This window comes from Oncorhynchus mykiss, chromosome 18, assembly GCF_013265735.2.
Source record: "Oncorhynchus mykiss isolate Arlee chromosome 18, USDA_OmykA_1.1, whole genome shotgun sequence".
NCBI lineage: Eukaryota > Metazoa > Chordata > Actinopteri > Salmoniformes > Salmonidae > Oncorhynchus > Oncorhynchus mykiss.
The window spans coordinates 38119399-38263577 of record NC_048582.1 but is presented as its reverse complement, the minus strand read 5'-3'; the positions used below and the strand labels follow the sequence as shown (position 1 = coordinate 38263577).

Genomic DNA, 144179 nt, shown 5'->3' with positions numbered 1-144179 from the left:
CCCTGGGAATACCTGGGCTAGGGTATACATAAAAATAAGGCGTGTCGTAAAATAATGCTGGTCAGTGGCTATGTACAGAGCATTACATTCAGCGAAGTGACAAAAATCTCTTGGCATGGCGAGTGGAGCACAGAGAGAGAAACGGGGCCATGAACAACTGTGGGGGGGGGGGGGGGGGTCGGAATGTGTTCAGGACTATTTAGGGGAAATCTGGCTTGAAGGGGAGTCTGCTAGAGCCCCCTCCCAAATCCCCACCAGCAGATTGCTACAGATTAGGGGGCCGGAGGGGAGACTTTCAGAGAGAATGGTGTTTGCGTGTTGCATTTTGCCTTTCCCATACCACCTGACATTCCAAATCACATTTTGCGCATCGTTGCTTGTACGTGTCAATGTCCTCATTTTGTATATAGAGTGAACTGAATTGACCCTTTCGAACCACATATCCACCCAGAGCTTTTAAGGAAGTCATACCATAATAAATTAAATAAAAACACCACAGCTGTGATGGAAACAGGAAGTGTCAGTACAATTTTATAAATGGAGACAGATCATTTGTTCGTTGGACATGGTGGGATCTTTCTGTGTATGTAAAATTAATTATGCGAGAAGTGGTTTGTGGAAACACCTTTATGCTTAAAGATTGATATAATAACAACCATCATATCGAAGTAAACCTGGAGTCACGCAATGATATGGTGTCGTCCTCCCACCACGACTCGGAAAACATTGCCGTTTATTAGGCTACACTTCACAGGGTGAGGAGCCTGATGCTCCTCTCCAATAAATATCAAGGGTCTTAATCTGGTGACATGATGATCTATGACTGCAGTTTGACAAATACCTCTCGCTCTAATCTATAACTAAATCTGATCGCGTAGACCAGCTTACACACACAGCATCGGTTGGATATAGAGCACATGTTCCAAGACCAGAGTAGGCACATTTGCTACACTACATGGCAAAAAGTATGAGGACACCCCTTCAAATTAGTGGATTTGGCCATTTCAGCCACACCCATTGCTGACAAGTGTATAAAATTGAGCACACAGCCATACAATCTCCATAGACAAACATTGGCTGCAGATTGCCTCTTAGTTAACATGCCACCTTTCCAACAAGTCAGTTCGTCAAATTTCTGCCCTGCTAGAGCTGCCCCGGTCTACTGTAAGTGCTGTTACTGTGAGGTGGAAATGTCTACGAGCAACATTGGCTCAGCCGCAAAGTGGTAGGCCACATAAGCTCACAGAACGGGACAGCCGAGTGCTGAAGCACTAAAAATAGTCTGTCCTCAGTTGCAACACTCACTACAGGCTTCCAAACTGCCTCTGGAAGCAAAATCAGCACAATACCTGTTCGTCAGGAGCTTCATGAAATGGGTTTCCATGGACGAGCAGCCGCACACAAAACCTAAAATCAACATGCACAATGCCAAGAGTTGGTTGGAGTGGTGTAAAGCTTGCAGCTCGTTCTCTGTAGTGATGAATCACGCTTCTACATCTGGCAGTCTGACGGACGAATCTGTGTTTGGCGGATGCCAGGAGAACGCTACCTGCCCAAATGCATAGTGTCAACTGTAAAGTTCGGTGGAGGTGTGATGGTTTGGGGCTCTTTTTCATGGTTCAGACTAGGCCCCCTTAGTTCCAGTGAAGGGAAATCTGAACAATAGAGCATACAATGACATTCTAGACAATTCTATGCTTCCAACTTTGTGGCAACAGTTTGGGGAAGGACCTTTCCTGATTCAGCATGACAATGACCCCGTGCACAAAGCGAGGTCCATACAGAAATGGTTTTCAAGATTGGTGTGGAAGAACTTGACTGGCCTGCACAGAGCCCTGACCTCAACCCCATCGAACACCTTTGGGATGAATTGGAACAACGTCTGCGAGCCAGGCCTTATCTCCCAACATCAGTGCCAACCTCACTAATGCTCTTGTGGCTGAATGGAAGCAAGTCCCTGCAGCAATGTTCCAACATTAGTGGAAAGCCTTTCCAGAAGAGTAGAGGTTGTTATAGTAGAATACCCATGATTATTAATACCCATGATTTTTGAATGAGATGTTCGACGAGCAGGTGTCCACATACTTGACGTTGTATTTAATGTTTTTGTGATAAAAAAATAATCAAAAAAATTAAATAACAAATCGGTAGAGTTAAAAATGCAATTGAAACGTGAAAATAAGCAAAAAAGTACATTTTGTGTGCACTACGTCGTCACACACTGATTTCACCAAGTCAGTTTGGTGAAAACACACCACTGGTGGGAAAAATGTGCATATTTTATTCTATGCAGATTTTACAGTCTGTCGCCAATTGGATGGAAACCTAGCTACTCACTGAGACATCATTACTATTTATATGTTCATTGTTCAGCATCTCATCACATTGTGTGTCACAAAAAGCCTTCCCCATGCCATACCAGAAACAAGAACCGGTGTAGACAATCGTGCGTGCGTACGGTCTTCAATGCCTCACACATTGAGATCTTAGTCCTTTGGCTGGAACCATTTAGGCTTTATTAAGCGAGGGATAAAGGGATAAGAGGAGAGAGAAGAGAGAAGACAGAAGGATGAGTCTACGGAAAAAAACACTTAGGCAGGGGAGAGAAAATAGAACAATGTCTTCTTTAACAATAAACCAAGGTCGAGCGAAAGCTCCAGGCTTGTGTGCGTAGACTAAATCCAATTGCTTGGCGTACTCGCAAAACAAATAAGGACCAGACAGAAACACGTTAACTGAGTTTACAGTCAGCATTCAACAGTGGACATTTTACACATGTGCTCTTGTATTAGACAAATGACTGAAGGCATCAATCATGTTAGAGACTATACACACTGGGGTTGTGTGTGGCTGCATCCCGGCATGTGTATACATTGAATTATGACATTATGCCAGTGTATCATTGCTATCGCCTCATGACTTACTGCATCTTTATTTATTTATATTATTTAGCGTTCCTCTGTAAATTAAAACTATACATCATGAGACAAAAAATATTGTCTTGTGATGTGCACATGCCCGCCTAATAAAAAGGTCAGGGGACTAACAGTGTGTGTGTGTGTGTGTGTATCACATGCCTGGGAGTCCAGGGGTGTCTCAGGAGAGGTCAACCCCATTCTCGCACACTCCATAAAGGGGTGGGGCATGGTGGTGCAGTGTATAGACTCCAGAGGAACATCCTCAACAGGCCTGGACATGTCCTCACAAACCACCGAGCTGGGAGAGCTGCCATATAGAGGCCAGTGGCCGTTTTAGGAGTAGGGCTGACTTGCTAGAAATAAAAAAATCCACTCTCTTTGGGTGGGGAGGAATTGAAAGAGTGGGAGATGGAGACGAGAGGAAGAGTTGTAAGGATGGAGAAGACCGACACGGTCAGAGGAAAAGAGAGCAACTAAAAGAGATTGAGAGGGCAAAAGGAGGTAGAGACAGAAAGACACCCAGTAGGAGGAGAGAGATGCACTATATTGCTCAGCAACAGCCTCATGTTGAGTAATGGCGGCGACACATTCTAGGTGTGGTTGTGGCTCTGGGGTATTCACATACTCCTGTCTCGGGGAATTTGTGACAGCCACATCTGCGCATACACACACACCTGCTCCCAACTTGAAGTCTAGACAGTCTGGCTGCCCAAATGTAGTGTCAGTTCCACAGTTGTCTGAGGTAAAGAGACAGACAGGAGACACCTGTCCACCATTGTACACACCTAGCTCTAAGTCATTAGCAGGATATAGCATTTCCCTAACTCACATTGGCCACGTTTCAGTGTCAGGGTCAGCCAGTTCAATGAGAACCAATTTAGCATTGCACTCATATCAAATCAAAATTGAATTCATCACATGCTTTGTAAACGGGTGTAGACTAACAGTGAAATGCTTACTTACGGGTCATTTTCCAAAAATTCAGAGTTAAAAGAAACAAACAGACAATTGAAATAGTGACATGGAATAAATAAATACAGTGAATAATGAATCAAAATAACAAGCAAGAATAACATGGCTATATACAGGGAGTACCAGTACCGAGTCCATGTGCAGGGGTACGAGATAATTGAGGTAGCTATGTACATATGGGTAGAGATAAAGTGGCTAGGCAACAGGATAGATAATAGACAGTAGCAGCAGCGTATGTGGTCAGTGTGAAAGTATGTATGTATGTGTGTATGTGTGTGTGTGTGTGTGTGTGTGTGTGTGTGTGTGTGTGTATATATCTCTAGAGTCCAGTGTGTGCGTGCATAGAATCAGTGAAAGAGTTAGAGAAAGACAATGGTCCCGTTGGTTACAGACTTCGTGAACTGGTACTCTTTGCCGTGTGGTAGCAGATAGAACAGACTACAACTTGGGTGGCTGGAGTCAGACTATTTTTTGGGCCTTCCTCTGACACCGCCTGGTTGGCAGGGAGCTCGGCCACAGTGATGTACTGGGCCGTACTCACCACCCTCTGTAAGCGCCGTGCGGTGGATGCAGCCAGTCAAGATGCTCTCAATGGTGCAGCTGTAGAACTTTGAGGATCTGAGGGCCCATGCCAAATCTTTTCAACCTCCTGAGGGAGCCTCCTGTTGTGCCCTCTTTACAACTGTGTTGGTGTGTGTGGACCATGGTAATGCCTTAGTGATGTGGACACCGAGGAACTTGAACCTCTAGACCCGCTCCACTACAGAAAACTATTTCACCACAGCTAATTTAAAGTGTGCGGAGCGCAAACTTTCAGAAAATTCTCTAACTTCCGGTGCGCGTTTACTGTGAACACTGAGGCTGTACCCTCTTTAAGTTATAGTTTTAACAGTGGCCAAGTAGGCTACTGTGGCTATTTGATCATAATGTAGGCCTCCCAGAGTGGCCTCCCACCAAAAACAATGGAGAAAATGCATCCCATCACATTTTAACATGAAAATATATGTTCTATCATCCAGCCTACATGTGTGGTGTTCAACGTAGGCCTACATTCCATGAGACTTTTGAAAAAAACATGCAGGGCACGACATTATCCACTTCAGACAAGGAGGTGCTTCAGACAAGGAGGTGACTGAAAATGTTGTGCTGTTTGATACAAAATAACATTCATAATTATTCCCCTTCAATTATTACAGAGAATCAGACAAATTATGCTACCCTCTGCCTATTGGCGACATTGCATATTCAAGGACGTCTCAAAATACAACTTTGCTCATTTAAGACAAAAATATATAATCACACATTTTGTGCTCTTGTAGGAAGCAATCACTCCCCCATTGCTGACTACAAATGATCTATAACTGGGTTAATAACTTACTAAATAGCAAAGGATTTGGCTACATGCAGCTCTTGCTTTGATCTCAAAACAAGCGCATCTACTCATGACCGCTCATGCTGTAAAAACAGTCCAGTTCAAAGTGAATGGTCTATTTGCCTATAGGCCTACTGCAGCTCTGATTAGTTATGGCACACAGGTCTGTGTAGAGTACGGGCCTATCGATGAAATAGAATCTTACTCTGATGCATTCTGCCTACAAAAAAAATATCTTGCAAAGTATGTTTTGTTTCGGTATGTTGCATTGAAAGTGGCTAATACTGTGTTGATTCAAATCACAATTCCCACAGTAAAGGGAAACTATGATAATGTTAACTAACTGGGAAAACTAGAAAGTTCAGTGAAGTTCAATCTCGTGCTTCTCTGTGCGGGTGTACATTTCTTCTGCATGGCAGTCCAGGGGGGAGCTGTGTGCCCGGAGCTTAGCGAGAACATTGCTCATGACATAACTAGGCTACAAAGACCAATTTAGCTTTTTGCTAATGCTACCTAGCATAATAATGCTAAATACTATGAACGCAAGCCATTTTGGTGGGAACCAATATTAGCACTGTCTAATACTGCACTAAATGGCTAAGCCACTAACTATGTGCCTACATTGTTAAATAGACCACATTAAACAGACCTGTGAAATAAAATAATTTGATGTCTATAAAATTGCATTATCCCCGAGGGCTTTCCAGGCTTTGAAAGCACACTATAAAATAAAGATTAATTCATATTTATGAAGAGCTGAGCATAGATGGGGCCTATAAAAACAAGTGTGAATCATGGTCAGCATTAAAATAAAAGGTAATTTAGCTACATTACTTTAGGCTTTCATGTTATAGTTAAGGACGTCGCGTAAATAAATAGTCATGTTGAGTTGAGATAGCGGTGGCGGCATGTCTCTGGAGCATGAAAGGTCGTTGAGATTTGGAATGTTTAAACTAGCCGAGGCTCAGCTTAGATCAAGGAACACGGTGCTATTGAAACAGTAGACTTTTCAGATAAGGTCTGGGTCGAGATTTGTATTCAGAGAGAAGAATAAAAAAGTAAAAATCACTGTCTTTTAGAGTGAGGTCACATTTCAAGGAGAAGCCATATTCATTGAGATTCCACACATTGTAGTTCAGTTTGGCCTTCAATGCTTTGCATTCACGGTGAATTGTTAATTGGGGGTGACTGTACGTATAGTGAGCGAGATAGAAATTGCTTTATTCAAATGCTATATTTTTTTTAAAATGGCAATTCCCACACATTGAACAGCCCATCACTCCAAAGTGCTAGAGCAGACAAAACATTTTGTTGAAATGTAGTCAGCGTTTAACCCTCCAGGCAAACTGGGAGCAGCATAACCTCTTCAGACATTAATTAAAACACAACGAGCTACATCGACACACACACTCCAGGCTGCCGCCCACTCTTCAGAAGAAAGACCTTACTTCATTAGTGGTTATTCATTAGGTTTTACCAAACCGGATGGAAGGAGGAAGGGAGAGACTGAGGGAGGGAGGGAAAGAGGGATGGAGAGAGAGATTGGGCACGCACTGTGGGGATGGATGGATGGTTATGAAAACAAATCAAGAGGGGTTCCTTGGGTACATAAATTAGACAAGCGAGGTGGTGGTGTGGGGGGGAGTCGCTGACCCTCCGGATCAAGCCATGTGTCCATCTACCACAGGCAGGAAGGACTGGACGGGCTTCATCTTCGACCTCATCTTTATTCGCCACGCCTAACCTCGAGACACAAAGCAACGTGGCCTTCTCGGCAGGGTTTTTACGACCGCCCTGCCCCGATAAATATCCATCATTCCACCCATTCATCCGTCTATTTAAAAAAAAAAACATCAATCTATTAATTCTTCCGTCAACCCATCCATAGGGTCAGCTTTCCTTTTTACGGTAAGAGAAGGCCAGAGGTCCACACCTCACACTGTATCCCTCTCTCCCGACAGCTGTCAATTTGACAGTGAGGAGACAGAAGGCTACCACCCCCCCTACAGAAGCAGTTTTGAGCGTATAGTTTCAGCATGGTAACCATCCCCTTCTCTCAGACCATGGTTCTTCTCTCTGTCTGTCAATAGGTCAGCTGCCATTTTTACAGCAACAGGGAGAGGAAATAGAAGGCTTCCACAGTCCACACCCTACAGTGGCAGGTTTTAGCACAGTCAGAATTTGCATGCTCCCTCTCCCAGTATCTCTCACCGCCTCACTCCCCCTCTGTCAATATGTCAGCTGTCATTTTTACAGTGAGGAAATACAAGTCTTCCACACCCTTTGGTAGCAGGTTTCAATGTAGTCAGAAAGTACAATATGCAACCCCCCCCCATCTTTGTCTGCCCTCACTCCCTCGGTCTCCACCATGTCAGCTGTCATTTTTTACAGTGACGAGACAGAATGCGTCCATATCCCCTTCACTCGCCAAGCCAACTCCCTCTCTTTCTCCCCACTACAGCAAGCTGTCATTCCTACACTCCTTAGTAGCAGGTATTAATGTACAGTCAGAATGTACTGCATGCCCCCACTCTCTCTCTCCAAGTATCTCTCCCTCCCCCTCCCTCGGTGTCCACCATTTCAGCTGTCATTCAGCTGCGCTTCAGTAGCAGCTATCAGTATCCACTGTACAGTCAGAATTCAGAACATGGCACCCCTTCTGTGAATACCAATTGGTGAAATCCTATGACTGCACTGAACCCTTTAGAGTCCGGGCAGGCAAACCCAGACACGCCCATCAACGGCCGTGTCTGAAGTTCTGAACTGCATGAGAAAAGGGTCGGCAACAACTGGAAATACTTCACTGTGTATCGAGTTAACCTCTCCGTCGCTTCCTCATCAATCATTCTCTCCATGTCCATCATCGCACCCTTCTCCCTCGGGCTGCCTGCGTGTTCGCTCGCTTGTACTGGGGCCCATTGCTGTTCCAATGGCTCGTATCCACCTGTTCTACTCTTTCGTTTAAACTCGTTTCCTCCCAAACTATAGGACTAGAACCGCCCTTGTATTTTCAATCTTTCGGCCTACTTTCTGTTGCCTGGTCTATTGCAAATGCTTCAACATAGCATTTAAAGGATATGTGGTCAAATGGCACATTACTGTATCAATGGAGGCACAATGACCAGGTTCATGATCCAGAGTGCAAAAACATGCTACTGTCGCATGTGCTGCCAACAGCAGAAGTGAGCTTCTTGAGCCACCGCTTTCCATAATGTCACTTCAGCCAAACATCACATTCACCAGTTACACTTCCATTGGTGGAAGAAAGGCAGCACATTGCTACAAAATAAATAAAACATAATAAAATAGGCCTTTGTTTCTTTCGCTCTCCTCCTTCCCTCGCTCGATTCCCAATCCCTGTGTGTTTTCTTAGACCGGTAAGGCATTCCTCTCAGGGAATTTCTCCTTTCATCAGCACCTAAGTGCAGTAACATTTACACACACACACACACCTCTATTTTACAGTGACCTTTCCCTTTCTGAAGGAGAGAACAAATCAGAGACCTCGGGGCTAGCATTTTCTTTTTTTATACAAGATACTGACATAGATAAAATATACTGAGAAGAATGTACAAGCTGAAGGTTTTGTTAAAGTATTTCTCACAGACATATTACTATGGTGAAGTAGTGGATTGATCTATAAAAATAACCCTGATGTTTATTTGTCTTTCCCTGCGGTTTTCTCCAGGGGCAGTAGAACAGGAAGAGAGAGAAACAAACCTAACATCCAAGACGATACACACTACCGTTCAAAAGTTTGGGGTCACTTAGAAATGTCCTGGTTTTCCATGAAAACATACATGAAATCAGTTGCAAAACAAATAGGAAATATAGTCGACGTTGACAAGGTTATAAATAATGATCTTTAATTGAAATAATGACGTTGTCCTTCAGACTTTGCTTTCGTCAAAGAATCCTCCATTTGCAGCAATTACAGCCTTGGAGACTTTTGACATTCTAGTTGTCAATTTGTTGGTAATCTGAAGAGATTTCACCCCATGCTTCCGGAAGCACCTCCCACATGTTGGATTGGTTTGATGGGCACTTCTTACGTACCATACGGTCAAGCTGCTCCCACAACAGATCAACAGGGTTGAGATCTGGTGACAGTGCTGACCACTGACCATTATAGACAGAATACCAGCTGACTGCTTCTTCCCTAAATAGTTAGTTATTGTATAGTTTGGAGCTGTGCTTTGGGTCATTGTCCTGTTGTAGGAGGAAATTGGCTCCAATTAAGCGTCGTCCACAGGCGGCAAATCTGTACGAATCTCACACTAACACAACCAAAGCACCCCCAGACCAACACATTGCCTCCACCATGTTTGACAGATGACGCCAAGCACTCCTCCAGAATCTTTTCATTTTTTCTGGGTTTTTCTTTGCAACTCTGCCTAGAAGGCCAGCATCCCGGAGTCGCCTCTTCACTGTTTTTTACCTTTATTTAACTAGGCAAGTTGGTTAAGAACAAATTCTTATTTTCAATGGCCGAGGAACAGTGGTAAAAAACTGCCTTGTTCAGGGGCAGAACGACAGATTTGTACCTTGACAGCTCGGGGATTTGAACTTGCAACCTTTCGGTTACTAGCCCAACGCTCTAACCACTAGGCTACCCTGCCGCCCCAAAGTTGAGACGGGTGTTTTGCGGGTACTATTTAATGAAGCTGTCAGTTGAGGACCTGTTAGGTGTCTGTTTCTCAAAACTAGACACTAATGTACTTGTCCTCTTGCTCAGTTTTGCACTGGGGCCTCCCACTCTTTCTATTCTGGTTAGTGCCAGTTTGCACTGTTCTGTGAAGGGAGTAGTATACAGCGTTGTAAGAGATATTTAGTTTCTTGGCAATTTCTCACATGGAATAGCCTTAATTTCTCAGAACAAGAATAGAATAGATTTCAGAAGAAATCGCTTTGTTTCTGGCCATTTTGAGCCTGTAATCCAACACACAAATGCTGATGCTCCAGATACTCAACTAGTCTAAAGATGGCCAGTTTTATTGCTTCTTTAATTAGAACATCAGTTTTCAGCTGTGCTAACAATTGCAAAGGGTTTTCTAATGATCAATTAGCTTTTTAAAATGATAAACATGGATTAGCTAACACAACGTGCCATTGGAACACAGGAGTGACGGTTGCTGATAATGGGCCTCTGTACACCTATGTAGATATTCCATTAAAACATTTTTTTTTTAAAAATCAGCTGTTTCCAGCTACAATAGTCATTTACAACATTAACATCTACAGTGCCTTGCGAAAGTATTCGGCCCCCTTGAACTTTGCGATCTTTTGACATATTTCAGGCTTCAAACATAAAGATATAAAACTATTTTTTTGTGAAGAATCAACAACAAGTGGGACACAATCATGAAGTGGAACGACATTTATTGGATATTTCAAACTTTTTTAACAAATCAAAAACTGAAAAATTGGGCGTGCAAAATTATTCAGCCCCCTTAAGTTAATACTTTGTAGCGCCACCTTTTGCTGCGATTACAGCTGTAAGTCGCTTGGGGTATGTCTCTATCAGTTTTGCACATCGAGAGACTGACATTTTTTCCCATTCCTCCTTGCAAAACAGCTCGAGCTCAGTGAGGTTGGATAGAGAGCATTTGTGAACAGCAGTTTTCAGTTCTTTCCACAGATTCTCGATTGGATTCAGGTCTGAACTTTGACTTGGCCATTCTAACAACTGGATATGTTTATTTTTGAACCATTCCATTGCAGATTTTGCTTTATGTTTTGGATCATTGTCTTGTTGGAAGACAAATCTCCGTCCCAGTCTCAGGTCTTTTGCAGACTCCATCAGGTTTTCTTCCAGAATGGTCCTGTATTTGGCTCCATCCATCTTCCCATCAATTTTAACCATCTTCCCTGTCCCTGCTGAAGAAAAGCAGGCCCAAACCATGATGCTGCCACCACCATGTTTGACAGTGGGGATGGTGTGTTCAGCTGTGTTGCTTTTACGCCAAACATAACATTTTGCATTGTTGCCAAAAAGTTCAATTTTGGTTTCATCTGACCAGAGCACCTTCTTCCACATGTTTGGTGTGTCTCCCAGGTGGCTTGTGGCAAACTTTAAACAACACTTTTTATGGATATCTTTAAGAAATGGCTTTCTTCTTGCCACTCTTCCATAAAGGCCAGATTTGTGCAATATACAACTGATTGTTGTCCTATGGACAGAGTCTCCCACCACAGCTGTAGATCTCTGCAGTTCATCCAGAGTGATCATGGGCCTCTTGGCTGCATCTCTGATCAGTCTTCTCCTTGTATGAGCTGAAAGTTGAGGGACGGCCAGGTCTTGGTAGATTTGCAGTGGTCTGATACTCCTTCCATTTCAATATTATCGCTTGCACAGTGCTCCTTGGGATGTTTAAAGCTTGGGAAATATTTTTGTATCCAAATCCGGCTTTAAACTTCTTCACAACAGTATCTCGGACCTGCCTGGTGTGTTCCTTGTTCTTCATGATGCTCTCTGCGCTTTTGACGGACCTCTGAGACTATCACAGTGCAGGTGCATTTATACGGAGACTTGATTACACACAGGTGGATTGTATTTATCATCATTAGTCATTTAGGTCAACATTGGATCATTCAGAGATCCTCACTGAACTTCTGGAGAGAGTTTGCTGCACTGAAAGTAAAGGGGCTGAATAATTTTGCACGCCCAATTTTTCAGTTTTTGATTTGTTAAAAAAGTTTGAAATATCCAATAAATGTCGTTCCACTTCATGATTGTGTCCCACTTGTTGTTGATTCTTCACAAAAAAATACAGTTTTATATCTTTATGTTTGAAGCCTGAAATGTGGCAAAAGGTCGCAAAGTTCAAGGGGGCCGAATACTTTCGCAAGGCACTGTACACTGTTTCTGATCAATTTGCTGTTATTTTAATGGTCTTTTTTTTTTTTGCTTTTCTTTAAAAAACAAGGACATTTCTAAGTGACCAAACTTTTGAACGGTAGTGTATATATAAATAAGAGTGAGAGAGAGAAAGAGAGGAGTGCAGAGAAAGAGCGAGGGCAAGTGAGAGGAGAGGGAGAGAGAAAGAGGAGTGCAGAGAGCCGAGAAAGAGCGAGGGAGTGAGAGGAGAGAAAGAGCAGAGAGTGTTCGAGGCCTCAACTCTCCGTCAGAGAGAAAGATTTCATTCATTCGCCCCCGACAAACACCACCACTCTGCGCTCTCTCCTTCTTCCCTCCTGCTGTCCTTTCTCTTGGCCTTTCTTGCTCCCCCTCCTCTTCCTCCCCCCATAGCTCCCCGCTATTGATGCGTGTACCCAGTGAATGGGCAAATAGCAGTCTGCATCGCTGTGATCTGCTGGCGCTCACACCCACCTCCTCCATGGCCTAAAGAGGAGCTTGTTGGAGCGAGACCACCACAGCTCTCAAGCAGCAGAACTAGGTCTCTGGAGCCATGACGTGCCAGACGGCTCTCCAACACATTGACCAGTTTCCTGATTCGCAACAATGAAAACGTGTCCCTGTAGCATCAAGCCACCCACCCATTTCCAGAGCCCTGGAGTTGGCGAGGAGTTTATTGGAGCGAGATCACAGCTCTGTCAGCCTGAACAAGACATCTATCCGCAGCAAGAGGCCGATTACTTCCTGCCAGTAAGAACCGATTTAGGACCTGTGATTCTCACTACACAGTAAACTGAACCTAAACTAGTTGCCATGCAAATAGAGTAACAAGCTAACCACATGCATTTCAATAGGTCTAGATGTGTTCTCACGACGGGTGTTATGGCTACATGTGTGGCTGTTACACATTATGATAAAGGTGCCACAACAGAAAGCATCTCCCATCTCTTCTACTGTGGAATGTTCCAGAATGCAGACCTTGTTAAGTAATGAACAGGGGAAGGGTGGTGCTCATTAAAACAGACCTCTATTATGTTCCTCCCCAGAGGAAAATAGAACTGGGAGTCGTCTCCTCCACAAATAAACTACACCCCACCCGCGCGAAGTGTTGAGCATTCGAAACCGTCGCAACCTTTACCACAACAGACTGTGGAAATAGCGAGACCTATTCAAATGAAACGGTTTTCTTTAGTTGTGTTAGTCACTATTATTTTTAAACAGAGCTGTAAGATGCCCTTATTAAGAGGGCTATTAGGGGTGGTGAGTAGGAAAGGGGATAGCCCAATTTAGAGTGCCGCTTCTGATTAGTGTTGTTGAGCTTACTTTAAAAAAGTGGTCATAGTGCAATTTCCTTCATGGTACAATTACGCACAAGATATTTAGCTCAAGGGTAAAATGAGCCCGTAGGAGCATTTGTAAAGACAGAGTTTGCACAGAGAGCAATGGAACATGGAGAAAAATAACAGGAACAGAACAGTGCCTCGGTGCACACCTAATATACACTACATTGTATAACAGGCATATTGCAGGGGAAGACAGCCCAGTGCGAGATAACAATCAATCCCGTGATGTAGGGCACAAGTTATTAGTAGCGGGGCACGAGGACAGAGCAGTCATTAGGAGAGAGATAGACATGCAGACATTGACGGTCATACTGAACAAGTAATGAGTGTGCAGAGAGAGTAGGACTGACAAAAGTGAGTAATGACCAGAGAGAGAAAGAGGCAGAGAATCTGAGAAGGTAGTTCTGTCCTCAAGGAAGAGAGAAAAAGACAGAGACACAGACCGAGGCCGACAGAGACAGACCGAGAACGAAAGAGACAACTGTCTCAGGGGGAGGGTCAGTCAATGAGTCTACAAGCTACTGATGACAGGTAATTAGATAGCAGCTCAGCAGCAGCTCAGGACCTCCCACAGATGCTGTCCCTCAGCTGTTGGGACTTCCCCTGAGACAACAGAGGTGAAAAGTCAGACACCACGCTAAGGTGTGTGAGGTCAAAGAGCATCTTAAGGAGGAAGCCTATTTTTATTTTACCTTTAACTAGGCAAGTCAGTTAAGAACAAATTATTTTCAATGACTGCCTAGGAACTGCCTGTTCAGGGGCAGAACCACAGATTTGTACCTTGTCAGCTCGGGATTTGAACTTGCAACCTTCCGGTTACGAGTCCAACGCTCTACCACTAGGCTACCCTGCCGCTTTAAGAAGCCTCCTGACGCCTTAGATGCTTCCTCAAAGGTTGCCTCTTCACTCAGCTCCTCCTTCCATTGCCATTTGAAATACCATTAGATCAAAAAGGGAAACATGAAAGACCTCCTTATTGATGTAACAGATATCAATAATATCAAATCGGAGTTGAAATGCAATTCTGTAAAGACTCGCTTTCAAATCCTATTTGAATATTTTGAGTATGTAATGCTCGTTTTATTCCATGGTGACAAAAGCATTTAACGGATTAGCCAACAATCTCCTCTACCATCTCTGATCCATCTCGTCGTTGCTCTGGTATTAAAAATGTCGGACAGTGTTCTATACCCTAGTCAGTTACTGGATCATTTTGTCTATTGCAGCCAAGAGGTGTGGAGAACACGTTGCAAGGGGAGCCAAAAAGGTGAGATCGGAGCAATCCCAGGCATGGCTGTACCCATGGCTCACAGCTATACGTCTGTTGTCGTGCTCTACCTCGCTCTGTTCTAATCTGTGAACTTGCACTCTCCAGAAACACACTTTCTCTCTGTCCGTGCTCACATTTTGCAGCATATTTACATCGAGCTTCAGGAATGAAAATCCAGATGTGCGTTCTACCAAAGCAGATGTGTGGAGCGTCTGCCTGATCTGTCCGACCCAGAGAGACGGACGCACACGCCACAACATGTTCTGCCCCGATCACTGTCTGTCAGTCTGTCGCAGGTACAAGCAGATGGCGCCCATCATGTCCAGTCCATGCCCACATACACAAAAACTCACCCAACACTAACTGACAAATCCACTAAAACATGCATTAAAACATACAGGTAACGCCAACATAAAAAGTGTCTTAAGGCGTTGGGCCAGAACAGCTTCAATGTGCCTTGGCATAAATTCGACAAGCGTCTGGAACTCTATAAAACAGTGTATCAGGCGCCGCTCCAGAATCTCCTATAAGAGTTTAATTGGGTTGAGATCTGGTGACTAAGACACACACACACACACACACACACACACACTTTAAACCCACTATGCTCCATTGAGACCCCTCTTTCAAAGTCACGGAGATCCATTCTTCTAGCCATGGCATCCAAAATAAATGGGCAACTGGGCATCTTTTCATGGTTCAACCACACCTGTGTGGAAGCACCTACTTTCAACAGACTTTGTATCCCTCATTTGCTCAAGTGTTCACCTTTATTTTGGCAGTTACCCGTAGGACTTCATATAATAAAATGTAGGCTAACCAAAATCACTGACAGGCAAATTTACCACCACGAACTGACCTAGTTTTTAGACACCCACATACAGACAGCCACTGAAATAAGGACAGTCTGTTACAGCCAAACTGAATCAATATTCAGAGCCATTTTTAAAAAGGAGACCGAAGACCCAGTGGTCTGTGTTAGCCAGAGGTTAGCCTAGCGGCTAGCAGTACGACGCCCAGCCACGTCGGTTTCTCCGATGAAGTAAATAAGACTCCAGACTCAATAGGATTTAGAAAATGTTATGACACAAGGTGATAAAGAGAACACTAGACGGGGGGGGGGGGGGGGGGGGGGGAATGTTGATGAAACAACCGATTTGAGGGTGGAGGGTTGAAAAACACATCCCACGCCACCACGTGCCAGAACGCACAGATCCTTGAGTGCTTCCTGATGCAAACAATGCACAGATTTGGGCTCACAGACGCACGGCCCCGTTTGAGCGTTTTTTTTAAACATGTTTTATTTGAAGCATGTGGCCCACACCTGTTATCCTAGCAGTGTGGGATATAAAGATGAAGGGCTCGATTCTCCCTCTACGTTCTCAGATTACGTCGCAAAAGAGGTTTCTCCAACCCTGCCGTTTCTCAAGTTCATCATTCCATCCTTCTCTTTCTCCTAGTCCTTATCCTCGTCGTCACCACAAGTCAATTCTTTCCCAATTGACAGCAGAGATATTGTACTGGCATTCATTTAGTTATCATTGCAATGGAACGGAGGATAAAACTGGGCCATAAACAGAAGCAAAAAGAGCTGTCGGGTCAGTTCTGTGATAGACTCTGCATGGAGGGAACGGTCCGACAGTGGTTCCAGTCATCAGCGTAGCTGCACTGTAAACATGGCTTTTGGGAAGATCTACACGGAGGATCATTTGACTAAGCTGTGGAAGCTGTATCATGTGAAGTGGCGGTTTGTGTGTGTTTTGCTCATGAGCAGTCTGCACATTAAGCCTGTTTGTGTGCAGAGTGTGTCTGCCTGCCCGGATAGACAGTGTTTCGTTTTAGTTCCACTCCAGACACTGCATCTTTAAGACCGGTAGAACATGGCTTCCACTTCCTCTCCTCCCTCCCTGTCACTTCAGGAATGTTTCCCCAGCCCTGCGTCTCTCACTGTCGTGCTGTGTCACCGCTTGCATGACTGAGGCCTGCTAGCACACAACAGTCACTGTACTCATGCAGGTCTGACACACACACACAAACGCACTCTAAGACACTCCTGGAAATACCAGATGCCGTTTGCATATACACTGCTCAAAAAAATAAAGGGAACACTTAAACAACACAATGTAACTCCAAGTCAATCACACTTGTGAAATCAAACTGTCCACTTAGGAAGCAACACTGATTGACAATAAATTTCCCATGCTGTTGTGCAAATGGAATAGACAACAGGTGGAAATTATAGGCAATTAGCAAGACACACCCAATAAAGGAGTGGTTCTGCAGGGGGTGACCAGACCACTTCTCAGTTCCTATGCTTCCTTGCTGCTGTTTTTGTCACTTTTGAATGCTGACGGTGCTTTCACTCTAGTGGTAGCATGAGAAGGAGTCTACAACCCACACAAGTGGCTCAGGTAGTGCAGCTCATCCAGGATGGCACATCATTGCGAGCTGTGGCAAGAAGGTTTGCTGTGTCTGTCAGCGTAGTGTCCAGAGCATGGAGGCGCTACCAGGAGAAAGGCCAGTACATCAGGAGACGTGGAGGAGGCCGTAGGAGGGCAACAACCCAGCAGCAGGACCGCTACCTCCGCCTTTGTGCAAGGAGGAGCAGGAGGAGCACTGCCAGAGTCCTGCAAAATGACCTCCAGCAGGCCACAAATGTGCATGTGTCTGCTCAAACGGTCAGAAACAGACTCCATGAGGGTGGTATGAGGGCCCGACGTCCACAGGTGGGGGTTGTGCTTACAGCCCAACACCGTGCAGGACGTTTGGCATTTGCAAGAGAACACCAAGATTGGGATATTCGCCACTGGCGCCTTGTGCTCTTCACAGATGAAAGCAGGTTCACACTGAGCACACGTGACAGACGTGACAGTCTGGAGACGCCGTGGAGAACGTTCTGCTGCCTGCAACATCCTCCAGCATGACCGGTTTGGCGGTGGGTCAGTCATGGTGTGGGGTGGCATTTCTTTGGGGGGCCGCACAGCCCTCCATGTGCTTGCCAGAGGCACGTGGAGGCCACACAAATCCAGACCTCCATGGGTTGATAAATTTGATTTCCATTGATAATTTGTGTGATTCTGTTGTCAGCACATTCAACTATGTAAAGAAACAAGTATTTAATAAGAATATTTCATTCATTCAGATCTAGGATGTGCTATTTTAGTGTTCCCTTTATTTTTTTGAGCAGTGTATAAAGGGCTAAAGACATGCTTCTGAAAGTTACTCAATCACACTTCTGCATAGATTCACAGAATCTTTAAAAAAGCACCATCTATACAGCACTCTGTCCCTGTGCTGACAAGACAAAGTACAAACATGATCAACCTGAAACAAAGCATGCACAAAAAAAAGACAAATGTGCCTACTTGAAAAATATGATCATATTTGGAGAACAAGGCTCTACCACTTACTCACACATACCACGCATGTGCGCACACACACACACACACCTCATCCCAGCCAGGCTACAGAGCTCATTGATCCTCCTCCTGATGGGAGCGTCACCAACAGAGGACTTTACTACACCTCCTCCCTCCATTCCCATCTCCTCAGTCTTTTCTCCAACCCATACCACATCCTCTACCTCTCTCACTTCATCATTCCATCCCCACCTATCTCCTTTTCTCCTCCCTCATCCCCCTGCTAGCCCCTCACACCTAGAAGTGCTGGGTTCACCTTTCCATCCTGCCTCTCGGCATGGTATTGTTTTAGAGGGCTGATTAAAATGCGTGGATTAAAAGAGGGAGTGGCAGAGTAAGGGAACGACAGATTAGGTAGGGAGGGAGGAATGAGAGAGAGGGGGATTATAAAGAGGGGTGGCAGACGGGGAGACCAGCTAACCTGGAGGAGTGAAGTGCCCCCCCCCTTTCCCACTACTCCTCCGGTTGCAGATGGGGGGGCTTTTAATGCTACAGGGCATTTCCATGTAAAAGGACCAGAGCACCAACATGGGAAGTTTATAGGAGCATGTCAAATGAAACCTGAAAATGTATTTTTGTGGGAAAGAAGGAATATATGTTTTTAAATCCATCTTAAACATTAGGCATAGGTAAAGGCTGTGATTTCTGGATAAACAGACTGAAAAAGGAACTTAAGACTTTATCAGAAGTGCTGATATCAATTTTGTTGATGAATTACCTCCCCCAACTGGTACACTGTTAAGTTCAGCTGATAACTGTGTTCTTTCTCTTTCTGTCATCTGGTGGTCAAAGCAAGAGTGTGTTAAACAGTCTGGACAACCTCTGCCTTTCCCCCTCTTACTGACCCCTATCATGAGCCCCACCCCTTCCATTTACTTTAGCCAGCATCCTCACCCACTGAGCACCGACCGACACCGGACATCCTGATGGACCAGACCATATCTGGAACCCATCATAGACTTACGTTTAACAAGTTTGGATGACAGCAAAGTACAGTGAGTAGAGTACATTCCAATACAATAGTGCAGTAGATTGTAATGTACTGAACCCTACTCTGCTGACACCCCATTCTTTCTGCAGACATCTTTGAAGCTAAATTCAGAGTATATATTTAAAAACAGAGCTTTGGGGAAACTTGTTCGCATAAAAACTTGAGGGAGATTTTACTGTGAAGTCCGTTACCGAAGTTCTTCCACTGAATTTGCTTTTGTACATTCTGTGGAAATTGTTAAAAGTAGTCCTTGTTCAATTGTTTTTGCTTGGCGTACATTTTAAAGTGAAAAAAGAAACACCAGATTATATTCATAGGTCCTTCCATTAAAAGAAAACAAAGCCGCCTAAAGGGATTTTAGTTAGCATTATTTAAAAACGTAGCTAAATGCTAATACATCTCGAGCTTACAATTGTTAGCTAATAGCCCAGCGATATAGGTCGGTCTGTCATTCAAATCCCTCTCCTTCAGCTGCCATTGAGCAGGACCATGTGTGTGTGCTGCTCTGCTGTGACCCTGATTCCCCATGGCCTTTATAGCCTCTGTCTATCTGCCAGTAGCAGCTCACCCTGAACCTTGGCTCCTCCAACTGTCTTTCCATCAGCATCTCTAATTAATTCTCACTCCTCTTAGTAAAAAAAAATGTCTTTAAAAGAGAGAGATAAAAGAGCGAGAGAAGAAAGACAGGAGGTAGAATGCCTATTTGAAGGATCTGAGCAGACGATATGATGCCATGCAGACCTGCTTAAAACAACACAGCCTGGTGGGCACCCAGCGTGGCACAGAGCGCTATACTGCACTCCCGGCTCTGTGGGCCAAACTGGGTGATTAGAGAGGGGGGCAGAAATGGACCCACCCCAACAGATGGACTCTGACACACAAATACAATGTTTGCATGGGCATGCAGTTCTATACTACCTACTCTCGAACCATTTGCTTACAGAGCAGTAGTAGCAAATGCAGACAGGCAGGTAAAGTGGTGCAATCCATCACTACGTCCACTGTCGGATGAGTCAGCCATGGTTCCATCACCACCACTTAGCGGCTAAGTTGGTCATATCTAAACCACAGCCGTTCATTATGAGCACACAGTTGAGACCTGAACATTAAAAAGGAGATGTCCTTTAGAATACTCACTCTGTTTTGAAAGGGATTACAGTTTAAGTTCCTTAGTAGTAAAATGCTCTGCAAATGTGCTCATAAATGCTTAACCTACAGGTAGGTAGAGGTAGGGGAGATAAGGTGCTGATAAGGAGAAGTACTGCAACTCAATCATTCAATATTAAACATTGCCTATTCCCTTTATCAGCTTTACACCTTTCCTGAAAGGAGCGGAATGAAATTTGCCCCAATTCTCCCAAACCTGCAAGCTACTCCACTCAAAACTAGAGTCCATTCATTCGCTCCTTCTCCCCTCGTCTACCTTCTCCATTTTCCTTATCTCTCTCACATCCTTTTCCTGTAATTAGGGAGTCATTTTGCAGTCTCACTAAATCTTCCAGTCATCACCCCCCCCCCCCTCTGTAATCCGGGAATGAGCTTCCAAATCAGATCCTCTTCCCTCCTCCTCATTCAACACTTTCAAAACATCCCTTCTTCCTTTCAACACTCCGGGATTCTGTCTGGAGCGCACTGTACTAAATGTGTCCCTTGTCTCACTGTTTCACCCTCTTTGACTTCACTAAACCCAGTGTGAAGATGATAGTTGTACTGCCAAAAAGAATATCCAATTAGTATTATCCTCTACAGCAGGTATTCCCAAACTGGTGTACGCCAAATACAAAATGAGATTCACTTGTTTTGTTTTTTTTAACTGTGCATTTAAATTTTCCTACGGGCCTACACATTTGGGTGAGTCCCCCCCCCCCCCACCTCAGTAGCCTCGTTTCACTACCCAAAATAAAATTAAACCAACTAGTGTTCAGCGAAATTAAACAATGTCAAATACAGGTAGCCTAGTCAAATAATTAACATCCAATCACATTAACCGTTACTCTCTCGCGGGAATTCCACTAACGGTCCGTATGTAGCTGCTGCTCATTCCGTTTGCTCGAAATGGATAAATGGTTTTAAAAAAGTAAGGCCCGCATCCATAGAGACACATAGCAGCTCTACTGGTAGTACTGCTACTACCAGCAGTACTACACCTGCACCTGTCGACAACACAAGTTGTTCTGCTTCCACGAGCACATCCAATGCTAGCATCAGGTAATTCTACATGTGTTGTTAGCCCAGCTAGCTTGGACACTGACAGTTGGGAATCTGATGCAGCCAAAGAGCTACTGCCCCCTTACTCTGGAAAGCACCGAACAGACAGGGAGGTTGGACCATCGAAAAGGTGCAAATATGATGAGAACTACATTGATTTGAGTTTCATTTATATATTGGGAGTAGTGCCTTTCCTCAGCCACAGTGTGTTATATGTGCAAAAGTACTCTCTCACAACTCAATGAAACCTTCACTCTTGCGCAGACATGCCAATATGAAAAAAAAAGCCACGGGAGATTGAGCGAGAATTAAGACGACTTTCGAGTAGTAAGACATGTATAAAAGCAACAGATAACATTAATAAGAAGGGGCTAGAAGCGTTTTATATGGTGAGCTGGTGGTCAAGATGTGTTGGTATCTGTACTGATGGCGCAAAAGCTATGACAGTGAGACATAGTGGAGTGGTAACGCGCGTGCTAGCAGTTGCCCCCAACGCCACTTGTGCACACTAGTATCCACCAAGAGGCTCTTGCTGCCAAGGGAATGCCTGACAGCTTGAAAGACGTTTTGGAAACTACAGTGAAAATGATTCACTTTATTAAAGCAAGGCCCCTGAACTCTCGTGTATTTTCTGCACCATGCAATGATATGGGCAGCGACCATGCAATGCTTTTACAACCTACAGAAGTGCGCTGGTTATCAAGGGGCAAAGTATTGACAAGTTTTTTTGAATTGCGAGACGAGCTTAAAGTTCTTTACTGACCATCATTTTCACTTGTCGGACCGCTTGCATGATGACAAGTTTCTCACACGACTGGCCTACCTGGGTGATGAATGATCTGAATCTAGGATTACAGGGACTCTCCGCAACTATATTCAATGTGTGGGACAAAATTGAGGCTATGATTAAGAAGGAGCTCTTCTCTGTCTGCATTAACAAGGACATCACACAGGTCTTTTCCATCATTGTATGATTTTTTTGTGCGCAAATGAACTCAAGCTTACGGACAATGTCAAATGTGATAAAGCGAAGCACCTGAGTGAGTGAGTGAGTTGGGTGTGCAATTATGCAGGTACTTTCCCGAAACGGATGACACAAAACTGGATTTGTTCTCTCTTTCATGCCCTGCCTTCAGTCCACTTACCAATATCTGAACAAGAGAGCCTCATCGAAATTGCAACAAATGTTTCTGTGAAAATTGAATTTAAAATCAGAAGCCACTGCCAGATTTCTGGATTGAGCTGTGCTCAGAGTATCCTGCCATGGGCAAATTATTCGTGCTGTTAAGACACTGATGCCCTTAGCAACCACAAACCTATGTGAGAGCAGATTCTCAGCCCTCACTAGCATGAAAACTATATACAGGCACAGACTGTATGTGGAAAATGATTTAAGACAGACTCTCCAATACAACATTGCAGAGTTATGTGCATCCTTTCAAACACACCCTTCTCATTAACCTGTGGTGAGATATTCACAATTTTCGATGAACAAATAAGGTTTTATATGTAAGATGACTAAATGAAGAGCAAAATTATTGATATTATTATTATTATTATTATTATTTGTGCCCTGGTCCTATAAGAGCTTTGTCACTTCCCACGAGCCGGGTTGTGACAAAAACTCATTATGTTTAACTGCAGGGGGTAGCATTTGGAATTTTGGATGAAAAGTGTGCCCAAATTAAACTGCCTGCTACTCAGGCCAAGAAGATATGCATATAATTAATAGATTTGGATAGAAAACTAAAGTTTCCAAAACTGTTAAAATAATGTCTGTGAGTATAACAGAACTGATATGACAGGCGAAAACCAGAGGAAAATCCAACCAGGAAGTACTGTTATTTTGAAAGGCTGTTTTTCCATTGAAAGCGTATCCACCATACAAAGACTTGGGACCCAGTTCAGTCTCTATGGCTTCCTCTACATGTGGCCAGTCTTTAGGCGTTGTTTCAGGCTTTTACTCTGAAAAATGAGGGCGATACAGCACTTTCAATCAGTGGCCAGTGGAAATTTCCATTCATCAGCCATGCTGATTGGGAACGCGCCTTTCTTGTTTCTCCTTTCCTATTGACGAAGCTTTTGCCCGGCTGAAATATTATTGATTATTTCAGACAAATGATTTTAAACATCGTTTGGGATGTTTCTACTAATTTTTATTGTACTTTTTACAAAACTTTTCGTCTGAACTTAGTGCACGCGCCTTAAGCATTCGGATTACTGAACAAAACGCACAAACAAAGGAGGTATTTGGTCATAGAGGGACATTACCGAACAAAACAAACATTTAACATGGAGACCTGGGAGTGCCACCAGATGAAGATCAAAGGTAAGTGATTCATTTTAATGCCATTTCTGACTTTTGTGACACTCTCCTTGGTTGGAAAATGGCTCTATGGGTTTCTGTGGCGAGGTGCGGACCTAACATAATTGCAAAGTGTGCTTTCTCCGTAAAGCCTTTTCGAAATCTGACAGAGCGGTTGCATTAAGGAGAAATGTATCTTTATTCGTATGTTTAACACTTGTATCGTTCATCAATGTTTATGATGAGTATTTCTGTAATTTGATGTGGCTCTCTGCACTTTCACCGGATGTTTGTTTGAGACAATGCATTTCTGACCATAACGGGCCAATGTAAACTGAGATTTTTAAATACAAATATGAACTTTATCTAACAAAACATACATGTATTGTGTAACATGAAGTCCTATGAGTGATTAATTTTTTCTCCATTTCTGCTTTTTGTGACTCATCTCTTTGGTTGGAAAATGGCTGTATGGCCATTGGTATGTTTGAGGAATTTTAATGATGGGATTTCTGTGGTTTTGAATTTGGCGCCCTGCAATTTCACTGGCTGTTGTTGAGGGGGGACGCTAGCGTAGAGAGGGTACGCAGCTGGAGGTTGAATGTTTGAAGCGGTACGGGACTATTAAAAGTTTGGGAACCACTACTCCACAGAACTGGAGGAATTATTATGCCTAAATCAAACATATTGTAGAAACTTTGCCTTAATGTTTCATGCTTTGTGGCATTTTATCTCAAGTATATAATAATAATAATAACAACATTCCATTATGATGAATGATTTAACTGTTTATTTGCATGCCTTGAGCCCATTTGGGTTTGGGCCTAGGCTAGCTGTGATTTAAATATCTATCAACAAAAGACATGATTATTTCACTTCGGCCCCAAGGCGAGCAGGCAACTTTGTTTGGAAAGCATGCTGCATGTGGGCCGGACTTGCAACAGAAAAACAGAAAAGTTAAGTGGAAGATATTTAAGGCAAACAAAGTCACCTTGAGGACCTCACATCAATATGTCTCGCATATCTTTTATATCATCTGATGCTAAAGTAGAGAAAACAAATTGAATTAGTATTTTATAAGACCTAGATTAACAAAGAAAGGTCAGGTTTTAGAGATAAACATGTGAGTGATACAAATCTAATATCCAATATAAAATTCCAGAGATGAATTACCAGTTTATAAAAGGGAGGTCGTCTTCAATCTATCAATGTACCATTGCTTTATAACAAATTAAAGGCCCTTGAAGATAACTTTTTTTTTTTTTTTACGATGGAAAATGATTCACCGGTATTGTGCTGACAGGGGCTATAAAATCAATTAAAATCGTCAGGACATGGCATGTACGAGTGGTGGCAAGCAGATATTTGCACGCACACAGGCACATGGCGGCAGGTAGCCTAGCGTTTAGCGCATTGGGCCAGTAACCGAAAGGTTACGAGTTCGAATCCTTGAGCCGACAGGGCGAAATCACATCTGTCAATGTGCCCTTGAGCAAGGCACTTAACCCTTACTACTATGGCTGACCCTGTAAAACACATTTCACTGCACCTATCTGGCGTATGTGACAAAACATGTAACATTTTAATTGCTCCAGGGTTGCCGTTGATAATGGCAGACCCTGGCCGTGACCCCACTGAGAGGGGTCTCATTCAATTGTTCACGTGTGAAACAGGAAAAATATAAGCAGCCACCAAATTATAAGCAGCCATCATTTGGTAAATCTGACCACAATTCTATCTTCCTGATTCCTGCTTACGAGCAAAAATGAAAGCAGGAATCACCAGTGACTCTGTCTATAAAAAAAGTGGTCAGATGTAGCAGATGCTAAACTACAGGACTGTTTTGCCATCACAGACTGGAACATGTTCCGGGATTCTTCCGATGGCATTGAGGAAAACACCACATCAGCCACTGGCTTCATCGACTACACCTCAGCGTTCAACACCATAGTACCCTCAAAGCTCATCACTAAGCTAAGGATCCTGGGAATAAACACCTCCCTCTGCAACTGGATCTTGGACTTCCTGATGGGCCACCCCCAGGTGGTATTGTAGGTAACAACACATCTGCCACGCTGATCCTCAACACTGGAGCCCCTCAGGGGTGTGTGCTCAGTCCCCTCCTGTACTCCCTGTTCACCAACAACTGCATGGCCAGGCACGACTCCAACACCATCATTAAGTTTGCCGATGGCACAACAGCCTGATCACCGACAACAACGAAACAGCCTACAGGGAGGTGGTCAGAGACCTGGCCGGGTGGTGCCAGAATAACAACCTATCCCTCAACGTAACCAAGACTAAGGAGATGATTGTGGACTACAGGAAAAGGAGGACCGAGCACGCCCCCATTCTCATCAACGAGGCAGGTTGAGAGCTTCAAGTTCCTTGGTGTCCACATCACCAACAAACTAGAATGGTCCAAACACACCAAGACAGTCGTGAAGAGGGCACTACAAAGCCTATTCCTCCTCAGGAAACTAAAAAGATTTGGCATGGGTCCTGAGATCCTCAAAAGGTTCTACAGTTGCAGACACTTGCAGAGGGTAGTGCATACGGCCCAGTACATCACTGGGGCCAAGCTGCCTGCCATCCAGGACCTCTACACCAGGAAGTGTCAGAGAAAGTCCCTAAAATTGTCAAAGACCCCAGCCACCCCAGTCAGACTGTTCTCTCTACTGCCGCATGGCAAGCAGTACCGGAGTGCCAAGTCTTGGACAAAAAGTCTTCTCAACAGTTTTTACCCCCAAGTCATAAGACTCCTGAACAGGTAATCAAATTGCTACCCAGACTATTTGCATTGTGTGCCACCCCCCAACCCCTCTTTTACACTGCTGCTACTCTCTGTTTATCATATATATGTGTAGTCACTAACTATACATTCATGTACATACTACCTCAATTGGCCCAATCAACCAGTGCCCCTGCACATTGGCTAACCGGGCTATCTGCATTGTGTCCCACCACCCCCTCTTTTACGCTACAGCTACTCTCTATTCATCATAAATGCATAGTCACTTTAACCATATCTTTAGCCTCGCTACTGTTGTTTTTATTTCTTTACTCACCTATTGTTCACCGAATACCTTTTCTGCACTGTTGGTTAGAGCCTGTAAGTAAGCATTTCACTGTATTCGGCGCACATGACAAATAAACTTTGATTTGATTACAAAGACAAACCCAGAGACACACACACACACAGGCTTAGAAATCACTGCCTGCAGGCTGATCATTTTAGAGTCTCTCAATTAGGAGCAAAGCTTGTTAACAAAGCTGGAGCCCACAACAGATTACCACTACCAACCTAGTAAAGACATGGAGAGACCGAGAGCAGGAAGAGAGAGAGGGGAAGAGCAGGACGAGAGAGAGCGAGAGACACCGATAAAGAGATGAGACCTAGACAGAGAATGCCAGACGAGCGAAGGCGAGGAGGGGGAAGGGAGGGTGAGAAAAAAAAAGGGAGGATGAGAGGGGAAAGACAAAAAGGCGGCCACTCCAAAGGTAATCAGACATGACGAGGATGAAGAAGAGTGGAGCGAGTGAAAGAAGACCACCAACCGCGTCTCTGAACACAGTCTACGAGCATACCAAAGGAGAGCAGTTCCCTCATAGCAATGGCATGATGAACGCTTTATCAAGGAGTGAGGGGCGACTACTGAATTCTTCACGTTCTCACTGATATCCTACTACCGTACGCACGAGGGGTTTTCCGGTGATACTGCACATGTTTTTCTATGACCATGTAAAGCCAATAAAAAAGCTGAAGTCCTTCCATTTCTAAAATGAGTAATAAAAGGTTTTCAATCAAAATCACGAGCCATGTTCCCATTTATAATTGACTCATATTTGCCATATTCTTAGAATTCTCATGTGCCAAAGCATCGCCACAGTCCGTGTCATGGTGATACTTGCACACCTGTAGATGTGAAATAATTGAAAGGTGAAACTTGCAACCAGAAAAGGAAGGCGAAGCAATTCAGGCGTTCTTGAAAGTCAGGACAATCCCTGTCCTGTAAAGAAACCATTTTTATAGTTGAACAACAAAAAAATTGATTTTGAATTAAGTGTGGAATGGTGCTTTATAGTTACTCGGTGACGTCACGTACCTTCACAATGATTCGGTATTCATTTATTAGGAAAAACGGGTTTCCATCATTTGTCGCAATAAAGAAAGTTTGACAAAAGAGAAAGTCCACCCGTCGAACAGATAAAAATGTTGTTGACCTTTTGAAAAGGTCTCCTATACCTGCCGTTTCCATCACTCATGTCGCAAGGACTTTTTTGTGTGACAAAGGATGGGTCAATGGAAACCTGCCTATTGAAGACTCATAACATTGCAAGGGAACCTTTCACACAACTTTTGAAACAAGGGGGAGGAAGGTGTGTGTGTGGGGGGGGGGGGGGCACTTTAACCTCACAACAAAAAGCAGGAAGCTCATACACAACAACCTGATTTGGGCATTTGAGTCAACAGCAGGTGCACAAAACCACTGGAATGTAGTGTAGGATGGGCTATTATCGAAGGTCGACAAGAGGCAAATTGTTCATAATGTCCACATTCATGGTATAGGCTGCAACACAAGGTAGCCAAAAAGGTTCCTAAAGCTCATTTGGTTGCATGATACACTAAAAGTTGCAGGTTTGAGTACCACATACTGAAAATATGTATTAACTATCAAATAAAAAAGTGGCTTATACACTTTGGATAAAAGCACCGGTTAAAATAAATAACCACATACTGCATCTCTATAAAGGAAAACTACTACATATTATAGTCAGGGAAGTATGCCCATACAAAGATCCCCACATGTTATACCTATGTGATGCATTCTTCTCTCCATGTTGAGGGCATGATGTCACAATCACCCCTCCGATTAGGCTAGTGGAGTAAATGGAAGGTGCCCCATCAAGCAGAGGAATGCTAAGAAGTAGTGGGCCGTTCCACTGCGCCCCAGTCAGTGGGGGGTGGGGGGGTGGGGGTATCCTGGCTGACTTTTCATAGGGAGATGCTGCTGTGTGGTAAAGTGGATGAATGAGATTAGGGCTGTCTCTGCGGGAGGTCTGTCTGTGGGACGCCCCTTCGGGATCACCACATATTAACCATTGGGACTGATATGAATGGTAAATCTTCCCCACACCGAAAGCATTCAGACAGACAGACAGACAGACAGACACACACACAGAGTAGAAACATCCACACAGAGACAGGCTCAGACTGCAAACACACTGCGAAAAGACTAACAGGCCCCATCACGGAACGGCAAGAACCCTCAGTCTGAAACGTGCAATACTGGATAGATACAGCATCTCCTATTGGTCCAGCGTTCAAATTAATTTTGCTGGGATTTCCCCCTCATACTCTCAATAGATTATTTCTGTGTGTGTGTTCGTTCACATGCAGTGTGTGCGTGCGTGTACGCATATAGGACCTAACAACAGTGTGACCTTTGACGTCACGGTGGCCGTGCTAGATTACTTACTGTCCTGTCATGGCTGGATCAGCTAAGAGTCACAAGCTGGAGGAGTCAAGAGTGAGATTCTTCCTGGGACCAACACCTCCAGTCACAGGCCATTGACCAGCAGGGTCTCACAACTCTTAGTCACATAGAATGGAGGTGTCCTGGGATAGGCCTACTCAACACGCACAGAGAAAGCACAGTCTGGATGCACTTAGTCCTGTGTGCATCCAAAGTCTCGATGGTGTGACGGGACAGGCGGCAGGAAGTAAACCGTTCCCTCTTTTAACCACGGTCTCCTCCTCCAATCCCCCTCTCCTTGGACTACAGTCTAGGGATAGCTAGCAGTCGACTCCTCCAGGATGGAGACGGATGGATAGCATGTCAGGAGGGGTGTGGAGGAGGTGTAGAGTTGCCACGCAAACTGCCTTCCTCCCGACCAGAAAGAGGGGGAGGGGGTAGAGGAAGAGAGATGATGAAAGAGAGAAATGGAGAGACTGGAGGTTTTTTTTGAGAGACGTAGCCTCGTCATAGCTGCTTTGCAGCACCTCATCTGGCTCCTATCCAAGTCACAGAGGGACAGAGGGACAGAGGGACAGAGGGACAGAGGGACAGAGGGACAGAGGGACAGAGGGAATGAAAGGGAGGAATATAGGGAGAAACTGGGAGCCCTTTGTGAGAGCAGTTCTCTCTTAGCTGCTTTGCAGCCCCTGCACATCTGCAGTGAAAAGAAATAGGAGAGAGAACATAAGGTAATCCCCGTATTAAGACCTGCAAAGTATATTATCATTCCTCTATAGCTTACCTCATCTTTATTCCGCTGAACACCTACGCTAATGCTGCGTCTTGTCACAAACAGACAAACCAGACAGATGATGTAAGTAGAGCTCTGGGGTCGGGGAGGGGAACACCAGTACTGTGTGGTGTGTTGCTAGGGACAGACATGCAGAGTGGCTCTCCTGTGCATCCATCTGAAATCAATGCTCTCCAGGCCACAGTCCCCCACATAGTGCTTTTAGCATAGGACTCCATGATTAATTCATTAACAGGTCTCTCTCTCCCTCCCCCTCTCTCCCACCCAGTCTCCCTTCATCTTGACATCTCTACCCCCTCCATTTGATACATACACATCCCCCTCCACTCACATCACAAACACATGTGCTGGCATAGAGGAGTGCTGCTGCTGCAGTGTGTGTGTGTGTGTGTGTGTGTGTGTGTGTGTGTGTGTGTGTGTGTGTGTGTGTGTGTGTGTGTGACAGGAGCAGTCCAGAGGTCACATTAGAGCCCCTCTCTCTGCTTCTCTGGCCTGCTGGAGCCTCATTATCTCTTCTACTCAACGCACCGCTCCAAGGGTCCCGCAGAGAGTGGACACACACACCCTATTGGAGTATACATGTGCAGGAGCCTATTAAGTGCCTAGATGTGTATGGTTGACCCCCTCTTGCCTAAAAATATACCACACACAGCAGCGGGTTCATTCCAGCCAACCTTGAAAGATTGTATTTCCAACATAAAGAAAAGAAAAAAAAACTGACCGAGACATTTCAATAATGACTCCAGGAGACACCACAGCCTCCAGCCAGCATTGCATTAACATTCAGACAACATTTGGACTCAGCTGTGGGGAAGCCACAGTCAGCCATCTCTGTTTAAAATCAGGCCCCGTTTACAGACACACAGTCTTACAGTTATGAATGCGGGCCCTGTGCTGTGTTAGAGGAGGGAGGGTCAGCACTGTTCATTACACACAGTTTCCAAAAATCAGCTGGAGATCAGTTATGCAATGAGCCCTGAGGAGGAAGAGTCTAGAGAGAGATTGCTGAGAACAGGGAGTTCATTCCACTGAGAGACAGAGACTGATGGCAAAATAACTGGTATGTGAGGACGACTTTGTGTAAGAGAGGAGAGCGAGTGCAAGAAAATGGCTGTGGGGCAGTGTCCAGCAGGAATCCAGCTGTAACGATCCAACCCCTCTATCCAAATCATTCATTCGTCTGCCTCAGTTCCACCTCTCCCTCCCCTCATTCCAGCGCATATTCAGTCAGTCCCAATACCAGGGGAGGTAACAGTTTCAATAACCAAAACCCATGACGGAACCATTTGGAACATTCCGCACTCCAGTCGGTTACAAATCGAATGTTAAGTTACAGCCTCTTTTCCCCCCCAGACTGTTCCCCCCAATTCACCCCTAATTCAAGTCCAGCCAGCTGAACTGACGGCGGCATCCGTTTTCACAGGACACCATAATATTCAAAGCACCGCGTAGATAAGAGTTTAATGAAGCAGTGGAAAGACACACAAGGTACTGTACATGTCTCTGCGTGTGGCGGATCGGAGAGACAGGACAGAACAGGCCTCGAACGACCGGTCACTTCCTTGTATGCCATAAAGGTTATAATTCAGTTGTGGACACCAGCTTCAGCACAGCTCCAGAGGGGAAACACAAAACATTTCCTGATACTCTTCTGTCAGTTCCCGCTCGCTGACGCCGTCAGAATGTGCACAGTATGTGTGAGCGTGGGACTGTGCAAGTTCAAATCTGTGTGAAGCACATGTGGGGGTGTGTGCGCGAGTGTCGCATTCTGTGAAGTGTGAGAGTCCAAAAGTGTAAATGTACTGTGTGTGTGTGTGTAACAATATGAGGACTGTGGGATGAAAAGGCTACAGGGAGGGATCCCTTACTGTCCATCCCTCACTCCATGTCTGCTTCAAGGGTAACAACAACCAACAGAGTCTAGCTAGTAGTGATGTGGATGGGGTAATACGTTTGGAAAATCAAATCGCAATATCGAAACGCAATACATACCGTATCGGCACCTAGGTATGGTGATATCGTAGCGTGTGGTCCCTGGTCATTCCCAGGCTACTGGTAGCTGTGGTAACTAAATGCAAAGTCATAGCACCGAGCTGCCGTGAGTTGGCAGGCGAGCGGGCAAATTCATAGGCGGCAACAACAGGCCTGGATGGACGGAAAGCCCTCAGGTCTGGGAGGTTGTGGACCTGTCTTGTTGAACTGCACATACAGACAGTCTGGTATTTTCCATTTAGGCTAAGGAATACAGGGGGAGGGGGGGTTCCTGTCTGTTAGTTTTAGCTAGCCCCTGAAACTGGTGTCAGTCTTGGGCCACCTGGTCTCAGTGGTGTATGCCTGTCCAGTGTCCACTCACTCTCAAGCCACACGTGTGGGTGTCCATTTTCATGTTTCACATCCCTGTGCTTTTTCCTTGTGCTCAGCCAGCCACTTACTGGATATCCTGTCAATTGTTATCGAGAACCCGTCGACTCCCTGAAGAACGACACAGTGAAACACACCACTGAATGATTTAAAAATGGTACCATATAGCCTCATCCAATTACAGTCAAGCGATGCCGTCAGCACCCGACTGACTGAGTTCACATTTCCCACTCCTTTCTTCATGCAACTGCCACAAGTGACATGCAGTTGAAAAGCCCATCACACACGGGTGTGAAAGGGGCCATAGGGTCAAGTTCATTGACCACTTCTGCAGTCAGACCCCCCCCCCCCCCCCCCCCCCAGTAGGGACAGGAAACACAAAGCTTTATGACCTCTATACAGTGTGTGTGTTCTATTGTGTACGCTACCTTTGGTATAGAAAGTCAAGCATCTAATGGTTCTGGGTAGACTGAGGGCCTTGGTCCCCAAGGAGGATTCTACTACTCGTTACTTCAGGGCCCTTGCCCCACACCAATGACTATTTTTAGGGGAAACCGTGTCCTTATTGGAAGTAATGACAAGGAAGTTTAGCTATCAGTGTGACTCAACTGTTACATGTTTGGTTGCAATGTAGGCTAAAAACAAGTTCAAAATTGTAGCCACAGTTCAGTGCACTGGCTGTGAGGTGTTGACTATGTGTCAAAAATATATTGCCTTGTCAGTTAAATAATTCACTTACATTTATCAACATGAAACAACATGTCGTGTGTGGCATTGGCAACTACTCTAATCGCTATCGGCAAATGGAGTTATACTTGTGGGCAATTAATTTCTGCAGTCTTTTAGTTTGCTCACAGAAACGCATCCACTCTGAATTAACATGTCCGTCTGTCTGTCTGTGTTCATGCCGGCGCGGTAATGGTTGTTGCCCAGCCCCACTGATTATAACAATGTTACCAAATACTCATTTATTAACGCAATGCCAAAACCTAATGGCTGAACGACACACTGATATATTACATGCATTCTTGACATAAAACTACTAATTACTTGTGCTCTCCCTATCACACACACACACTACTCTGACCCCCAACAGAGTCGCATTTCATTACAATAATCAATAATTTAAAAAGGACCAGCCTTTCATCTGGGCCCAGGCCTCACAGATGTCGCCAACGTCAATTGCTATCAACCCCTCCTCCCCTCCCTGCATCCATCACGGTCAATTTCAGTAGAGGCATTCATTTTTAAAGCGGCCCTGTCATAGGGATTATGAAACAGCAAGTCTCGATGCTGGTGGTAAACATGGTGGAGCAGGTCCAAAAACTGGGTTGGTTTCAGGCTATGTAGCATTTTAGTTATTAAAACTAATAATCTTGTTTTAAATGTGTGCAACCAAGGGGGAGAAACTGTGGAACTAACTATTATGCACTATTTTCGCGTCCTGGGAACAATCTCAATGCACAATAGTGCACGTCATGTGGGTACATTCCTTGACGTTAGCAGGTTTATGAAGTCCCATGCCAGCGATCTTTGGCGTCTGGATGCCACAATATAACAACAAGATCAGACTTGAAACGCACGCAGCTGGTTTGACTCAAAGAAACAGAAAGTTGCGCTGCGAGTGTAGCCTATTCATCAAAAACGTAAACAATGAAACAATCAAGATAATGACATAGTCCCGCCGTAGATCAACTCAGGCCAGGGCCCAACTAATTTATTCTTGTTCTTTACCTTTGTATCTCTCCAGAACATCTTCGTACGCCTGGGCGAATTCCTTTTCCTGGGAATGGTTGGTCGGCAGTAAACCCGGGATGAAGCCGGCCATGGTGCCTCTGTTACCGGTGGCCATCAGCCGAATGGCCCACTACCGCAGTAATCCAGGACGGTGGATCCGGGTCCTCTCCTCGCCAACGCAGCTGTCAAATCCGTTTAGCTTTGAAAGCCACGGTGGATGTGCTGCTCCTCTCCGGTGTTTGCTTATAAATGTAGCAATTCGCGAGGCCAATTAATTGGTTGGTTGAAACAAACGTGAAGCGGCTCACTTGACAAGTCCAGTCATCCCCAGTTTGCATGCAATATGTGAAGAAGAAAAAATATAGGCTACAGAAAGCTCCAACCTTGGTTTTATCCTATATAAAAATAAATGTCTGTCTATGTGAACGTTATAGCCTACTGATATTTAATTTATCGACCCATTATTGTCCAATGTGTCCGCCAAACCACAACAGCAGGAGCATCGTTCGCCGTCTTCTTTTGAACTCAACCCCTTCAGCTACCTTCCTACCCGGCGAATATTTTTTTTATGTGCGTGCGTGAGCGCGCCCCTGAAGCGTGTCTGCGTAATGGCAAGTCGGGATCGTAGTGGGCTGGCTCCTTCCGAAATCAGAAGAGAGGCTCCACTGAAATTGTATCTGGACGCCGGTTCGTATATCCCCTTTTTTGTCGATGTCTTTATTCAATGAAACCGCTTTAGCGTCTCTGAATGCTTCTTCCCAGCACAATGGCCGCTTCTATAAAGTCACGGCTTGTGTGCTGCGACTCTCCGCCTGCCTCTCTTCCTCCCTCTCAGGTTTCTATATTCTCCCTGGAGTGGCTGTCATCCATCCCTCTCTACCGGCCATGCCAGAAACCTACACCAGAGGAAATGTATCGCTATAGGTCAATAGATGGCTGCGGTGGCAGACATGTGCGTAAAGTAGTGTTGGAGCGCCCCTCGGTGGTATCCGGACCGGTGTAATGGCACTTCCTTTTACTCAAAAAGATGGCGTGTCCAGTAATCAGCTTTGAGGATAGTTGCTTTTGTCTTGGGCTGAACCCGCCATCTAACGGCAATGTAATGTAATGCCATGCCAGTTGAGCCCTTTAAAGGTCCACTGTTCCAACCACAATCCACACCCATCACAACAGTTTAAATGAATGTGCTGTATTTCCTCAATCTCTCACTTCTTGCATGGAGACTAAAATCAAGATCGTCATTTAGGTCACTCCATTCCAGAAAAATAAGGGCACACAATGAGGGGGCTGGCTGCACAGCTACCACCGCACATTATGTGTCAGGGTGCCACACCAGGACATACAGGTGAAGCCAATTATTCAATGAACACACAAAAACATCAATAGACATCAATGGGCTGGATCCATTGTCCTCATATATAATGTCAGGTGATCAAGATCCATAACATCCCATAGACCTAATCCTATAAGTGGCTCGTCTATAGCCCAGTATAATCAGTGAATGGCATGTTCACAGTAGCCTTTTCCATCGACAAGAGGTAAGGGAATCAAGACAGGTGAGACCGACGTGTGTTTGTGTCCGCCGTCCATAAGATGGGAGTCTGTGTGTAGTAGGCCTATGGGCGGGGCAGGAGACGTCTGTGTGTACGAGGATCTCAGAAGTCCAGACAAATGCGTCAGTAGAGGGATACCCACCATAGCTTTCTCCAAGCCCAGCCTTACCCTGACCAATACCATACTGTCATAGTGCTTCCTAGCCTGACCTGACATCAACCGGACATCATCTCTCCGTAGCCAGGAGCTGTTATGCATCATCAGCATTTCCTCAGTACTGTGGATAATGCAGACATGACTAGTGGAAAATCAACGTTTATAATCCATCCGCAACGGATTCGTTCAGTCTGAATATTATGGAATACAAGAACATTACTAAATAAATAGGGATAAGAAAGATTTATTTTGGTCCCCAAAATGTAGGAAGTGAGGCAAAGAGGGAGAAAGAAATGGAGAGAAATAAAGTGATGCTAACTTCCCCATGAAATTATTCAGAGCAACTCCATGGAGATATTTTCTTTCTCTCATTCTTTTTACTCAGACATATGTCTTGTCAGTTTCTCTTTGTCACCCCCCCCCCCCCCCCCCCCCCCCCCCCCACCACCCACACTTCTCTCTTTCCAAACACACTCACACATCCAATGATCCAGTCATGAAGGCTTTGTATGAATACAAACCCACACAGTGTAGACCTTCAGCCGTCAGACCTGGCAAGCACACAGACACCACACACTGAGTTGAGTCGCACTGACTGAGTCTAGAGTTTGGCAAATGAATGCAAAGCATGACAGCCAGATGTTGTCGTTGACCGTCCATTGGCTACCGCAGCAGTGCACACATACACAGACAGTCACACACACACACATACTGTAAACCCATACACACACATAGACAGTCACACACACACATACTGTAAACCCACACACATACTGTAAACTCACAAACACACACACACATACTGTAAACCCACACACACACATAGACAGTCACACACACACATACTGTAAACACACACACACACTGTAAACACACACACACGGATCACCACCAAAACAGACATATGATACAGTAATATATATGTAAAGAGTAGAGGAAGAGGTAATAGTGATGGGAATGACCTCAAGGAGGGTGACGTGACTCGGATGACATTCAGTTTACGGGACATCGGTAGATCCACTGACTGCTTGGACACTGTTATCATTTTACGGCTGCAGTTGTATAGTGTTTCCTCTTCTTGTATGTCGGCTATTCATTGATAGCTCCTGTACTTTAGCATACAGACACCGAGCATAATCCTTCCAGATGAACATGGGTTCACCCCAAACGGTTTGACATACATTACTGTCTAATAAGATTCCCTCCGTGACCAGAACTATCTTTACCATCATCAGATAATAAGAATAGCTGATATAGTCGAGACATAGGATATCCCACCAATCACATAGTGCCTTCAGAAAGTATTCACACCTTTGACTTTTTCCACATTTTGTTGTGTAACTGCATGAATTTAAAATGTTTTAAATTGAGATTTTGTGTCACTGATCTATACACAATACCCCATAATGTCGAGGTGGAATTATGTTTTTAGGATAAGAAAATAAACGGAATAGAGCTAAGTGCAGGCAAAATCCTAGAGGAAAACTCTCAGAGACTGGGAGACAAATTCACCTTTCAGTAGGGTAATTACCTACTGAAGGCCAAATACACACAATACCCCATAATGTCAAAGTGGAATTATGTTTTTAGAAATGTTTACAAATTAATAAAAAATGAAAAGCTGAAATGTCTTGAGTCAATAAGTATTCAACCCTTTTGTTATGACAAGCCTAAATAAGTTCAGGAGTATACATGTGTTTAACAAGTCACATAATAAGTTGCATGCACTCTGTGTGCAATAAAAGTGTTTAACATGATTTTTAAATGACTACCGCATCTCTGTATTCCACACATACAATTATCTGTAAGGTCCCTCAGTCGAGCAGTGAATTTCAAGCACAGATTCAAGCACAAAAACCAGGGAGGTTTTCCACTGATTTGCAAAGAAGGGCACCTATTGGTAGATGGGTAAAAAAAATAAAAGAAGCAGACATTGAATATCTCTTTGAGCATGGTGAAGTTATTAATTACACTTTGGATGGTGTATCAATACACCCAGTCACTGCAAAGATACAGGAGCCCTTCCTAACTCAGAGAGAAAGCAAACCGCTCAGGGATATCACCATGAGGCCAATGGTGACTTTAAAGCAGTTATAGAGTTTAATAGCTCACTTGGTAGAGCATGGCGCTTGCAACACCAGGGTTGTGTGTTTGATTCCCACGGGGGACCAGTACAGAGAAAAAAAAGTATGAAATACATGCACTCACTACTGTAAGTTGCCCTGGATAAGAGTGTCTGCTAAATGACGTACATGTAAATATGAGAAACTGAGGTTGGATCAACAACATTGTAGCTACTCTACAATACTAACATAAAGTACAGAGTGAAAAGAAGGAAGCCTGTACAGAATAAAAAATATTCCAAAACATGCATCCTACTTGCAATTAATGCACTGAAGTAATACTGCAAAGAAATAACCTTTTAATCCTGAATACAAAGCGTTATGTTTGGGGCAAATCCAACACAACACATCACTGAGTACCACTCTTCATATTTTCAAGTATGTTGGTGGCTGCATCATGTTATGGGTATGCTTGTCATCTGCAAGGACTAAGGAGTTTTTTAGGATAAAAATATACAGAAAGAGCTTAGTGCAGGCAAAATCCTAAAGGAAAACTTGGTTCAGTCTGCTTTCCAACAGACACTGGGAGACAAATTCACCTTTCAGTAGGGTAATTACCTAAAACTCAAGGCCAAATATACACTGGAGTTGCTAAACAAAATGACATTGAAAGTTCCTGAGTGGCCGGCCTAGTTATATTTTGGACTTAAATCGACTTGAAAATCTATGGCAAGATTTGGCTGTCTAGCAATGATCAACAACCAACTTGACATAGCTTGAATATTTTTTTTTATAATAATGGGAAAATATTGTAGAATCCAGGTGTGCAAAGCTCTCAGAGACTTAACCAGAACAACTCACAGCTGTAATTGCTGCCAAAGGTGATTCTAACATCTAACAAGTGACTCTTGCTTTAAACAATGCTACCTTATATAAATGTTACTTACCCTACATTATTCATCTCATATGCATACGTATATACTGTACTCTATATCATCGACGGTATCCTTATGTAATACATGTATCACTAGCCACTTTATACTATACTATGCCACTTTGTTTACATACTCATCTCATTTGTACATACTGTACCCGATACCATCTACTGTATCTTGCCTATGCTGCTCTGTACCATCACTCATTCATATATCCTTATGTACATATTCTTTATCCCCTTACACTGTGTACAAGACAGTAGTTTTGGAATTGTTAGTTAGATTACTTGTTATTACTGCATTGTCGGAACTAGAAGCACAAGCATTTCGCTACACTCGCATTAACATCTGCTAACCATGTGTATGTGACAAATAAAATTTGATTTGATTTGATTTTAATAAAGATATGTTTTATTTTCTATAAATTCTTAATAATAACTTCCATTTTGACATGAGTATTTTGTGTAGATCATTGATTAAAAAAAAGACAATTAAAACCATTTTAATCCCACTTTGTAACACAACAAAATGTGGAAAAAGTCATGGGGTGTGAATACTTTCTGAAGGCACTGACCTCAAGGCAGTTTCCCAAACTCGGTCCTGGGGCCCCCACTGAGTGCACCCTGAGTGGACCGAGTTTGGGAAACCCTGCCTAAAGACAAGTCTGCCAGGATCTTTAGACAGGGACCAAATCATTATTTTCCCATTATATCCCCATCTAGTGGTCATTGGTGCCAACTACAACTTTCTATCTGACCCTGCACGATAAAAGAAGCACTGATGAAACATGATGAAATGCGCTAGTCATCTTTGTTTTAGCACGCTGAGTCCAGCTGCAGAGTGAATGAGGCGTACGAGACATGCACACACACACACTATGAGGCATGTTGCCTCTCTACAGCAACCCAGTTTCAACATTTTAGCCGATTGCATTTTTCTACGCACTGATTTAGCCCGCTAAGTGGCTAATTTGTCGCTCATGTTGCAAAGCACCTTTTATGGCAAAATATTGAATCAGGTCTATTGTGAATACATATAGCCCCTTGGCTTGGGTTCTCAGAGTGTTCTGAGGTTGTGTGTATAGGGCCTCTGTTGACGTGTGTTTTAACTAGCCGACATAATTAACTTATAGCGAGGCATTCCAGTTCCCTTTTCCCATTCCAAATGGCTCAGATCCACCCTCAGTCTCTTTCTCTATGTTTCCCCTCCACATATACTCTCTCTCCTTTTTACATGTCATCATTACTCTTCCTCCCATCCTCCCCGTTTGAGCCTTGCCCCCTTTTCCCTGTCTGCCCTCCTTCCATCTTCCTCTCTGTCCATTCTCTCTTTTTTTTATTTTAAATGTGGATTCCTCTTTGGGTTCGGTACATCCCTCACTCGACCTTCTTCCGTGTCCAACTTCAATTCAAATTCAAATGCTCGCTCTCTCTGTTTCACTATTTATTTTGGCCCCTTTTTCTCACTTTTCCAGTGTCTTTCCTGCTCCCTTCATAGCCATGGAAACCGGGAGACCGGGAGAGTGTGCATGCAGGTCGCCTTGGCAACATGGGAATGGGGACGAGCCAGGCTAGAAGCTGTCCTTTGAGCTGCCTGGTGAAAATTGTTTGAGCAAGAGCTCAGGCAGGCAGTCGCCTAGACACCTCAGTTCCAAGCAGGCACCTTATGTCATTTCCCCCAACGCATTCACTCTGCCTCCAACCGACATTCGCACACACTCATTACACATGCACGTTTACACATAGGCTATACAAATCAGCAAATATCCAAATCCCTCAAGTCAAGACAGTTACTTGAAAATAATTTGATAAATAATGCACAATAGCAGGACATTTTTGAACTGTTTTTGAACTGTTTTGAAAAGAACGTTCCAATTCATGAGACAAATGTAGCCTTTGTTCCATGTAACATGCAGATGCTCCTCAGCTTAATTTGGTCAAATGAATTACATTTCATCTAAATATATTATATTATAAAATGACCAGACATGCTAATATAAACAGTCACACTTGCTTTCATACTACTTAATATTGATTCTCACTTCATCCTCATCCTTCATCCTCAATTGCATCCAAAATGAAAACCAATATGAAATATTGAATAAAAACGACACCACACAACACCTTTTGTTGCCAATAGCGTGTTCCACTGTCAACACTGATACAAAAAAATCTCTCTCAAATTACAACAGTAAGACAGACACAGCCCACTCACACACACACACTCTCGTACGCACGCACACACACACACAGCCCAAACCCTGGAAGGCTGGCACCACAACACATCAGGACAGCTGTGAATTCCAGCTCTTCAAAAGAGGAGACGGTCAAATGACGGTCAAATGACCAGTACGGTCAAAACCTCAAAAACACGGGTTCAACAGAGAAAAAAGGGTTAAAAAAAGAAGACTTGTGTCACAATCGCTTCAAGTAAACAGGCAACCAAAAAAAGACCTGTTTGTAGTTTTAGCATGACAATTTAGTTTCTCTCACACTCATTTCTCTTGACCTCTGTGTAACGGTCTTCTAGGTGTGAAGGAGAGTCGGACCAAAATGCGGCGTGTAGATTGCGATCCATGTTTATTGTGACTATAGCAACATGAATCCAAATACAAACAGTGCAAAATAATAAACGTAATGAAAACCGAAACAGCCTAAACTGGTGCAAACTAACACTAAGGACAATCACCCACAAACACACAGTGAAACCCAGGCTACCTAAATATGGTTCCCAATCAGAGACAATGACTAACACCTGCCTCTGATTGAGAACCATATCAGGCCGGACATAGAAATAGACAAACAAGACATCCAACATAGAATGCCCACCCAGTTCACGTCCTGACCAACACTAAAACAAGGAAAACACACACGAACGATGGTCAGAACGTGACAGTACCCCCCCTCCAAGGTGCGGACTCCGGACGCACAACTTAAACCTATGGGGGAGGGTGTGGGTGGGCATCTGTCCGCGGTGGCGGCTCTGGCGCTGGACGTGGACCCCACTCCATAACAGTTTTAGTCCACCTCCTTAGCGTCCCTAGATAGGTGACCCTTCTTAATGACAGCTCGGGACAGAGGGTCAGCTCGAGACAGAGGGGCAGCTCGGGACAGAAGTAGCTCGGGACTGATGGGTAGCACAGCACTGAGAGGAAGCTCAGGCAGGTAGTTAGATCCGGCAGATCCTGGCTGGCTGGCGGTTCTGGCAGATCCTGGCCGGCTGGCGGTTCTGGCAGATCCTGGCCGACTGGCAGATCTGGAAGATCCTGGCCGACTGGCAGATCTGGAAGAGTCTGGTCGACTGGCAGATCTGGAAGAGTCTGATCGACTGGCAGATCTGGAAGAGTCTGGTCGACTGGCAGATCTGGAAGAGTCTGGTCGACTGGCAGATCTGGAAGAGTCTGGTCGACTGGCAGATCTGGAAGAGTCTGGTCGACTGGCAGATCTGGAAGAGTCTGGTCGACTGGCAGATCTGGAAGAGTCTGGTCGACTGGCAGATCTGGAAGAGTCTGGTCGACTGGCAGATCTGGAAGAGTCTGGTCGACTGGCAGATCTGGAAGAGTCTGGTCGACTGGCAGATCTGGAAGAGTCTGGTCGACTGGCAGATCTGGAAGAGTCTGGTCGACTGGCAGATCTGGAAGAGTCTGGTCGACTGGCAGATCTGGAAGAGTCTGGTCGACTGGCAGATCTGGCTGCTCCATGCTGACTGGCAGCACTGGCTGCTCCATGCTGACTGGCGGCCCTGGCTGCTCCATGCTGACTGGCGGCCCTGGCTGCTCCATGCTGACTGGCGGCCCTGGCTGCTCCATGCTGACTGGCGGCCCTGGCTGCTCCATGCTGACTGGCGGCCCTGGCTGCTCCATGCTGACTGGCGGCCCTGGCTGCTCCATGCTAACTGGCAGCTCTGGCGGCTCCTTGCAGACTAGCAGCTCTGGCGGCTCCTTGCAGACTAGCAGCTTTGGCGGCATCCTGCAGACAGGCAGCTCTGGCGGCTCCTTGCAGACTGGTAGCTCCTTGCAGACTGGCAGCTCTGGCGGCCCCTGGTTGACTGGCGGCGCTGGCGCTGGGCTGACTGACGGCACTGGCGGCCCCTGGCTGACTGGCGGCACTGGCGGCCCCTGGCTGACTGGCGGCACTGGCGGCCCCTGGCTGACTGGCGGCACTGGCGGCCCCTGGCTGACTGGCGGCACTGGCGGCCCCTGGCAGACGGGCGGCGCTGGCGGCTCCTGGCAGACGGGCGGCGCTGGCGGCGCTGGGCAGACGGGCGGCGCTGGCGGCGCTGGGCAGACGGGCGGCACTGGCGGCGCTGGGCAGACGGGCGGCACTGGCGGCGCTGGGCAGACGGGCGGCACTGGCGGCGCTGGGCAGACGGGCGGCACTGGCGGCGTTGGGCAGACGGGAAGCTCCGATGGCGCCGGGCAGACGGGAAGCTCCGGCAGAGGCGCCGGGCAGACGGGAAGCTCCGGCAGAGGCGCCGGGCAGACGGGAAGCTCCGGCAGAGGCGCCGGACAGGCGGGAGGCTCCGGCAGAGGCGCCGGACAGGCGGGAGGCTCCGGCAGAGGCGCCGGACAGGCGGGAGGCTCCGGCAGAGGCGCCGGACAGGCGGGAGGCTCCGGCAGAGGCGCCGGACAGGCGGGAGGCTCCGGCAGAGGCGCCGGACAGGCGGGAGGCTCCGGCAGAGGCGCCGGACAGGCGGGAGGCTCCGGCAGCGCTGGAGAGGAGGAAGGCTCTGGACGGATGGGCCGGAGAGACAGCCTGGTACGGGGAGCTGCCACCGGAGGGCTGGGGTGTGGAGGTGGTGACGGATAGACCGGGCCGTGCAGGCGCACTGGAGCTCTTGAGCACCGAGCCTGTCCAACCTTACCCGGTTGAATGGTCCCGGTCGCCCTGCCAGTGCGGCGAGGTGGAATAGCCCGCACTGGGCTATGCAGGCGAACCGGGGACACCGTGCGCAAGGCTGGTGCCATGTAAGCCGGCCCAAGGAGACGCACTGGAGACCAGATGCGTAGAGCCGGCTTCATGGCACTTGGCTCGATGCCCACTCTAGCCCGGCCGATACGCGGAGCTGGAATGTACCGCACCGGGCTGTGCACCCGCACTGGGGACACCGTGCGCTCCACAGCATAACACGGTGCCTGCCCGGTCTCTCTAGCCCCCCGGTAACCACAGGAAGTTGGCTCAGGTCTCCTACCTGGCGTAGCCATACTCCCTGTTAGCCCCCCCCCAAGAAATTTTTGGGGCTGACTCCCGGGCTTCCATCCACGACGCCGCGCTGCCTCCTCGTACCAACGCCTCTCCGCTTTCGCCGCCTCCCGTTCTTCCTTGGGGCGGCGATACTCTCCTGGCTGAGCCCAAGGTCCTTTACCGTCTAATTCGTCCTCCCATGTCCATACCTCCTCGCGCTGCTCCTGCTGCTGCTTTTTCCTTTGCCCATTACCACACCGCTTGGTCCTGTTGTGGTGGGTGATTCTGTAACGGTCTTCTAGGTGTGAAGGAGAGTCGGACCAAAATGCGGCGTGTAGATTGCGATCCATGTTTATTGTGACTATAGCAACATGAATCCAAATACAAACAGTGCAAAATAATAAACGTAATGAAAACCGAAACAGCCTAAACTGGTGCAAACTAACACTAAGGACAATCACCCACAAACACACAGTGAAACCCAGGCTACCTAAATATGGTTCCCAATCAGAGACAATGACTAACACCTGCCTCTGATTGAGAACCATATCAGGCCGGACATAGAAATAGACAAACAAGACATCCAACATAGAATGCCCACCCAGTTCACGTCCTGACCAACACTAAAACAAGGAAAACACACACGAACGATGGTCAGAACGTGACACTCTGACCAGGAATTGGTGGAGTGCCTCCTCTCTCCCCCACACGGGTTAGTATATACAGTTGAATTCTGATAAGTTCACATAAGTGCAAAATGTTTAAGTATTAAACCTGTTTTTAAAACTTAACATGGCAAAGTGGGTGGGGTTATATCCTTCCTGTTTGGCCCTGTCCGGAGGTATCATCGGATGGGGCCACAGTGTCTCCTGACCCCTCCTTTCTCAGCCTCCAGTATTTATGCTGCAGTAGTTTATGTGTCGGGGGGCTAGGGTCAGTTTGTTATATCTGGAGTACTTCTCCTGTCTTATCCGGTGTCCTGTGAATTTAAGTATGTCTCTAATTCTCTCTTTCTCTCTTTCTTTCTCTCTCTCAGAGGACCTGAGCCCTAGGACCATGCCTCAGGACTACCTGGCATGATGACTCCTTGCTGTCCCCAGTCCACCTGGCCATGCTGCTGCTCCAGTTTCAACTGTTCTGCCTGTGATTATTATTATTTGACCATGCTGGTCATTTATGAACATTTGAACATCTTGGCCATGTTCTGTTTATAATCTCCACCCGGCACAGCCAGGAGAGGACTGGCCACCCCTCATAGCCTAGTTCCTCTCTAGGTTTCTTCCTAGGTTTTGGCCTTTCTAGGGAGTTTTTCCCAGCCACCGTGCTTCTACACCTGCATTGCTTGCTGTTTGGGGTTTTAGGCTGGGTTTCTGTACAGCACTTTGAGATATCAGCTGATGTACGAAGGGCTTTATAAATACATTTGATTTGATACACTTTAAAATGTTTTGTTTGAATGGATTGCAGTTCACCAGTCCCAATTTAAATGTATTATTTTCGATGGCTCAGTCTGGATATCTGCACGATTCACAACAGTTATCAGGAGCTTCTGTTACACACCACATCAATCCATTTCTTTGTATACATCTCTATTTAGTGCACAACAACCCCACTGAGCACACACTGGTTGAATGAACGTTGTTTCCAAGTAATTTCAATGAAATGGCATTGAACCAATGTGGAATAGACGTTGAATTTAAGTCGCTGATGGGTGGGACGCTGATTGTGTTTGTAAAGAGTAATGAAAGTAACAGAAATAGCAGGCGAAGAGCAGCTTGCATGCCTGAGGAAAGAAAAGTGGGATACATAACCATTCCTTTTCCACTATATCTTGAGTCGCTCCTTCTGTCACAAACACTTATCTCCCTTACAAAACCCAAGCTGGAACAATGGCAAGTTCACCGATGAAACATTTTTTGAAATCCTCAAGCCATAAACCTGACAGATTATTTTCTCTGATGTATTTGTAGCAGTATCACAACACTTCAGTAAAAGTACAGTACACTCTGTTTAAAAATATATATGCCTCGTTGCTGCCAATTGGAGTGTTGCTATGATATGTTTTTTTTGCACTCCCAACCCACATCCACATTCATAAGGGTATAGAGGGGTGGAGAGATGTAGCCTCATCCTCGCCACTCCCTCCCATACAGCACAATCATTACAAAGATAGCTCTACATTAGACTTAACAATATTCCAATGTGTAATAAAATGCTTGACGTTGTAAGGAAAACATTGCCACACATTTGCCTTCTGTCATCCCCGAATGAAGGGGGACCATTATCAGTTCCCATCTCTGCAGGTATACCCTCTACAGGTGAGTTTTGTAGAAGTACATACTTCCCAAATGTCTTACCTGCAACACGCACCACCGCCCTCTCGGCCGGGTCCAGCACAGAGTTGTGGGTTTTCCTCTTTCTCCTTTCTCCTCTCTCGTGTCTGGACGGTCGGTTCCAGGGTAGGGTGTCCCCAGAGGGGCCTTGGAGTCCGGACGGGCAGGGGGACAGGGAGCCCCCCGAGCGCTCGCTACGCAAAGACCGCTCGCTCCTCTCGCTAACGTAGGAGCGCTCGCTCAGTGTCTCCTCGTCCGAGGACTCCATCACGCCGGAGGGCTGGAAGAAAAGAGGGAATGGAGTAAAAGAGGAGGAGAAGAGATGGGGAAGAGTGTGGGGGAGGTGGTAGAAATAACAGCAGGGCAAAGGGGGGGGGGGGGGAAAGGGAGGACAGAGAAAAGAAAGGAAGTATGAGAGATAGGCAATGCTGTGTAATTCATCATCCACAGTGTAATCTGGCATAGTTTACGAATAATGCAAGGCTTCTTGTAATTAGTTTAAGTCACCTTGGTTACAACACAATGTGGTAAACTAATGGTGACGACAATAGGGAGGAGGATGGAGGAAGAATTAGGTTAACAAAACTGCCAGGTCTCAATGATGCTCAATGAGTTGGACGAGTTCAAAGTAATATGACAGCAGAAAACCATTACTCAACTTCCAAGATGAAGATGATTGACATAAAGGCAAAGAGGATGGCTAGACATCACAGCATCACTGGGGCGGTTGTGAAACCACACCACACTTCAATCAATAGTCAATGGAGAAGGACAGGAAAAGGACGAAATCAGGACAATTGAGCATCTTTCAAGCAACTTTGGCAACAAACAAGAGCAGTATGACTTCCATTAATCTACATTCATAATAGATGATTGACAGGTGCATCTTGGGGTCATGATGAAGATGGTTCAACTGCTGAGTCACTGAAGTAATGATGTGGAAAGACCAAGGGACAGGTTGATCGAATACCCTCGCTCCAGATTATATTAATACAGTCTGGGTCCTGGTCGATACTGGATTCTCTACTCGAGTCATGCAGAGAGAGGAGCTGAGGAGCATTGAGTTCTTCTGTGATCAGCTGCATGTGGATGGGACCCACGGGAGCATGGACTCGGGCTCTGTCCATCATATTGGGGATCAATACCACTGACCTCAGCACAGTGGTGTCTGGGGACTTTGAATGGGTTTTACTGTCTAAAGGCTGACCCAGTCATGCTAAATGACTGACACGATTTGATTCTGGTTTTATTCAGCTATTTTTCAGACCAGACCTTTGCAGTTTTACGTCTCATGAGGGTCCTAGTTGACCACAAAATCACCACGGTTTTCCATTTTTATCTAAATAAGGAAGAGTATTTTTTTTGAAAGAGTTTTGGCTTTCTATCCATAATTTTATACAAACTCCCTTACTACTGTAGCAGTGGTTAGGTAGTGTAAATATTTCATTGATATGTGAGTCGTAAGGCAAACAAGCTAACTACTATTTCCATCTGTGGTAACTGTGGCGAATTTCCTTGTACTAGTCTAGCCCTGGGCAGAATGCCTGCCCCACTTCCTCCAGCATGTCCCTTCCCAGCATCCTCAGCGTGCCGTTGGATCACTCAGTTTCCCTGCTGCTGCCTGACAGAGTGTTGGTTCTGAGGCGACCGGAGCCGGTGGTGTATAAATAGAGACAGAATGGGGGATTCAAAGCCACTCTGTGTCATTATGCCTTCATGTGGCATCGCGTGAAAGGAAGACAGCTTTTGAAAGAAAAGGCTGAAAAGTCTGAAAAAAATCTTAATTATTAAATAATTACCTCTCCAAAACAGCCCCCTCCTTTCTCTCCCTCTCTGTCACAGTCCTCTTCCCTCTCTCTCGATCTTTCAGTCTTCTTCCCTCTTTCTCCTCCCTTTCCGTCTCAGTTCTCTTTCCTCTCCCCCTCACTCTGTCTCAGTCTCAGTCCTCTTCCCTCTCTCTCCCACTCTCCCCCCGACAACAGCTGTTGGAGTTGCACCATGAAGGACGCAGAACAGTTGACTGGGTTGATTTATAAGATGTAACGAGGCTTCCGGGTTTGCATGGCCATGGATACAGGGTGTTCCCATCCACAGCTGAGACAGAGTGATTCCAAAACAGCATTCCTTCATAGTCTATGGACCGACTTACCGATGAACAGCTGTTGAAGCCTCATTGATAGTTGAACAGATAGTAGGGTTACCTAGGCATAAAGGCATATAATCCACATGGTTTTGTGTACATGTATGAATGATCTTGGAGACAGTTGAGCGATCCTCATAGATATAGGCCTCCAGCTATGAGTAACACTGACTAGACTCTCAACCCCGACTCACTGGCGATCCAGATATGCTCCGATACAGAAAGCCACTGTCATAAGTCACTGCCATTGAGGTGCTGCTGGAGTTGACTGTCTGAGGGAAATGAACATGGGAGTGAGAGAGAGGGAGAAAGGAGAGAGGGCGTTTGTGTACTCAATATGCAGGTTAGCATTTTTTTTCTTGTTCTGGAGGCAGCGCTGCAAAGTGGTCACTAGCTAGCACAGCCACAAAGTCAGAAAATCTGATTTTTTACCTAACCTTAACCCAAATGTTAACCACACTGCCAACCCTGATGCGTAACCCTAACCTTAAATTAAGACCAAAGAGGTAAATATTTTTTAAATAAATGTTTACAATATAGCCAATTTTGACTTTGCAGCTGACCTATCTAAGGGGAAATTGCTCATTTCTGCCACTAGGACAAGACTCAAGACAATAAACGTCAACCTGCACTGCGCATATGTGCGTGTATGTCAAATCAAATCACTTGTGCCGAATACAACAGGTGTAGACCTCACAGTGAAATGCTTACGTACAAGCCCTTAACCAACAATGCAGTTTTAAGAAAAATAAGTGTCAAGAAAGTACAGTTGAAGTCGGAAGTTTACATACACTAAGGTTGGAGTCATTTAAACTTGTTTTTCAACCACTCCACAAATGTATAATTTACAAACTATAGTTTTGGCAAGTCGGTTAGAACATCTAATCATGACAAGTAATTTTTCCAAAAATTGTTTACAGACAGATTATTTCACTTAGAATTCACTGTATCACAATTCCACTGGGTCAGAAGTTTACATACACTAAAACTGAGTTTAAATGTATTTTGCTAAGGTGTATGAAAACTTCCGACTTCAACTGTGTATACTCACATAAACTAAAGAAGAAAAAAAGATTAAAACAAATGAGAAAATAGAAAAATAACAAACAATTAAAGAGCAACAATAAAATAACAGCAACGAGGCTATATACAGGGGGTACCGGTACAGAGTCAATGTGGAGGATATATACAGGGGGTACCGGTACAGAGTCAATGTGGAGGCTATATACAGGGGGTACCGGTACAGAGTCAATGTGGAGGCTATATACAGGGGGTACCGGTACAGAGTCAATGTGGAGGCTATATACAGGGGGTACCGGTACAGAGTCAATGTGGAGGATATATACAGGGGGTACCGGTACAGAGTCAATGTGGAGGCTATTTACAGGGGGTACCGGTACAGAGTCAATGTGGAGGATATATACAGGGGGTACCGGTACAGAGTCAATGTGGAGGCTATATACAGGGGGTACCGGTACAGAGTCAATGTGGAGGATATATACAGGGGGTACCGGTACAGAGTCAATGTGGAGGTTATATACAGGGGGTACCGGTACAGAGTCAATGTGGAGGATATATACAGGGGGTACCGGTACAGAGTCAATGTGGAGGATATATTCAGGGGGTACCGGTACAGAGTCAATGTGGAGGATATATTCAGGGGGTACCGGTACAGAGTCAATGTGGAGACTATATACAGGGGGTACCGGTACAGAGTCAATGTGGAGGATATATACAGAAGGTACCGGTACAGAGTCAATGTGGAGACTATATACAGGGGGTACCGGTACAGAGTCAATGTGCGGGGGCACAGGTTAGTCCAGGTAATTGAGGTAATATGTACAGTACATGTAAGTAAAGAAACTATGTATAGATAATAAACAGAGAGTAGCAGCAGCGTAAAAATGTGGGTGGGGGGGGGTCAATGCAAATATTCCAGGTAGCCATTTGATGAGCTGTTTAGGTGTCTTATGAATTGGGGGTAGAAACTGTTAAGAAGCCTTTTGGACCTAGACTTGGCGCTCAGGTACTGCATGCAGTGCGGTAGCAGAGAGAACAGTCTATGACTAGGGTGGCTGGAGTCTTTGGCAATTGTTAGGGCCTTGAGCAGCTGACATACCAAGAGGTGATGTAACGCTCTCGACAGTGCAGCTGTAGAACTTTTTGAGGATCTGAATACCCATGCCAAATCTTTTCAGTATCCTGAGGGGGAATAGGCGTTGTTGTCCCCTCTTCACGACTGTCTTGGTGTGTTTGGACCATGAGAGTTCTTTGGTGATGCGGACACCAAGGAATTTGAAGCGCTCAACCTGCTCCACTACAGCCCCGTCAATAAGAATGGGGGCGTGCTCGGCCCTCCTTTTCCTGTAGTCCACGATCATCTCATTTGTCTTGATCACGTTGAGGGAGAGGTTGTTATGCTGGCACCACACTGCCAGGTCTCTGACCTCCTCCCTGTAGGCAGTCTCATCGTTGTCGGTGATCAGCCCTACCACTATTGTACCATCGTGAAACTTAATGGTGGTGTTGGAGTCGTGCTTGCCATACAGTCATGGGTGAACTGGGAGTAGAGGAGGGTACTGAGCATGCACCCCTGAGGGGCCCACGTGTTGAGGATCAGCGTGGCAGATGTGTTGTTACCTACCCTTACCACCTGGGGGCGGACCGTCAGGATGTCCAGGATCCAGTTGCAGAGAGAGGTGTTTAGTCCCAGGGTTCTTAGCTTAGTGATGATCTTTGAGGGCACTATGGTGTTGAACATTGAGCTGTAGTCAATGATTAGCATTCTCAAATAGGTGTTCCTTTTGTCCAGGTGGGAAAGGGCAGTGTGGAGCGCAATAGAGATTGCATAATCTGTGGATCTGTTGGGGCAGTATGCAAATTAGACTGGGTCTAGGGTTTCTGAGATAATGGTGTTGATGTGAGCCATGGCCAGCCTTTCAAAGCACTTCATGGCTACAGACGTGAGTGCTATGGGTCGGTAGTCATTTAAGCAGGTTACCTTGGTGTTCTTGGGCACAAGGACTATGGTGGTCTGCTTGAAACATGTTGGTATTACAGACTCAGTCGGGACAGGTTGAAAATGTCAGTGAAGACACTTGTCAGTTGGTCAGCGCTAGCTCGGAGTACACGTCCTGGTAATCCGTCTGGCTCTGCGGCCTTGTGAATGTTGACCTGTTTAATGGTCTTACTCGCATCGGAGAGCATGATCACACAGTCGTCCAGAACGGCTGATGGTCTCATGCATGCTTCAGTGTTTCTTGCCTCGAAGCGAGCATAGAAGTAATTTAGCTCATCTGGTAAGCTTGTGTCACTGGGCAGCTCGTGGCTGTGCTTCCCTTTGTAGTCTGTAATAGTTTGCAAGTCCTGCCACATCTGATGAGCGTCAGAACTGGTGTAGTAGGATTCAATCTTAGTCCTGTATTGACGCTTTGCCTGTTTGATGGTTCGTTGGAAGGCATAGCGAGATTTCTTATAAGCTTCCGGGTTAGAGTCCCGCTCCTTGAAAACAGCAGCTCTACCCTTTAGCTCAGTGCGGATGTAGCCTGTAATCCATGGCTTCTGGTTGGGGTATGTACCTACGGTCACTGCGGGGACAACGTCATCGATGCACTTATTGATGAAGCCAGTGACTGATGTTGTGTACTCCTCAATGCCATCGGAAGAATCCCAATACATATTCCAGTCTGTGCTAGCAAAACAGTCCTGTAGCTTAGCATCTGCGTTATCTGACCACTTCCGTATTGAGCGAGTCACTGGTACTTCCTGCTTTAGTTTTTGCTTGTAAGCAGGAATCATGAGGATAGAGTTAAGGTCAGATTTGCCAAATGGAGGGCGAGGGAGAGCTTTTTACGTGTCTCTGTGTGTGGAGTAAAGGTGGTCTAGAGATTTTTTTCCTTCTGGGCTCACATGTAACACGCTGGTAGAAATTAGGTAAAATGGATTTAAGTTTCCCTGCATTAAAGTCCCTGGCCACTAGGAGAGCCGCCTCTGGATGAGCATTTTCTTGTTTGCTTATGGCCTTATACAGCTCATTGAGTGCTGTCTTAGTGCCAGCATCGGTTTGTGGTGGTAAATAGACAGCTATAAAAAATATAGATGAAAACACTCTTGGAAAATAATGTGGTCTACAGCTTATCATGAGATACTCTACCTCAGGTGAGCAAAACCTTGAGACTTCCTTAAAACTTCTTGATACTACCCATCCCGCATGCGGGAGCGTAATCATCGCCTCAAACGAATTAGCATAACACAGCGGACATAAATATCCCTAGAAAATGTTCCTATTCATGAAAATCACAAATGAAATATATTGAGACACAGCTTAGCCTTTTGTTAATCACACTGTCATCTCAGATTTTCAAAATATGCTTTACAGCCAACGCTAGACAAGCATTTGTGTAAGTTTATCATGGCATAATGCTATGCTAGGCTCTGCTAGCAGCAGGCAACATTTTCACGAAAATAAGAAAAGCAATCAAATTAAATAATTTACCTTTGAAGAACTTTGGATGTTTTCACTCAGGAGACTCCCAGTTAGATAGCAAATGTTCCTTTTTTCCCCAAAAGATCATTTTTGTAGGCGAAATAGCTCCGTTTGTTCTTCATGTTTGGCTGAGAAGTCACTACAACGCCAAACTTTTTTCAAAATTAGCTCCATAATATTGACAGAAACATGGCAAACGTTGTTTAGAATCAATCCTCAAAGTGTTTTTCACATATCTATTCGATAATATATCCGTCGGGACAATTGGTTTTTCATTAGAAGCGATTGGAATAATGGCTACCTCAGTACTTTACGCAAGATTTTCTGCGGGAGCCATCATGTGACCACTTGCTCAATGTGGTCCCTTACGGCTATTCTTCAACATAAATGCGTAAAAAGACGTCACAATGCTGCAGACACCTTGAGGAATACGTAGAAAACGTAAGCTCATTCGTAGCCCATTCACAGCCATATAAGGAATCATTGGCATGCAGCGCTTTCAAAATATGGGGCACTTCCTGATTGGATTTTTATCTGGGTTTCGCCTGTAACATCAGTTCTGTTGCACTCACAGACAATATCTTTGCAGTTTTGGAAACGTTATAGTGTTTTCTATCCAAAGCTGTAAATTATATGCATAGTCGAGCATCTTGTCGTGACAAAATATCCAGTTTAAAACGGGAACTTTTTTAGCCAAAAATGAAAATACTGCCCCCTAGTTACAAAAGGTTCATATTAGATTTCGTATACCACCTGTTGTTTACAAATAGACACAGACCGCTGCCCCTTGTCTTACCGGAGGCAGCTGTTCTGTCTTACTGATCGACGGAAAACCCATCCAACTGTATGCTTTCCATGTCGTTGATCAGCCACAACTTGGTGAAACATAAGATATTGCCGTTTTTAATGTCCTGTTGGTAGGATAAGCTTGATCGGATAACATCCAGTTTGTTATCCAATGATTGCACGTTGGCTAATAGGACTGATGGTAGAGGCGGATTACCCACTTGTCGTCGGATTCTTACAAGGCACCCCGACCTACGTCCCCGATATCTCTGTCTCTTCTTCATGCGAATGATGTGGATTTGGTCCTTGTCCAGTGTCTGAAGTCAACCCTTTGCGTCCGAGTCATTCTGGACAAATAATTTATCTTTAACGAGGTGAGTAATCGCTGTCCTGATATCCAGAAGCTCTTTTCGGTTGGTTGGCTTATCATTCTGCACACACCGCCTGTTATGTTGTGTAGCTACCAGTATAATGATGTTGTTGGACTGTAATGATGATGTCTCTCTGGTGTACCTGCCTGTCATGACAAGACACATAGTGCATGGGAGGAACAAGGCAATTCAGAGGCAAATGGCCAGATGCGATCGAGTAGACAGACAGACAGACAGACAGACAGACAGACAGACAGACAGACAGACAGACAGACAGACAGACAGACAGACAGACAGACAGACAGACAGACAGACAGACAGACAGACAGACAGGCAGGCAGGCAGATACAGACGGACATTACTTCCATTTTTTTAATTTTTTTTTTACAGCAAATACAACACAGAACAGTGCCACCTCTGTGACATTTTATTCCATATAGTTTGGTGGTAATTCCCTGATTCTTGAATATGTAATTAAATGAGGGGGCACTGCAGCTGAAAAAAGGTGTGAGAGTAGTAGACATAATATTCGGCAACAAGTGTGAAGTGTCTCACGGAAAAGGAGAAAAATATCATTCTGGTTTAAAATGGGACATTGATGACTACTTGATTGTTTATTTACTTTGACTAGTGTGGGCTAGACAGACAAACTGACCGTGTTAGCTTATGATTTATGATCAACACAAGGCTGCTCACAAAAGGAAAAGCCATCTGGTGTGTGAATCAACGGGGGACCTCTGAAACTTGCTTTCACCCGTAGCACAGATTTTTGCTATTTTCCAGACAGCCTTTGGTGTGAGGACGGCTGAACATAGACAGCTTGTGTAAAAACAGACTATAAATGTAGAACATTCCTTGATGCCGCTCTAGAGATGTATTACGATGGATGCACGGTCCCCATGGTATTATCACCTGTAATTAATTACATTATCGTAATCAAGGACACCTACTTCTATTCAGAAATCGAAGCTATTGTAACATAAATTACAATAGCTTGAATAACCACCTCTTGCATATGGCTATGGACTTAACGAAATTACAATAGGCCTTGGGAATGTTATGCTCTGTAGAAGAGGAGGTGTCTGTTGTAAGGAAAAGAGAAGCAAGTGCTTTAATATGTAGCGGTAAAGGTATGCATTTGAGCATCGGTCCTATTTGGAATTGTCGCGGGGAACAAAGTCAAGGAGCATACTGGAGCTATTTGTCCACAATGCCTGCAGAACGGGCTAATAACGTTCATCCGTCTGTTACGTGTGTCTTTTGTGTCTTTCTCATTAGTAGAATAACATTGTCAGGCTGTTGGACGTAGAAACCCTTCCAACCCCTTCTCATTTCTCATTTTCAAACACAAAGCACCTAAACCAGGAGCAAGCCTGGATAAAAAAAATCGATTTTGATAGGCATATGGGATACCTCATGTTTTTATCTAACCACAATAATAACAATTCTTAATAGATGAATTAGACCAGTAATTTTATGAATTACATTAAGATCGATTTATTACTACGCAAATAAGAACAGATATTGGACGTCAGGCTATGGGAATAGTTTTACCACATCGGTAATTAAAATGCAACAGAAAACCAACCATAATACATGTATTGTATCATATGTATTTCACAATCTAAAACGGCTGTCAATATGATTCAGATTACACATGCTGTGTTGCGCGACACCGAAACCTTACCGGAGAATAGCGGTTCCCGAGTCCGAATATCCTATAGGATTACAGAGACAGGGATGCTGTGTTATCTCCCTCCTCACGACAACCTTCTCTCCTCTTTCGGACGCACGTTTAGATACAGACTGTCTGACCAGGGCTGCGACTCAACCGTTTGTACCGAACCGGGACAAGGAAGAGATGAATACCACGACCGTGATTCGGTAATGGCTGTCTATTCCCCTCCTTCCTTCTCCCGTTCTTTCCTGTCTCAACACCCCCCCCCCCCCCCTCACTCACTCTCATCCGCCAACTTTCGCTCTCCCTCTCTCTCCTGACCTCATAAATGGGTAGGCAATTTAACAGGTTTAACATTTAACCCATAGCTATTGGAGATTTTTATTGAGGAGAAAAATGAATTTCGGTGTTTCAACGTCATCTGGGGCTCTGCAGCACGATTCGCGCACGAGCAACTGGCACGACGACGCACGCTATTTTTTTGGAAGGGGCGTTTACATTTGGAATATTTGTGGATGCATAGCAAACACGAAATGGCTGTTTAGCTACTGCTTTTGCAATAGGTTTTGCATGTGATCATATTAATCCTTAATCCATTGATCTATCATCCCTATTCTCCTATTTCTCCTGACCCCTCCAATATGTATTTATGTACAATTTAGTATTGTAGGTTCGTTTGTAGTTGCAGAACCTTCCCAGTCCTACAGGAGAGGCCAGTTTGTCCGGCCTGGAGAAAAGCTTGAAAGAATGATCCTCCCTCCATCCGCCGAGCCGTCAGAGAACGCGGCGGAATGTTGTCCGACAGTTCAGGATTAACTAGGCTCGCTGCTGATGTTTTAATCAAACAAAGGCCAAATGAAAAGCAGTGCAATTTTGCAACCTAGACTGGAGACTTGTTTCGGAAGGTAGCATAACTTTGGGCTGTGGAAGGTAACAACATTAGACTGCTTCAATTTACTGATAGGCCTATAATAAAGTATCCTTTTACATTAAGTTAATCAAAATAAGGGAAAAGCGCATTTCTGTAATTGACAATAAAACAGGTCAACTGCAAGGCAATAAAGTAGCACAATAGGCCTATAGTTTTGTAAAAGAAAATGCCGTGCTAACCAGACAGGCCAAAATCCCCTATCCCAAAAACTTGATGATAAGCCTAGATCTATCCCATATTGTTGCTTTTCACCTTGTCACACGGTCTAGATATAGTGTAACCCCAGGCTCTGACGTGATTCAGAACAGTAATGGTGTAACACTTTGACGTGAGTCAGGACCAGAGGCAATCTTTTGGCGTGTATGAAAAATCCATATTTGAATTGTTTTATTTTACTAGGCAAGTCAGTTATTTTACAATGAGGGCCTACCCCGCTAAACCATCCCCGAACCCGGACGACGCTGGGCAATTGTGCGCCACCCTATGCGACTCCCGATCACGTCCGGTTATGATACAGCCCGGGATCGAACCAGGGTCTGTAGTGACGCCGCTGCGCCTCTCCATCTCCCGCCCTCGCCCATCCCTCAATCACACACTTCATCAAAACTGTTTCTAGGCTATATTGTGACAGTATTGCCATCTCTAGTATCTGTTATTAATAAAAAACAAAAATCCTTGTGATTAAGGCCGAGGCCAACGTCACTCCATAATACTTAATTTTCCACTGTATATCAGCAAGTAAGAAACCCTTTATTTTTGTTGCTACTAAACACATGGACTTCTCTAACATTTGTCAAGCATTGTAACAGAAGTCTATCTACTTTAAATCTAATTTGACATTAGGTAGATGGTAGGTTTTGTAGTAATTCCTTGGCTTTTGGCACCACCTTGTGGTGACATGGAGAATCTCATAATCTTATAAACGCTAGTGAAACACTTGGTAATTGAATGAGGGTGTCAGAGTGCATCCATTCATATTTAGCTTTCATCAGGAGAAGCTGTCCCTTGGGAGCATTTCTCAACTAATCCATGGACTCTGTTATTTACCAGAATTAGGTCACATGGTTTAGAGTTGAGTGCATTTCAGATTTCATCAATCCCTTACTTCCCAAGCAAGTCTGGTTTATGGAGAGTTGCTATAACAAGATATTTCTTGAAGTCTCGTGTTTATTTTTTTCAAAAAGATTAATTTAGCTGGTTATCACTGGCCTACCCACAATGCCAGTGTAATGTTTTTCAACATTTTTACTAATTAAGAATGAAAAGCTGAAATGTCAAGTCAATAAGTTGTTTTCAACCCCTTTGTTATGGAAAGCCTAAATAAGTTCAGGAGTAAAAATGTGCTTACCAAGTCACATAATAAATTGCATGGACTCCCTGTGTGCAATAAGTCTAACATGATTTTTAAACGACTACCCCATCTCTGTAACCACACACAATTATCTGTAAGGTCCCTCCCTCTGTTAAGCAGTGAATTTCAAACACAGATACAACCACAAAGACCAGGGAGGTTTTTCAATGCCTCGCAAAGAAAGGCACCTGTTGATAGATGGGTCAAAATGAGCATGGGAAAGTTATTAATTCCACTTTGGATGGTGTATCAATACACCCAGTTACTACACAGATACTCGGTTGTCGGAGAGAAGGAAATCCACTCAGGGATTTCACCCTGAGGCCAATGGTGACTGTAAAACATGTCTGTGATAGGAGAAAACTGAGGATGGATCAACATTGTAGTTACTCCACAATACTAACCTAATTGACTGAGGGGAAAAGAAGGAAGCCTGTAAAGAACGAAAATATTCCAAAACATGTATCCTGTTTACAACAGGGCACTAAAGGAATACTACAATGTGGCAAAGCAATTCACTTTTTGTCCTCAATACAAAGTAATATTGGATTTACCCCAAACATACAACATATTACTGTGTACCACTCTCTATATTTTAAATATAGTGGCTGCATCATGTTATGGGTATACTTGTAATCGTTAAGGACTGTTTCAAGATAAAAATAAACAATGGAGATAAGCACAGGCAAAATCCTAGAGGAAAACCTGGTTCAGTCTGCTTTCCACCAGACACTGGGAGATGAATTCTCTCTCAGCAGGGCAACAACCTAAAACACAAAAGGCTAAATCTACATTGGAGTTGCTTACCAAGAAGCCAATGAATGTTCTTGAGTGGCTGAGTTAGGTTTTACTTAAATCTACTTGAAAATCTATAGCAAGACCTGAAAATCGTTGTCTTGCAATGATCAACAACCAATATCACAGATCTTAAAGAATTTTCAAAAGAATGTGTAAATGTTGCACAATCCAGGTGGGGAAAGCTCTTAGAGACGTACCAAGAAAGACAGGGCTGTAAAGATGCTTCAACAAAGTAGACTCAGGTGTGTGAATACTTATGTAAATGAGATATCCATTTAATTTTCAATACATTTGCAACAATATATATATATATTTTAATTCACTTTGTCTTTATGGGATATTGTGCGTAGATGGGCGAGAGACAAAAAAAATCTATTTAATCCATTTTGAATTCAGGCTGTAACATAACAAAATTTGTAAAAAGTCAAGGGATAGGAATACTTTCTGAAAACACTGTACAGGTATGTGAAGAAAATATTCTCACTACTCTCATGTCGGTAGTCCTGTAGTACTTCACCTGTAGCCATTTGCGTCCCAAAACAAGTAGGCTAATTTGAAATCATTATGTCAGTCTCAAACTGGGGTTGTAAATAATAAGTTCACACTCCAAAAAATATTGTCTGGTATTGTGTAGTTAGTGTGGTATTACAAATAATTGAATACAAATCGGTAGTATTAACACATTCAAAACCAAGATCATAAATATTTATTTATTTTACCTTTATTTAACAGTTAAGAACAAATTCTTATTTTCAATGACGGCCTAGGAACGATAGATTTTTACCTTGTCAGCTCGGGGATTTGATCTTGCAACCTTTCGGTTACTAATCCAACACCAACCACTAGGCTACCTGCAGCCCCGAGATACACAGAGAGTGAGAGATATCCACGTCAGACACTTACTGCACATTCAGAGGAAATATTGAGAGAGGCTGTCAAACTTTTTTGGGAGGGCGCAAATAGTGAACATCAAACTGAAACCTGAGTGCACATATTATAAATCACCTTCACGTTTCTGTCCCTTTCTTCCAGTCATCTCTCCCTACACTGTACCTAAAAAAGGAGAAAGAGAAAGTCAATACACAAGGTTCACGATCAATAATATTTATTTGCAAACTTGTACAGGGGTAGACACGAACAATAAAGTGATATCTGAATAAAAATTAGTATACACAAGTTGGGGACACACCTTGTCAAATACATACAAGGTCAAATAGGGTCAAGGCCTGTTGTCAGCCTGAGCGCCAGTGTGGTGAGCTGGGGTCTGGTAGGTGCCCTCCTTCACCATCTTGTCCCGCTGCTTACGGATCTCATACAGCCTCTTGTGCTACAGACACAGAAAGAGAGAAAGAGATGCACGAGAGTGAGAGAGATATCCACGTCAGACACTTACTGCACATTCAGAGGAAATATTGAGAGAGGCTGTCAAACTTTTTTTTGGGGGGGGGGGAAAGCTCAAAACTTCTTAGGAGGTATTGTTGTGTTTTTTCAGCTCATTGCTGATCAAAACCACAATTCTCTTCATTGATCAACTCAATGTATTTTTAACAACAAAAACAGTCAAACAACAAAATAATCTCCTATAAGTCTTGACAATCATTTGCTAATCAACAGCAAAGCTTTCTCCAACTATCCATGAAGTCAATGAAAAAAAGGTAGAGCTGGACAGGATGGACTAAGGGTGTGAACGTTTAAACATTAAAATGTTTAAAGGAAATTGGGATCCTTAATATTTTAAAAAAATCCCTCACTGAAAAACATTTTATTTTACGTAGATGCAGAAAGTAAACAGCATAGTGGGACAATTTCCGCAACAATAAGAGCGTTGAAGCACAAGGCTCAACTTCTCTGCTGTTTTGGTGCCCTGGCTACCACGATGTAAACAGCATGACGCGAACCCGTGCAGATACTTTATGTGATTGTGTGAGAAGTGTTGCTTCTCGTTTATGTCAATATCCTAGGCTATTCATTGATAATTTGCCCTGCTATACTGAAGGTGCGAGTCCTGCCTATAGTGTGCCCATCCCTATCTCTCCGTCCGTCTCTTGCTAGCTCCCAATGAAAGATGCAGGTAATCAGTCTCCTCCAAAAATACTGAATCTTAGGAGTCGATTCCGCTACGAATCTTGACCCTCAGAAATAGGAGTCGACGTACAAGGGAACAATTATTTGAGTTGACTCTCCACTACTACGTCATTGTCGTTAAGTGTTGGAAAATGGCAGAGAAAGGCAATCGACAGCACTGTATGGCAATACTTTGAGAAGTTAAATGAGAAGGAAATTCAAACTTTGCAAAGTGGAATTGCGGTACAGTAATGGTAGTACAGATGCAAAGCTTAACCTTCTGAAAGGGACGCACCGTGAGACACAGACCGTTGCTGACAGCAGTTCAGCTTCATTGTGAGTTTGCGTGGAAATTAGAGGTCGACCGATTTGGATTTTTCAACGCTGATACCGATTATTGGAGGACAAAAAAAAGCCGATACCGATTAATCGGCCGATTTTTAGCATGTATTTGTAATAATGACAATTACAACAATACTGAATGAACACTTATTTTAACTTAATATAATACATCAATAAAATCGATTTAGCCTCAAATAATGAAACATGTTCAATTTGGTTTAAATAATGCAAAAACAAAGTGTTGGAGAAGAAAGTAAAAGTGCAATATGTGCCATGTAAGAAAGCTAACGTTTCAGTTCCTTGCTCAGAACATGAGAACATATGAAAGCTGGTGGTTCCTTTTAACATGAGTCTTCAATATTCCCAGGTAAGAAGTTTTAGGTTGTGGTTATTATAGGACTATTTCTCTCTATACCATTTGTATTTCAAATACTTTTGACTATTGGATGTTCTTATAGGCACTTTAGTATTGCCAGTGTAACAGTATAGCTTCCGTACCTCGCCTCGCTCCTACCTGGGCTTGAACCAGGAACACAACGACAACAGCCACCCTCGAAGCAGCGTTACCCATGCAGAGCAAGGGGAACAACTACTCCAAGTCTCAGAACGTTTGAAACGCTATTAGCGCGCACCCCGCTAACTAGCTAGCCATTTCACATCACATCGTTACACCAGCCTAATCTCGGGAGTTGATAGGCTTGAAGTCATAAACAGCTCAATGCTTGAAGCACAGCGACGAGCTGCTGGCAAAACGCACGAAAGTGCTGTTTGAATGAATGCTTACGAGCCTGCTGGTGCCTACCATCGCTCAGTCAGACTGCTCTATTAAATCATACTTAACACACAGAAATACGAGCCTTAGGTCATTAATATGGTCAAATCCGGAAACTATCATCTCGAAAACAAGACGTTTATTCTTTCAGTGAAATACGGAACCGTTCCGTATTTTATCTAACGGGTGGCATACATCAGTCTAAATATTCCTGTTACATTGCACAAGCTTCAATGTCATAACTACGTAAAATTCTGGCAAATTAGTTCGCCATGAGCCAGGCGGCACAAAATGTTGCATATACCCTGACTCTTCGTGCCATGAACACAAGAGAAGTGACACAATTTAAAATTGCCTGCTAACCTGATTTCTTTTAGCTAAATATGCAGGTTTAAAAATATATACTTCTGTGTATTGATTTTAAGAAAGGCATTGGTGTTTATGGTTAGGTACACATTGGAGCTACGAGTCCTTTTTCGCAAATGCGCACTGCATCGATTACATATCATCAACCATGTGTAGTTATAACTAGTGATTATGATTGATTAAGTTTAATGCTAGCTAGCAACTTACCATGGCTTCTTACTGCATTCGCGCAACAGGCAGGCTCCTCGTGAGGCAGGTTGTTAGAGCGTTGGACTAGTTAACCGTAAGGTTGCAAGATTGAATCCCTGAGCTGACAGGGTAAAAATCTGTCATTCTGCCACTGAACAAGGCAGTTAACCCACCGTTCCTAGGCTGTCATTGAAAATAAGAATGTGTTCTTTACTGACTTGCCTAGTTAAATAAAGATTAAACAAAAGGTGTATAACAAAAGAAAAGAAAAAATAAAATTTGCCTCCAAAATGACCGATTTCCGATTGTTGTGAAAACTTGAAATCGGCCCTAATTAAATCGGCCATTCCGATTAATCGCTCAACCTCTAGTGGAAATGTATGAATTTTATGTTTAAATGTTAAGAACATTTTTCCATTTATCACATCCCTAGGATGGACACCCATGTAGGATGACAAGCAGTTATTTTATCAAAGACATGGACATCAACTGACAACTCTTCAACAGGTCTTAGTTGATGAAATCACAAGTGTTTATGGGGAAAGGACATGAAACACACACACACAATCAAATCTTCACAGTTCACACACACACTTCAGCTCAGATGTCTTACACTCACCGTCTTCTCTCTGTGCATGCACTCATAGAAGTCCTCAAACTCGAGCTTGCACTCCTTTTTGGCACGGGTCTGACCAATGCCATCTGCACACTCGATCCACTCCTTCTCAAAGGCGTGGCAGCGCGGCGCACGTTTATATGGTTGCTCTCCACCCTGGATCAACATCCATTTGTCCATGTTGATACCCAACTTCCCCTGGAGGTCGATGAACGGCATGATGCTGCAGGATGGGGGGGGGGAGAGAAGAGCAAAGGTGATGCTTAAGGTTTTTGATTAGAAAGGGGGCCTTTGTGTTTCTTTGTCTTTTCTCTAGAGCTATTATGGCCATAATAACAAGGGATGTATTCACTAGGAACCAAGCAGAAACAAACTGAATAAAACAGGGAGACGCACACCTAAATTTGTCCAAAGCAAACTAATTTTAGTTGCAAAAGATTTTGCAACTGTTTGCTAATGTTACGGTCTATTGGCGAATGAATACACCCAATGTGTTGGCTGTGCATTAAATCTCTGACATTTCTCATTGGTATAGAGAGCCCTCTAGCTGTACATTATTGTTCATAAAACTGGAAGCATCAATATAAATTCAAGAACAATAGCCAAATGTTCAGTAGAACTAGATAACATTAACTCTCGAGAACACTGGGGCCATACCCAGCCATATGCGCTAGCATTACAGTACATGAATGGGCAAGCTAGTTAAAGTGGAACTGACAGCGGTTTAACTACTTTGCAGATATGAAATAAACAAATAATAATATCAGTAAAAAAAAAAAATAATCTCAGTTTATATTACAAAACCAACTTTATAAGAGGTTTCAGAAGTAGGTTCTATTGGACTCCACATTCCATGACGTACACTACATGACCAAAAGTATGTGGACACCTGCTGGTCAAACACCTCATTCCAATATCATATGCATTAATATGGAGTAGGTCCCCCATTTGCTGCTTAAAACAGCATCCACTGTTCTAGGAAGGCTTTCCACTAGATGTTGGAACATTTCTGCAGGGACTTGCTTCCATTCAGCCACAAGAGCATTAGTGTGGTCGGGCTCTGATGTTGGGCGATTAGGTCTGGCTTGCAGTCGGTGTTCCAATTCATCCCAAAGTGTTCGATGGGGATGAGGTCAGGGCTCTGTGCAGACCAATGAAGTTCTTCCACACCAATCTCGACAGACCATTTCTCATTTGTCATGCTGAAACAGGAAAGGGCCTTCCCCAAACTGTTGTTACAAAGTTGGAAGCACAGAATTGTCTAGAATGTCATTGTATGCTGTTGCGTTAAGATTTTCCTTTACTGGAACTAAGTGGAACTAACCGTAACCATGAAAAACAGCCCCAGACCATTATTCCTCCTCCACCTAACTTTACAGTTGGCACTATGCATTGGGGCAGGTAGCGTTCTCCTGGCATCCTCCAAACCCAGATTCGGCTGTCAGACTGCCAGATGGTGAAGCATGATTCATCAGTCCAAAGAACGCGTTTCCACTGCTCCAGAGTACAATGGCGCAGAGCTTTACACCACTCTTTGCATTGCGCATGATGATCTTAGACTTATGTGCAACTGCTCGGCCATGGAAACCCATTTCATGAAGCTCCCGATGAACAGTTAGTGTGCTGACGTTGCTTCCAGAGGCCGTTTGGAACTCTGTGGTGAGTGTTGCAACCGAGGACAGAATTTTTCCGTGCTATGGACTTCAGCACTTGGTTTCTCCTATACGTTTCCACTTCACAATAATAGCACAGTTGAATAATAGGGCAGCTCTTGCAAGGCCAAAATGTGACAAACTGACTTGTTGATAAGGTGGCATCCTATGACGGTACCACGTTGAAAATCACTGAGCTATTCAGTAAGGCCAGTCTACTGCCAATGTTTGGTTATGAAGATTGCATGGGTGTGTGGCTGAAATAGCCAAATCCACTCATTTGAAGGGGTGTCCACATACAGTACCAGTCAACATTTTGGACACACCTACTCATTCACAGGTTCTTTATTTTTTGACTATTTTCTACATTGTAGAATATTAGTGAAGACATCAAAACTATGAAATAACACATATGGTATCATGTAGTAACCAAATATTTTAGATTCTTCAAAGTAGCCACCCTTTGCCTTGATGATAGCTTTGCACACCCTTGGCATTCTCTCAACCAGTTTCACCTGGAATGCTTTTCCAACAGTCTTAAAGGAGTTCCCACATGTGACCGACCAGCTCAAAATTGGTCTGCTGTAGCAAAATTTGAAATTGTAGCTCTGGCGTCTCTACTTTTATCCAAAATGGTATATCATACCCTACAGTTTATGAACAATGGGAAGGAAATTTTGCTTTGAAAGTTAATAAACTTGTAAACTCACTTTTGAGAAAATGGCCTTTTCAATGTTTTGGTACTAAACCCAGCAAAAAAAGAAACGTCCTCTCACTGTCAACTGGATTTATTTTCAGCAAACTTTACGTGTAAATATTTCTATGAACATAACAAGATTCAACAACTGAGACCTAAACTGAACAAGTTCCACAGACATGTGACTAACAGAAATTGAATAATGTGTCCCTGAACAAAGGGGGGGGGGGGGGGGGGGGGTTCAAAATCAAAAGTAACAGTCAGTATCTGGTGTGGCCACCAGCTGCATTAAGTACTGCAATGCATATCCTCCTCATGGACTGCACCAGATGTGCCAGTTCTTGCTGTGTGATGTTAACCCACTCTTCCACCAAGGCACCTGCAAGTTACCGGATATTTCTGGGGGGTATGGCCCTAGCCCTCATCCTCTGATCCAACAGGTCCCAGACGTGCTCAATGGGATTGAGATCTGGGCTCTACGCTGGCCATGGCAGAACACTGATATTCCTGTCTTGCAGGAAATCACGCACAGAACAAGCAGTATGGCTGGTGGCATTGTCATGCTGGAGGGTCATGTCAGGATGAGCCTGCAGGAAGGCTACCACATGAGGGAGGAGGAAGTCTTCCCTGTAACGCACAGCGTTGAGATTGCCTGCAATGGCAACAAGCTCAGTCCGATGATGCTGTGACACATTGCCCCAGACCATGACGGACCCTCCCCCTCCAGAGTAAAGGCCTCGGTGTAACGCTCATTCCTTCGACAATAAACGTGAATCCGACCATCATCCCTGGTGAGACAAAACTGCGACTCGTCAGTGAAGAGCACTTTTTGCCAGTCCTGTCTGGTCCAGCGACAGTGGGTTTGTGCCCATAGGTGAAGTTGTTGCCAGTGATGTCTGGTGAGGACCTGCCTTACAACAGGACTACAAGCCCTCAGTCCAGCCTCTCGCGGATAGTCTGAGCACTGATGGAGGGATTGTGCATTCCTGGTGTAACTCGGGCACCTGTGCATGTGTTGTTGCACGTGGCCTGCCACTGGAAGGAAAATCAGCTGTCCATCCTGTCTCCCTGTAGTGCTGTCTTAGGCGTCTCACAGTACAGACATTGCAATTTATTTCCCTGGCCACATCTGCAGTCCTCAAGCCTCCTTGCAGCATGCCTAAGGCACATTCAGGCAGATGAGCAGGGACCCTGGGCATCTTTCTTTTGGTGTTTTTCAGAGTCAATAGAGAGGCCTCTTTAGTGTCCTAAGTTTTCATAACTGTTAGTGTCTTAACGACCGTTCCACAGGTGCATGTTCATTAATTGTTCATTGAACACACATGGGAAACAGTGTTTAAACCCTTTACAATGAAGATCTGTGAAGTTATTTGTGTTTTTACCAATTATCTTTGAAATACATGGTCCTGAAAAAGGGACATTTCTTTTTTTGCTGAGTTTACTACTGGAGAGTTCTTTGTCTACACCCATTTAGCATCGTTCACACCCTCTTAAGCTTTAACCCCACCCATCTCTTTAAGGGTTGATCCAAGCGTTCTGTACTAACAGCAAGTCAAGCCCCCTAGCTAACTTGCTAGATAGATACTTTCAGACACAAATGACAGGGCAGCTCACTGAACATTACTCACCCTAGCAGAGCTGGATAGGCTGTTATGTTATATAGAACGTTGGTGACTGTAACTGTGCGGTCAGATTGTCCATTCGTAAATTCAAAATGTATCACTCTCGGAGAGCAAACCGGACGCTCTGGCCGATGAGTAGGGTTGATCCGAACGTTCTGACCTCACAACGGCAGTCAAGCACCCAAACTAACTGGCTAACATCATTGGCTAGCTTACAAGCTACTTCCAGACACATAATGAGACAACACCCCACTCTAACCATTTTACTCAACCTAGCAGAGCTGGTTAGGCTGTTTTCATTTTATCCAGAGCGTTGGTGAGTGCAACTGTGCTGCTGGCAATAATTGAATTATGCTTTTTAGCCTACGTTTACTGAAACCGGCCATATTCAGCTGGTGTTGAGGGTTCATAAATTCATCAGTTATTCTGCGCTCTGGCACACTCAGACAAGAGTGCTCTGAAATCGGAGCAGATGGACAGACTGAATTTTCGAATGCACCCAAAATGGTTACTTGCATAGTAAATTCTTTGGTTAAAACAAGTAGCTAGCGAGCTAGGTACACAATGAACCATAATCCCAACTCATGATGTTACTACCCTGCATGAATCTGCAGGTAGCTAACCAACCAGGTTCAATGTTAGCTAGCTAACATTAGGCTATAGCTAGTTAAGCAAATGTACAGTACCAATCAAAAGTTGACACACCTACTCATTCCAGGGTTTTTCTTTATTTTTAACATTTTCTACATTGTAGAATAACAGTGAAGACATCAAAACTATCAAATAACACATATGGAATCATGTACTAACAAAAAAAAAGTGTTAAACCAAAATATATTTTATATCTGAGATTCTTCAAAGTAACCACCCTTTGCCTTGATGACAGCTTTGCACTCTCTTGGCATTCTCTCAACCAGCTGCATGAGGACCTGGAATGCATTTCAATTAACAGGTGTGCCTTGTTAAAAGTTCATTTGTGTAATTTCTTTCCGTCTTAATGTGTTTGAGCCAATTACTTGTGTTGTGACAAGGTAGGGGTGGTATACAGAAGAAAGCACTATTTGATAAAAGACAAAGTCCATATTATGGCAAGAACAGCTCAAATAAGCATCATCAAGTCCATCATTACTTTAAGATATGAAGGTCAGTCAATGCAGAACATTTAAAGAACTTAACGTTTCTTCAAGTGCAGTCGCAAAAACCATTCAGCGCTATTATGAAACTGGCTCTCATGAGGACCACCACAGGAACAGAAGACTCAGAGTTGCCTCTGCTACAGAGGATAAGTTCATTAGTTACCAGCCCCAAAAATGTCAGCCCAAATAAATGCTTCACATAGTTCAAGTAACAAAAACACATCTCAACATAAACTGTTCAGAGGAGACTGCGTGAATCAGGCCTTCATGGTTTAATTGCTGCCAAGAAACAACTACTAGAAGGACACCAATAAGAAGAAGAAGACTTGCTTGAGCCAAGAAGCACGAGCAATGGACATTAGACCGGTGGAAATCTGTCCTTTGGTCTGATGAGTCCAAATTTGAGATTATTTTTATTTTATGGTTCCAACTGCCATGTCTTTGTGAGATGCAGAATAGGTGAACAGATTATCTCTGCATGTGTGGTTCCCACTGTAAAGCATGGAAGAGGTGTAATGGTGCTTTGCTGGTGACACAGTCTTGATTTATTTAGAATTCTAGGCATACTTAACCAGCATGGCAACCACCACATTCGGTAGTGATACGCCATCCCATCTGGTTTACGCTTTGTGGGACTATCATTTGTTTTTCAACAGGACAATGACCCAACACATCTCCAGGCTGTGTAAGGGCTATTTTACCAAGGAGGAGAGTGATGGAGTGCTGCAGCAGGAGACCTGGCCTCCACAATCACCCGACCACAACCCAATTGAAATGGTTTGGGATGATTTGGACTGCAGGGTGAAGGAAAAGCAGCCAACAAGTGCTCAGCATATGTGGTTAGTCCTTCAAGACAGTTGGAAAATCATTCCAGGTGAAGCTGGTTGAGAGAATGCCAAGAGTGTGCAAAGCTGTCATCAGTGCAATTAGTGGCTACAATGTACTGTATAGATAGATAGGTGTACACTAAGGCATTGTTGGCAGAATAGATGGATGCAGTTCAATGCATGATTAATATAATTCACCAATCCATTTCTTGGTATTCCACAATTTAACAAGGCACACCTGTTAATTCAAATGCATTCCAGGTGACAACGTTGTGAAGCTGGTTTAGAGTGTGCAAAGCTGTCATCAAGGCAAAGGGTGGCTTTTATTTTGATTTGTTGAACACTTTTTTGGTTACTAGATTATTCCATTTGTGTTATTTCATAGTTTTGTCTTCACTATTACTCTGCAAGTAAAAACAGTTTTAAAAAAAAATAAATAAAAAAATAATATTTAAAAACCTGGAATGAGTAGGTGTGTAAAACTTTTGACTGGTACTGTATGTTTTTATTTAATGCAATGTCTACTAATTGTCTAAACGCACGGCTGCTTTCCCACTATTAGCTATATAATTTTCACAAATGCCTTAGTATATGCAATTCCCAAACACTTAAGAACTTGTGAAAATGACCTCATCTAAGTAACGTTAGTCGTTTGTCAGAACATGTTTCAAAAAGTGTCATTCTTTCTGAGGGTGTACATGAACAGATTTTAATAAGATTTCATGTTCCTAAAATACTGTCAGACCCACTTTAACGTGCGATTGCCAGCTAGCTAACGTTACAGCTTGCCAGCCCTAACGAGTTAAGTTAGCTAGCTAACTAGCCAAAGCAACGTTGCATTTTGACATTCATACAAGCCCATTATCTAGCTAGCTAGTATTATTAACGTCGTTAATTCCAGCTATGCTGGCTAGCAATATTAGGCAGCCATGCACTTATTTCACTCGACTTTGCTGTCTAGCTAACTGTTTAGCTAGCTAATTGTATTGATAAACGAACATACTGACGTAAAAGACAGCTAAAGTTAGCTTGCTTAACGACAAGAAAGACCGTTCGCGCTGTGTGGTCACTTGCTAAACAATTTCCCCCACATTCTTGTTGAGCAAGCATGTACAATATTATGTTAGGGTTGACTTGTCAAACGTTATGTAAATATGGTATACATGTAATTATTTACCGTGTTTTGGTGAACTCACTTTAACCTTCTGTGTGGATCCCCTCACTTTACAGTAGAGCGGCCTAAGCCTGAAATCAGATGGTCGCTTGGCAACCTAGCCTATATTTACGGCACTACTGTAAAGATCGTAAGGAAATTTCTTAACCCCAGCTGGACTGAACACGATCATATTTAACTGTAACATTACTATGACCAGTGTAGGGGAAGCTACCAATTACTTCACACTGGAAGAAGTTAAGCTACACTAGAGTTACCTTTAAGAAACTAAAGTTACTTTACAAAAGCATTCAGCCTACGTAATAAATTATATCTAAATCTAAAATGTAATGCACTACAAATTGTAATAACAGATCACTCTGGAGTCAGATGTATTTTAACCTATTAAATTACTAGTTGGACTACAGTACGTGTAGTTCACTACTCCCCAACACTGACTATGACCAAGTATGTTATGCATAAAGACTTTAATTCATAAGTCAAATGTGTGTGCGTTTCATTCCATTTCCCCATGAATAACCACAATAAGACAATATTGGTGCAACAGAAAATGTGTTTATTTTCCCAAAATATGTCCACAACGTTTTTCACAGTCCTGTGTGTTCGGCCCCATATAGGGGCTTACAAAACAGTGTCAGGAGATACACATTTATATATAATACTTTTATATGACTATTTACAGTATATATTTATAACTATTTTATCCAAATCCAGTGGCGACCCTTCATTCAGGGCAGAGACCCACCTGTTTTGAGCCCCTCCTGTTGTCTGTTTTGCATGTTATTTTGGTATTAATACGTGTTACATATCTTTCAAACAATATAAAATTAAAATTCAATCATTGAGTTAATAAAGCCGCATACAAACATGGGTCTCTTTTTTGCTTTCTTGAGTAAGGCAGCTTCAAAATGCAGGTGTTTCAGCCTAGCTCAGTGCTTTCTGTGGTGGTGAGGCAGCCAGCGGAAAATACGGAGCGTAGGGGTTGGTAATGTTCTCTAGTTGCGCCGTGACTGGCTCAGTGTTCTGTCACTCATGGGGACACTACGTCACTGAAAAATCTACGGGTAGAGCAAAACAATTCAAGCCCCTCGGGTGCGGCCTTAGAGTTACATTAGAAGTGCCCATCCAAAAAAGCTCAAGGTCATTGGCCACAGATAAAATTGTCAAATCTCGTTATATCTACCGTAGCTTTGAGTGGACTGATCATGTCAACATCATACTTTCAAAATCTTAGCTAGCAAGCTAGTCAAGCAGTCATCATCATGAATCACATTGACAATCTACTGGCAAATCCTTTTCAATCCTTGTCATATGAAGAGAAATTATAGATAAAACGTATCGGTGCTCATTGGACATAAATATTACACAAGTTGGACATCGCAAATTCAACAATGAGTGATTTGGAAGGAATCAGTGGCTAACTGCAAGCGTTGCAAAGCAATCACTAGCCTGCTATTCAGTGGAGTGGGTGTGTGGTCCATGTCTGGGTTTAAGGGTCTCTTTTCCAAGATTAAAAGGATAAACATTCATGCTGTCAATCCAGCAAGACTTCTGCCACGTTCAAAACAACTGGAAACTCAGAACTGGGAAATCTCAGACTTCAGTGAGTTCAAAAATAACTCAAAAAGTGAGTTTAAAAAAACTAGCTCCAACTGGAAAAATATGTTTTGAATGGTCATCAAACTTAAAATTCCAAGTCGGGAACCCAGGCCTCTTTCTAGAGCTCCAATTGGAAGATCACTGGAGGTCAGGATTCAACCTTGTTTTTTTCCCCAGAGTTCCCAGTTGTCTCAAAAGCACCATAAATCCAGAGAATACCAGACTTTGATGACAACGTTTGATGAGGAATGCTATGCCACCTTCCTTGGTCCCTTCCCCCCTCATAACTTAGCCTACTGTTCTGACTTGGTGGTGCACATATAGCCTATAGCCTGTTTTAGATAAATGTAATCATTGAATATTGTAAGAGCTTTCATTGTCTGCTTATAAGCCCTCTTTATTTATCCTACAGTTCTGAGGGAGAATACTGTAAGAACGGACTCTGTTTTGAATTCTGTAGCTGTACATTTCAAAAGTACATAACAAGTAGTTATATTGACTACGTCCGTATTAGCTCGCTCATCAATGTCTTAATCAAAATTACAGATTGCCTCTTATTCGCTCGTCGTCCACAAATGCCATGGTTTGTACATCTTAATTGTCAGAAGAAACCACATTTGTTTAAGCAAGTCAGCCATATCAGCTATGTTTTTTTTTAAGAGGCTGAATGAACTGTTTCGCTGCCAGACAAGGCTCTGCTGATAGCCAGGTGTAGCAGTGGTAAGGATTCACTCCATGGTGCTGAAAAGAAAGCTTTGCTGTTGGGACAGCTTTATATAGGCCCTTACAGTTTGTGGGCACTGTTTGTCACCATTATAGTGCTATTAATGTATTGTTTAGTGTTGTGTAGTAGCTTTGCTGGCATGCATCTAAAAAAGAAAATTGGGAGTTTGCCCCACCAAGATTTACATGCTAAAATCACCACATCTAGGTGTGTTATTAATGGTAAATCCTCCTTTAATATTTAGGAAGTTCTGTTTCAATCCGTGGTACATTCATGTGGTTTCTCATAAGGCAGAAATAAGCCAAAACTGAATTACATCAACATAAGCTCTGCCCAATCGTATGATTTGACCCTATAAAGCTTATTTGAAGTGAAACAATGTTCCCATATAGAGATTTCTCATGATGTCTATGGTAAATGGGGATATCTTTAAGAACTGAAACTGAAGCACATGGTTTGTAAACAGCAAAAATAAGCTCTAGTAATTATTCTTTAAGAAATTAAAATGAGTCTGCAAAATGTTGTTACACTGTAAAAAGGTTTCTGATAATCAACATTTGGCTATGATTGTACAAGTGTGATTTTAAGCAATGGATGAAAACTTGACAATGAATAGCAAAAAAAATCTGAATATTTAAATAAAGTGCACAAGTGCTCATTCATAAATTCACTCGATAGTGGGACAAACAAATACAATCACAAAAAGTCCTTCCATTCTACTATCATTTTCTACTGAAAATGTATATTGTGTCTTTATAGGTCTTTGTGAGTGAGTAGCACACACTTTCAATCTCTCACACACACACACACACACACACACACACCATTCGAGTGGGTCAGACAGCTAGCATGTCAGAAAGCCAGTGTTCGTCAGTGTCTGTAAGGCAGGCAGTCAGTCATTCATTCAAGTGGAACTGTCTGCTGGTTCAGTACTTGTCCATCTTCCACGGCATCGGATCTCATTAACCCCTCATTTCTTCTTCTCTGTGCAGCTGAGATTCAAGTGCAGATCGCATCTAAAAGTCATGTCTCTGTACAAACTACTGTACAAAACGCAGTTCATGCAGACTCATGGACACAGCAAATAATTCAATTTCAAGATCATTCAAGATCATTCAATTATAAATAGAAAAAAAATTGGAAATCAAGCCTACGAAGTCCAGTACAAATGCCACACTCACACATCCCTAAAAACATCCCCTTTCCATAGTACAAACCCTATTCCCCACAAACCTTCACTCATTGGTGTGCTTGGTGACATTTCACCTTGTTTCCTTTTTTTTTTTTTTGCAGTATTTCTTGTGGCAAATTTGTACGTCTTGTTTAAAAAAAAAAGTTTGCTTAAGTAGCCAAGGCATTTTTGCACCAAGAAGTAAACAAAAATTGTTGTATTAAATCTCAGAGAGGTAGAACCCTGCCAATTCTCTGCAAGGAGATCGACATGTTGATAGAAAGACAGACACGTGTAGATAGGTGTTGTCTGCAGGTCAGATGTTTTGTAAACAAAAAAAGCAGCAAAAAAAATGACTGAAACGCTCAATCAATCAATGGAGAAAAGCTAAAACAAAAACATTTTGGATTTGTGCAATCTTAGAGAGCTCTCAAAGACAGTCGGACTCTTAAACATAGAGGATGACGTTATCCGGGGGACAGTGCAGGCTGTCGGAGGTGACAAGGGGTCTGCAGGTGGCCTGGGGTTGAGAGGGCCGGCAGCTTTTGAGATGAGGCGAATCACAGTCGTCTGACGTCAGCTCGGCGATGTCGTCTGATTGGGTATCGGACATCTCCAAGTCGCTGCGGATGCTCTCGGGCTGGGCCAAAGTGACATCGCGAAGCCCCTCCCTGAGCGACGCCCCTGGAGATAGGCCTAGTGCTGAGCCAAACAGAGCCCCGCCCCTTCTGGAGCTGCAGTCCTGAGGCTCCTCCCCCCCTGAGCCAGGGCATGCTGCCATAGCAGCAGGGGGCGTGTTTAGGTCTTCCTCACTGGTCAAGCAGAGGTGGCTGGGTTTAGTCTCGATGTCCACCTGGATCTCCAGGTTATTACAGTCCCTAGGAGAACAAAGACGTTTAGATTCACTAGTTACCATATCATCTGCTGTATCCAGTGTCACCTTGCCTACCATTATAAGTTAACTCAAAGCTGGTTTTAAAACGTCTGTCGGGAATTAAATCAATGGCAAAAATAAATATTTCTGAACCACAAAGTGCTGCCTGCATACCACACAGACTAAAGACAAGTCAGACTCAAGAGAGATTCAAGAAAATTGAGGAGTTGCATCAGAGTCAACAACAACGTCAGACCGACAGAAACAGATTGAGACTAGATGGCAAATCAAGGAGGGGGAGCAGATTTTCTCAAAATCGTGTGTGTGTATGTAAGAGAGAGAGAGATTGTGACACTCACCTGTCAGGTAGTGTGTAGGAGGAGATAATGGAGCCTGCCATGCCCCGGGTGCTGGCACAGTCACTACCCGCTCCCAGACTACCTGTCTCTCTCTGGGCACCATCCTTCCCCAACTCCCCTCCCTGGAGCTCCAACCTGGAACAACACAAAACATGATTACAGTGTTCAACATATGTCACATTACATTTACTCAGCAAAAATATTTACAGCAGAGATTATAAGAGCAGTCCTTATCCAACCAAGATACATAACTTTCAAAGGGACAACAACAACTGTAAACTGTTAAACTGTTTGTTTAAGTCTTACTTGGCCCCTATTTATACTGTCTTCCTGTTTACAATACACATTCCCCTCCATAAGACGTACAGAACAGGTTCTCTTCCCTGCTGGGCCCCCTCCATACCTGTTGTATTTGCCAGTCCTGGCTCCAAGGGCGCCCCCGGCCAAAGTGTTAAAGTGGGGGGTGTCCCCCAGGACCCCAGGGGCCACAGAGAGACCATCGCTGGGGGAGGTGGTGCTGAGGCCGCTGGCTGCCCCCTCCAGGCTGCTCTCACCCAGGCTGGGGGACTTGAGGGCCCGCCAAGCATCAGCCACTGGGGGACAATTATTATATATTTTTATTTGATGCATGATAAGATGTTTATCAATTCGATTCCATTCAATATTTCTTATCTCAATTCATTTGCAGTTTAGTTACGTTTGTCACATAAAAGAGAGACATACAGTTGAAGTCGGAAGTTTACATACACCTTAGCCAAAAACAGTCAGTCAGTTTTTCACAATTCCTGACATTTAATCCTAGTAGAAATTCCCTGATTTAGGTCAGTTAGGATCACCACTTTATTTTAAGAATGTGAAATGTCAGAATAATAGTAGAGAATTATTTATTTCAGCTTTTATTTCTTTCATCACATTCCCAGTGGGTCAGAAGTTTACGTATTAGTATTTGGTAGCATTGCCTATAAATTGTTTGACTTGGGTCAAACTTTTGGGTAGCCTTCCACAAGCTTCCCACAATAAGTTGGGTGAATTTTGGCCCATTCCTCCTGACAGAGCTGGTGTAACTGAGTCAGGTTTGTAGGCCTCCTTGTTCGCACATGCTTTTTAAGGTCTGCCCACAAATGTCCTATGGGATTGAAGTCAGGGCTTTGTGATGGCCAATCCTATATCTTGACCTTTTAAGGTCAATTGGCACACCAATCCCTCCTGCAGCAAAGCACCCCCACAACATGATGCTGCCACCCCAGTGCTTCACGGTTGGGATGGTGTTCTTCGGCTTGCAAGCCACCCCCTTTTTCCTCCAAACATAACAATGGTCATTATGGCCAAATAATTTTATTTTTGTTTCATCAGACCAGGGGACATTTCTCCAAAAAGTATGATATTTGTCCCCATGTGCAGTTGCAAACCGTAGTCTGGCTTTTTAATGGCGGTTTTGGAGCAGTGGCTTCTTCCTTGCTACGGGGCCTTTCAGGTTATGTCAATATAGGACTTGTTTTACTGTGGATATAGATCATTTTGTACCTGTTTCCTCCAGCATCTTCACAAGGTCCTTTGCTGTTGTTCTGGGATTGATTTGCACTTTTTGCACCAAAGTACGTTTATTTTTAGGAGACAGAACGCGTCTCCTTTCTGAGCGGTATGACGGCTACGTGGTCCCATGGTGTTTATACTCGTGTACACTTGTTTGTACAGGTGAACGTGGTACCTTCAGGTGTTTGGAAATTGCTCCCAAGGATGAACCAGACTTGTGGAGGTCTACAATATCTATTCTGAGGTCTTGGCTGATTTCTTTTGATTTTCCTATGATGTCAAGAAAAGAGGCACTGAGTTTGAAGGTAGGCCTTGAAATACATCCACAGGTACACCTCCAATTGACTCAAATGATGTCAATTAGCCTATCAGAAGCTTCTAAAGCCATGACATCATTTTCTGGAATTTTCCAAGCTGTTTAAAGGCACAGTCAACTTAGTGTATGTAAACTTCTGACCCACTGGAATTGTGATGCAATGAATTATAAGTGAAATAATCTGTCTGTCAACAATTGTTGAAAAAATTACTTGTGTCATGCACAATGTAGATGTTCTAACCGACTTGCCAAAACTATAGTTTGTTAACAAGACATTTGTGGAGTGGTTGAAAAACAAGTTTTAATGACTCCAACCTAAGTGTATGTAAACTTCCGACTTCAACTGTACATGTAGGTAAGAGTTGTTGTTGTATTTTACAGTATTAAGTCTATTAAAGCAAAAATTATAGCTATTGAATTGCTCACCTGTGATAGGGCCATCGTCCTCGTCAAAGTCGATCCGCATGCCACGCCCCTTTCCTCGGCTGACGCCACAGCCTCCTCCGCGGCACAGAGAGATGGGCACAACTCCATAGACATACGCCAACATGATGGGCACACCAATACCCACGCTGACGGCTGCAATCACAGGAGCTGTGACGATTGACAGGGCCACTCCCCCTGTGATGGCCAGGTTCCTCCTGTGGCGATTGGTCTTCATCCCGTCATAATGGGCGTGAATCTATCACAAAAAAAAGAAAAGATAGATATTAGTGAAGGTGAAGTTATACAGTAAATACACATCCTGGACTTTCACAACGGTCTAACAGTGTAGCCTGGTCCCAGATCTGTGTGTGCTGTTTTGCACAATGAGTTGGCAAAAAAGGGCTGTTGCAGATAAAATGTCTGTCCTGTGATTCAGATAGAATTATATTATTAAAGCACTTGGGAGAAGTAGGTCATGTGTCGTGTAAGGGGATTTCTTTCTTTTTTTCACAGACTTACAGTGCCTTCGGAAAGTATTCAGACCCCTTGACTTTTTGCACATTTTGTTACGTTACAGACTTATTCTAAAATGGATAAAATATTTTTTTTCAATCCTCAGCAATCTACACACAATACCCCATAATGACAAAGTGAAAACAGGTTTAGACATTTTTGCTAATAAAAAAAAATTAAAAAACTGAAATAGCTTATTTACATATTCAGACCCTTTGCTATGAGACTCAAAAATGAGCTCAGATGCATCCTGTTTCCATTGATCATCCTTCAGATGTTTCTACAACTTGATTGGAGCCCACCTGTGGTAAATTCAATTGATTGAACATGATTTGGAAAGGCATACACCTGTTTATATAAGGTCCAACAGTTGACAGTGCATGTCAGAGCAAAAACCAAGCCATGAGGTTGAAGGAATTGTCCGTAGAGCTCCAAGAGAGGATTGTGTCGAGGCACAGATCTGGGGAAGGGTAACAAAAAATGTCTGCAGCACTGAAGTTCCCCAATAACAGTGGCCTCCATCATTCTTATATGAAAGAAGATTGCAATCACCAAGACTCTTCCTAGAGCTGGCCGCCCGGCCAAACTGAGCAATTAGGGAAGAAGGGCCTTGTTCAGGGAGGTGACCAAGAACCCAATGGTCACTCTGACAGAGCTCTAGAGTTCCTCTGTGGAGATCCTTCCAGAAGGACAACCATCTCTGCAGCACTCCACCAATCAGGCCTTTATGGTAGAGTGGCCAGACGGAAGCCACTCCTCAGTAAAAGGCACATGAATGCCAGCTTGGAGTTTTCGAAAAGGCACCTCTGGCCTGAATGCCAAGCGTCACGTCTGGAGGAAACCTGGCACCATCCTGGCACCATGAAGCATGGTGGTGGCAGTATCATGTTGTGAGGATGTTTTTTAGCGGCAGGGACAGGGAGACTAGTCAGGATCGAGGGAAAGATGAACGGAGCAAAGTACAGAGAGATCCTTGATGAAAATCTGCTCCAGCATGCTTAGGACCTCAGACTTGGGCGAAGGATCCCTTCCAACAGGACAACGACCCTAAGCACACAGCCAAGACAACACAGGAGTGGCTTCAGGACAAGTCTCTGAATGTCTTTGAGTGGCCCAGCCAGAGCCTGGACTTGAACCCGATTGAACATCTCTGGAGAGATCTGAAAATAGCTGCGCAGCATCGCTCCCCATCCAACCTGACAGAGCTTGAGAGGATCTGCAGAGAAAAGTTTGAGAAACTCCTCAAATAAAAGTGTGCCAAGCTTGTAGTGTCATACCCAAGAAGACTCTAGACTGTAATCGCTGCCAAAGGTGTTTCAGCAAAGTACCGAGTAAGGGGTCTGAATACATGTAAATGTTATGTGTCCGTTATTTAATTTTATAAATTAGCAAAAATGTCTAAAAACCTGTTTTTGCTTTGTCATTATGGGATATTGTGTGTAGATTGATGAGGGGGAAAAAAACTATTTAATCGATTTTAGAATAAGGCTGTTGAGAGTGGATGGTAGGGAGTTGGCTGAGTACAACGGGTAATAGTCTGAAAGGTATTTCTACAGCTGTTAAGGCTTAGCGGCCTGGAACAATAAAGTGTGTGTTGGAGGGCTATAGTACATCATTCAAACTCGCAGTTATATTGTATTTCCACAAGGGTGCGCTAAAGAGATATCCTTCAAATGAGGTAATTCTGCAATTCTATCATGACACAACATTTCTTCACAATTATGTTGTTTCCAGAGAACAGTTGTAGCACCATACTGAAACTAACAAAAATAGTTTCCTATGGTTTGAAAGCTCATCTATTTCAGGAATTGTATTTCTCAATTACTGGAATATAAAGGAGGAAATGAAAGCAACACCATGAAATGAAACATCATATTGACACCAACTACATTTTTAAGAACAGCACTGGCACATTTAATTTCTACAATGGATTGGTTTTCTGTTAAACTTCATGAAAAGTAAATACTTTCATTATTTACCTTTTAATGTATATGCACTCACAGTAAGCCACTCTAAATAACAGAATCTGCTAAATGACTGAGTGTAGTCCAACATGGAAGGGGGGGGGGGGGGGGGGGGTGGGGTTCAGTAAGGGGTTGCCCACCTTGCGCCCCACATAGACGGGGAGGCCAATGACCATGGCAGGCACAGCGATACCAGCAATGAGGGTGATGCCCACTGGGGCTCCGATCAGTGTGCCCAGCTGCCACAGGATCTTCTTCTTACGAGTCCACGGCTTCTTTCCCCAGAACGTACACCCTGATGGACTGAGAGAAAGAAGAGAGAGAGAGAGAGAGAGAGAGAGATGGCGGGTGGGATATGGAGGGAGAGAAAAAGTGGGAAAAAAGAGAAACGATGGAATGGGGAGAAAATACAGAGATTGTGAAAGAGAAAGAAAAAGAAATGAAGAAAGGAATGAAGAGAAAACATTTAGAAAGAAAGGGGGAGAAATAGGTGAAGAGTATAAGGGCAGAGGGGTAGACAGAAGACTGATTAGTTCTGGGCCCAAGTTCAGGAAAGGGGGATACCTAGTCAGTTATACAACTGAATGCCTTCAACTGAAATGTGTCTTCCGCATTTAACCCAACCCCTCTGAATCAGAGCTGCCTTAATCAACATCCACGTCTTCAGCGCCCGGGGAGCAGATACACCACAGCAACAGAGGAGTGGAGGTGAGGTAAGGCTGTGTCATTATGAATTCAGAGCCCTCTGCTAAACGTCACACAACAGTGAGACATGCATCACTGCCTGTTCTCCACCGTTAAAGGATGCTCATGTGATGTCAGGAAAATCTGTGGAAATGTTCATTCATTTTACTGTATGAATATATACTGAACAAAAATATAAACGCAACATCTAAAGTGTTGGTCCCATGTTTCATGAGCTGGGGAGAAAAAAAAGAAGGAATTTTCTCACACGCACAAAAAAATGTATTTCTCTTGAATTTTGAGCACAAATTTGTTTACATCCCTGTTAGTGAACATTTCTCCTTTGCTAAAATAATCCATCCACCTGACAGGTGTGGCATATCAAGAAGCTGATTAAACAGCAGGATCATTACACAGACAATAAAAGGCCACTCTAAAATGTGCAGTTTTGTCACACAACACAATGCCACAGCGAGTGTGCAAATGGCATGCTGACTACAGGAATGTCCACCAGAGCTGTTGACAGAGAACTGTATCTTAATTTCTCTACCATAAGCCGCCTCCAACGTCATTTTAGAGAACTTGGCAGTATGTCCAACTGCAGATCACGTGTAACCACGCCAGCCCAGGATCTCCACATCCAGCTTATTCACCTGTGGGATCGTCTGAGACCATCCACCCGAACAGTTAATGAAACTGAGGAGTATTTATGTCTGTAATAAAGCCCTTTTGTGGGGAAAAAGTCATTTTGATTGGCTGGGCCTGGCTCCCCAGTGGGATAATACAGTGGGATAATGCACCAAATATAAATTTCAACAATTTTACTGAGTTACAGTTCATATAAGGAAATCAGTCAATTGAAATAAATAAATTAGTCCCTAATCTATGGATTTCACATGACTGGGCAGGGGCACAGTTTATTTATTTCAATTTACTGATTTCCTTACATGAACTGTAACTCAGTAAAACTGTTGAAATGAATATTTTGTGTAGCCTTCTTACCAAAACAATAAGACTTTTAACTCCGTTATGTTTGTGTCAGTATTTCATTTGATCTCAATTCCATAAAATGTGTAGGTATTTATTTTAAAAAATTATTTCTGGAGGAATGAAAAAAAAAAGCAGCAGTCCAGCCCCAGTAATAACAGTCATGCTTTAAAAATGGTGTGGATGTCATGTGGGCCTAAACCTAATGTAGCAGAAGTAAAAGAAGGGAGTTCCGAAGTTCCCACATCCGCTTTTCAACAGAAAAGGAAGCTCGATTGAACTTGCTGTATCCCTAAAAACCGTATGCATCCGGCTGTTGGCAACTCCACTAAGGGTGGGTAGGCCTACACATATTTTTGGCACATGGAAAGTAGTCTACTACTACGTTACATACTGTGTTGACGTGAACTGCCGTAGGCTTGAGAGTTACCTGAGGTAGTGCAGGTCAGAGATCTCCTTCATGCAGAGCCAGCAGAACTCACAGCCGCACACGGCACAGGTCATGTGGTTACAGCTGCCGTCGTTCATCTTGATTATGTAGGCGCCACATCGTGGGCAGGGCTTGATGTCATCAGCTAGGGACGAGAGAGAGTGGGTAGTTTGATTAGTGGGAGGAGGATTCAGGACGATGTTGATCTGAGGTCAGTTTTAATGGTTTCCCGTTAGGATTTGGGGAGGGTAAACTCATTCTAGATCTGTGCCTAAAAAGGGACTTCTACTTTTACCAGAGACAGAGGATAATTGGTTTGGAGACATTGACTGCCAACAGCCAGTATAAGAGACAGGCTGAGACAGATAAGAGGTTGTGGTGAGGGCTAATTTATACAGACTTTTTGTTCTGTCCTTTGGAACCTGAGAGGTCTGAAAATTGCTTTATGAGAAGAGGGCGACAAATAATAACAACATTATGAAGAGTCATCAAAGTACTTACCAGGCCCGTGCTCCTGCATGTAGCTGGGTGAGTGGTTGCTATGCGGGTGCAGGAAGAATGCCCTTTGCTGGCGGGCCGAGTCACAGGTCTGGTTGGGGTGCCACGCCTGCTTGCAGTGGTAACAGAACTCAGCCAAGCAGCCCTCTCTACGACACACCAGCCTGGGGCAGCTGGCACAGCCCGAAGCGATCACTGCAAACCTGGCAGAGGGAGAAAGAGGGAGATGTTTGATTTTCAGAAAAACCTTTATAGGCACAATTCGGCTAATGCGAAATCAATTGCAAAGGGAAAACTACATCACTGCACTGAAAGAGAGAGAGAGAGGGAGAGAGAGGGAACACAGCAGCCTTGGAGGAAGTGGCTAAGGTCAAATGTAAATACACGGTAGCTGGACAAATGGTTACATTTACTGAGCCGTGGAGAGAGAGTATGTTAAAACAAAGGGTAAGAGTTAAGGAAAAAGAGAGGAAGGAGAAATGGGCCAAAGGTGATTTCAGGCTGTCTAGAGTAACCTAAATAAAGGGCATGAGGGGAAAACGACCAAGAGCTAAACGTCATAGCATATTATCAGAATTGCATCGACACAACCTGATCTCAGAGCATTTTGTATGATTCTGTACGTAAATCCGAGACACTCCATTTAGTATAACATGTGGAGTATGTATTATTTTCTGGATGTCCGTCACCCATTTCGTATGATATTTACGAATTACAATTCTTATTACATATGTTACGAATTTGCAAATCGTACAATATATCATGAATTTGCAAAGCGTAGTACATGTTACGAATTTGCTAAACATATGATATGTTAAGAATTCTAGCTAGCTGGCTAACATTACCTAGCCTAGGGGTTATAGGGTTAGGGGAAGGGTTAGCTAACATGCTAAGTAGTTGCAAAGTAGCTAAAAAGTAGTAAGTAGTTGAAAAGTTGCTAATCACCTAAAGTTGTCTGTGGTGAGATTCAAACTCACAAACGTTTGGTTACTAGACGTTCGCGTTATACACACACCGATCCACCGCGACCAACTATTATTTTGGGGTTAGATCGGTTTTAATATCGCAGATAGATTGTGGCTTCCATCAATGTAATTGTCTGCATCATTTCCAATCCCCCATATATTTTTTTGTAAATATATTTTCCTTTCTTATTTTCCCCTAACCCTACCATCCCTCCCCTAATTGGAGTAAATTAATAGACAGCAACAGTTAGTATTTATAAGCTGGAAGTAGAAGCCTATATAAATTGTACGGACACAGTGTATTTTACAATAGTTATCTTTTGTTTGTTTTTAGTCCCGACCTTCAGCTACACTCAACCCCTCCCATCCATCTCTGAAGAACATCCAGTTTTGATTTCTATTTGCCATATATTTTTAACTGTGCTGTTTCACAAAAGTTCTGAACCTACATACATTTTACAGACACAGTATATTTTACATTAGTAATATTGTTGTATTGAGTCCCATCTGTCTTATGTAACTATACCAAACATAACATATCATACTAATTTGTCGTGTCCCGGATTTACGTTTACCATGTTACGTCTAGTCTATGAGTCCAGGCTGATCTACATGATACCCTACACAAACATCTCATTACCAGTGGAGGCTGCTAAGGGGAGGGCGGCTCATAATAATGGCTGGAACAGAACAAATGGAATGGCATCAAACACATGGAAACCACGTGTTTGATGTATTTGATACCATTCCACTTATACCGCTCCAGCCATTACCAAGAGCCTGTCCTGCCCAATTAAGGTGCTACCAACCTCCTGTGCTCAACACAGGAAGTAGGCTGCCACATCACCATGAGAGGGGAGGCAGGGTTCTTATCTTTTCTACGATGTAACAAGATCATTAAGTACTGTATGTGAAGATGAAATGGCATTTAATCTAATACAACACTACGAGTGAGTGACAGTGTTTAAAGACAGACTGAGCAAAACTGAATTTAATTAGAAAGTTACTCTCTTTCTCATCAGAAAACAATGCTAAAAATGACATACGACCCTTCACACAACTATTGCTTTGAATGTAGGTACTGGTATTCAAGCTGAGCACTCAATCTTATTGACCACCGCTCTCTAAAAGGCCTCCAGCATTCCATTACACAGGCAAACCAGATGTCAAATACCGAAACTGTTGAATCCCTACTCTGTCTCTTTCAAAACCTCAAACTAGGGGAAATGTTTCCAGCACTATGGGTTTTCCTTTTAACACAGTTTCGAGCAGCCCCTATAATCCAGTTTGAGCTGGTTTCTCTCCCAATGACTGTTTGTTTATTCAAACTGGCAACATGTCTTCAAGCCTAAACTCAATGACTTGTTGCAACAGAGCAAAGACACAAGTTACCAAGGCAGGCTTTTCCCTGTCGGAACATTCCATGTTAACGCTGCATTTGAGTCGTCAGTTCTGCTGCGGTGGAGCACGATAATGACTGACATCAAGGCTTTGACCGGTGGCAATCTGAGGAGTACAATGCTTACAAGCTGCACCTTTCGGAGCAAAGGCACTCTGACAGCCACATCTAGTGTCCAAGATTTCATTGCTGTAAATGGTGTGAAACTGCTTTGTTTTCCAACATTACAAATGTAATACAGATACAAAAGTGAGACAGACAGAACCCTCAGAAACACACACACACACACACACACACACTGTCTGTGACTCTGTACACACACACACACTCAGTCCAGTGAGTGTGTAATGATCACTTCAATTATAGAAATCCCAACCTCTCTGTTGCCCCTCGTAACACTGGCTACCTCTATGCCACATCACTAGTCACCATAGCAACTGACAGCCTGCGGAGCGAGCGGTGGACCGCTCACTGATCTGATTGGTTGTCTCTCACTGTCAATCAGGTAGAGAGAGGTCTGATTGGGGAATGGAAAGGGAACTGACCGATGAGACGAAAGGACAATGAAGCTCAAGAGTGAAAGGAGCCGTTCACAAAAATAATTGACTGAGTCTGTGTATGTCTTTGTATATGTGTGTGATCATTCAAGTGAGAAAGAGATAAGGAGTCTGGGGTTTTTGTGACTGTGAAAAACAGATTTAAAAAAAAGTGAAAGACAAAGAAAGAAAGAAAGAAAGAAAGAAAGAGAGAGAGCAATTGAGACAAACATATCCCAAATACTCTATTGCCAGAGACAATCCAGGACAATTTACAATAACCAAGGCCACATATTCCTTACATGTAGTTAGTACTAGAGGTCGACTGATTAAATCGGAATGGCCGATTAATTAGGTCCGATTTCAAGTTTTCATAATAAAATCGGTAATCGGTACGATTTGCCGATTTAAATTTTTTATATATATATTTTTTTTTACACCTTTATTTAACTAGGCAAGTCAGTTAAGAACACATTCTTATTTTAAATGATGGCCTAGGAACGGTGGGTTAACTGCCTTGTTCAGGGGCAGAACGACAGATTTTTACCTTGTCAGCTCAGGAAGTCGTTTTTGCAACCTTCCAGTTACTAGTCCAACGCTCTAACCACTAGGCTACCCTGCCGCCCCTTATGACTTCAAGCCTATCAACTTCCGAGATGAAGCTGGCGTAACCGATGTGAAATGGCTAGCTAGTTAGAGGGGTGCGCGCTAATAGCGTTTCAAACGTCACTCGCTCTGAGACTTGGAGTGGTTGTTCCCCTTGCTCTGCATGGGTAACGCTGCTTCGAGGGTGGCTGTTGTCGATGTGTTCATGGTTCGAGCCCAGGTAGGAGCGAGGAGAGGTACGGAAGCTATACTGTTACACTGGCAATACTAAAGTGCCTATAAGAACATCCAATAGTCAAAAGGTATATGAAATACAAATCGTATAGAGAGAAATAGTCCTATAATTCCTATAATAACTACAACCTAAAACTTCTTACCTGGGAATATTGAAGACTCATGTTAAAAGGAACCACCAGCTTTCATATGTTCTTATGTTCTGAGCAAGGAACTTAAACGTTAGCTTTCTTACATGGCACATATTGCACTTTTACTTTCTTCTCCAACACTTTGTTTTTGCATTATTTACACCAAATTGAACATGTTTCATTATTTATTTGAGGCTAAATTGATATTATTGATGTATTATATTAAGTTAAAATAAGTGTTCATTCAGTATTGTTGTAATTGTCATTATTACAAATAAATACAAATACATTTAAAAAAAATGCGCAATTAATCGGTAAGGGCTTTTTTTGGTCCTCCAATAATCGATATCGGTATTGAAAAATCATAATCGGTCAACCTCTAATTAGTACCATTATGTGTGTATGGAATCTGCACTCTTCACACACCCACACAATGTACTGCTTTGGAAACCTCCACTCTAGGTGGCCCAAACCACACTAGTCCTTTCCATGGTAGGACTGTAGGGAGGGAATGGTAGTGTATTGAGTCACTCTGGTTTCTTTAGAATGTAGGTCATCTATAGTCCAGCCCACTGTCTAGGTCCTTCCCCTCTGTCTGACAGGATTCACACTATCAAACAGACATGTTTCCTTCGAATATAAACATCATAGAGATTCTGTGCTTTCCCTCCCACAAACACACACACACACACACACACACACACACTTGCTTGTGGCACACATACACAAACACACAAAACATGCTCATACCAGCTCATCAGAAATTTCCCCATATCACATTAAACGATCAGCCTCTGAGCATTGTCATTCCCCTTGTAACCACATAATAGCCTGACATTCTAACCCACTTAGAGAATTCTAGGCTATAAAACTTTCCTTTCACCCTCATAGTGCCAACTGTCACCTCTGCCAGAGCCAATAATTGTTATAATACTGTAGGTCATTCCAGTTTACGACAATCAGCCTCGAACTTATGATATCATTGACAGAACAATGCTTTCAAAGCATGAATCTGCTATAAAAAAAAAGGTTATGGTTAGTGTTAATGGTAGGGGTTAGGTAAAGGTAAGGTTTAAGTTCGGGGTTAGGGGTTGAAATCCTATTTGTGGTCAGAAAGAGCTTGAAGGTTCTTCCACCCCTTCCTGCATGGCTAGGCTATAGAGCTAGGCTTACGGTTCAGGTTTACACCCAGGTTCAGATTGAGGTTAAGGCCAGGAAACAATGAGAGTTGATTCTTACCCGCAGTCGGGCGCGGGACACCAGCGGCAGTCCGGGTCGGAGGCCAGGCAGCGTCGCAGCAGGAACTCCTCATACTTCTCCAGCAGGGCTGCGTCGCCCAAGATGTCCGCCACCTGATGAGGCGCCAGGCGCTCCGAGCACTCGGGGCAGCTGAGATGGACGCGGCTCTCCGTGATCTCGATGCGCAGGTACTGGCGCAGGCAGCACAGGCAGGAGCGGTGGCTGCAGCCCAGCAGCTCGGGGAGCTGTTCGGGGGGCTGGGGCACCAGGCACAGGGGGCACTCCAGGAAGTCTGCTGGAGGAGAGGAGCTGGAGGTGGTGGAGCTGGAGGACTGGGGGGGACCCAGGGAGGTCCGGCTGGAAGAGAGGGGCTCTGCTGGGGTGGAGGTCTGAGCGGTGGCTGGGCCCTGGGGAACATCCGTGGCAGTGTTCGTAGGGGCTGGGTCGGGTGTGGAAGGGACTACAGGGGGAACAAGGGGGGCAAGTTGTTGTTGTTGATGCTGTTGGTTGTGGAGCTGGGATAAAGGGGTGGCTGCCCCTGCTTTGGCGCTCCGGGAACCCCGTTTGCTGTGGAAGAGGCTGTGGAAGGAGATGCGTCCTTGGCGTTTTCTCGGTGCCCGGCATTTGGGGTTGGGAATGCCGCTCACCGAGGAGTGGGGGGATTCCGAGTCCCTTTCCGATCCCATTTTCCCAGAAAGTGACTCACGGTAGCGTCTTTCCTTTTCCGCTCTTATTAGTCTTATATCACCGTGAGGAAGCTTGCCTCACACACACTAACACAAACACACTCACACGGGAGTACTTGTGCTCGGGTGAAACCAGAACGGAATGTCGCTGATACCCAGTTGTAAACTCTTTTTCCTCTTCCTCTTAAACCCACAAATGGAACGATAGGTGAGAAGACAAAAGAGAAAGAGAAAGACACAAATAGCCAAAATTCCCCTTCCCTCCCGCTGGCTTTCACACCTCTCACACTCAGTTGCTCCAAATCAAGAGTGTGAGAAAAGTCACAGGTGTGCTTTTGTCCAAACCAACATAGGGGTCCAAAATTACAGTAAACTGTTACTGTAAACCACAAAGAGGAGAATGAATACAACAGGAAACGTCACTGTCACTCCTTAGTAAATGGTTCTCAATTCAGACGAGGAGGAAAAAAACATAGAGGAACGTTATAAAATGTATAGAACAACTTCTTGGGGGTTATTCAAAATGTCTTAAATCCTTCTTGGTGGTTGCTCCGGTCCAATTTTCTTCTGTAGTCCTTTTTCTCTCTTTTTCTTCTCCTCTTCTCTTCTGTGTGTGTCTCTCACTCTCTCAATCAACCGTCTGTGAGGAGGAAGAAGAGAACAGGAAGTTAGCTGAGCAGAGAGCACAGGGAGCATGCTCAGTATGACACACCTCTCCCCTCCTTCCTCATTCTCTCTCTCGCTGTTATTACTTCACAATTAACTCTTGGCGCAGATAGTCAGGAAGAATAATTTCATTACACTATGCACACACATACACACCTGGCATAATCACTGATAAAGACATGCTCATTGACTCACAAGATACAGCCATTTGGAAAGCGAAATACTTTCTTTTTTTTTTACTTACTAATGATGATGACATAATGTGTCTTGAAGAGGAAGCAAACTTATTCATCCGTCCAATTAGCTCCTATATTATTTATCCTCTCATTCCTTCTCTTTCTCTCATCCGCTCTTCTCCTTTGTCTCTCTCCGTCAATATGAAACCCTCTCTCTCACACACACACACACACACACACACGTCGCAAGCTGCTCTCCACTTCACACTGCGCTTCTACTGCGGTTGCCATGACGATGCGCACTAGGAGCCGAGCAAACAGCGACCCACTCAGTGACTGTGGCACTTATGTATGCACTGACACACACACACAAGTAACACATGTACTCTTGTCATTTACTCATATTATATATATATATATATATATATATAATGCAGACACTGGTAAATATAGCACTGATTAATGTATGTGTGTATTGACACAGTGTTATAGGTGAGAGTGTGTGTGTGTGTGTGTGTGTGTGTGTGTGTGTGTGTGTGTGTGTGTGTGTGTGCCGAAAGTAATGTTATGCTAAGATAAGAGAAAAGGGAAAGAGAGAATCAGAGGGAGGGTTATGAGGGTTGACATTCAGAATCTGTGCCCCTCTCTTTAAGGTAGCCTATATATACCCACCTTCTAAGCACACACACACTGAGTCATAACAGCTTCATTACTGTGTTCTGGCCTGTTTCCCTCCTCCTAAAGTATGCCTGGTCTATGACAAGGTCTATGACAAGGCAAATCTGATTATGATTCCAGTAGTAGCCTTTGAGTGCAGGAGGCTGAGAGACAGACACAGACAGAGGATCAACCAGTATGAGTCATAAAACATCAGACTTCAGCCCTTGTTGACAGAAGGGTATATGGGAAAGGGCTGGGCTAACATAGATACTGCATGTAGCTAACCATGATTGATTGAAATACTATTGGGTCAGTGACTGACAGATAGCAGCACCAATCGATTAGAGACCTTGGCTGAAAGAACTGGATGTTGTCTGTTTGCTTGCTCTCTTGCCTTGCACAGCCCTTAATAACAGCCAATAGCCACAGTTAAGACAGGTTGACCGGTAGTGATAGCGTTAGACAAAGGCTACAGGCTATCACACCAGGTTGTGTTGAAAGAAGAACATTGAACCATATTGATGAAACTGTAGTAGATTTCCACCATGTTACAGACGTACACACACACACACACAACGACACACACACGCAATGAGGTAGAAATAAACATTCTATGTTATCCCAGCAGCAGTAACCATGGTGCCTCTTCCCTCCCTGATCTGCTGGGCTGGCGGGTGAAGTGAAAGGGCCACTGTTGAATCATGGATCGCTACGGAGTATAAAAATAATGGCAATTTATATACACTATATCTACAAAAAGGTATGTGGACACCCCTTCAAATTAGTGGATTCGGCTATTTCGGTCACAGTATAAAATCGAGCACACAGCTGTGAAATCTCCATAGACAAACAAGTCAGTTCGTCATATTTCTGCTCTGCTAGAACTGCCCAGGTCAACTGTAAATGCTGTTATTGTGAAATGGAAACGTCAAAGAGCAACAACGGCTCTGCCGCGAAGTGGTAGGCCACACAAGCTCGCAGAACGGGAGCGCCGAAGGCTGCAGAGCATGTAAAAATGGTCTGTCCTCGGTTGCAACACTCACTACCGAGTTCCAAACTGCCTTTGGAAGCAACGTCAGCACAAGAACTGTTCGTCGGGAGCTTCATGAAATGGGTTCCATGGCCAAGCAGCATCACACAAGCTTAAGATTACCGAGCACAATGCCGAGCGTCGGCTGATGTGGTGTAAAGCTCGGCGCCATTGTACTCTGGAGGAGCAGAAACGCGTTCTTTGGAGTGATGAATCACGCTTCACCATCTGGCAGTCCGAAGGACGAATTTGGGTTTGGCTGATGTCAGGAGAACGCTACCTGCCCGAATGCATAGTGCCAACTGTAAAGTTTGGTGGAGGAGGAATAATGGTCTGGGGCTGTTTTTCATGATTCGGGCTAGGTCTCTTAGTTCCAGTGAAGGGAAATCTGAACGCTACAGCATACAATGACATTCTAGACGATTCTGTGCTTCCAACTTTGTGGCAATAGTTTGGGGAAGGCCCTTTCATGTTTTAGCATGACAATGCCCCCATGCACAAAGTGAGGTCCATACAGAAATGGTTTGTCGAGATCGGTGTGGAAGAACTTGACTGGCCTGCACAGAGCCCTGACCTCAACCACATCAAACACCTTTGGTATAAATTGGAACACCGACTGCGAGCCAGGCATAATTGCCCAACATCAGTGCCCGACCACACTAACGCTGTTGTGGCTGAATGGAAGCAAGTCCCCACAGAAATGTTCCAACACCTAGTGGAAAGCCTTCCCATAAGAATGGAAGCTGTTATAGCAGCAAAGGGGGGACCAACTCCACATTAATTCCCATGATTTTGAAATAAGATGGTCAATGAGCAGGTGTCAACATACTTCTGTCATGTAGTCAGCAGAATTGGTAATAGCCCTCTCATCATACACTCTTAGAAAAAAAAGGGTTCCAAAATGGTTTTCAGCTGTCCCAATAGGAGAATCCTTTTTGGTTCCAGGGAGTACCATTTTCTGTTCCATGTAGAACCCTCTAGTGCCGATGGAAAAAAACAGATAGTTACATATCGGGATATTATTTTTGACGATATATCATACCGTTTTGACAAGATCACAAAATTATTTTTGCGCTAGTTGGTTGTACCTGCAACAAAATTCCAATCTTTTTCCAATTAGCTTTCTGCACTTTTATTTCTATGACTCATCCAAACTCGTTTTCTCATGGTTCTCTCCTGTCCCTCTGCAGGAATATGTATGGAACAATGAATCGCCCCCCCCCCCAAAAAAAAATCACAATACTGAATCACAATATATATAGAATCGTGAGAATCACAAAACATATCAGATCGGCACCTAAGTATTGTGATAACATTGTATCGTAAGGTCCCTGGCAATTCCCAACCCTAGAACCCTCTGTGGAAAGGGTTCTACAAGGGAACCAAAAAAGGTTCTATCTGGAATCAAAAAGGGTTCTTCAAAAGGTTATCCTATGGGGACAGCCAAAGAACCCTTTTAGGTTCTAGATAGCACCTTTTTTTCCCCTAAGACTGTACCCTCAGGTTGGCACTAGCCTCTACTCTCCTATGATGAAACATAATTGCAATCTGTGTGTGTGTGTGTGTGTGTGTGTGTGTGTGTGTGTGTGTGTGTGTGTGTGTGTGTGTGTATGATAGCTTTCTATAGCCCTGCGTGAGTGCCTTTTTATGTCTACATGACTCTGTAAGAGTTGCCGTACACCCAAGTGTGTGTGTGTGTGTCACTTCAAACTGAACTTGATGACAAAATAGATTGTCCCTGGAAACTGTGTAAAAGTGTACTACACTGACTGTCAGAAAATAATTCTGTTCATATGTCTCCTATGAGATTCCTTTTCAGAGGTAAAGGAAAATGCATGATTCTGTAAAAGGCTTTCAAGAGAAATAGCTCTTATGAAAATGCCCTTTTTCCCTTTGGTAAGAAATTAAAATGTTAAAAAGCATAAAGAAATTCCTCATCTGGTTCAAAAACTCTCCTTCAATATATACTGAACAAAAATATAAACGCAACCATTTCAAATATTTTACTGAGTTACAGTTCATATAAGAAAATGAGTCAATTGAAATTAGGCCCTAATCTATGCATTTCACATGACTGGGAATACAGATATGAGTCTGTTGGTCACAGATACCTTTTTAAAAAAAAGTAGGGCGTGGATCAGAAAACCAGTCAGTATCTGGTGTGACCACCATTTGCCTCATGCAGTGCGAGACATCTGCTTCATATAGAGTTGATCAGGCGGTTGATTGTGGCTTGTGGAACGTTGTCCCAGTCCTCTTCAATGGCTGTGCGAAGTTGCTGGATATTGGCGGGAACTGGAACATGCTGCCGTCGATCCAGAGCATCCCACACATGCTCAATGGGTGACATGTCTGGCGAGTATGCAGGCCATGGAAAAACTGGGACACTTTCAGCTTCTAAGAATGTTGTACAGATCCTTGTGACATAGGGCTGTGCATTATCATGCTGAAACATGAGGTGATGGCAGCGGATGAATGGCACGACAATGGGCCTCAGGATATCATCACGGTATCTCTGTGCATTCACATTGCCATCAATAAAATGCAATTGTGTTCGTTGTCCATAGTTTAGGCCTGCCCATACCATAACCACACCGCCACCATGGGGCACTCTGTTCAGAACGTTGACATCAGCAAACCGTTCGCCCACATGACGCCATACACGTGGTCTGCGTTTGTGAGGCTGTTTGGACGCATTGCCAAATTCTCTAAAAAGACGGAGGCGGCTTATGGTAGATAAATGAACATTCAATTATCTGGCAACAGCTCTGGTGGCCATTCCTGCAGTCAGCATGCCAATTTCCCCCCAGGTGGATGGATCATCCTGGCAAAATGAGAAATGCTCATTAACAAGGATGTGAAAAAATGTGTCCACAAAATTTGAGAGAAATAAGCTTTTTGTGAGTATTTGGAACATTTCTGGGATCTTTTACTTCAGCTCATGAAACATGGGACCAACACTTTTCATGCCCCGTTAATATTTTGGCTCAGTGTGGGTATTAGAGCTGTACTCAGTTACTGTTCGGTGTAAATGGCATTATATAGCTTTCATTACATTAGCAAATGTGTCATCTCTGGCATTAAGAAAGTATTCTTGTCAAGTGACAATATATTTGGAAGGGTTTTGATGCATCTAGTATCCAAACGTTAGACCTTTTCGGATCATTTTAGTGGGATATATATTGAATGTAGCCCCTACATGACTTGAGAGAGAGAGACAGAGAGACATAAATAGAAAGAGGGATGAGAGCGAGTGAGGAGGCATGGCAGATGGGCATGAACAGGCTGAAGACTCAGTGGTCTAAGTTCTGTGATCGGCACACGCTTTTTCCCCCCTCACTTGTCCTCCCACTCGACTGCTGCTCGCGCACGCACACACGCACACACAATCTCTCGCTGTGATGTACAATTACACTAATGACATTTTATTTAGCCTCTAAGCAGCTCTAGTTTCTTGTCTTCTGAATTAAAAACCTCTCGGACATGTCAGATATTGTTATGCTTGCTGCTGCAAGGTGAGTCAACTGTGTGCAGAGCCTCTTGACAGAGACATTACTCTTCTTGGACATTAAGTGGGGCCAGTTTGTGCTTTCAGTTTGTTTGGCCTCGTCTCAGCAATTCTATTTCCGGAAGACACTGAAACTGTACAGTCTAAGTACTTTAGGATCCTCCATCCTTCCCAGGAACCCTATGAACCTACATACTGCCTCTATGCACGCAAGTCAATTTGATATGATACTGTAAGTCAATTTGATATGATACCGGTGTGCCACTGAAAGACCCGATAGTTGTTACACAAGCCGCTGAGTCAGAGCTGATTTGTTGCTGTTGCAGAGCTGTTTTGGGGTTACACTTTACAAGCCTCTGCAAATACATTATGCAAAATGAAGACAATAAAAGCATGGATCTATTTTGGACCAGGGACATCCAACCAAAATGAAAGGGAAGACTGGGGATGTCCCTATTATACTGTTGTGCTATATTTCACTTTGTCAACTTTGATTATGCTTTATAAAATACATATATTTTGTGTGTGTGTAAATGTCATATTATTCAGGGATATAGTTGATATTCAGAGATATGGTTGACACAAACTAACACAATGGGGGCACAGTAGGCTACTGATACAGTACTATACTCCAGTATGCTTCTGATACAGTACTATACTCCAGTATGCTTCTGATACAGTACTATACTCCAGTAGGCTTCTGATACAGTACTATACTCCAGTAGTCTTCTGATACAGTACTATACTCCAGTAGGCTTCTGATATAGTACTATACTCCAGTAGGCTTCTGATACAGTACTATACTCCAGTAGGCTTCTGATACAGTACTATACTCCAGTAGTCTTCTGATACAGTACTATACTCCAGTAGGCTTCTGATACAGTACTATACTCCAGTAGTCTTCTGATACAGTACTATACTCCAGTAGTCTTCTGATACAGTACTATACTCCAGTAGTCTTCTGATACAGTACTATACTCCAGTAGTCTTCTGATACAGTACTATACTCCAGTAGGCTTCTGATACAGTACTATACTCCAGTAGTCTTCTGATACAGTACTATACTCCAGTAGGCTTCTGATATAGTACTATACTCCAGTAGGCTTCTGATATAGTACTATACTCCAGTAGGCTTCTGATATAGTACTATACTCCAGTAGGCTACTGATACAGTACTATACTCCAGTAGTCTTCTGATACAGTACTATACTCCAGTAGTCTTCTGATACAGTACTATACTCCAGTAGGCTTCTGATACAGTACTATACTCCAGTAGGCTTCTGATATAGTACTATACTCCAGTAGGCTTCTGATACAGTACTATGCTCCAGTAGGCCTAAGTAATTAAAACTCACCATCACACAAACAATCCGATTCATGTCACTGTGTGGTTGTTTACAAAGACTGACAGACAGCGGGGTAGGCAGACGAGCTGGTAAGCTAATTAGCTGGTTTGTAGTGATACTACCTAAACCCTCTGTAAGCCCTGAGCTCTAACTGAGGACTGAGGCCTGTGTCTCTGGGCTGAGTCTCTGGGTAGAGCAGGTGGTCTCTGTGAACTCAGGTTTACTGGTTTAATAGACTCAATTCATTAGAGCAGAAGGGCGCAATAACAGGTTAATAAAGAGCCTCCCGAGTGGCGCAGCGGTCTGAGGCAATGTATCTCAGTGCTAGAGGCGTCACTACAGACCCTGGTTCAATTCCAGGCTGTATCACAACCGGCCGTGAGTGGGAGTCCCATAGGGCGGCGCACAATTGGCGGCCAGCGTTGTCCGGGTTAGGGTTTGGCCGGGGTAGGCCGTCATTGTAAATAATAATTAAAGTTTACATAAAAACATTAAATAAAAATAATGAAGGTAGCGACAGCAGCGTGAGGCAGATGAGATGCCTCTCAGTGGGTTGTTCTCTTTATCAACATCTTTCAATCTCTCCAGGCAGAAGTTAATATAGGAGGGAGGAAACAGAGGGAACTGCCCCGGTGGCTATAACTCTCGTTCCTCTCTCTCTCTTCACCTCTCTGTGACGAGGCCATTGCCGTGTCTCGCTAACATGCTGGGCAGGCCAAGACTGCTGCCTCCTCTAAACACCAGGCTAGTTGAGTCATGTCGTGATGTGATGAGACTATGTGAAAACTGGGTTAAAAAGGAAACACGTCCTTCTGTTCAGCCAAAAGCGCCATTACTGCCTACTGATTCATAGTGTTTGGCGGTCATTTGGAGGCCATTTGGAGCCCTCCCACACTATCGGTTTTATAAGGTAATGGAAGATGTGGGAGTTTTAAAAAGGGGTTGAGAGCCAGAGACAGTCGTTGGCCATTCTGTGGAAGCACCTAGAGAAACCAGACTTTGTGTTTCCCTCTGAATTTACCTCTGAACTGAAGCTGGCAGGGAGGAGTGGTCAGCCAGTCTCGCATCCCTTTTCAAACAAAATGAAACAACAGGAATACCCTGGAATAACCCCATTACAAGCACTCGAACACACACGCCACGCACCCACATACTTATACACCCAGTCATCCACACATTGACACATCGTCAAACAAACACACACACACACACACACACACACACACACACACACACACACACACACTTATATATTGCATAAGAGATACACACGTATGAATGTCCCTCTGATTCAGTGAGATAAAAGGGAGAGTCAGGCTACGAGGTTCTATAATTAGAGGAGCATTCAGGAGGCAAACTGCTGAGTTGTTGAATGTTTAATGTGAAGCCTGGAGGCGTCACAGCGGCAGAGAATAGGCCCAGGTCCCAGCCCCACAGCCCCCTGAGCCCCAATCCACCAACACAGACCAGGGCATACCAACCAGCGGGTATGAAAGACAGGGAGGGGCCGGGTCGTTTGAGGGAGAAAGAGAAGGAGGTGAGACATGGTCAATGAGGACAGTGCATGTGAGTGGAGATAGATACAGTATGTCACATAGGCCTAGTATGGTTGACTGTTAGGCTGACTTCCAGTGCACTGTAACCTGAAGCGGCCTAGTATGTGGGACCAGAGACTACAAATGAAGTCAGCATTTCCAGTAAATATAGGTAATATCGTTGCGGGGTAGTGAGTGTTGACTTCCCTATTAGTTGTTGAAGACAGACGGTAACTAGAGCAAGCAGATGGATACCAGGCTTTCATGGTTAAATGTTGTCACCTCTTTCCTCTCTCTCCCTCTCTCTCAATGGAATGATATTAATATCCTGGCCTCAATAATGCTTTCGGGACAAACAGGGGAGCGGTGGGACAAGGAACGCATGAGTGAGAGGGGAGAGGAGGAAATTGAGAATGAGGAGGGCATTCGACATGACGGGCATTTTGGAATAGAGATGTCAAAGAATGCTCAGAGGTGTTAAACGGTAGCTCACCACTTCCTACAGGCTACTGTAGCAACATGCATGTACACAAACAAACACAGATGCACACACAGTAGTTATGTACTATGGTACTCTATCATCAGCCTTGCCTCACTGTTAGATTACTGTGCACTTGTTTTATACTCAAGAATGAGGAGCAGTCAAAACATGCACAATACTATGGGATATATACACAATATATTCAAAAGGTATGTGGACACCCCTTCAAATTAGTGGAATTGGCTTTTTCCAGCCACACCCATTGCTGACAGGTGTATATATTTGAGCACAGAGCCATGCAATCTCCATAGACAAGCATTGGCAGTAGAATGACCTTACTGAAGAGCTCAGTGACTTTCAACGTTGCACTGTCATAGGATGCCACCTTTCCAACAAGTCAGTTCATCACATTTCTGCCCTGCTAGAGTTACCCCGGGCAACTGTAAATGCTGTTATTGTGAAGTGGAAACGTCTAGGAGCAACAACGGCTCTGCCGTGAAGTGGTAGGCCACACAAGCTCACAGAACGGGACCGCCGAGGGTTGAAGCGAGTAGCGCATAAAAATGGTCTGTCCTCAGTTGAAACACTCACTACAGAGTTCCAAACTTCCTCTGGAAGCAACTTCAGCACAAGAACTGTTCGTCGGGAGCTTCATGAAATGGGTTTCCATGGCCAAACATCAAGTCAAATGTTATTTGTCACATGCGCTGAATACAACAGTTAAATTAAAGTAAAAAATTATAAAAAGTAACACAATAAAATAACAATAGCGAGGCTATATACAGGGGGTACCGGTACAGAGTCAATGTGCAGGGGTACAAGTTAGTTGACGTAATTTGTACACGTAGGTATGGGTAAAAGTGACTATGCATCGAAAATAGACAGCACGTAGGCCAGTGGCGCCGCCAAGGGGTGGCCAGGGGGGGCCGCGGCCACCCTGATACAATAGCTCCCCCCCCCCCCCCCCCCCCCCCCCTCTGAGTCCCCTCGTGGGGTGCATATGCATAATATGCTTCTATCTGATATTTTACATTAGGTACTATTCATTTAAATCAATAATGTATATTTTTCATAATAGTTCATGTGAAAGAAAATGACAAATGCATAGCCAGCCAGATGCTTTTGACCGTCCGGGAACTGAGTCACACTCCGACCCGTCACCTCTTCCCAGCCTGCTACTGCACAGTGCACTGCCAGATGACAGCAGCAGCTGAGCTCAGCCTCGTGTCTCTGGTGGCATCATCGGAAGCTAGGCTAGCTGGCAGATGCCTGCAGAGTTGAGACCACCAGACTGCTAACGGGTAAGTAAGTCATACAGTACTAGTTACAGTTTTTTTTTTTTATTATGTACTCAGTAAACTCTTCGTTTTTTGACGGTGTCGAATTACCTGGCTAGCTAGCTTATTAAGTTAGCTAGTGAATTGGGGTATTGGGGAGGCTTAGCTAGCTAGTTTATGCCGTAAGGTTACTCTGCAGCATAGAGAGTGTTAGCTAAATATAGTTAGAGATCCTAGCTTTCCAGAACGATTTTCAAACCACTTGATGAACTTAGGACTGCCAGAGCATCTAGCTAGCTGACGTTATGGGCTGGTATAGCGTTAGCTTACTAGCTACGATTAGCCACTGTAGCTATGTCAATTTGCAGACGATGAAGAGAAAGTCCACGGATATCGCTTCTTTCTTTAAGAAGAACAGTAGTACAGGGGAGATACAGCCGACAGGGGAGCAGCAGCAGAGGGTTAACGTTAGTGAGGATGCAGTCGAAGATGATGATAACGTCATTGAGCAAGCCAATGAACAGGCAGAGGCAGCGAGAGAGCATGGCAGAACATGACGGCGACGAACTGGCACAGGCAGCATCAGTGACAGAGCACAGTGAAGAACACCAGACAGCAGCACGGCACGAAAGTGCGGAACAGGCAGCAACAACAGTCCCAGAGGTCAACAACCAAGCGAGGCAGGACCCAGCTAGAGCTATTCAACCCGTTCCTGGACCAACAGATGAAGTTATGACAGCATGACAGTGCCCCTGATAATGAAATGGGTGGCTAGAGAGTAATGTTATCTGGGTCATGACATAATCACATAAAGCCTTCTGATTCATGTTTATTGGTCGTTGAGTTTGAATAGTCTGAATTGTCTGTAGGCCGATATTACAAATGAGCCCAAATAGATCTACAGTGTGTTGGCCTCCTTGTAACATTCACCAATGTTTATGGTGAGATAAAACATCTGTCAGATATCTTACAGTCCCCATAACTCAATTTGGGCACGGCTATTACCTTTGTTGATTCTCTAGTTGACACATTGAACAGTTATAGAGAGGGCTCTCGCTTGAATGAGATTTGGGACAACACGGTGACCTCCAGGCCGTCAGATCACACCGAGCTCTAGGCTTGCTGGGCATCACATTCCCACTCCAATAGTTCAAAGACAGGTCAACACAGATAAGGAGTCATTCGTGGGCAGGTTCATTCATTCCAATCGTTGATGTGCTTCTCTCTGAGGTGACGACAAGATGTTCTACAGTAAATTGTGTCATCATGCAAGGCCTTGAATCTCTGCAGTCCCACATTTTGTGAGAAAAATTAAGTGTTTTCCATTTGCCTCACAACACAACTGCAGCACTGAGGATCTGGAATATGAGATCCCTCAGCTTAAGCAAATTCTTGATAGGAAGCAAACTGGTGGCTTGGAAACACCAGTTTAATAAAGCTCACAGTCTTCCTTGAGCCATATAGGGAGGTGTTCCACGAGATGTTTAAACTTTGCATTACCTGTGAGCACTGCAGCATGTGAGAACAGTTTTCCTGTGCTAAAGTTAATCAAGACTGTCTTGAGAAATACAATGAGTGACAAGCGATTGCTCCATTTGGGGGTGTTAAGAGTAGAGTCAAGGGCGAGGGCCATAAATCTTGATTTTGTGGATGTGTTTGCCAAAAGACACAGCAACAGGCGAATAAAGCTGTATTGAAAAGAATGTAGCCTATTAAAGCAGGGATATGAATAGGCTATGAGTAGGCTATAGTAAAATGTATATTGTTGTCCATGATTGTGCTTTTTTGTTTTGTTTTCCATTTTTGGACATATACAGTTGAAGTCAGAAGTTTACATACACTTAGGTTGGAGTCAATAAAACTTGTTTTTCAACCACTCCACAAGTGTCTTGTTAACAAACTATAATTTTGGCAAGTCGGTTGTGCATGACACAAGTAATTTTTCCAACAATTGTTTACACACAGATTATTTCACATATAATTCACTGTCTCACAATTCCAGTGGGTCAGAAGTTTACATACACTAAGTTGACTGTGCCTTTGAACAGCTGGGAAAATTCCAGAAAATTATGTCATGGCGTTAGAAGCTTCTGGCAAGGTAATTGACATCATTTGAGTCAATTGGAGGTGTACCTGTGGATGTATTTCAAGGACTACCTTCAAACTCAGTGCCTCTTTGCTTGACATCATAGGAAAATCAAAAGAAAATCAGCCAAGACCTCAGAAAAATAAATTGTAGACCTCCACAAGTCTGGTTCATCCTTGGGAGCAATTTCCAAACACCTGAAGGTACCACGTTCACCAGTACAAACAAGTGTATGCAAGTATAAACACCATGGGACCACGCTGCCGTCATACCAGGAGAAGGAGACGAATTCTAGAGATGAAGGTACTTTGGTGCAAAAAGTGCAAATCAATCCCAGAACAACAGCAAAGGACCTTGTGAAGATGCTGGAGGAAACAGGTACAAAACTATCTATATCCACAGTAAAATTAGTCCTTTATCAACCTGAAAGGCCGCTGAGCAAGGAAGAAGCCACTGGTCCAAAACCGTCATAAAAAAGCCAGACTACGGTTTGCAACTGCACATGGGGACAAAGATCGTACTTTTTGGAGAAATGTCCTATGGTCTGATGAAACAAAAATAGAACTGTTTGGCCATAATGACCATTGTTATGTTTAGAGGAAAAAGGGGGAGGCTTGCAAGCCGAAGAACACCATCCCAACCGTGAAGCACAGGGGTGGCAGCATCATGGTGTGGTGGTGCTTTGCTGCAGGAGGAATTGGTGCACTTCACAAAATAGATGGCATCATGAGGAAAGAAAATTATGTGGATATATTGAAGCAACATCTCAAGATATCAGTCAGGCAGGAAGTTAAAGCTTGGTCGCAAATGGGTCTTCCAAATGGACAATGACCCCAAGCATACTTCCAAAGTTGTGGCAAAATTACTTAAGGACAACAAAGTCAATGTATTGGAGTGGCCATCACAAAGCCATGACCTCAATCCTATAGAAAATGTGTGGGCAGAAATAAATAATTCTCTCTACTATCATTGTGACATTTCACATTCATAAAATAAAGTGGTGATCCTAACTGACCTAAGACAGAGAATTTTTACTTGGATTAAATGGCAGGAATTGTGAAAAAACTGAGTTTAAATGTATTTGGCTAAGGTGTATGTAAACTTCTGACTTCAACTGTATAATATTTTTGTTTACAAAAAAAGACACAGCAACAGCCGAATAAAGCTGTATTGAAAATAATTGGAGGCCTCTGTGTGATGTTTTTAAACTCAAGTAGGCTTGCTCCCAGTAAATGTTGTGTTCCTTACAATCAATGTGCTCCTTCAAGTTAAAGCTGTATATTTGTATTTTTAAGGAAAGGGACAACTCGCCTATTTGAAGAACAATGAATTGCCTAAACACATTTATACAGATAAATAACACATTTAAACAGGATTGTTGTGGTACTCAAAATGTTAACTGAACCGGTACTAGTCAATGCACATAAGATAAATAGTAACATTAACTGTAAAATAAGAAACCAAAGTATATCAGTATGCGATTCCTTAACTCTCATATTGACATAGTTTTCAACTAGCCTATATACTACAACAGAATTCCTGAGAATTCCTGAATTTCAGTTATGGCTTTGGTTTTGGTGGGCCACCTCGAGATTTTCAGTGGCCCAACCTGGCCACTGCACGTAGCAGTAGCGAAAAACAAATATGGGGATGGGGGGGGGGTCAATGTAAACAGTCCGGGTGGCCATTTAATTAATTGTTCAGCAGTCTTATGGCTAGAAGCTGTTAAGGAGCCTTTTGGTCCTAGAATAGGCGCTCCGGTACCGTTTTCCGTGCAGAAGCCTAAGATCACCATGTGCAATGCCAAGCATCAGCTGGTGGGGTGTAAAGCCATTGGACATTGGAGCAGTGGAAACATGGTCTCTGGAGTGATGGATCACGCTTCACCATCTGGAAATCAGACGGACAAATCTGGTTTTGCCAGAACACTAGCTGCCCCAATGCATAGTGCCAACTGTAAAGTTTGGTGGATGAGGAATAATGATCTGGGGCTGTTTTTCATGGTTCAGGCTAGTCTCCTTAGTTCCAGTGGAGGGAAATCTGAACGCTACAGCATACAATGACATTCTAGACAATTCTGTGCTTCCAACTTTGTAGCAACAGTTTGTGGAAGGCCCTTTCCTGTTTCAGCATGACAATGCCCCCATGCACAAAGCGAGGTCCATACAGGAAATGGTTTGTCGAGATCGGTGTGAAAGAACGTGACTGGCCTGCACAGAGCCCGACCTCAACCCCATCAAATACCTTTGGGATGAATTGGAACGCCAACTAGGAGCCAGGCCTAGTCGCCAAACATCACTAATGCTCTTGGCTGAATGGAAGCAAGTCCCTGCAGCAATGTTCCAACATCTAGTGGAAGGCCTTCCCAGAAGACTGGAGGCTGTTATAGCAGCAAAAGGGGGATCAGCTCCAGATCAATGCCCATGATTTTGGATTGAGATGTTCGACGAGAAGGTGTCCACATACTTTTGGTCATGTAGTGTACCTTTGGCAATTCATATAAACTGACCAGGTAGCAAACTAACACTTCCGTTAGCGATAGGTTACTAACCTTAATGTAGCCTAGTAGGCAACTGAGCGACATGACATTCCAAACCACAAGACGCATGATGAAATGTGTAAAAATCGAACTCTTGAACATGTTGCAATTTGTGTCAAGGCCCAATACGGCAGACTCTTCTTACCTCGGGGTAGTATGAGACCGTTTTCTGGTACCCGTTGTGAGTCTTCTCCCGTGAGTGGCGATGCGCATTGATCGATTGCTTTGGGCGTGTTGAAGTCCTCGTTTTGTCCAGGCTATTTCATCTCAGCCTCCAATACGGGACCTGACACCATTCCTAAAATATCAATGGACTATATATATATATATATATGCGTGTAGACTGAATATACAATACAGCTGTGACCCCGTCCCCTATTTGGAGCGCAACAGAATAATCTTCGCAGCTTGCTTCTTTGCTCGCTGACGGAGGAAAACCCTGTGCGGCTACCAACATGGAACACGGAAACCCCACCCGTCCGTAGTGACGTCACATTTGGAAACTCAAAATGCATTTACTTGGTCTTCACGAAGGGAAACTGATGTCATTATTTTGTTTGTGGAATGAAACCACCTGGAACGTGAACATTATTTTGTGTAGAGGTCCCAAAAATAATTAAAATCCTAAAGATAGTGCTTACCAGTCGATGACGAATTTCATCCAACTTTACAGATTTGTTTACCTTTATTCAACTAGGCAAGTCAGTTAAGATCAAATTCCTCTTTTCATTGCAACAGTGGGTAAACTGCCGTGTTCGGTTACAAGTCCAACGCTCTAACCACTAGGCTACCTGCCACCCCCGAACAAGGCAGTTGATTGAGTGCTGGAGCAATGTACTTGGATTCATGTTCTCAAAGTACATCTCTCAGTGTCTATAATAATTTAGAGATTTTCCTGACCAGGTGATTTACACATTTGACAAGTATGAACATTACCCACTATGCAGGCAAACGCATTATGTTCCATAAAGACAGACACCCACCCAGTATGCAAAGTAAACCATGACTAGCTTCACATTGAGATAATGGCAGTTGAGTGTTACATTAGTAGCAAGTAACATTATAAATGGTAGTAATTAGCACAAAGGGAGGCTACAAAATGATGTCATGATTGTAGAACAGTGTCTTCATTTTATTAGAAGGGTAACATAATCAAAGTCAATTCCAAGATGGCTCCACTTATTCCTCATAGAATGCAGTACATTAAGCTCCCTCATCCTCCAGCAACATTCCAAAATGAAGTACTATAGTACAACATTTCCTCTTTTGTTTCCATTGCCAGGATTGGAGAAGCAGGGATTCAAACAGCTGGGGGAAAAAAAAGAGTCTCAGGTGATTTTAAAGACATGCACACAAACATTTTAACAAAATACTGAGTTTTGGGTCATTCAAAGATGCATGAGGCAGAACTATAGCTACAGTCACAAGTTGCTCTCTTGGACATCTACAGGTCCTTGTGCAACTTAACAATCCAGTCCATCTATAGTGCAATTAGGCTTCCAACATCCATTTCTAAAACTTAGTGTATTACCATTTAACAATCAAACACGTCAGCCGTTAGGCTTCACATAAGTTTAAATTAACACTGAACTACAATGGTGACTTAGCAGTACATTAACAATAATTTTGCCAGTAGAAAACTTGACTACGTGAACTAAAGCAGCATTCAATGCAGTGGCGTCATTGTTTTGATACTTTTAACATTATCAAGTCAAAGCTAGAAAAATTCAAACAGCAAGCCTACTGGCCAATATAGCGTCACATAATACAACAGCTATCGTTTTCCGACGACCCTGAGAACATCATGCAGTCACAGTCAGAGGAGAGAAGTCAGTCTACAGAGAGGGGACAAATCTAGACAGGAAAAAGGAAAGAGCAAAGGAGTCTCCTTTGCCCTTTCCTGTAGCCTAGTCATTTTGTGGAATATACGTCACATCAATAGGAACAAAGTGTTATTGGTTAACAGGAACTAAATGTACATTGTATGACAGGTACTTTGACTATGCTCTAGAAAAGTAGCATGCTTTCACTAACCAAAGCACACAAGCTGTCAAAGTATTAGTCAATAGATTCCTAATGAATTCCTGAGTAGACTTCTGACATTGCACGACATTAGCTATCCCTGCCATCTATCCTGGACTCATTACATTCAGGTGAAATGTAAGTCATTCTTAATCACATCCCTATTCCCTACTGCTTCCTTAATTTAATCCAAGTACAGGGACCATCAATGAAGCTACGTTATATAGACGTGTTATATAGCAAAGTTATCGTTAGTAATTGTGTTATTATTTCTCTTTTCCCTCTGCATTATTGGGAAGGGCCCGTAAGTAAGCATTTCACTGTTAGTCTACACTGGTTTACAAAGAACGTGACAAAGGAACATTTATTTGGATTACCACTGATATGTATACCTGGCCCAAGGGGAAATTACACTCATCTTATACACTCCATTATAACCAGCTAGTCCAGTCTCTGTAGTTTCCAGGAGAAGTCTATTGAAGTCCCAGTAGTGGAGCGTGTTCAAGTACAAGGGAGACACCCCACCACAGAATGAAGAAAGTGGAGAGCAGAGAGACGAAGAAGGGGAGGAGAACGGAGCAGAGACTAGTCCCGAGTGAGAAAGAAAGACTAAAAAGGGAAAGTTAGAAAGCTAGATGATAGGGGCGTGAAGGAGAGACCGAAAAGGAAGTGGGAGCTTAGATGAAGAGCACCAGGTCTTTACAGGTGGCGGCTGTGGCCGAGGAGAAGGCGGCGAGGATGGAGGAGAAGACTACGTCGGGGGACTGGCCAGCGTCGACTGCCTTGTGCAGGCCGCGGGCACTGTAGTATTTGACCAGAGGCACAGTCTGCCCGTGGTAGGCCTCCAGTCGTGAGCGCAGCGTCGGCGCATTGTCGTCGCTGCGGCGCATCAGCGGCTCCCCCGTCACCTGACGATGGACAGAGAGAGGAAACATTTAATGGGTGAAAAGGGCAATTTTGGTTTCTTTCTCTGGTCAGGTCTTTTTCCCCACCCCTTTGAGTTCAGATCTGAAAGACTTGGCTCAATGTCAGAAATATGGTGATGGCGCCCCCTAGACCTCAAGTTGGGAAAATGCATCTGCCATATTAAATTCTCTCCTATCCAGTCTCGTCAGAGCTATGATGAACACAGAAGGGCTTGTGAAGGTTTGGAGCTGTGTCAAATAGTTTCCCCAGCCAGTAGCACTGAGCTACATCTCAAGGTACACCACACACATTACAACCGCTCGTGTATGTTGAAAGCCATCTGTGCTGAGCATCTGAAACAGTCCCATGTGTCTCAGTTGGTAGAGCATTGCAACGATAGGGTTGTGGGTTCAAGTCCCACGTGGGACCAGTACAGAGAAGGGGGAAAAAAAGTATGAGATGTATGCACTGGATAAACATCTCTAAATGACTCAAATGAAACAAGAGCTCAGAGCCATTAGCACAGAAGCACTTGTGAAAGACTGCATGCAAATGAGCCACTGCTTTCCTCAGATTACAAACATAGACACTTGTTAAGTGCATGTTTGACCAAACTTGAACACACGCTTTTGAAGTGCCAGTTGACCAAGAAACACATTTGAACACCAGTTAGCAGATTGGGATATACAATAGAAGTAGGATTTCCAGACTCAGGGAGGGGGACGTCCGTTGAAAAGATACTTACGTCGTCCTTCATTGACTCTTTGGGTGGGTTGAACTCCTCGTGGTAGGAGCGACCACTAGGCTGGTGAATTAGTCTGAGGGGGGAGAGGAGAAGGTTAGTCCTCCACTCACACTGCCCTTGGCCAACTTCAAAGACTTACACTATATCCCACCTTGGCAAAACAAAGAACCCCTTTTTGACATGCTGATGTGACCATTTGAATGGACTACAGGTACATAATTAGTAGTAGTGTCCTCGTAGTGTCCTCAATACAGAGCATTGTTTGTCGTGGATGTGGTATTGCTCTGCAACATTATTTGTCCAACAAAATGGTTGATAATAACTAGCTCAGACCACCGCAGTATATTTGGTCCTACCTGCCACAGATCCTGCGCACCAGTAGGGAGTCGTTGACGGAGAACTCGATCACAGAGTCCAGCTTCTCTGTGCGCTTCTCCAGCAAGCCATCCAGCTAGGAGACAGAGGGAGTCATGAAACATAGGAGAGGAGCAGGGAGGATACAGGTTAATATGCTCAATGGTATAGTGGAGGGTAAACATAGTTCACGCACCACATTCATTTTGCGTGATGTTTACCACTGCTTATGCTTGATTAACATCAAGACAAACTTTTGCTCTGGGGGATTGCCAGCAAAATGGAGTCAGGCACCAACCAATCCTCACCATCTCGGCTTGTTTCACTGTGCGGGGGAATCCATCCAATAGGAACCCCTTCTTACAGGGAGGCGTGTCCAGGTTCTTTTCTATGAGTTCTACCACCATCTCATCACTGACCTATGAGTCATTTGACAGGAGTAAATTCACAGAGTGATGAGCAGTGAAAATAAATGCATAAGAGCACACAATTAGGACAGACGCCCAAGTCAACCGGTCTCTGATTACCACTAAGTTCCAGCACCAGTGACACAAAAGATGAATTCCTATTAAAAAAATTAACACAGAAACATGTTCAGAACTAACATGAAAACACACTACACATCTTACCAGTTTCCCAGCATCCATGGTCTCCTTGAGCCTCTTGCCGAGCACAGAGCCAGACGCCACCATGGCCCTCAGCATGTCCCCCGTGGCCAGATGGCACACACAGTACTGCTCTGCCAACCGAGGAGCCTTGGAGGAGAGGGGGAGAGCGTGGGTATTGGCATCAAGCCTCATGTTATAAGGCCAAAAGGTGTAGCATTTATGTAGTCACTTCGCAAAATCGCAACTCTGAGGAGAAGAGTATGGCCAAACATAGGCGCTTCCCAACCTGGCAAACTACTACAACAGGTGGGAGCCTGTCAAAGCATTAAAGTCGTGCTGAATCGTAAAATGGCTGGCTGTTATATTTTGGGCACAGTCAAAGCGCAACATTCCTTCAGCTACAGAACATAACCTCCACACATGACATGAGACTAATGTCTGAATGTGTGGGGAAGGCATGGGACACTTTTGGAAGAGCAAAAATAAGTGTTGAATAACTAACTTCATAGCACATGCATTACTGTGGTTTTAAGGACATAATCATGTTGCCATTTTGTTTTTACATTTCAATGAGATTCAGGTTGTGCCACAGCAGGGAAAAAAAGACCAAACCCCCAGGAGACTGACTAAATAGTTGGGATCTTCAAAGCTAGACCAAAAAGTATGTGTCTGAAAGTACAGTACTTGTACCAGACTGTGCAAAAAAAAAAAAAAATTAAATAACATGTATTCCGTACACACTGTAGTGTGTGTATATTTACAAGGCTATGCAGCCACTATAGCCATGAGACACATATGGATACAGAACTTAAAGGAAATACAGAAGTCCCCAACTCTGGTCGTGGGAAGCTGCATGGTGTACCAGCTTTTGTTCCAGATCAGCCTAAACACACCTGACATAATTACCTCTAACAAAACCCTGGACAAGCGGTTGCTCTCCTGTACCACATACCCCCAGAAATTAAAATAAGAACCACATTGAGCTTTTTGACAGGGAAGTCAAGCGGTAACACGTTCTCATTGAACCTGGTTAGATCAAGTGAAAGCAGTTGGCGATGGCCAGCTGGAGAGTATGATTAGCATACAGTCCCTAATGTGACGTTGAAAGGGCCCTCTTATCTTTAAGAGACTCTTCACACAAACGGTTGGCATGCGACTCGAGACGAGTACCACATTGTGAGCTTGCAACACCTTGGCAAACAGTCAAATTTGCCAGCACCAGATAGTGGGAGCCAAGAGGGAATTAGTTTCATTCCAAAGGACAGACGCTCATAACTGGTTAGCGAGCTAGCTACAACTTTTATGATACTTCCTTATTCGTCTGATCTAGCTACCCAATTCATTACACACGACTTAGTCAAGCCAGCACCAGATAGTGGGAGAGATAGCCATCTATGCAAGCCAATTCAGAATGAACTTCAGGACAGGGTGTATGAAGTTAGTTGGTTGACAGTGTCGGCCAAGCGGTATCCCATTCCTACACTTCCTTGGCAAGTTAGCATAACTCACTCACCTGTGTTCCTTTCCCAGCACCAGGGGGTCCAAGCAGGATTGCCCGAATTCCCTTTTTTACGTCGGAGACAGCTTCATTCCGTTGCGTGCTGGGGGCCATGTTCACTTCAGTCGTCCTTGTACCACTTTTATTATCTGCCAACTCGTCCAAGAAAGGAAGTGTCCCCGCCCTCTTCCTGGATGACCCTCTCTTTATCAGAAAATACTTCCACCTCATTGGCCATTAGATGGCTCAGTCAAGCGTCCTACACACCGATTTGCTGAAATAGTAAGTTTCTTGATATAACATCCGGGTTTTGCATATGCAATTATGAATCTTCTTTGGTCAGGGACCATCAAAATGAAAATGAACATTGTTATTAGTTACATAATCCTCTATCAGTATTATTATTATTATTTGTTAATTGTTATTATACTTAGAATTATGAATGAATAATTATTATTATTATTATTTCATCTGTCGGGAAGTATTACAAGTACTGCATGATGTGTCCAGAGATGGCAGAAGAGGCTCAGAGACTGTTCTTAACCACTGCCAATATGTAGTTGCTTTTTGTGCGATTTTCAGCTGCAATGGTTTCACATAGGTGGGTGCTACATGTTCGGCAATGAAGGACTAGTACCCACTGTAATATTCATGTGTAAACATACTGAATTGTAATTGGATGCATTTCAATTTAAATTAGTTGTTTGTTTTGCTTTTTATGTGCTTTGAGATTATTTTCTGTAATGAAAAGCGCTATACAAGTTAAATAAATTCTTATTATTATTAACATTGTTATTTGTGTCTAAATAGGCGTTTGCTCACTCTATAATGAAATGAATGAGTAGTCAAATGGTAGGAAACTATTAGCTGTGGAAATGATTCAATCGTGTTCAATGCCCATCTGGCTACTACAGTTTAAAAGTCTAAACGGGATCATTGGGACATCCCAACTCTGATGTCAGCCCATTAAAAATTCAATTTAAATGGTTATGTTAAGGTTTAGGGTTAAGTAGGGGTTATGGTTATGGATAGGGTAGGGGTTAAGGTTAGAGTTTAGGGTAGGGATGTCCCAAGGATCCCTAATAGCACAAACACTGTTTATGCACACTACACTGGGAGATCAGTCATTACATTATCAAATTCATATCCAATTAAGACAGGGCTGATTAGATGGTAAAGATGGAATGACGGATTAGATGGAAAGACAGAGTTGTCATAATGTCCACACAGTGTCCACAGTGTATCTTCATCATGTCATCGAGGTACCAGTCCAGGACATTTGACTTGAGGAAATGTTCGCACCAAACTTGATATTCTTATTTTGTCTCTAATGAGCAAGCATTAATGTAGATACTTTTAACGCGGTAATAAAATATAAATGGCACATCTGTCTTTGTAGGCAAACCCCTAATTAAAGGTTGCTCAAATAATCATTTTCCAACTAATAAGAAAACCAACAGACTTCTAATAAAACCACAGTAGTTATCTAAACTAAGAGCTTTTAGAAGCAAACAAGAGAAACATACTATTAATCAAACAAATAAGATTCCAATGTCTCATGTAGTTCAGCTACATGTCAATGAGAGATTGAACGGTGTGAATGTAATGGATGACCAATGATAGGAGTAGGACTACCATTTATTAATTAATAGTGATAGCTAACATATTAGTTTGTTGGTTGAGAATGAATGAAACAGAGAAAGAGAAGTGTCATTGCGAAACTGTTTTGCTGCTGTTTTCAACATCTTCATTCGCTCAGTTCCCATCACACAGAAGAAATTTCTATTTTGGATTGATGTAAATACGTGCCTGGTAGCAGTGTTGAGGATCAGTGACCACCTCGCCCCACTGAAAGACAGACAATTGCAATAGCTAATTATGTCTGAAGGAATAGTCTACGCTGATGTAAAGTTCAAAAAGCAACAAAGGACTGAAGGAAAAAATTGTGGTATGTTCTAAACTAAAATCTGTCACCAAAAAATGTTTGTTTATATGCTCAGGATGTGAAGAATGTTCAACAAAAAGCTTCTACCTGCATAAATATCTATCTAATGTTAAAGAGGCAATCTGCGATTGGTAAATCCATTTTAAGACTTTTATATAAATTATATATAGACATTTGTTCTTGAAGAATATTACTTCTAAATGCCTCATGAGCTTAGTTCAACTGTATTAGCCCATCAGAACCCCAAATGTAAGCTTGTTGTACTACATTGTTTGTACACAATGTAATTGTAAACAAACACTGTATATCTTCAAAACATGGTTAAAGCTATAATTTTTATCTCATGGTCATCCAGCCCCACCTCTCAGAGACGAGTACCACATTCTCAATTTCCAGATTATTCTGGAATTATATTAATACCGTATTGACTTTATTTGACAACGCATATTGTTAATTTATTTCAAAACATGTTCACTAAGACAAAAATGACTTCCCACTGGGCACAGATGACAGTTCAACGTCTAGTTTTGATTTACATTTGGTTTAGTTGTCAACTAACCGTGTCATTGGGTTTAGGTTAAAAGTTGGGTTAAAAAGAGACAAAATGCCCTCACATTGATGACTTTTTGCAAATCCAATCAGTTTTCCACGTTCATTTAATGTCATCACACTGACTTTTTTGGTTGAAATGACGTGGAAACAACATTGATTCAACCCGTTTTTGCCCAGTGGGTTACATCACAAAGAGATATTAGTGATTTCAATTACTACTTTGTAGGTATATTAAAACGGTTTTCAAGAAACCTATTTTTAGCCGGTTGGCATAAACATTTTTAAGCAGGCCTCATGCTTTATCGGTGATCTGTGCCAATTCTTTTACATTAACAAATTGAGTGTCAAAAATGCTTGTTCTTGAACAGCCAATGTGATGAGAGGAGTTTTGTCTTATTCTCACACTTTCATGGTTACATTTCAGCAACAGCATCCACAGTGAATGATACCACACACTCTGAAATTTCCAGAACCAGGCGCAACCAGCCATCTATCGACCCTAATGGTAAGTGTGTGTGGGTGTGTGGGTGAGTGCCTGCGTGTGTTATTACGTGTGTGTGCGTGAGTGTGGTGAATGTGTGCGTGGTTGTGTGGGTCAGATGAAGTCCGTGCAAATTTCAAGCAAGGCAAAAAAATGAGGACATTTTCTTTCAGAAAACCACATATGGGTGAGAAAAAGAGTTGACAGCATGCAGAACAGAATCTAATTTAGATTTTTCATCATACTTGTCTCCATAGCCTCAAAAACCATGTTCCTTGTTCCACGAATCATACATTTTCTTCATGTTTTGATGATTTCATGTCTAACATACAATAAAACTAAGTAGAAAGTTGATGGGAGTCTGATTCATATTCTCTCTCTGTCCCCTCAGCTGGTGACCCTGATTCTCAGGAGGGGTCAAAGGTCAAACCAAGTGGATATGACCCTGTCAGAGTTGTTCTGGTGACTCTCTGTGTTCTTCTGATGGGTGCTGTCATTGGACTTGGGGTTCTCTGTAAGTACTATAGAGTAGACCCATAGTGGAGTCCAGAGTAGGAGCAGGAGTCCCCAAACTGGCTGTTCACATATGAGGCGGGATAGGATAGCTACAGGAAAGTTGGGTCAAACTCATTACTGTACATTTCAAATGTGTCTTTTTCACACTGATACAACTAGCCCACAAACCCAGTGCAGCGCTCTTCAAAATCTCAAACATTTGATTGAAAATAATCTTACAGCAGGTGAATTTTGGATCATATGACTCATGCTAAGATGAATACTAAACAGTACATTTCCATTGACATTTTCATCCCTATAAAAAGTGTATAGTGTATGGGCTTTACCCTCTCAGTTATAAGGAAATGATTGATGTCACGATGCAAAAATGTAACATCTGTTTTAACCAGAAGAGAGAAGGGGAAGTCTGAGTACAAAATGTGACTCGGTTTTCTCTTTTTTCTCAACAGTTTTGAAACATAATCAAGAATTGATTGTGCAGAGAACTTGCTGTAAGATCACAGGTACTATGCGAGAATGTCCAAATAAATAGTGGCACAAGATTCAGTCATTCCAAAAAAGTGCTTTGTTACATAGGCCTATGTTTTATATCATAGAATATACTCCATTAAGGAATTGGAATTACTATAAGACATTCCATGGTAAAAAAGAAAAGAAAATGGAAGTCACTTCAAACCTAATTTTATTGCCTCGGTTTCAGTCTATTTCTGCTTTTTTCTTATCCCACTTAGGCTGAGGCTAAGTGTATGCATAGTAAATCAATGTGTTTTCATGTCAGTATGGATCTCATACAATCAGTAAGATAAAAAAATAAAAAAATATTATTCATATAGTATGTTACAAATACTTCATTTTGATAAGGGACTATTGACAAAGACGTATATATCACCAGGTTATTTCTGTTCCCTCCCTCCACAGAGGATGAGCGTCCAATATGTGCTCATGATTGGATGTGTCACGGGAAAAACTGCTATTATTTTTCCAATGATAGTCTGACCTGGGTTGAGAGTCAGGATAAATGTGTCTCCATGGGAGGAAAGCTGGTCATCATAGACAGCCTTTATGAGCAGGTAGTTATCATGACTATTGAATGGGAATTAAATTATACATTGCGTCTGTCCTTCCATATTATCTTTCATTAATTAAGGCTGTGGTCGGGCAATAGATTTTGTATCCACAAATTACAGATTGAGCCAATGGGTTTATAAGATTTGAAAGTGCTTTACATTTTATTATGAGATCTCAGTACCATGTCAGTCTAATGAGAAAAAAACAGCTATAAAGCACATGCAATTAAACATGCAATCTACAAAAATTAAAGTACACCATGTTTGACTGTATTTAAAAAGATAATTCAGCCAATTACATAATTTTTTATTTTTTGCCTTATAAGGCTAAACTGAAATGAGTCTATGGACAAGGAGAGACTGCAAAGCACGCTTTTGTTTTGTATACCTCGCTTTTAGTGGTTACAGCGTTGGGCCAGTAACCGAAAGGTTGCTGGATCGAATCCCTGAGCTGACAAGGTAAACATCTGTCATTCCGCCCCTGAGCAAGACAGTTAACCCACTGTTAGCCGGGCGGCGACGACGTGGATGTCGATTATGGCAGCCCCCCGCACCTCACTGATTCAGAGGGGTTGGGTTAAATGCGGAAGACACATTTCAGTTGAATGCATCCAGTTGTACAACTGACTAGTTATCCCCCTTTCCCTGTTGTCACCAACCGCTAATTGTAGCATTTCATAACCAAAACCAATCAAATTAAAACACTTTTTAGTCATTGAGCTTTAGGTTCCACAAAAGCGTGGATTACTGTTCTTGGATGTACTCGACTAGTCCATAGACTGCTATCTATCAGTGTAAGGCAACATTTGGGTGAACTATCCATTTAACCCATTGTAGCACTCTATATAATTTGTCAATCAATGTTCCTGGTGAAGACAATCTTAGATAAGAAAGTTGGTGCTATAATGAGTGGTGGTGAAGACAAGTTCTGGATCGGACTGACAGACCAAAAAGAAGAGGGAAAGTGGTTATGGGTGGACGACACACCTCTAGATTCAAATAACAGGTCAGAAGTTATCTTGAATAGTAATACATTTACAAAAGCATGATCATTCAGTATTGCTGAGTATTGTATGGTGTATTAGAGTATTGTGATGTGTTCTCATAATTGACAAAACACAAAAATACAGGTGAAATGATGATTCCCAATCAATGCAGTTAATATGAGGACGTGGATGGCTGAATGAATTATAATGTAATTCCTCTGTAGCTTCTGGTTTGCTTCCCAAAATGGCAAGAAAGAGCCTGACAACTGGCAAGGAGACAAGGAAAGACAAAATCCAGACGGTGAAGACTGTGCTAGAATGGGAGAAAAAGGTGGTACTCATGATGGCAAGAGTTGGTTTGATGTCAACTGTGGTTGGTCTCACAGAAGAATATGTGAGATAATGTTATTCTGAAATTTCATTTTTGTCCCCCCCCCCCAGTTTTATCATTGGAATGTGATACAAAACAGGCTTTAGGACCGTGGACGTGTCCGAGCAGTCGGGTGGTCTGTTTGAAGTGTTTATCCGACCGGATACAAGAAAAAAAATACCTTATGTCCCTCCCACTTCTAAAACCAAAGTTGCGCCCCTGTGATACAGTATCTGTGTGAAAAAAAAAGTATTGAATTTTGCTATGAACATAAAAGTATCTTTACGTTTCTTTTTGCTGACATTTATAATAAGAAGTGAGGATAAACTGTATTGGTAAATGTATTACAGTAGCTTACTGCTGATGTTAACAGACTGCTTGTTATCGACAATATGTTTATGCTTTATGTGTTTTATGCAATAATGTAAAACATGCCAAATCTACAACTGAGCCTAACAAAAAACATGTCAGATATTTTCAGTTCAGCATTTTCTTTATTAAAGAACAACTCCACCCCAAAACTATCCTTTGGTATTTATTTCATTAGTCCATTGATGATAGTAGTTAGGTTTCCGTCCAATTGGTGAAAGATGTTCATTCGAATATACAAAAAAAATTGGCATAAAAATAGTATGCGCATTTTCCCACCAGAGATGTTTCCATCAAATGAACATGTTGTGGATAAAACGCTGTGTGTGGGTGATGACCTAGTGAACATAAAATAACTGTTGTGGTTAAATTCCCATTCCCAAATATAAAATACAAGTTAAATGGAGTTCCGTAGTATTTTCACCTCTACTGATGGTTTTGTGAAGAAAAAAACATGTTTTAGCGAATGTGCCCACTCTAGTATTGGCGTGTGCACTATATAGCCAATTATTATGGACAAAAGAGTGAGATATATTTTATTTGTCAAATGACAGCCAAGCATTGATCATTACACCACCAAAATAAGACCCTCAATATTTTTTCTGTAGGAGCATCAAGCGTTTCACCTTGAACTTTCCCCACCCTGTGAAGTTCATTACAATTTATTTAGCTAAAACTTCATTTTAAGGGGTCTGTATTACAGTATAATAAATGTGTAATTACACTAACAAATATTGTAGTTAATTTGTAATAACTCATAGTTGCACTGTAGTAACAACATGTAATTGATGGTAATTGCATTCTGTAATTACAGAGGATTTACAACAAATACTTGTTACCATGTTTGTTAATAAACTCACCAATTTAGTGTTTAGTTTCTTCTCAGCTCAATCCAATTTAGTATAAACTGTCAAAAGGTTGTAATCTCTTGGACAGATGAGCTGGGTGTCCGAGATTACTACGGTTGGAAGCTCAACAAGCTCTAATTACCTACCCGTGAATGGCACACTTCAACATCTCCACTCAATGTTGTTGGTAGCGCTTGCTCCCCAAAAAGTGTGCCATCTTTATTTGTACTATATTTGTACTTTATTTGTACATTCTACATTTCTGAAAAAGGTCGACCGAAGAGGATGGCTGACATTTTACGGACTCCTAACCAACTGTGCTATTTTGATAGTTTTTTTTTGCGTCATTTGTAACTTTTTTTTACAACTTATTTTATGCATAATGTTGCTGCTACCGTCTCTTATGATCGAAAATAACTTCTGGACGTCAGAACAGCGATTACTCACCTTGAACTGAAAGAAGCTTTTTTTCCTTTAAAACCTCTTGTGACTAGGGGGCAGTATTTTCATTTTTGGAAAAATAACATTCCCAAAGTAAACGGGATATTTTGTCAGGACAAGATGCTAGAAAATGCATATAATTGACAGCTTAGGATAGAAAACACTCTAAAGTTTCCAAAACTGTAAAAATATCGTCTGTGAGTATAACAGAACTGATATTGCAGGCGAAAGCCTGAGAAAAATCCAATCCGGAAGTGCCTCATGTTTTGAAAGCTCTGCGTTCCAATGCGTCCCTATTGAGCAGTGAATGGGCTATCAACCAGATTACTTTTTCTCCGTATTCCCCAAGGTGTCTACAGCATTGTGACGTAGTTTTACGCCTTTATGTTGAAGAATATCCGTAAGCGGCTACATTGTGTAAGTGGTCACCTGATGGCTCTCAGAGTGATTCTCGCGTAAAATATTTTTCCAATCGGTCCTACTGAAAAACCAATTGTCCAGGTGAATATATTATTGAATATATATTTGAAAAACACCTTGAGGATTGATTATAAACAATGTTTGCCATGTTTCTGTCGATATTATGGAGCTAATTTGCAATATTTTTCGGCGTTGTCGTGACCGCAATTTCCGGTCGATTTCTCAGCCAAACGTGAAGAACAAACCGAGCATTTTTCGCCTACAAAAATAATATTTTTGGAAAAAAGGAACATTGGCTATCTAACTGGGAGTCTTGTGAGTGAAAACATCCGAAGCTCATCAAAGGTAAACGATTTAATTTGATTGCTTTTCTGATTTTCGTGACCAAGTTACCTGCTGCTAGCTGGACATAATGCTATGCTAGGCTATCGATAAACTTACACAAATGCTTGTCTTGCTTTGGCTGTAAAGCATATTTTGAAAATCTGAGATGACAGGGTGATTAACAAAAGGCTAAGCTGTGTCTCAATATATTTCAGGAATAGGAATATTTTCTAGTAATATTTATGTCCGTTGCGTTATGCTAATTAGTATCAGTCGCTGATCACGCTCCCGGATCCGGGATGGGGTGTCAAGTAACGAGTCCGACAAGAAGGATATACTACTTTCCCGGGAGCAGGACCATGCATCCGCAGAACAGAGAAGCTACGTCAGGTAAGACGAGGGGTGGGTGTGTGTGTCTATTTGTCAATAACATCTGGTGCCCGATGTCTAATATTATAGAGGTCTTGACATATTGCTCGCCTGAGGCAGAGTACCTTATGATAAGCTGTAGACAACACCATCTACCAATAGAGTTCTCATCTAAACTCAGCAAAAAAAGAAACGTCCCTTTTTCAGGACCCTGTCTTTCAAAGATAATTGGTAAAAATCCAAATAACTTCACAGATCTTCATTGTAAAGGGTTTAAACTCTGTTTCCCATGTGTGTTCATTGAACCATAAACAATTAATGAACATGCACCTGTGGAACGATCGTTAAGACACTAACAGCTTACAGACGGTAGGTAATTAAGGTCACAGTTATGAAAACTTGGGACACGAAAGAGGCCTTTCTACTGACTCTGAAAAACAACAAAAGAAAAATGCCCATGGTCCCTGCTCATCTGCCTGAATGTGCCTTAGGCATGCTGCAAGGAGGCATGAGGACTGCAGATGTGGCCAGGGAAATAAATTGCAATGTCCATACTGTGAGACGCCTAAGACAGCACTACAGGGAGACAGGAAGGACCGCTGATTTTCCTCGCAGTGGCAGACCACGTGCAACAACACATGCACAGGTGCCCGAGTTACACCAGGAATGCACAATCCCTCCATCAGTGCTCAGACTGTCCGCAATAGGCTGAGAGAGGCTGGACTGTGGGCTTGTAGGCCTGTGGAAAGGCAGGTCCTCACCAGACATCACAGGCAACAACGTCGCCTATGGGCACAAACCCACCGTCGCTGGACCAGACAGGACTGGCAAAAAGTCTTCACTCTTCACTGACGAGTCGCGGTCTTGTCTCACCAGGGGTGATGGTCGGATTTGCGTTTATCGTCGAAAGAATGAGCGTTACACCGAGGCCTGTACTCTGGAGCGGGAACGATTTGGAAGTGGAGGGTCCGTCATGGTCTGGGGCGGTGTGTCACAGCATCATCGGACTGAGCTTGTCATTGCAGGCAATCTCAACACTGTGCGTTACAGGGAAGACATCCTCCTCCCTCATGTGGTACCCTTCCTGCAGGCTCATCCTGACATGACCCTCCAGCATGACAATGCCACTAGCCATATTGCTCGGTCTGTGCGTGATTTCCTGCAAGACAGGAATGTCAGTGTTCTGCTATTGCCAGCGAAGAGCCCAGATCTCAATCCCATTGAGCACATCTGGGACCTGTTGGATCGGAGGATGAGGGTGAGCCATTCCCCGCAGAAATGTCCGGGAACTTGCAGGTGCCTTGGTGGAAGAGCGGGTTAACATCTCACAGCAAGAACTGGCAAATCTGGTGCAGTCCATGAGGAGGACATGCACTGCAGTACTTAATGCAGCTGGTGGCCACACCAGATACTGACTGTTACTTTTGATTTTGACACCCCCCCCCCCCCCCCCCTTTGTTCAGGGACACATTATTCCATTTCTGTTAGTCACATGTCTGTGGAACTTGTTCAGTTTATGTCTCAGTTGTTGAATGTTGTTATTTTCATACAAATATTTACACGTTAAGTTTGCTGAAAATAAACGCAGTTGACAGTGAGAGGATGTTTATTTTTTTGCTGAGTTTATATTATTTGTAGCCGTCTATTTACCACCCCAGACCGCACTCAACCAACTCTATAAGGCCATAAGCAAACAGGAAAATGCTTATCCTGAAGCGGCGCTCCTAGTGGCCGGGGACTTTAATGCAGGCAAACTTAAATCAGTTTTACCACATTTTTACCGGCATGTCACGTGCAACCAGAGGAGAAAAAAACTCTAGACCACCTTTACTCCACACACAGAGATCCATACAAAGCTCTCGCCCACCCTCCATTTGAAAAATCTGACCATAATTATATCCTCCTGATTCCTGCTTACAAGGAAAAACTAAAGCAGGAAGTACGCTACAGGACTGTTTTGCTAGCACAGACTAGAATATGTTTCGGGAATTCATCCAATGGCATTGAGGAGTATACCACCTCAGTCATCGGCTTCATCAATAAGTGCATCAACGACGTCGTCCCCACAGTGACCGTATGCACATATCCCATCCAGAAGCCATGGATTTCAGGCAACATCCGCATTGAGCTAAAGGCTAGAGCTGCCGCTTTCAAGGAGCGGGACATTAATCTGGACGCTGAAAGAAATCCCGCTATAATCTCAGACGAACCATCAAACAAGCAAAGCGTCAATACAGGATTACGATTGAATCACAGGAAAGCCCATAAAATTGTCAGAGACTCCAGTCACCCAAGTCATAGACTGTGTACTCTGTTACCGCACGGCTCCTTAACAGCTTAGTTTATTTGGTAAATATTTTCTTAACTCTTCTTGAACTGTACTGTTGGTTAAGGGCTTGTAAGTAAGCATTCCTCGGTAAGGTCTACACTTGTTGTTTTTGGCACATGTGACAAATAAAGTTTGATTTGATTTGTAGAATTATAGTGAAGACATCAAAAGTGTGAAACAACACATCTGGAATCATATAGTAACTAAAAAAGTGTTAAACAATCAAAATAGATTTTAGATTTTTCAAAGTAGCCACCCTTTGCTTTGATGACACCTTTACACACTCTTGGCATTATCTCAACCAGCTTCACCTGGTATGCTTTTCCAACAGTCTTGAAGTTCCCACATATGCTTAGCACTTGTTGGCTGCTTTTCTTTCACATCCCAAACAATCTCAATTGGGTTGAGGTCGGGTGATTGTGAAGGTCATCTGATGCAGCACTCCATCACTCTCCTTCTTGGTCAAATAGCCCTTACACAGCCTGGAGGTATGTTGGGTCATTGTCCTGTTGAAAAACAAATGATTGTCCCACTAAGCGCAAACCAGATGGGATGGCGTATCGCTGCAGAATGCTGTGGTAGCCATGCTGGTTAAGTGTGCCTTTATTTCTAAATAAATCACTGACAGTGTCACCAGCAAAGCATCCCCACACCATCACAGCTCCTCCTCCATGCTTCACAGTGGGAACCACACATGCGCAGATCATCCGTTCACCTACTCTGCGTCTCACAAAGACACGCTGGTTGGAACCAAAAATCTCAAATTTGGTCTCATCTGACCAAAGAACAGATTTCCACCGGTCCATTACTCGTGTTTCTTGGCTCAAGCAAGTCTCTTAGTCTAATTGGTGTCCTTTAGTAGGGGTTTCTTTGCAGCAATATGACCATGAAGGTCTGATTCGCGGAGTCTCCTCTGAACGGTTGATGTTGAGATGTGTCTGTTACTTCAACTCTGTGAAGCATTTAATTGGGCTGCAATTTCTGGCTGGTAACTCTAATGAACTTATCCTCTGCAGCAGAGATAACTCTGGGTCTTCCTTTCCTGTTGCAGTCCTCATGAGAGTTGGTTCATCATAGCCCTTGATTGTTTTTGCGACTGCACTTGAAGAAACTTTCAAAGTTCTTGAAATGTTCCGTATTGACTGACCTTCATGTTTTAAAGTAATAATAGACTGCAATTTCTCTTTGTTTATTTGAGCTGTTCTTGACATGGACTTGGTCTTTTACCAAATAAGGTTATCTTCTGTATACCCCCCCTACCTTGTGTGGCAAAGAAGGGGGTCGAGTGATAAATGGCAGATATGTGAGAGCAGAACTAATAAACGGGCTCTGCCCGATCACTAAAATGGCCACCCCTGTGAGAACTACAGATCACAAAATGGCAGACCCCCAAAACTACAAGTCCCAGAAGCCAGGGGAACCCTCAAAGGTGGAGCCGACACACAGATAAAGGGTCAAGAAAAACCAGGAAGAGAGAGAGAGAGTGCTGGAAGGATCTATGAACAATAGAGAAAGAGACAATAGAGATTGGCTGGATTTACCGTGTATGAGCTGGATTGTTTTGGACTTACCTTTTGGCGTTTGGACCTGGACCTACCGAGAACCCGATTCGTGTACCGAACCCTGCTATCCTTGACCTCGCCTACGGCCTGGGTGGACCAGGACAAACACACAGGTACTGTCCTGTTCAAAAGAACTCTCATTCTTGGGTGATTTGGTGACAGTTTACCACTTAATTTGTGACAAACGCTCCTAACCTTGAAGAGGTTTGCCACACTTGTCACAACTCAACTGATTGGCTCAAACGCAATAAGAAGGAAAGAAATTACATAAATTAACTTTTAACACGGCACACCTGTCAAATTAAATGCATTCCAGGTGACTACATCATGAAGCTGGTTGAGAGAATGTCAAGAGTGTGCAAAGATGTCATCAAGGTGTCACGACTTCCGCCGAAGTCGGCTCCTCTCCCTGTTCAGGCGGCATTCGACGGTCGACATCACCGGCTTTCTAGCCATCGCCACTCCATTTTTCATGTATCCATTTGTTTTGTCTTGTTCTCTGCACACCTGGTTTTCATTCCCCAAACAATTCATATGTATTTATTCCTCTGTTCCCCATCATGTATTTGTGTAGGATTGTTTGTGTTACGTGTATTTTGATATTGTGGATATTGTTACGCGCATTACTTTTTGTCTATGTTCCGTGTTTTGGGCACATTTTATGTTATTTTGTGCTGTCATTTTGACCGGAATAAAAGTGCGCCTGTTCACGACACTCTGCTCTCCTGCACCTGACTTTGCCTCCAATACACACTCCTAACACAAGGCAAAGGGTTGGTTACTTTGAAAAATCTCAAATATATACTCTTTTTTTTTGTTGGTTACTACTTGATTCCATATGTGTTATTTCATAGTTTTGATGGGTCATAAGCTGACATGTAGAATTGTTTTAAGGTTAGAATAGTGCCAACTGTAAAGTTTTGTGGAGGATGAATAATGGTCTGGGGCTATTCTCATGGTTCGGGCTAGGCCTCTTAGTTCCAGTGAAGGGAAATCTTAACGCTACCGCATACAATGACATTCTACACCATTTTTTATAAAAATAATATAGATGTCCACGTAATTTTGGTCATGTAGTGTTTAAGAAAGCAATATTTTTGTTAGTTCTTTACACTTATTTAAACCCTTTTTTGTGTTGGCACAAAACTACCTCCATACTTCCATACATTTTTTATACCGGAGACTAACATTGTGTTTGTGAGAATCTCCCCTTTCCACAGTGGGGTTACATTAATTTGTAGCCCATGGTATCGACTTCAGATGAGTCCCGGCACTACAGCCGTGTTCGTGTGACGACAGATTTTTGGGATGTCTCATGGTCTGATAAACACTGCTGTAGCTCGACCACCTTCCACCGCAGATGCGGAAGGCCGTAGGCGGATGTGGTGGATTGAGACGCAGCCCATGCAACAAAAAAGATATCTCTAGCTTAAACTGACGGATTCTGATGTGGATTTTTATATTATGTCACTTAGGTTGACACACCGGTGCATCAATAGACTCCAGGCTAGGGGGTTCAAATGAAATGTATCTTGAGGTGTACTTACTTGTAATTATTGTGTACCTACAAAGTACGTTACCCATTCTGACAATATAATCGTCAGCTTCTCAAAACGCCACCCAAGTGAAAAAATAAACACACTAGTACACCATAGAGTACGTAACATCTACATAAGTACAAGGTTGTCGCTAGATGTTACACAGGATTTTCAGTGCATGCAGAAAGTATTCACATCCACTGACCTTTTCCACATGTTGTTGTGTTACAACCTGAATTTAAAATGGATTAAATTAGATGTTTTTTTGTCACTGGCCTACAAACAATACCCCATAACGTCAAAGTGAAATTATGTTTTTTTTTTACATTTTTTAAAAACATATTAAAAATGAAAATCTAACATTTCTTGAGTCAAGTATTAAACCCGTTAGTTAGGCAAGTCTAAATAAGTTCAGGAGTAACAATTCGCTGAACAAGCCACATAATAAGTTGCATGGACTCACTCTCTGTGCAATAATGATGTTTAACCAGATTTTTAAAATTAATACCTCATCTCCACAAATAAATTATTTGTAAGGTCCATCAGTTGAGCAGTGAATTTCAAACACAGATTCAACCACAAAGACCAGGGTGGTTTTCCAATGCCTTGGAAAGAAGGGCACCTATTGGTAGATGGGTAAAAATAAAAATAAATAAAAATAAGCTGTATACACAACTTACAGTTGAAGTCGGAAGTTTACATACACCTTTGCCAAATACATTTAAACTCCGTTTTTCACAGTTCCTGACATTTAATCAGAGTAAAAACTCCCTGTCTTAGGTCAGCTAGGATCACCACTTTATTTTAAGAATGTGAAATGACAGAATAATAGTAGAGAGAATGATTTACTTTTATTTCTTTCATCACATTCCCAGTGGGTCAGAAGTTTACATACACTCAATTCGTATTTGGAAACATTGCCTTTAAATTAACTTGGGTCAAAGGTTTTGGGTAGCCTTCCACAAGCTTCCCACAATAGGTTGAGTGAATCTTGGCCCATTCGTCCTGACAGAGATGGTGTAACTGAGTCGGGTTTGTAGGCCTCCTTGCTTGCACACGCTTTTCAGTTATGCCCACAAATGTTTTATAGAATTGAGGTCAGGGCTTTGTGATGGCCACTCTAATACCTTGACTTTGTTGTCCTTAAGTAATTTTACCACAACTTTGGAAGTATGCTTGGGGTCATTGTCCATTTGGAAGACCCATTTGCGACCAAGCTTTAACTTCCTGACTGATATCTTGACATGTTGCTTCAATATATCCACATAATTTTCCATCCTCATGATGCCATCTATTTTGCGAAGTGCACCAGTCCCTCCTGCAGCAAAACACCCCCACAACATGATGCTGCCACCCCCGTGCTTCACGGTTGGGATGGTGTTCTTCGGCTTGCAAGCCTCCCCCTTTTTCCTGCAAACATAACGATGGTCACTATGGCCAAACAGTTTTATTTTTGTTTCATCGGACCAGAGGACATTCTCCAAAAAGTATGATCATTGTCCCCATGTGCAGTTGCAAACCGTAGTCTGGCTTTTTTATGGCAGTTTTGGAGCAGTGGCTTCTTCCTTGCTGAGCTGCCTTTCAGGTTATGTCGATATAGGGCTCGTTTTACTGTGGATATAGATAGTTTTGTACCTGTTTCCTCCAGCATCTTCGCAAGGTCCTTTGCTGTTGTTCTGGGATTGATTTGCATTTTTCGCACCAAAGTACGTTCATCTCTAGGAGACAGAATGAAGGCGTTATGAAGGCAGTGTGGTCCCATAATGTTTGTACTTGCGTACAGATGAACGTGGTACCTTCAGGCGTTTGGAAATTGCTCCCAATGATGAACCAGACTTGCGGAGGTCTACATATTTTTTCTGAAGTCTTGGCTGATTTCTTTTGATTTTCCTATGAAGTCAAGAAAAGAGGCATTGAGTTTGAAGGTAGGCCTTGAAATACATCCACAGGTACACCTCCAATTGACTCAAATGATGTCAATTAGCCTGTCAGTAGCTTCTAAAGCCATGACATCATTTTCTGGAATTTTCCAAGCTGTTTAAAGGCACAGTCAACTTAGTGTATGTAAACTTCTGACCCACTGGAATTGTGAGACAGTGAATTATACGTGAAATAATCTGTCTGTAAACAATTGTTGAAAAAATTACTTGTGTCATGCACAAAGTAGATGTCCTAACTGACTTGCCAAAACTATAGTTTGTTAACAAGAAATTTGTGGAGTGGTTGAAAAACAAGTATTAATGACTCCAACATAAGTGTATGTAAACTTCCGACTTCAACTGTACATTTCCAACATACTGTACTTGACATGTCTGTCATGAAGCATGAGTCAGTATAAAAACACCACAGTCAGCCTGCTAATCAATCTAAATCAGCTGCAATTGACCTGAGTGTCAACAGGCACTATTACGCTATTGGCCACGGTAACTCAAGCCCATTCAAATACAGGATTACTGATGACTAGAACTATGGTTTCCATAGCTACCCTTCACAAAGCCTTGCTCTGTGGATGTAGTCATCCTGTTTGACCTGTTTAAAGCGTTCTGGTTGAACACTAATGTATAACAATCTACAGTTTAATACTGTACAGTTACACTAAATGACGTATACAGTAACTAGTATTTAACTGGCCCGTGGGGGAGCTGGCTAGTGAGACTACAATGATGATGGCTGGATTAGTCTCCATGGGAGACTGATCAGACATGCTCGTAGCAGTGGTAGTAGTGGAGGGGGATGGAGCGATGGAGATCGCCAATGTCAGGGCGAGAGGGGAACGAGGGAGAGTAGGCAGCTAAATGTTGAGAGTAGTTCTTACATGTGTGATTCTTTACCACTCAAGAACAATGTTATACAGTCTTTTCTTTACCATGTCTTCACTGTGGTATACAGGGGATGTAAGCTAGTCAGAACAGAACAGGAAGTTGCACTTGAGGTTAATTTAATCCCTATAAATAGCTGTGACACAATCTCAAGTAATTCCTTTTTTTACCGGTAGAAGGTCTTAGGGGGAACTCCAAGTCTGTATGACTTTATGTCTACCTCTCTTTTCAAAACATTGGCTGTGACAGGACACATCACAATGTGCTATAACATATGACATAAATCCTAACCTTTTGGCCCTGGCGCTCGCACGCGTCACACTTAGCCACCTGAGTGAGGAGACAAGCATGATGTAGAAATACCAGTTAGAGCGTACCTCAAAGAATAAGAACTCACATAACAGCTAAGGGCTGGCACAATTACAGTATAACCCTGTGACCGACGGTTATGGATGAAGACCGCCACTAAAATAAAATAACCGACATAACGGGGAAGCTGGGCATGAGTGTGTTTGAGTCTGTTTCTGTGGTAACGTAGACTCTTAACAAAGTGATGAAGCTTCGTTGCTCCTTGCTGAAACAAGCAAACAATGTTTGTTTTTAGCATCCTATAGGGACCTGACAGGAAGTGATCTAAGCAGCTAGTTGAGTTAGTGTGTCTGGTGGTGTTAGAAGAGGAGAGTAGAGGACGTTCTCTCTGCAAGCAGCAGCATACATCACAATCACAGGGGGAGAAGATTAGAACATAAAGATGATATCTTTGGTTCTGTTAAGAATATGAGGGGATTTCTCAGCAGACCAAATGTAGACTAAACTTAAATAGCACATAGTGCAGGGTCTAATGAGGAAACCTGACAGGATGGGATACAGGAGCTGCGTTAATGCGCAGCAAACAGTATAAACCAGAGGATTTTCATCAACCCAGTATAAAAAATCATGGTCTTTGCTCCCTTGACTTTACAGTGCAGAATGGGGAGATTAAAGGTATGCAGTATTTGTGTACGTGTCACTCACCACTCACCACAGGTAGAACTCGTACAATCGGACAGGACAGCGGAGGGGATTCTCACTGTTCTCCCGCACCTCCTCTTTCTCCTCGTCCTCCCTCTTCCTCTTCGCTGCCACACCGTCTGCAACTGCAACACACACAGGTCCATGATTACATATGAATCAAATTTGATCTATATCATTTTACTAAATGCATTAGTAAACCCAGCAACCCACACTTAAATCCCCGTTGCCTTGGCAACAGTGGCAAGGGAATAACTCCCTAGGTAGGAATAACTCCCTAGGTAGGAATAAACCTTGAGGGCAACACTCTCACATGACAACATAAACGTATGCATATGCAGAAACGTGCAGTATTTGAAAGCGCAAAAAAATGCATGAATGAGACGAGACAAAGAACCTGGGACTAAACACCTCCCTCTGCAACTGGATCCTGAACTTCCTGAAGGACCGCCCCCAGATGGTAAGGGTAGTAACAACACATCCGCCATGCTGATCTTCAACACGGGGACCCCTCAGGGGTGCGTGCTCAGTCCCCTTCTGTACTCCCTGTCCACTGCATGGCCAGGCACGACTCCAACACCATGATTAAGTTTGCCGATGACAACCGACAACGATGAGACAGCCTACAGGGAGGAGATCAGAGACCTGACCGTGTGGTGCAAGGACAACAACCTCTCCCTCAACGTGATCAAGACAATGGAGATGATTGAGGACTACAGAAAAAGGAGGCCCGAGCACACCCCCATTCTCATCTACAGGGCTGTAAGTGAAGCAGGTTGAGATTCCTTGGCGTCCACATCACCAATAAACTAACATGGTCTAAGCATACCAAGACAGTCGTCAAGAGGGCACAACAAAACCTATTCCCCCTCAGGAAATTGAAAAGATTTGGCATGGGTCCCCAGATCCTCAAAAAGCTTTACAGCTGCACCATCAAGAGCATCCTGACGGGTTGCATCACCACCTAGTATGTCAACTGCTCGGCCTCCGACCGCAAGGCACTACAGAGGGCAGTGCGTATGGCCCAGTACATCACAGGGGCCAAGCTTCCTGCCATCCAGAACCTCTGTACCAGGCGGTGTCAGAGGAAGGCCCTAAAAATTGTCAAAGACTCCAGCCACCCTAGTCGTAGACGATTCTCTCTGCTACCACACGGCAAGCAGTACCGGAGCACCAAGTCTAGGTCCAAGAGGCTTCTAAACAGCTTCTACCACCAAGCCATAAGACTCCTGAACATCTAATCCAATGGCTATCCAGACTATTTGCATTCTGATACAGAATGCAGTGATGTGTACTGAACCTATCTGCCATAATAAATAAATACAGTGGAAGCTGCATTCATATAGACAATATTGCCATAGTTTATAACTGGTATGAATGTTGACTGACTGCTATTTAATGAAAGCCATGACCTATTCCTATTAAAGAAGCCCATTTTAAATCTTAATTTCTTATGTCATCAACAAGCTTTTTGAAAGACAGCTATTCGTCAATCCAGATACACAGATTTTTATAAGCGGGGACACTATCAACAGGGTAATCATCAAATGTACATATGCATTAATCATCAGATAGATTTTTACGTGATTTGGAGAATAACATAGACTTGGTTTTACCTGCATTAAGTACCAATTTCAGTTCAACAATGGGTTTCTGCAAAGCAATGAAGGTAGATTGAAGCTCCAAAATAGCCTGGTCAACTGTGGGGGCAACAGCATACAGAACATTGTCATCTGGATATTGGTATATGTTACATTTCTTTGCAGACAGACCAACATTGTTTAAATTAACCAGATTAAGTACAAGACCTAAAATCAATCCCTGTGGGACACCTTTCGTAATATCGAGGAAACCTGACTTAACACCATCAGAAAAAAAACATGTATTGAAAAGAATGCCAGTGATTACAGATGTCATTCGGCCATGTCAGCAAAGTTGTTTTTGTAATCTTTGAACCAATTACATGATGCCTGATCCATACTGATTGCAGACAACCTTTGAATCAATAAAGTGTGGTCAACAACAACTTCAATAACTCAATAAAGAGGGCAGCACAGTGCTTTCTCCTATCCATACCCTTTACCACATCATTTAACACCAAGGTTGCATCAGAGATGGTGCTATGACCCGCCCTGAAACCAGACTGGTGTACAATTAGAATACATCTCGTAGCAAGGAAGAATCTAAGACGACAGTTGATTAATGATTCTACCATTTTTACTAAGCAAGACAATTTCAAGATCGGGCGACAATTATTTAGGTCAGGGGGGTCACCACCTTTGTGGAGAGGGAGCACATGGGCTGCCTTCCAAACCCTGGGGATAGCACCCGAGATAATCGTCAGATAAAAAATGTGCCAATGACTTCTCTGCAGAAAGAATGGATCCAGCAAATGAGCCCCAGTAGATGTTTTCTTAAGCAAGGCATCTAGCACATCACAAGTAAAATGTTGTTGGAATGAATAATACAAACTATTCCCTAGAAGTTGAATGATCTTCCATCCAGCCAAGTAAAGGCTGAGAGAGTAAAGAGCAGTCGACTCAATGACCCGTGTCAAATAAACCACAATGTCTTTCAAATAAAAAGCTTGCCACGATAGAATGCTGATTAAAAGAGTCTGACACAACTTGCTTAGGCCACGCTTCAGTGCGTTAACTATTTTCCAACATTTTGACGGATCACCAGCAAACTATTGAGGTAGAACATAGAAAGTAGCTTGAGTTATCTTTCTTCATTGAGGAAGTACATCTACAGTATTTCACAATAGCCTGAAACACTGCCAATCAGTTACCGAGTCAGTTTTTCAAGCCTTATCCCAAGGCCTAATTTCTTTTTCTTTTTCTTCTTTTTTTTCAGTCCTTAATGGTCTTTAACAACATCATCAAGAACCAAAGATACAAAAGTTGTTTATGATTCTAAATGCATTTCGTAATCATATTGTCACGGTCTGGTGAGAACCTCAACTCCATTTCTGCCAATTTCTATTGCATATATTGAAAGCGGTGTAACAGTGTACTCTGAACATTTCATGACTCTTGGACCAAGAAAATGTATTCAAAACACTTCTGAAGTTCAGTAATTGTATATTCGTTAACAGTAAAATATAGCCCTATTTCTTTCCTTTCCTAGAGTTTCTGTATTGTTTGGAAATTGACCAAGGCCTAATTTCTCATCATAATGAGATCTGAAAGTTCTATAGGGAACCAAGGATTTGTTCTATTTTGAACTCTAAGGCGTTTAAAAGGAGTGTGATTGTCTACCAGAGATATAAAAATAGATGAGAAGTTCTAGAGCCAATTCAGTCAGACAAGAAAGCTCAATCAGCTCTGTGTGTGTGTGTGTGTGTGTGTGTGTGTGTGTGTGTGTGTGTGTGTGTGTGTGTGTGTGTGTGTGTGTGTGTGTGTGTGTGTGTGTGTGTGTGTGTGTGTGTGTGTGTGTGTGTGTGTGTGTGTGTGTGTGTGTGTGTGTGTGTGTGTGTGTGTGTGTACCACCTGCTGTTATGGTAGGTTTACAACAATAACGCCTTTCAGCAGCTTGGTGAATTCCAGTGTGGAATACAAGGTCGCTACGTGTTGGGTTAAGGTCTTTACCACTTATTAATTAGTACTTGTAGTAATAGCTGAATTTAGCTGGTTAGTTAAATTAATGCCGCAAAGAGAGAAGAGAAGTCCTGTCATTGAGCAACTGTTTTTTTTCCCAACAGTCCCTCCCTCAGTCCCCGTCATATAAAATAAGTGTCTATTTGGGTTGATGAAATAGGTGTCTGGTATGAGTGTTTAGATCAGTATGTCTGAAGGAATAGTCTACGCTGATGTGAAGTTCAAAAAGCACCAAAAGACTGAAGGAAAAGATGGTGGTAAGTTCTAAACTAAAATCTATTTTTATAATCATGCTGTATGCTCAGGGTGTGCAGAATGTTTAACAAAAAGCTTCCTCTATCTGCCAATATATATCTAGAACCTTTAAGGGGCAATCTAGGATCCATTTTTGAAATGAATGCTATATAGCCATTGATTCTTGAATAATATTACTTATAAACGCCTCATCAGCTTAGTTCAACTGTATTACCCCATCAGAACAAATGTAAGCTTGTTTTACGGTGTTTATATACAATGTAATTGTAAACAAACACCGTTTGGCTTTAAATCATGGTTAAAATGATCATTTGTATCTCATGGTCATGGATGGTCCGTCCTCGCTCCCATAGCTCCGTCTATGAACTTGAGAGTGGTTACATTCCTCCAGCCCCATCCCCCAGCAGTTTACCAAAAAAATACCCAGATGGCCCCTTTAACTGACTTTATTTGACTACACATATTGATACCCTATTTCAAAACATGTTCGCGAGGACAAAAATGACTTGCATCACAGAGATTTTAGAGACTACAATTCAAAGGGTTTGCAGGAAACATACAGTGCCTTGCGAAAGTATTCGGCCCCCTTGAACTTTGCGACTTTTTGCCACATTTCAGGCTTCAAACATAAAGATATAAAACTGTATTTTTTTGTGAAGAATCAACAACAAGTGGGACACAATCATGAAGTGGAACGACATTTATTGGATATTTCAAACTTTTTTAACAAATCAAAAACTGAAAAATTGGGCGTGCAAAATTATTCAGCCCCTTTACTTTCAGTGCAGCAAACTCTCTCCAGAAGTTCAGTGAGGATCTCTGAATGATCCAATGTTGACCTAAATGACTAATGATGATAAATACAATCCACCTGTGTGTAATCAAGTCTCCGTATAAATGCACCTGCACTGTGATAGTCTCAGAGGTCCGTCAAAAGCGCAGAGAGCATCATGAAGAACAAGGAACACACCAGGCAGGTCCGAGATACTGTTGTGAAGAAGTTTAAAGCCGGATTTGGATACAAAAAGATTTCCCAAGCTTTAAACATCCCAAGGAGCACTGTGCAAGCGATAATATTGAAATGGAAGGAGTATCAGACCACTGCAAATCTACCAAGACCTGGCCGTCCCTCTAAACTTTCAGCTCATACAAGGAGAAGACTGATCAGAGATGCAGCCAAGAGGCCCATGATCACTCTGGATGAACTGCAGAGATCTACAGCTGAGGTGGGAGACTCTGTCCATAGGACAACAATCAGTTGTATATTGCACAAATCTGGCCTTTATGGAAGAGTGGCAAGAAGAAAGACATTTCTTAAAGATATCCATAAAAAGTGTTGTTTAAAGTTTGCCACAGGCCACCTGGGAGACACACCAAACATGTGGAAGAAGGTGCTCTGGTCAGATGAAACCAAAATTTAACTTTTTGGCAACAATGCAAAACGTTATGTTTGGCGTAAAAGCAACACAGCTCATCACCCTGAACACACCATCCCCACTGTCAAACATGGTGGTGGCAGCATCATGGTTTGGGCCTGCTTTTCTTCAGCAGGGACAGGGAAGATGGTTAAAATTGAAAATTGATGGGAAGATGGATGGAGCCAAATACAGGACCATTCTGGAAGAAAACCTGATGGAGTCTGCAAAAGACCTGAGACTGGGACGGAGATTTGTCTTCCAACAAGACAATGATCCAAAACATAAAGCAAAATCTACAATGGAATGGTTCAAAAATAAACATATCCAGGTGTTAGAATGGCCAAGTCAAAGTCCAGACCTGAATCCAATCGAGAATCTGTGGAAAGAACTGAAAACTGCTGTTCACAAATGCTCTCCATCCAACCTCACTGAGCTCGAGCTGTTTTGCAAGGAGGAATGGGAAAAAATGTCAGTCTCTCAATGTGCAAATCTGATAGAGACATACCCCAAGCGACTTACAGCTGTAATCGCAGCAAAAGGTGGCGCTACAAAGTATTAACTTAAAGGGGCTGAATAATTTTGCACGCCCAATTTTTCAGTTTTTGATTTGTTAAAAAAGTTTGAAATATCCAATAAATGTCGTTCCACTTCATGATTGTGTCCCACTTGTTGTTGATTCTTCACAAAAAAATACAGTTTTATATCTTTATGTTTGAAGCCTGAAATGTGGCAAAAGGTCGCAAAGTTCAAGGGGGCCGAATACTTTCGCAAGGCACTGTATTTGTTAGCTGGTTTGCATGCAATACTTCATGCCTTATCAGTGATCTGCGCTGATCATTTTACATTACAGTTTTACTTTGTCGCTTTGGTCACATTTTCACAATTATCTGGTGCATTTTCACAACTCTTAGTACAAAACTCTTGTTAGGTTCTTATTTTTCAGAGTAAATAACCCACGGACACTAGAGAAGCTTTAACCAAGTTTAATTCTTCCCAAAGGTTCTGTACAGCTGTAATCAGACAGCGAAACGTCTCATATCACAGTTATATACATCCTACTTAAGACACTCCCTCTCTCCAATCTGACCAGATACTAACCCTGATTACTCACTTAAGGGGAACTGACCTCACCTCCTGACCTCAACCCCTCCTTCACTTAATCCCCAGCTATTCATCCATCTTCCCTATATCAACACATCGTTCTCTTCTCCTCCTTCAAACACATTCCAAAGCCTTGTGGCTCCCTACAGACTCTTTCTATTCAAGGCTTCGTCTCTATCATTTAATTAATATCTCAATGTGCAAAGTTTAGCCAATTCCAACACTCTAAACTGGTCACACTTGTAACCAAACCAGTCTTTAACTCTTTCATTGTGCATTGATTTGGATTGTAAACATCTCTCACCACACAGCCATTGATTCAAAACATATGTTTATTGTGAAATGTAATGAGAACATTGGTTTAATTTCTATTTAGTCATTTTAACTAACAGTTAATCCAATAGAAAACAAAGCAAGATTCGTGTTTCAAATCGCCCTTAGAAGTACTGAAAGTAAAATGCTACAGTACTGTAAATTACAGTAGATTACAGTTTTCACATTAGGCAATACACTTACATTACCCAACAAAATTGATAGAAATTCTATAATTTCCATAATATCTATCCAATGTGTAATCAAAGGTGTGATCAATGAAGACATCCTCTACAATCATTCATGCAAAAAAAATGTTTTTCTGACATAATTGCAAATGTAAAAAAGTAAATGAAACGAATGAAATGAATGAAAATAAAACTTAACGTTTAGCATGCATTAGTTTGCATGAAGCCTGTCTTGAGCATTTGGCCAGAAATTCTCATCCACATCACAGTGAATGTCCTCATTACTCATGCACCACAGGAAAAACCTTTTGACATGGCTAATCCAAGCTTGACATTGTTCTGCATTGATGTCGTCGAATGCCTCATTCATGGCCAGAAGTAGGGTGGCACGCTCATAGGGATGGCGATCGTACAGCTTCCACCTCCATGCTGAAAAAGATTCCTCTATAGGGTTGAGGAAAGAAGAGTATAGGGCCACGAATTGGGGATGGGCCCAAAACCATGCCTGAACCACCTCTGCAGGGTGGAACCTGACATTGTCACACTCAGTGACATAGGTTACCCCTTCACATTGACAGGCCTGCTCAATTTCATTGAGAAACACAATGAGATGTGCAGCGTTGTAGGATCCAAGTAATGCCCTACATCCTGCCACACCATCCTCAGAAATAGCTGCGTACATTGAGATGTTTCCCCCACATTGTCCAGGCCCTTGGCCGGTTGCCCATTGGAAGATGAGTTTCCACCCACGGCTCTGAGTTTTGGCCAGGTTGAAGCCCACTTCATCAACAAATATATATTTGTGATGGTTCACAGCAGCATCAAGCACCATCACCCTCTAAACTATATTTTGGTTAGTTATTTTTACAGTATAGTTACAATATGATAATGTGATGTAGCATGTGCATCAAATAGTCACAGTAATACAGTATATAGTGCTGTACCTGAACATACGTGGCCTGCAGTTGTTTCACCCGGTCGTTGTTTCTCTCAAAAGGCATCAGGTAAATGTGTTTCATAGATAGATACCTGGTGCATCTTCAAAAGGTGGGCCATTGTTGGTAGGCTGATGGATGTCACATTGGCAAAAGGTGTCATCGTTCTCCTCAATGGCCTGCTCTATTTCGGACAGCCGTATGTCATTCCTGGCCCTCACCATTTCCACCACTGTCCACTCCTTCTGGTCAGCACACGGCCACCACCATGGGGTCTTCTGTCCATTCTGAGGGTAGAATATAGTCTACTGTCAATAGATCATACTGTAAGACTCTTGTAACATGTTTGGTAAATGTACATGCATTACAATACGTCATTTACTGTAGATGTAAAGCATAGTGCATGTCCTCCAGACTTACCGCTTTTCTTGATGACATTTTCTCAGGATCAAATTGACAGTTGATCTTTTCAGATTGGGGTGAACTAATCTGTCAGCCTCTGCCATGGTAAGGCCTCCGTTTATCACATGTTCAACAACGATGGCCCTGATTTCATTAGACACAACAGTTCCCTGCCTCCCTCTCTCTGATGTCCACCTCTTTGACGGGGCCCATGCCCAACTCTTTGACCTCTTTGATAGGGCCCAGGCCCACCTCTCTTAACAGGCCCCTTGTCCACGAGCTCTTTGATTTCCACCTTTACCTTGCGGTCTTTCCTGCTCCATGTTGAAATCAATTAGCAACAACTAGTAGTCATTATGTATGGTTATCATGCATCATACATGTCATTTAGATGTTTATACTTTACAAACACACTTTATTTTTGTACTTCTCAAAATACTAATATAGTGGACCAACCAGTTTAAAATTCATAGATTTACCAAACGGTTAAGTGGTTAACCATTAAGCTCAGTTGGATTAAGTGATGGTTGAATGTATTTGAACAAATGAAGAGAGAATCATACGAAAAGTATTGTGAGCAGTGCATTGTGAAAGGCAATGACTTTATATGAAAGCTATTTCTAGATGAAACAGTGATCAGGTTTGGTGAAAAGGTTACTGTGTGATTTTGTGTGTTGAACTTTGTCATTTGAAAATGTGCTTAAAGTTTTGAAACAGACTTTTTCATGATCTGTTTTGAGTTTGTACAAAATTTTACCGCATTCTTGTGAAAACAGGACCAAAGTGCTAAAATAAAAAATAAATAAACTGAGTGTTAAAAATGCTGGTTCAGGAACAGCCAATGTGATGAGAGGAGTTGTCTTGTACTCACACTTTCATGGTTACATTTCAGCAACAGCATCCACAGGGAATGATGCCACGTACTCTGAAATCTCAATTCCCAAAGCCGGACGCAACCAGCCATCTACCGACACTAATGGTATGTGTGTGTGTGTGTGTGTGTGTGTGTGTGTGTGTGTGTGTGTGTGTGTGTGTGTGTGTGTGTGTGTGTGTGTGTGTGTGTGTGTGGGTGAATATGCGTGGGATCGTGTGGGTCAGATGAAGTCAGTGCAAGCTCGGCAAAACAATGAGGAAGTTTCCTACATACGGGTGGAAAAAAGGTTTACAAGATGCAGAACAGATTCTATTTGAGATTTTTCGTCAAAAACCATGTTCCTTGTTCCTACGAGTCATACACTGAGTGTACAAAACATGAGGAACACCTTCCTAATATTGAGCTGCACCCCCTTTTGCCTTCAGCACTGCCTCAATTTGTCGGTACATGGATTCTACAAGGTGTTGAAAGCGTTCCACAGGGATGTCCTTTGGCTGGACGTCCTTTGGGTGGTGGGCCATTCTTGATACACACAAGAAACTGTTGAGCTTGAAAAACCCAGCAGTGCTACAGTTCTTGACACACTCAAACAGGTGCGCCTGGCACCTACCATACCCCGTTCAAAGGCACTTAAATATTTTGTCTTGCCCATTCACCCTCTGAATGGCACACATACACAATCCATGTCACAAATGTCTCAAGGCTTAAAAATCCTTCTTTAACCTGTCTCCTCCTCTTCATTTACACTGATTGGTGGATTTAACAAGTGACATCATTAAGGGATCATAGCTTTCACCTGGTAAGTATGTCATAGAGAGAGCAGGTGAGCAATCCCAGGTACTTCTCTGCCGCTGCCACTACAACTATTTTCTGTGACTTTCAATTCATTTCTGCAGTACAATTAACAACCATGGCTATAAATGCTAAAAAGCCCACCGTACTGAAGCACCTATTCTTCCCATCACTCTTGATCTCCACCTACTCACAGGAATGCTCTCACCCTGTACCCATCTTCCTCTATCACTCCCTTCACTGCTTAGGCATACAACAGTTTCTGTTCTATTCTAACCATGGCAACCTCAATCTGCCTTTCTCTCACTGGACACCTCCGATCTCCATCCCGATGATCACCCTCACAACTAACACAACTTTCTCCACCGATACCACACATTCCTTCATCTCATGCCCTCCTGCACACTTCTCACATCTGGGCATGTCTCTCCTACACACTGCTGCAATATGCCCATAAACATGACAGCTAAAACACAGTAACATTTTCGTAACATAAGCTCTCACGTGATAACTGACACTTCCTACCTTGACCTTATCTGGTAACGACTCTGCATCAAAACTCAGCATGACAGATAATGTCTTCTCCGGTTTGCCCACCGTATCAACATCTCATCATGTGGCAGGTGTCACAGACACTGGGAATCTTCAATTTCAACTGCTCCTCCTCAACACTTAATGCCACTCTCATTATCACTCCTTTCAACGGAGCCCTGCTCCCAACCTGACACCACATGTGGATCAACCAAACAACAAGGATCCATTTCCTTCGGGCTCCCGAGTGGCGTAGAGGTGTAAGGCACTGCATCAGTGCTAGAGGTGTCACTACAGACCCTGGTTCAATTCTGGGCTGTATCACAACCAGCTGTGATCGGGAGTCCCATAGGGTGGCACACAATTGGCCCAGTGTCATCCTGATTAGAGTTTGGCCAGTGTTGGCCGTCATTGTAAATAAGAATGAGTTCTTAACTGACTTTCCTAGTAAAATAAAATAAATCAATTCTCTCTACAAATCTCACCCCCACTGGGCCAAAATCATCCTTATCAGCCTTGGGACGAAGCTCGAACTCAGCAATCTCCTCCTCAACAATTTCCGTCTCTGAACTACTGGAGCACGTATCCCTGTTTTTGCACTTGACGCCCATCTTCCTCACCTCACTACTTCCCTCTACACTCAACATATATGCAGCAGTCATCACTGCACCTGCCGCCACATTTAAGTCATCCTCAGACTCCTCCTGTCCAATTTCCTCCTCAAGCTCTTCCAAAACTTCTGTGCAATCCTCCATCCCATATTTACTAACAATCTTCCATGTCTCTCCTTTTTATCTTGTCCATCTTCTCCTTCACCAGATCTTTCAGAAGACCTGTGTAATCCCCCACTCCATGTTTATTCATAATATGCTGCACTTTCTTCAGTATTTCCTTTTCTGCCATCTTCCCCACCGTGGCCTTCGCCCAACACCCCGACCGCCTCTACACCATCTTCCCCACCGTGGCCTTCGCCCAACACCTCGACCGCCTCTACACCATCTTCCCCACCGTGGCCTTCACCCAACACCCCGACCGCCTCTACACCATCTTCCCCACCGTGGCCTTCGCCCAACACCCCGACCGCCTCTCCGCCCACTAAGGATTACTTGTCGACTCAGAATGATTTAGCCGGAGTGTATTTTCTCTCGCTTCAGTTAAAATAATGGCCGCCATAGATTTCAAGAAATGTTGCGTCATTTTTTACGTGGTTGCGTCATATTTCGTTGCATACTTTCTGTTGAAGTTTGCATCAATGCATGCTTCAAAATATGTACAAACGGAGTACGGACTTGAGAAGAGCCCTCCCTGCTCCGTTTTGCATACTTTGATTTGGAATCATTCTCTGACCCTCCCGTGTTCCAATTTGCGTGCTCTGAGTACGGTAGTATGCATTTTGAGAAACACCCACAGCTGTACGTTTTTCTTCATGTTTGATTTCATGTCTCACATACAATAAAATGAAGTAGCGGGTCTTATAGGTCCGTTTAATTCATTCTCTCTGTCTCCTCAGCTGGTGACCCTGATTCTCAGGAGGGGTTAAAGGTCAAACCAGGTGGATATGACCCTGTCAAAGTGGTCCTGGTGACTCTCTGTTTTCTTCTGATGGGGACGGTCATTGGACTTGTGTTCCTGTGTAAGTGACCTAGATAGTGGAGGTGGCTAGTCTAAAGCAGACTCTATATCGGAGACAGATTCATAGACGCTTTTGTCCAGAGCTATGAATATAGAGAAATATCTAGGCACATTTTTAGCGCAAGAGCTGGAAAATCCCCACAGTACTGCTTCAAAATGGATAAATGTTTTATGCCAGGTCATTGTCTAATTTCTGTGACAACATAACTGATACAATATAAAAATGTTGGTGAATAAAATGAATAGCTATTTGTAATACTTTTCACAATCAACTAATATTACATTATTATGCAGAAGAATGTTGGGGCCAGATTCCTACAATTTAATGTATTTTTGCAATCAGATATCAGCAACCTGCCAACCAAAAACACAGAGCTCCAAATTCTGCAAGCGGCTTACAATCGAAATCTTACAGATTTGGAAAAAGCTTTTACCTCAGGTGAGTTTAGTTCACACAAAGAAAATGTTCACATCGGTTTTCTAATATAACTGTTTATATGTAGCTGGATGTAGGGAACTTGAGTCAGAGTTGTTATCTTTTGGCAACTAGCTTTAATGATCAAAAACAGAGAGCTTCAAGAACTGCAAGACAAGAACAAAGATCTTCAGGAGAAGGAACGTGCAGGTGAGTGACACAGATATGACCCTCCAATTAAATTGTGTTGTCTGCCACTAATACAGCCTTTCCATTGAAATGTTCATCCTTATAAAATATTAGAAAAAGGTGCTGCTTTTGTTATTGTTGGTTAATTCCAAAAAGTATGGATTCCAATGTCACGCTGTGAAAACGATGCAGGTTGGCATTTATTGTCATGAATCTTGCCCTGGAGGCAGCTCTGCAGCGCCATCATCAAGCTGGCACAGCCACAGTCATAAAATCTGATTTCAAACCTAACCCTAATCTTAACCACACTGCTAGCCCAAACCGTAAATGAAGACCAAACAGCTCATTCTTGTTTTCATAATCATTGTGAGGCCCATCTAGCGGGAGTCGCTCAGTTCTGCCTTCAGGGCAGGATTCATGGCAATAAACTTCAACCTGCGAAAAGCATAATTATCTTCATTCACAACAGTTTGGCAACAACATGAAGAATTGAAAAAGCAGAGAACTCCACCCTCTTGCCCTACAAACACAGGTGAGATTATACTACGAGGGAATGTGTTTACTCATAGATGTCGTAGGTTGTATTATGACCCAAGATAAAAACCTGTTTCAGATAGCAATCCTGAGTTAAACTCAAAACTACTTCAAATCAAGTTGTCAACTTCAGGGGCAGTCTGTTTTAGTCCCTCCTTATTCATTGATGCAACAATATAGCATTCTTGAATAGTTGTGAGATGATCATGCAGTATACAGTCTCATATCCACATGGATTGTACACTATCAGTAACACAAAAACAAAAGACATTTGACTATAGGTAGGCATAGAGATGAGTAGTGCACGGGGCACTGACAATGGCATTGGGTTATATCTGTTCTCTCCACAGGGAATAATGACTGTCCTCAACCTATGAACTGTGCTGAAGGCTGGGAGTATTATGGGGGGAAGTGCTATTACTTCTCCCCTGATAAACTGACCTGGGCTCAGAGTCGGGATGAGTGTATCACCAGGGGGGGACACCTTGTCATCATAGGGAGCCTAGAGGAGCAGGTATGACTCTATTATTGATTCTCTCAGTTGTTTTGATGCACATTTTTCCTTTCCTCTACTAACATACAAATGACAATAAATCTTGACATAAGTCTTCATACAATGTTTCTGGTGAAGACGTTCTTAGATCAGAAAAGTGGTACAAAAATAAGTACGGAGCCTGAAGACAAGTTCTGGATTGGGCTGACGGACAGTATAAACGAGAATGAGTGGTTATGGGTGGACAATTCATCTCTAAGCACAAGGTTTGAATGCATGTTTAAATCAATATCATAATACAATCACCCTAGATTAAAACTTATTGTGATCATACCTCTTATGTATTATCATCCTTCAATCCATAGATTCTGGCTTGGTGACTGGGAGCCAGATGACTGGAAAGGAGAGAATTCCGAAGGTGAAGACTGTGCTAGAATGGGGGAACGGGGTGGTACTAAAGACGGCAAGAGTTGGTTGGATGTCAACTGTAATAAGACTCAAAGAAGAATATGTGAGACAAAATCCCCCTTGTGAAACAGTATCTTTAAGAAACTCAAAAGTTCCTTTTAAATATGTCTCTGAACAACCCCAAATATTGTTAAGTGTGTGTGTTAGTGTGGGTTTTCAATTCATTTTTGTAAATCATGATATCTCCATTTTGCAGTGCAGGAAAATTCTCAGCAACAAGAGTGATACAATTAAGATCCTACACCTGTACATCATCCTGTGTGTTTTGTACATGTATATTTCTGCTTAACAGTGCTGTCTCTAGGCTAGTCATTTGAGAAAATATTGTGTGTGTCTATCCAAACCATTGAATTAATAAAGTGTCAAAAGTAAAATTTGTTTTTTTCAGCAGTATATTTATTAAGAAGCCTTGTTGTCTTACCTACAGTAGTTCAGGGGCTATAAAAAGATGCCAGAATGCCTACTGTTCACTTCTCTAGTGGTGTATCATGAATATTCAAAAGGTAGAAAATAAAGAATTGTCATTTGAGGTTTGACACAAAGCTTTAAAGTAGGTGTATTAAAGGGATTTATTAGTGTCTCCATACGCACCACATTTACATGCTGCTTTGCAGTAGTCTGAGAGATCACTATTCAGTATTAGATTACCAAGATGGTGAAATGGAGCCTCATACATGGTTAGTGGTGATTTTAGCATGTAAATCTTGATGTGGTAAACTCCACCATTTTTTTTTAGATGCATGCCAGCAAAGCCACTACACAACACTAAACAATACATAAATAGCACTATAACGCTGACAAACTGTTAGGGCCTACATAAAGCAGTCCCAACACCTTATCACTGATACACCTGTCTATTAGGAGAGCCTTGTCTGGCAGCGAAACAGTTCATTCAGCCTCATAGAAAACAGCTGCTATTTTTTTATTTAACTAGGCAAGTCAGTTATGAGCACATTCTTATTTTCAATGACTGCCTAGGAACAGTAGGTTACCTACCTTGTTCAGGGGCAGAACGACAGATTTCTACCTTGTCAGCTCAGGGATTTGATCTTGCAACCTTTCGAATACAAGTCCAATGCTCTAACCACAAGGCTACCTGCCGCTGCCTTGCTTAAACAAATGTGTTTTCTACTGACAATTGAAATCTACAAACTATGGCATAAGGGGACGACAAGCGATTAAGAAACAATCTGTAATTTAGATTAAGACATTAAGGAGCGAACTAGGACAGACGAAGTCCATTCAGAAAGTATTCAGACCTATTTCCTTTTTCCACATTTTGTTTCTTTACAGTCGTATTCTAAAATGCATTAAAAAAATTAAAAATCTCATCAATCTACACACAATATCCCATAATTACAAAGAGAAAACAGGTTTGAGACTCGAATTTGAGCTCAGGTGCATCCTATTTCCATTGTTCATCCTTGATGTTTCTGCAACTTGATTGGAATCAACCTGTGGTATATTCAATTGATTGGACATGATTTGGAAAGGCACACACCTGCCTATATAAGGTCCCACAGTTGACAGTGTATGTCAGAGAAAAAACCAAGCCATGAGGTCGAAGGAATTGTCCGTAGAGCGAGACAGGATTGTGGCACATATCTGGGGAAGGGTTCCAAATCACGTCTGCAGCATTGAAGGTCCCCAAAAACAGTCGACATCATTCTTAAATGGAAGAAGTTTGGAACCATTAAGACTCTTCTTAGAGCTGGCTGCCCGGCCAAACTGAGCAATCAGGGGAGAAGGGCCTTGGTCAGGGAGGTGACCAAGAACTCGATGATCACTCTAATAAAGCTCCAGAGTTCCTCTGTGGAGATGTGAGAACCTTCCAGAAGGACAACCAACTCTGCTGCACTCCACCAATCAGGCCTTTATAGTAGAGTGGCCAGACGGAAGCCTCTCCTCAGTAAAAGGCACATGACAGCCTGCTTTGGAGTTTGCCAAAATGCACCTAAAGGACTCTCAGACCATGAGAAACAAGATTCTTTGGTCTGATGAAACCAAGATTGAACTCTTAGGCCTGAATGCCAAGCGTCACGTCTGGAGGAAACCTGGCACCATCCCTACGGTGAAGCATGGTGGTGGCAGCATCATGCTGTGGGGAAGTTTTTCAGTGGCAGGGACTGGGAAACTAGTCAGGATCGAGGAAAAGATGAACGGAGCAAAGTACAGAGAGATCCTTGATGAAAACCTGCTCCAGAGACCTGAGGACCTCAGACTGGAGCAAAGGTTCTCAGGACAATGACCCCAAACACACAGCCAAGACAACACAGGAGTGGCTTCGGGGCAAGACTATGAATGGTCCAGCCAAAGCCTGGACTTGAACCCAATCGAACATCTCCGAAGAGACCTTAAAATAGCTGTGCAGCGACGCTCCCCATCCAACCTGACAGAGCTTGAGAGCATCTGCAGAGAAGAATGGGAGAAACTCCCCAAATACAGGTGTGCCGAGCTTGTAGCGTCATACCCAAGAAGACTCGAGGCTGTAATCGATGCCAAAGGTACTTCAACAAAGTACTGAGTAAAGGGTCTGAAT

General features: G+C 43.2%; 5 protein-coding genes and 1 long non-coding RNA gene across 28 annotated transcripts in view; 2 read left to right on the top strand and 4 right to left on the bottom strand.

The window, feature by feature from the left end:
- Positions 1 to 55935, bottom strand: part of LOC110496159 (microtubule-actin cross-linking factor 1) — a 273689-nt gene extending 217754 nt beyond the window's left edge. For 2 of the 5 annotated variants that reach the window (XM_036952697.1, XM_036952698.1), the window contains exons 1-2: positions 55717 to 55935; positions 46271 to 46526 (exon numbers count right to left, since the gene is read on the bottom strand). In XM_036952697.1, the coding sequence (XP_036808592.1) occupies positions 46271 to 46514 (244 nt within the window). In that variant the 5' untranslated portion in view covers positions 46515 to 46526; positions 55717 to 55935. Of the gene's footprint in view, positions 1 to 34019; positions 34853 to 46270; positions 46527 to 55716 lie in introns of those variants that run through there. The other 3 variants (XM_036952699.1, XM_036952700.1, XM_036952703.1) reach the window with 3 other exon arrangements.
- A 3104-nt stretch (positions 55936 to 59039) lies between these two features.
- On the bottom strand, positions 59040 to 70404 carry LOC110496158 (NADH dehydrogenase [ubiquinone] iron-sulfur protein 5). 9 transcript variants are annotated; one of them, XR_005037462.1, is made up of 5 exons: positions 70248 to 70404; positions 63140 to 63359; positions 59977 to 60114; positions 59793 to 59840; positions 59040 to 59638 (listed from the first exon to the last, which is right to left on the bottom strand). XR_005037462.1 is itself a non-coding variant. In XM_021571895.2 (4 exons), the coding sequence occupies exons 2-3, from the start codon at positions 63353 to 63355 to the stop codon at positions 60007 to 60009; spliced, it is 324 nt and encodes a 107-aa protein (XP_021427570.1). In that variant the 5' UTR covers positions 63356 to 63359; positions 70248 to 70404; the 3' UTR covers positions 59736 to 59840; positions 59977 to 60006. The 9 variants fall into 9 exon arrangements, 5 of the variants coding, with proteins under 5 accessions (XP_021427570.1, XP_021427571.1, XP_021427572.1 ...); XR_005037463.1 differs by having other exon boundaries at positions 59993 to 60114; XR_005037465.1 differs by having other exon boundaries at positions 59993 to 60114; positions 70267 to 70372.
- Positions 70405 to 73842: 3438 nt separating this feature from the next.
- LOC110496157 (E3 ubiquitin-protein ligase RNF19B) lies at positions 73843 to 103885 on the bottom strand. 2 transcript variants are annotated; one of them, XM_036952676.1, is made up of 11 exons: positions 103568 to 103885; positions 89633 to 89781; positions 89029 to 89262; positions 87433 to 88758; positions 82326 to 82525; positions 81825 to 81969; positions 79864 to 80026; positions 77247 to 77502; positions 75375 to 75564; positions 74972 to 75106; positions 73843 to 74616 (listed from the first exon to the last, which is right to left on the bottom strand). In XM_036952676.1, the coding sequence occupies exons 4-11, from the start codon at positions 88116 to 88118 to the stop codon at positions 74187 to 74189; spliced, it is 2205 nt and encodes a 734-aa protein (XP_036808571.1). In that variant the 5' UTR covers positions 88119 to 88758; positions 89029 to 89262; positions 89633 to 89781; positions 103568 to 103885; the 3' UTR covers positions 73843 to 74186. The 2 variants fall into 2 exon arrangements, with proteins under 2 accessions (XP_036808571.1, XP_021427567.1); XM_021571892.2 differs by lacking the exons at positions 89029 to 89262; positions 89633 to 89781.
- Positions 103886 to 104522: 637 nt separating this feature from the next.
- LOC110496156 (adenylate kinase 2, mitochondrial) lies at positions 104523 to 109733 on the bottom strand. 3 transcript variants are annotated; one of them, XR_005037461.1, is made up of 7 exons: positions 109571 to 109733; positions 108079 to 108204; positions 107758 to 107868; positions 107452 to 107546; positions 107096 to 107168; positions 105837 to 106352; positions 104523 to 104730 (listed from the first exon to the last, which is right to left on the bottom strand). XR_005037461.1 is itself a non-coding variant. In XM_021571891.2 (7 exons), exons 1-7 carry the CDS (start codon positions 109667 to 109669, stop codon positions 104723 to 104725), a joined length of 717 nt encoding a protein of 238 aa, XP_021427566.1. In that variant the 5' UTR covers positions 109670 to 109733; the 3' UTR covers positions 104526 to 104722. The 3 variants fall into 3 exon arrangements, 2 of the variants coding, with proteins under 2 accessions (XP_021427566.1, XP_036808570.1); XM_021571891.2 differs by having other exon boundaries at positions 104526 to 104730; positions 106148 to 106352; XM_036952675.1 differs by lacking the exon at positions 105837 to 106352 and having other exon boundaries at positions 104526 to 104730.
- Positions 109734 to 111257: 1524 nt separating this feature from the next.
- LOC110496154 (C-type lectin domain family 4 member D) lies at positions 111258 to 142002 on the top strand. 8 transcript variants are annotated; one of them, XM_021571885.2, is made up of 9 exons: positions 111260 to 111503; positions 112483 to 112557; positions 139420 to 139542; positions 139885 to 139980; positions 140092 to 140166; positions 140615 to 140677; positions 141030 to 141193; positions 141311 to 141438; positions 141538 to 142002. In XM_021571885.2, the coding sequence occupies exons 1-9, from the start codon at positions 111434 to 111436 to the stop codon at positions 141704 to 141706; spliced, it is 963 nt and encodes a 320-aa protein (XP_021427560.2). In that variant the 5' UTR covers positions 111260 to 111433; the 3' UTR covers positions 141707 to 142002. The 8 variants fall into 8 exon arrangements, with proteins under 8 accessions (XP_021427563.2, XP_021427564.2, XP_021427560.2 ...); XM_021571884.2 differs by having other exon boundaries at positions 111265 to 111503; positions 112477 to 112557; XM_036952673.1 differs by lacking the exons at positions 111260 to 111503; positions 112483 to 112557 and adding exons at positions 131026 to 131358; positions 136611 to 136691.
- LOC118941154 lies at positions 122216 to 122849 on the top strand. Its single transcript, XR_005037460.1, has 2 exons — positions 122216 to 122247; positions 122451 to 122849. It is a non-coding gene; the product is annotated as an uncharacterized LOC118941154 (long non-coding RNA).
- Positions 142003 to 144179: the final 2177 nt, after the last annotated feature.

Coding starts and splice junctions, on each gene's coding strand:
- LOC110496158 (XM_021571895.2), bottom strand. CDS start 63,355: ATGCCGTTCATCGACCTCCAGGGGAAGTTGGGTATCAACATGGACAAA. Junction 60,115..63,139: donor GCATGCACAGAGAGAAGACG/GTGAGTGTAAGA, acceptor CTGTGTCTGTAG/CACAAGAGGCTGTATGAGAT.
- LOC110496157 (XM_036952676.1), bottom strand. CDS start 88,118: ATGGGATCGGAAAGGGACTCGGAATCCCCCCACTCCTCGGTGAGCGGC. Junction 77,503..79,863: donor CCGTCTATGTGGGGCGCAAG/GTGGGCAACCCC, acceptor TTTTTGTGATAG/ATTCACGCCCATTATGACGG. Junction 75,565..77,246: donor GGACGATGGCCCTATCACAG/GTGAGCAATTCA, acceptor ATTGTCCCCCAG/TGGCTGATGCTTGGCGGGCC.
- LOC110496156 (XM_021571891.2), bottom strand. CDS start 109,669: ATGGCCCCCAGCACGCAACGGAATGAAGCTGTCTCCGACGTAAAAAAG. Junction 107,869..108,078: donor CCATGGATGCTGGGAAACTG/GTAAGATGTGTA, acceptor AATGACTCATAG/GTCAGTGATGAGATGGTGGT. Junction 106,353..107,095: donor AAGAGTCAATGAAGGACGAC/GTAAGTATCTTT, acceptor GTCCATCGTCAG/GTGACGGGGGAGCCGCTGAT.
- LOC110496154 (XM_036952672.1), top strand. CDS start 131,289: ATGTCTGAAGGAATAGTCTACGCTGATGTGAAGTTCAAAAAGCACCAA. Junction 136,692..139,419: donor GCCATCTACCGACACTAATG/GTATGTGTGTGT, acceptor CTGTCTCCTCAG/CTGGTGACCCTGATTCTCAG. Junction 140,167..140,614: donor TCAGGAGAAGGAACGTGCAG/GTGAGTGACACA, acceptor CATTCACAACAG/TTTGGCAACAACATGAAGAA.